At 39.4% G+C, this 144,179-nt stretch overlaps 1 protein-coding gene across 1 annotated transcript; it reads right to left on the reverse strand.

Annotated features, from left to right (window-relative positions):
- Window positions 1–18,216: 18,216 nt before the first annotated feature.
- On the reverse strand, window positions 18,217–113,910 carry LOC116866505 (serine/arginine repetitive matrix protein 3-like). The gene is made up of 3 exons (XM_032855442.1): window positions 113,797–113,910; window positions 18,676–19,877; window positions 18,217–18,428 (listed from the first exon to the last, which is right to left on the reverse strand). Exons 1-3 carry the CDS (start codon window positions 113,908–113,910, stop codon window positions 18,323–18,325), a joined length of 1,422 nt encoding a protein of 473 aa, XP_032711333.1. The 3' UTR covers window positions 18,217–18,322.
- Window positions 113,911–144,179: the final 30,269 nt, after the last annotated feature.

Here is a 144,179-nt window from a genome sequence, read left to right on the forward strand (position 1 = left end):
ACCCAGATCCTAATTACCCCCACCCTGATAAATTTCATCTGCATCCACCTCAGCTCAAAGGCTGGACACTCACTTGGCCTGCAAGTGCTCACCCCTTAAACACAGGAGATTAAAGACCAGAGGCATTTTAAACTTTAATTTTGTTGAGTACAAGAAGAAAAACTCTACCACAGTCGTCTCTTGGAAAAAAGAAAAATACTCTGAGTCACTGTTAACATAGAACAGCAATTTCACGGCTTGCAAAGAATGCTAAATGTGGTAAATTCCCACAAGTGGTCGGTTATGCATGATTCATCACTAACAAATGAGCAAAATTATTCTAATTGCATTATCACCTTATGGAAGCATTATACTGAGTTTTGTTTTGTTTTTTACAAAAATCTTGATTTCTACAGCAATCCTTTAAGCTATATAGCATTACTTAAATTTTATTAATAAGCCTGAGAATCAAAAGTAACTTTCTCAACACCATATTCTAGTAAGTGGTAGATCTATATTTTAAACTGATAACTATGCAGAACAGGTGCTAGAGTCCATTAATTCAGGTTTTAAAAAAAGTAATTCAAGTGCCAAATTCACAGATAAAAATGGAGAAGGCTAGAGAGGGAAAAAAACTGCCCTGTTTAAAAAAAAAAAAAAATCCTGCTGTATTTCATTTTTTGGAACATATTTCTCCTTCCCCACTGATCTCACAGGTGCTGTTTATGACAACACACACATCTGTACGGTTGAGCTGACATACACAAGTAGGACAGCCTGAACCCTCTCCCTATATTTAGATCCTTCTGCTCAGCTCTTAATTGAATAATTTAATCAGGACCCTCTAGAAGGGAAACACATCCATATTCATCACAGGCATCAAAGGAAACATCTTTACAAGTTATATCCTTTTACAAACCAACATATGGTCTCACGCCATTCTCCCAATTGTTGAACTCCTCCTCTGGGAAGAGCATGGAATTTTATTTCTTTTTATCACTTGAAAAAATCACTTCCCTCCTAATTCAGTAAAACTGGGTGGAGGCCACTTCCTCCACAGGTGAGAGAAATAAAACTTGTTGATCTGTCATTGTCAGGAATTTTAAAGTTAACTATTTATTCTATGTACTTTCAAAATAGAAACAAAAGGCAGACTAAGTCCAAAATAAGAAATCAGGCACATGTCCCACACTTTTAAATAAAACCCCTACAATTTTTCTGTCACCATAAGAGGTTTCTAAATGAGAAAACAAGAGCCCTTCACTTGGAGTGAAAAGAGGTAGGCTGGAACGGCAGCTCATACTTGGAAGCTGTACTCTGAAAAAAACACCTCTCTGAGCTTCAGTGCGCTTTTCCACAGAATTCTGATTCCACCACCTAGTCTGCTGGGGTGTTACAAGGCACAAATATGAACATGCAAAACTGATTTGAAAATTACAACATGCTGAAAAATGTAATATATTTTATTAATACAACAGTTTCACAAATAAGGAACTTAATTTGAATACTCTGTACATACAAAAAACCCCGAAGTTTCTGTCCTAGTTTTGTCTGTTCCATCAAGTTCTAACTTTATAAGAAAGAGAGACAGAGGGAGGGTGGGAGCAGGGAGAGAAAAGCACTAGGGACATGGCACTGAACAAGAGAGACAAAAGGCATATTTTTTAAAAGTCTGGACTTTCATGAGACCTACATTCCAGTGGTCAGGGAAGGCCACACGAAGAGGGTGACATTTGAAGAGAGGCCTAGAAAGGTGATGGGCTGAGCCACGGGGACAAGTGAGGCAGCTCACTGCACAAGGGGACAGAGGCAAGGGGCAGGCGTGAGAACGGAAGTGGACCAGATAACGGGACCAGACACACGGGGAGCCCACACGGGGAGCCACTCAGGGACGTCCCAGCCTGCACTGTGAACAGAGCTGGGGACCACATGGGAGATGTGAGCAGAGCTTGACAGGATGATCATGGGTTGCCCCTGAAAGAATGGAACCTGGAAGTAGCAGGAGTGGTGATGGTTGTAGTAGTGGCACCAGCAAGAACAAGGGGGACCAATTAGGAAGCTACGGCAATTGTGGTTTGAGAGGGTCAAAGGTTTGGATCAGTGTGGCAGAAAAGATCCTGGATATCTTCTGAAAGTATGGCCATGAACAAATACACTTATTGCTAAAGAAAACAAAGAAAACAACCATAAAATTGTAGAAATCGGTTTAATTTTTAGACTTGCAAAATCCCATGTTATGGAACTCTGAGGAGGAGTGTCTGAGGTGGGGTCAAAGGTCACTGGAGAAGCAGTCCAAGAACTACCACAGGAACAGCAGGGAGGGAGTAACGACTGGAAACTAAAATCTCTAGGGAATTAAAGTAGATGATGGGGACGGGGGCAGTAAAGCACTAATAAGGAAGGAAAGTGAGAGGTGCAATCTGACATGATATTCAAAGCTGGGTGTTTTTTTCTTTTCTTTTTTTTTTTAAGATTTTATTTATGCATTTGACACAGAGAGAGAGGTCACAAGTAGGCAGAGCAGCAGGCAGAGACAGAGGGGGAAGCAGGCTCCTGCCAAGCAGAGAGCCCAATGTGGGGCTCAATCCCAGGACCCTGAGATCATGACCCGAGCCGAAGACAGAGGCCCAACCCACTGAGCCACCCAGGCGCCCCAAAGCTGGGTGTTTCTATGGAGGATGGAAGAACAGTGTGGTGGTGGCAATGAACAGGAGCCGCCTTCCATGCACCATGGTACGAAGGCTGGGAGAGAGAACAGCCACGCCTTGAGACAGCTGCAAGGGAAGCAACATCCGCAGATGAACATACACAAACATATTCCTGTTCTAAATAACCCAGATGTCTAACAACAATGGAATAATTAAATAAATTATGATACATCTGACAATGACGTAACTGTTAAAAAAGAAAAAAAGACAGACTTCCATGATTAACGGTTCCAGAAAGAAAAACCATACCGTTAACTGTTCAGTTAGAAAAAAGTTGCAGACCAATATATACAGTATGGTTCCATTTCAAAAACACAAATAGAAACAAAAACTGTACAGGTATAACATGGGTATATTTTTAAAGGCTGGAAAGAAATGCACAAAACTAAGTAAGTGGTTCCCTCTAGAACTGAGCTGGAAGGAGGGGAGTGCAGAACATTTTTACTTATAACTAATTATAATGTTTTCAATTTTAAAACCCCAATAATAAATAAAAACTAAAGAGGGTAACATTATTCTACATTGCTCTGTAAGACAGTATTATGACCAAGAGGTGGCAAGATATATCTTTTAATAAAGGAAAACATAATTGTAAGTGTTTCTGCACAGAGTGGAAATATCATTGCACTGGGATTTTTAAGAGAAATCTATTCCTGTATACAGAGTTGGAATATATGACTTAAGTCCAGGTGAACAGAATATGGATGGGAATGCACTTTTTTATTAAGCAATTCAGCCACATGATCAAAAAATTCAATTTTACAAAATGCATAACAAAAAATAATTTTTCTTCCCATTCTAGTCCCATAGTCCCCTTTCCATTAATAATTCAAATATCCTTCAAACTTTTCAATGCATGAACTTCTCTCCCCCTCCCCAAAAGTTTGTATTACTCAAATATCTTCAAAAGCAATTTGGTCCTGTCACTTTTCCAGTACATAAATCTATTACTTGGAAGAATGAAATAATTTATAAAAATCAAAGTCTACACAATCACTGAAACAAACATTGACATTAGCCAGATTTCACTCTCCTCCACATGACAATCAATGACAGCCTGTTTTCGATCTGCCAAAAACTAGACTGGACTTAGAAAGTCTGCTTGGTCACCTTGGAGAAAAAACTGAACGAAAGAGTAGCAGCCCTCTTCCAGAATAGGGCAAGCTCCCTCCTGCTAAGAGCTAAAAGAAGCAAATGCAACATCTCCCACTGGGTTAGAGGGAAAATGCTTTAGATATAAGCAAGCATAACCTACAGAAATAGATGAGCGCTGTACCCTAAGTGCAGCTTTCTCTGCCTCAGTCACATGTTCAGTCCGGTCCTATCCGTGAACTTTTTCACAGGGACTTAGTTACTAGTCAGAATGGAAATACCTAGTGAAGCTCTCAGAAGGCTTCAGAACCCAAATTCTCCTCCTTTAGATATTCAACTACTAAGAGAACTTTAGTTTTCACTAATTCACAACTTAATTGAATAAATTCTTTAAGCGCTTACCACCAACATAAACCTGCAGTAGAAAGAAAATGAGTATGGTACACTTCCCACCACCACCAAGCTTAGAGTTAGGAAGTATGTCAGTGAGAGAAGGGAGAAACATCCTACAAGGACGACTGTGATAAGAGCCACACAACATTTATCTAAGGGGCAATACACATACAGGGAGAATGGCCAACAAATGTATGCTGTTTTCTTTTCCACGACTACATCTCGCATGCATCCTGGGCTTTGTTACCTACCATGCAATAAAAATACAAATTGAGTTCCACTGACTATCAAGCAGTCACATCAGTAGGAACAATAAAATGGATAATCCAAAGCAGCCTTAATAGAAATTAACCTCTGTAGACATTTTTCAAAAGAAGACATACTAAGACATCACTAAGCATCAAGGAAATGCAAATCAAACCACAATGAGATATCACCTAACACCAGTTAGAATGGCTTTTATCAAAAAATTGTCAAGACGGCAAGAAACAATTTTTGGTGAGGATATGGAGTAAAAGGAACACTGGTGCACTGTTGATGGGAATGTAAATTGGTGTAGCCCTTATGGAAAAGAGCATGGAGTTTCCTCAAAAAATTAAAAATAAAAATACCACGTGTTCCAGGAATTCTATTACGGAGTACCTACCTGAAGAAAATGAAGACACTAATTCAAAAAGATATATGCATCCTTACGTGCACTGAAGCATTATTTACAATAGCCGAGATATGGAAGCAACCTGTGTCCAATTACAGATGAATGGAAAGAGGATGTGGTACACACACACACACACACACACACGCAAACACGCACAGAAATACTACACAGCCATAAGAAAAGAATGAAATCTTGCCATTTGTGACAACACAGATAGCCCTTCAGGATATTATCCCAAGTGAAATAAGCCAGCTGGAGAAAGACAAATACCACAAGATGTCACTTATGTGCAGAATTCTAAAAACAAAACAAAACAAAACCCAGACTCACAGACATACAGAATAGACTGGTAGTTGCCAAAAGGGAGAGAGGTTGGGGGAAAGGGGCAAAATGGGTGAAAGGCTCTAAGAAGTCCAGACTTCCACTTATAAAACAAACAAATCATGAGGATGTAATATACAGCATGACAGATACAGTCAATAATATAGTATTAACTTTGTAAGGTGACAGATGGTAACCAGGCTTATTGTGGTGATCATTCACAATGTATACAAATGTCGAATCACTATGTTGTACACCTGAAGCTAACATAATATTGTACATCAATTATATCGCAATGAATTTTTAAAAAATTAACCTGTTTTTGGAATGTATGATGCTCTTTCAAAGAAAGATTTTAGGTCTGTATCAGTTTGTTTACAATATTAAATACGGATATTGTTTACACTAGTATTTTATACCCTGAGAACACAGCAAATTCTCAAGACACGCCTGTTCAAGATTCAAATATTGCTGTGGAAAAATCTCTAAGTGGGTGATGCAGTCAGTTAACTAGAATAGTTTTATTATATTATAAACACTTACAAAAGCAAACAAATTTTATCATATAAATCTCTCCTCCTCTTGAAATTCTTACTGTAGACAAGAAACAGCCTTCATTGAACATCTGAAACACACCAAGCTGAAGACTCAACAAACTCTCATCACCATCACGACCAACTTCAAAGACAGGGAGTTGTCACACACGTGGCTCAATGGGTGCCATCAAAGGAGCACATCTATGGTCTCCACCGATTTCCAGCAGAGCTTAGGTATTCAAAAAGAATCAAAAATCATCCTCATGATATACCACCACCACCATCACCACCACCACTCGCAGTGAAACACCAACTGCTGTTCTGACACCTTATACCTATTAACTCCTGTAATCCTTACAAGAATCCTGAAAGGACTATTTCAGAGATGATGAAGCAGAGGTATAGAAAGGCTAAGGAGTTTGCCAAGGCAACCAGTCCACCACCCTGCCCCTCCTAAATAACCTCCTCCTGGGTCTCATGCATAAAGCAGAAGGACAGGTAAGCAGGGATTTGTTCATAATTTTATTTTAATCCCTCCAATCCTTCCCTTCCCAACTTATTTTTATTTTTGTTGTTCTTTCCTTCTTGATAACTTCCCACTTTCCTAGAATATGGGAAAAAACAAGAATTTTATCAGGGCAGCAACGACAAAATTAAGTTCATTTTAACCTAAAGAGGGCAAAATAAGGACAAGAAGTCATAAGCTATAACAAGACATAAGGAAATTGCACCATGACTTCACACCAACAGACCATGTATGTGTTCAACTCTTAATATTCTTTTCTCATAAATCATTAAAATTAAGCTCCTTTTAAGAAATGCTTTTTCTTTATATTCCCACTGATTATTCTTAGGGTTCTTCACCAAAAACATAAACAGATCAAAACAAAATTACTGGTTTATTTTTTTAAGGTAATACTTTTCCACTCAAGCAAATGTAGAGATAGAGAAAATTTTAAGTATCCATAAAATATTAAAATATTCCTTCTAATGGCTAATACACAGCTGACAGTCACAATGTTATCTACACATAACGACAAAAACTAATAGTCTGAACTCTGGGTTCAGTGGGTGAGGGAATGAGCAGCAGGGGGAAGATAAAGCAAACCATGTACTGGTATGGCAGAAACATCGGCTGGGGGTACCACGGCTTCAAACTTTACCTGCCTTCTAAACCCCCTCTTCATGCTCTTCGGCAGGGTCTCTCAGCCTTAGCATCATGGACTGTCAACAGGATCGATGCCCTCTACCTACTGGATGCTGGTAGAATCACTCTTGTCCTGCCTCCCCTTCTTGTGACAACCCAAAATTTCTCCAGACCTTGGCAGATGAACTGCTGCTCTACTCTTCTACACTTTCCTCCCCTTTTCTCCTTGTAGTCTAAGTGCTTCAGGCCTCAACACCTCTTTTTAGCTCCACTTCTAGACACTAGGACACAAGGAATTACTGATCTCTTCAAGGACGGACAAGAAAAGAGGTCAAGCACACATATCCTTTTTTCCTCTCTCTTCTTCTCCTCAAACAAAAAAAAAGCAGAAACAGGAGAGCCTGGGTGTTTCAGCTGGTGGAGTGACCCTTGATTTCAGCCTGGGATATAATCTCAGGGTCCTGGGATTGAGCCATGGCCGTGTTCAGCAGGGAGTCTCTTTGAGATTCTCTCTCTCCCTCTGCCCCTGTCCCCACTTGTGCACACACACTCTAATATAAATAAGCAAATCTTAAAAAAAAAAAAAAAAAAGGGCAGGAACAGAACAATCAATTATCAGAATTAACCAGTATGGCTTGAGCACCTACCACAGGTATCATACAGGGCCAAGTGCTGCTAGGTATAAAAAACATAGTTCATATCCACAACGACCTTTAATCAAAATGAAAAAATTCACTCATCAAGTACCTACTGTGTGTCAGGCCAGAAGTTCTTAATGCTGGTGGACATTAAACTTGCCTGTAATAATTGTATAAAAGCTCTCCACCATAACCCTTGAATAGAATCCCCTAGCGGCAGGCCCATGGATTTCTGCAGCAGTTGCTCAAAGGATTTTGATGGACAGGCTGGGGAGGACAATCGTGCAATCATAAAGACACTGCCCCTTAACCCCAAATAACTCAGTCTAAAGTGGTAATAAGATAATCATAATAAAGGCTATTAAAACAAAAGCTAGACTAGACAAGCTGATTTGTACTGATAATCAAAGTTACACGATTTTTAGTGCAAGTCTAACATTTACAGCCACTGGTTCAACCTTGTCAACTGTACAGGACATGCCTTGTGAAGTAAAGACACTTCAAAACCACAGAAGGGCAGGAAGCAAGAGCTCTACCAATTGCATCAGCTTTCTTTCTCAATATCTTGATTTTAAAGGCTATCCCAGTTATAAGAGAAACATCTTCAAACTAGGAGGAATATGTAACATTAGTAATGCTGCTTGTTATTTAACTTTTTTTATTGTGGTCTCCTCTTATTGATAAGATTGCTTCTTGGAGGCAGAAACTGAAGTATACATTTCTCTGTCCCTCCCCCAGATACAGCAGACACCCAGTGGGGTGTACAAGTCACTAGCTGAAATGATTCATTTGGGCTTAACACAAGGCAGAACCCCACAGTGAGGATGTACCTTCTTAAAGGAGTCCTTCCCAAAATATAATCAACATCTCAGCCTGCACAATTTGACAAAACTCTTCAGTGTTTAAATGCAAACAAATGCTACAAATACAGTTTGTGTGCCAATCATTTGAATGTTAATCAAGTTAATTTTGTTCACAGTTAACAGGAAAACATTTAAAACCAATCAAACATTCCCTCAAGCTCGAACAGACTAAATGGAAATCCTGAGCACACAAACAAGAACACAAGGAAAATAAAGACAGTGTTATTAATCATGCCAGACTGCAAAGCCAGCAACGGACAAGAAGCAAAACAGGAAGCTGTAACAGATGAGACGGCAGGCCATATACAATCTGCCACCCTGGGTTCCAGCAGGGTCTAAATGCTAACGCAACATGTGCTGCCTTATTATTCCCCTTCATGGAAATCTACAGTCTCTGATAAAATTAAGACCCGTTTTCCTGTGGGGAGTGGTCACCTTCCCTCTCCCGCTCAGCTTTTAGAGAGTCTGAGGCTGACCAAGGCATATCAGCTCAGGGTTCCTACCCACAGTCACTCAGAAAAACGAGGGAATGGGTACCAGGCCAAGTGGTATCTGTAAGTGACATTTCAAAGTCTTCCCCCACCAACTCTGAAATGTTCACAGATCATCTAAGGGGTGCCTGGCCAGCTCAGTTGTAGAGCATGAGATTCTTAATACTGGGATTGTGAGTTCGAGCCCCACACTGGGTGTAGAGATGACTTAAAAAAATAAAAAATCTAAAAGAAAGGACATGGTGAAGCAGAAAATGGTGACAAATAATTTTACTCTGTCTAGCAGCTCAGTAAGAACTCCCTTAATGCCGAGGTTAGACTGAGTATGCTTCAGTCAGGTATGGACCTCAGCCACAAGCAGCGGATGCCTCCCTTATGGACAGCGCATGAGAAGCCTTTTTTAAAACCCATGATCACTGTTATCCTTAAGAGAAAATCTGGGAAAGTAAATGCTAATGCCTTTTTAAATTATTTTCATTTCTAAGAATTTCTACTATACGAGAGCACTTTTCTCACTTTGATACCTTACGAACTATTCCATTTCAATAATCAAAACCATATTCCAAGACCACCACCGTGTCTCCTATGAATAAGAAAATGCCACTGTAAACAGAATCTAATGCTGCAACCCAGGCAGGAGAGAAAGAGGCCCATTTCGTCATACTCTATGAAGTACTGGTGCCTCTCAGGTTCATCAATCACGTCAGTTGACTAAGAAACTGCATATAAATGATAATCCCTAACGGGCTGGGAACACCTCACCTTCTTCCCAGACTCTGACCCCAAAATCATGTCATGGAGAGAAGCAGAGTATGATCAAGGAAATAAGATGGAGAAGCCCTGTCTCTTGTGACTCTGGCTTATATATTCCACGTACCTCCCAGTAACTCCGGCTTTGCTTAGGCACAGCTGGGAAATTCTAGCTTCAGTGACAAAAACCTAGCTTAACACAATAAAGTAAAAGACATCATCCTTATTCCAGTGAGGAATCTGACCAGGACACAGGAGAACATTTTTTATTAGTAGCTAGCATTTCATGTATTTTTTAATTGTCTGTTCATGTCCTTTACCAATCTTGCTTTTCAGGGGTGCTATTTTCCTATTGATTTTAGAAGTTTCTTACATAGAAAAATAACTTGCTGCAAAGATGTTACCTAAAAGGTAGTTACTTGTAAGTCCATGTTTAGCTATTTGTGTGCATTTGGCCACATAAATGCTGTCAAATCTATAAAATTTGCCTTTATGGTTTCTGCCTTCCACATTTAAAAGAGCTCTACAGCTGGCTATTAATTACCCCCTCCTGTCTCTTGATGAAATGGCCTAAATCAATCTCCCCCTTTCCTTCTGACACTATGACAAGTATCCATGCCAGAATCCTTCTACACTGAGTGTGTATTACTCCACTGGAGAAAAAAAAAAAAAAAGTAACACTAATGAATGCTATAAAAAAAGCCACAGATAAATTTGAATACTTATCTTTAAAAGCTCTGGACAATTTAAGTAACTTCTTTAAATCATTAAAGGGCATCCTTCTTAGCTCAATTACTGTATTTTTCTCAAAAACCTTTATCTACAATTGTCAGGGAAATGCTCCATCTACAAATTCCCAAACTTGATATTTCACAATTTCATTACCAGGATTCCCATTGCTTAACTGTTCTCAATTCATTTAAGTCCATTAGACTTCTTATAACCTATGACCCCTTATCTAGATTAGATTCCATACTGCTCTCATTAACATTCTAGACTCTACAATCACATTGATTTTTATAAACAGCTAGCGTTTTCTGCATGTTTACTATGCACCAAATCCTATACTGAGCATAAAATGCAATAAAATGCACCTCCCCTCTCCCGGACTTTAACACCTCTGAAACCAGGAACTTTACAATTGGTGGTAAGTCCTATCTAATTGATGTTTTTCTTCCCCTCAAGTAGCACATGAAATAGTGCACTGAAATAATCAGCAGCACCTTAATTAGATGAAATATGAAAGTAAAACTCATTTCATCTTACTATCAGTCCTGAGGCTAATACTATTATCTCTATTTTTCAGACGAGGAAAAGCAAGATACCAAAGTGAACGGTAGCTTCCCCCAAAGTTATAAAAAGCAAGTAAGTGGTGGGGCTTAGACTTCAACCAAGGCAATCTGACACTAGAGCCTCATCTCTTAACTGATTTCTATGCCAGAATCATCTTCACCAACATTTCTCTCCAATCTTACTATCAGGCCATGAAGCTATCCCAGAAAGTAACAATTACCTAATCCACAGCCACATCAAACTTCCCACCAGGATTTGCCCTTGCTGGTTAGTCTCTGAATTCTCCGAAGACTCCCTGGCACACTACCAACAATGGTTCTTTCAAAACTTCTTCACTGTTCTTAAACTTCCTACCATTTGCCGAGTCACCCACGTCACTATCCCAGTAAGGGACTCGTCTCCCACACTAATGGGAAAGGCAGCGCAAGCTGGCAAAAGTTCTGCCATCTCCTTTCTTCTAACTTGGACCCCATTCTGCTTCTCTCTCGGACAACTCTCCTTCCTTTTCAAGGTTAATATTTTGTCACCTGTGCTATAGGTCACTAACTCCATCATCTTTCATTGCTCTCTGTCCATTAACTTCTTTCCTTCAACCTTTGGAATCAAAGAGATCACACCTACCTTTGAAATATAGGTCACTCAAGGACGTGAGAATCTAGTTCTCATTACTTAATATGCTCTGTGTCTCTTCACATCTGTATTCACCTGATTACCCCGACCTTTTCTCCTTCATCATCCAACATTTTCCCACTCTGAACCTACTTCTGGAATCTCTCTTCCCCATGATTTCTGGTTTCACTTCTCTGACCCCGCATCTTTCTTCCAATTTCTTCTTCCATCCACTTTAAATATGCCTCTTCCTTCTACTAATTCCCAGTTGTGGACTTCAATGGAAGACTCAGCCCACCAGCTCTTTCCTCTCCGTGCTCCTCTCAGAACACCTGTCCACTCTTGGAACTTCAACTGTCATTTCCTGGAGATGACTCCTAAAAATCTATTTGTGAAGCTCGGAGCCATTCCCTAGGCTTTGGTTATGTATCTCCAACTTGCCAGTAGGATACTTCTACTTAGATACTCCACCTTAATTCGACATGTCAATTCAATATTTATTCCGTCTACAACCAGTTCTTCCCTATTCTTAAGACTTTATTAATTTTCCAGCCACTCAGGTTGGAAACAAGAATACTCCCTGACTCCTCTCTTCCATTACTCTACAGCCAAACAACCACCAACTGTTTATGTGCTCACAAAACCCATCCCATAGTCACATAGGTAACTCAAATAGCTTTCCTGTTTATGTCTTTGCATCCAGACCCTACCTTCTCCAATCTATACTGCATAGTCACCTTCAGTGACTTCCCAATGCTTCCTTATTCTGGCACGGTAAGGTACTCAAACTCTCACCCCAACTTAACCTTTCTGAGCATGTCCTCCCCCTTACCACACTGAGCCCCACTGGGAATACCTACTGTGGTGAGGCAGGGCTTCTCACTTAGCCTCTAAATCTGTGCTATCCAATATGAGAGCCACAGGATAAACACAGTTATGTTTAAATATAACGTAATTAAAATTAAAAAATGCAACTCCCTTCCGTTGCGCTGGCCACATTTTAAGTGTCACTAGGACTAGTGGCTATTATATGGGACAGTGTAGATAGCAGACATCTCCATCACTGCAGAAAGTTCTGTTGGGACAGTGCTGCTGTAGAGATCCTTAATACCATGCTTAAGCTCCCTGGTCTTCCATACCACTACTCTGCCTAGCATGTTTCTCTCTTCTCCCTATGCAAATCCACACATCATTTCATGCCACAGCGGTCCTCATGTGAGCTCTCTGCGCAACTTCCTCCTATATGATCTTGTAACAATTCTTGCAATGTTGTTCTATTTAACTTTTCATTTTTGTGTGTCTTCTAATTATTGGACCACTCGGAACTAATAAGTATTCAAGGGAATAAATGAAGCATATACTCACTATAATAGTGCATCAAAATTATCAAATTAATGGTACATGTAATATCCCTCTTCCATTAAAAAGACAAGTTTTCTTTCAATCTAAACAAACAGAAGATCACGTATTTACCTAATTAAATGACCTAATTATAATACTTGAAAGATAATTAGTTCCCCCTTTTTTTTTCTTGTGGTGTTTGTAACTGAAAGAAAAAAAACCTTAAAGGTCTGAAATACTTCCTACTTTGCATAAGCACACCGCAAAGAAACCACAAAAGATAGACAAGGAAAGGAAAATGAATGAACAGTTTGAGTAACCATACCCTAACCATCTGAGATTATAGCAAAAAATATCTATAGTACGGCTACCCTAAAATTAAGGAGAAACTACAAATAAAGCACTTAAAAATTATGTATATAAATATATTTTTGAATCAATAGCTAGACCCCTCTATCCTCCTCTTTGCAAATATGACATAGTAAATATTTATTTATATTCGCATCTAGATGCATAATTAACTGCCATGTGTGTATGTATTCTTTCTTTACATTCAAGGGTATGTCTCATGAAAATTAGTTAAGAAACCAATCCACCACACCTTAGATCTGGGTTCTTAATGAAGGAACAAGGCTCCTGATCTGAGTATTATAACTGAGCAGAGATTTGGGGGAAATGGCCAGGTACGGATTCCCTCAAACCTTCAAAAGCTGGGTGTTTTATTTTCAAGAGGGAGTCTTGATTTGAGTTCTGAATGGAGCTTATAACAAAAACTACAAAGACGTAAAACCACTCAAACACTGCAGTTCCTAGTATCTTCCTAAAACTGATGTGATCACTGGAGTTGAACTATTTATGAAAGTCTTGGATTTGTTCTGAAAAACAGCCTCTCTTACATAAATGAGTGTTCTACAGAGCCTGTTCCTTTCTGCAAATCAGGCAGCAGTAGTTGTAAAATGTTACTTTTTTACGTGATAGGACTTGTTGTACATCTCTAAAATTGACTCCATCTTAATAATGCATACCAAAATAAAGATTTTAACTTAGATTTTAAGTAATTACATTCATGCTACTAGCTCTGCCTTTTTTTTTTTTTTTTTTGGAAGTTACTCCAGAGTAAGTGTTAAAAATTCTTCAGGTATTTTTGCTGCCAATCAGAGGACAAATCACCACTATTTGCACTATCAGGTAATAGCAGAAAAGGAATAAAAAGAGCCAAGAGATTTCAGTTTGGAAGAAAAAGGCAATACCCTTATTTGTTATCAAAGTATCCCCTGCTAATCTTGGCACAAAAAGTAAAACCAGAGCTTCTAAGTTGTTAGAACACATCGACGTGCTAGGAGAGTGGCAAACCTGGAAAGGAAGTGGAAGCTCCGCACTCCTTCCCCTATGCACTTCTGCTTTCTGTTATTCCTGAGCTGAATCCTTTATAAGAAACTGGCAGTCTGGTATAGAAAGAGAGGAGGAGAGAAAGAAAGAATGAACAGTAAAACCACATATAGAAGCAGCATTACAGAGAGCACCTCATCAGCCTCATTTTGTGACTTAATATCAAATTCCTCTACCTCTTTGTAGGTAAATTATCCTTCTTGTCCTCAGACCTTTCCAATTCTCTCCCTAATACCCCCTAGCTCCTTCCTTAAATACTCCAAACTTTAGCTTTCGGTTAAGAATATGATTTGCTTTTGAGAGTCAGGAGAGAAAATCTGTATAGGAAAATTGCCTGATTTAGTTTGATCTTGATACAATCTTGGATCTCCCATTTTCTATCAAGGTCCCATTGCTTAAATGAGACACAGAGCTTTTCTTTTCCATCTCTAAGATTTAAAAAAAAAAAAAATCAATTTCAATCTGGAAAAAACATCTCTCTGAGGTTTTGAGACTTGATTCCTATTCAGCTCAATGTTAGGTACAAAAAAGTTGATGCCATGCCAAAAATTATCCTCTCCTCCCCTCACCAAATTACACTGGATATGCTCAGAGCAAAACCTTAGGAACACAATGAACGTAGCAGGAGAGGATAAACAAATGAGAACTCAACATCTCTAAGAGTGCTCCAAGTTCTGGCTTTCCCTCTTCTAGTCACTTTGGTGGGTGACTCTAGGCAAGTTGGCTATCTTCTCTGGCCTCAGACCACACAGTTTGTTATGAACCAATGGGATCAGAAAATCTTCAAAATAGCTTTTAACACTAAATATCTCTATTCCCTACGAAAGAAATTACACATCTTAATGTTTATGAACGCACTTGGCAAGGCTGTTCCATGGATGTCCTTCACCTGAAATATCATGCAATTTGGGTACTTGTGTATACAAGCTCACCAGGGCATATAAACATTTTTGGATGGGAGGATCTTTGGATTGGAGGATGGGAATGAGCTGATATTGGATCCATGGTTCCTTCAGATTCTTAAAGGCCTGACCCAATAAATAAATAAATTAATTAATTTTTAAAAAGGGGTTTAGGATAACTGCAAGACTACACAAAAGTAGACATCAAATGTGGAAAAAAATTTCCAAGATTTGCCCTGAACTATTTTCATCTCAAAGCACAGTATCTAACAACTAAGAGAAGACTAATATTGACGAGATAAACTGAACTGCTAGAACTTTTCTCTTCGCTACTATCAGCCTGTGATAGTACAAGAAAAACACAAGGCGAAAGTAGCAGGGATTATCCAGAAAAGCAGAGATGAAAATAATTCAGCATTGAAATGCATTATTTTTTTGTCAGATTTACTCTTCCAATCATATTCTGCTTAAATATGTATAATGTAAACATTATGTTTCTTCTAAAGCACTCAAAAGACAGCACCAGAAGACAGACCAGAAAAGCACAACAGAGGGCAAATCTGTCTAAAAGCCTAAAAAGTCAGTCGTCGTGTCCATACTGGAATAGTAAAACCCAGCAGAACAATGCTTATTTGAATATTCTCAAAAGAAAAAGTTTACGTATAAATTAACCTATATATACATAGTTATCTATGTGTATGTATGTGTATGTATATATATATATATATATATATATATATATATAGTTAAAAGGTGCTAGAGTCAGATTGCCTGTTCATATCCCAGCTAAGATTATAAATCATAATCACTTACTAGTTATGTAGCCTGAGGCAAGACACTGAATCACTCTGAACTCAAGTTTCTTTGCCTGTAAAATGTGGTAACAACAATACTTAGGTAAGTTTTGGGGCTTAAATAAGGTATGAGTATTAAAAATAAGCATATAAGAAAAACCCAGAAAAATATTAACGACATTCTAAATCAAATTAGGGTCTATGATAAATATGATCCAGAGAAGAATCAATCTCATTTGATCTACTACTTCCAATTATCACTTCCAAACTGTTTTTTATTTTACCAAGAGCAACTAGTAAGTGGAAAAAAAAAATAATGAAACATCCTTTTCTTTTCCTGACCCCACAAAGTCATTAGAAGTGGTAAGCAGAGAAGTAGCTGAAAGAGGAGTAGAAAGGAAAAGCAGAAGTAAAGGTCCCAGAGTAGCACTGCCCAGAACATCCTTCTGTGATAATGGAAATACACACTGTCCAACATGGTAGCCCCTAGCCACATGTGGCTAGTGCTACTGAGAACATGAATATCCGTTTCATTAACATTAAAATCCCCCTATGTAGCTATAGCTACCTTATTAGACAGTACCTCCCGAGATGACCCATAAACTGAATAAAGATTGCAGAAATTTCAGCAAAAAACGAGAGTCTTCTTTTCCAAAGCTGATCATACATTCAATTCAAATTTCTTTGCTTTCAGTGGAGACCTGGTAACCGTGACTTGTTAAAGAAATAAAATGCCAGCTGATCCATCAATACAGTGCAACTCAGTGCTAATGAAAGGATCAGAGATAAGAAGCATGTGGTCCTAATATTCTAGAAGGTCCCTAAGGCCACGTTAAATTCAAGCTCACATGCAGCCTGATTCAGTACATGGGATCAGAGCTGTAAAGGTCCTTATCAGACCCCCAATGCATCTGTCTCTGCACTACCAAATAGAAAGTTCCTTAGACAATGCAGACTGAAAATCCTTTCGTTTATCTTCAGTTTCTTCAAAAATTCAGAGTTCTGTAAGCCTTTCCCTCTTTCAGAAACACCAGCGTTCCTGGGCAGCTCAGCCTTTCCACTATAAACAAAATCCATGTACCACCCATATCTGAAGTATAACGCCAGACTCCTGCTTAGCTGCCCCTGTAATATGGTTTAATTATGATGACTGAACTAATAGGCTGACATCATAGACTTTTACAGGCTGACCCCATGTCATCCTGATGTATCATTTTGCACCAGTTCAGTGCTGTAAATCAATTTAAGATCTCAAGCAGGTTGAAAAGGCTGGTAATGATGCTTTCTCTGCTGTCTCTGGAGACTCTACATTATACACAACTTACATTATTTATAAAGCCTCAATGATGCCTCCATTAGCCTTGTAAGACTACACAAATGAGATCTCTTATACACACACAACTTGGCCTTGATTATGTAGGCGACTACAGCTTAAATATAGTCATCTAATTACACCTCAGTTCCTTCTTTTTCCTATCTAACCGAGACATTAAATTTTATCTCTAACCCAGAATTACTATAAATCAAAATCACAATCTGAAATTTAGTTTTTAACATTTATTGTTAAATGATTAACTTAATGCTTTAATGAACTTAGTAGGAAAAAATTACTTAAATTGGTTAAGAGGTTAACATTTTTAATTGCCTAAAAATGGTCATTCCTCTAAAATGCAAAGGTCATCAGTTCTTCAAGGGTATAAAACCAATGGACGCTGCAAAAAAGAAAAATGTATTTAGTTACACACCTATGGTTGGAGGGGTCAAAACTAAATCAAGGACAAATCCCTACCCTCAGAAGAAACCCGATCCTGCCTGTATTCTCCAGAGGCTCGCGCATCACCCACCTCTAGAAAATCATCTCTCATGACCCTGGTTACAGTTTCTTAAGAATTGCAGTATCACACAAATGTACACCACCTGCAGGGAAATATCAAATAACTGTAAATGGGAAAGAGGGAGGGAGAGAGGAGCACAAACACCTTAAGCAGTCCAGCGTACTCAGGCCTGGCACCTACATCAGAATAACAATGATGCAAAATATTTCTACTACTTGAAAATGCTGGAGCCCTGGACATGGGTCCTGCCTTGATTTTTTTTTTTTTTAATAGTGGTTCCAATACAGCTCAGCTACTTCCCATAAAACGTAAAGTGGTAATTATAAACAAGATGAAAAGTCAACATGGGCAGAGAACAGTTTTCTCATTGTGTTACTGAAAGGAGGCATGTTGAACACCACAGGCTATTAGAGTAAGAAATGTTCGGAAATGAAGGCATTCTGTGATTTAGGTGCCAAGAGTTCCAGCAACAGGATGACATACCGAAATCATGCAACTTCTGTACCACTGCACATACTTTGGAACTTGAGATGCACTGGAAAGAAGAGAACAGGAGGAGAAAGGAAAAGGCCGGTTGCCCCAGCACTCACGAAAACGATGCTTTCTCAAGGAGATGGTGCTGAGACGCGCTTCGATGTCCAGAAGGGAAGCGTCTCACTATCTTGCACCGCAGACTGAAAAATCGTAAGCGCCTCGGAATAAACAAAAGCCGCAGCTACTGTAGCTGTGAGATCCGGCAGGCATTCGTTCCTCCTCCCTTCCCAAGTACATCAAGGAAACGTCCTCCCTTCCAGCCTACATGTATATTAAGCAACTAGAAAAACAAGCCCACGTCTGTCTCTCTCACACCCACTCCCCCCACCTTCCTGCGGCAGCCACCCCGAGAAGCACTAACAAAGACAGCGGAGTAAATGAACAGTTGTTCAACAGCGAACTCACAAATACACATGCAGTGAGGCAATCGAATCCGGTAAAGGGAAAGGAATGAGACGACACTTGGGAGACGCACGGGGTGTAGGCGGAAGAGAGAAAAAAAAATTACGCGCCGCCGCCGCCGCCGCGCCTTTGAATAAATTAGAGGGAATTTCGGTGCCGAACTTTCCTTGACCTCGACCCCCAAGGGGCTCGTGGGGGCCAAGAAAGGACGCCGTCTGGGATGCGGAGGGGCGCAGGGCACCGGTGTCCCCCTCGTGCCAGACCCGCTCCGCGAGGCGCCGACCGCGGAGAGGGCAGCGCCCGCCGCTGTCCTCAACTCCCGCAAGGGTCGCCCGGGCCGGCGCGGGACACAATGGGCCGGCGGGCAGCGCGGACGGGCCTCGGCCCGGCTGCGGAAAGGGAAAGAGAAACGGGGAACGGGAGGAGGGGGAGGGACAGAGGGAGGGGAGGTCCCGCCGCAGCCAGGGCTGGGGGCGAGGCTCAGGGCCGAGGAGCGCGGCTTCCCCGCCGCAGACCCAACAAAGACGCAAGGGGAACCCCGGCCGAAACCTGCCGGGCCGGCTGGGCGCCAGAGCAGGAGGAGGTGGCAGGTTCGCTCCTCGGAGCGGCAGGGAGGCGCCATCATGGGGGGGGGGGGGTCCCCCGGTCCGCCCCACGCGGGGAAGAGCTCCCTCCCCACCGAGGCCCGCGTCACCGGCCCCGCACAACCGCGGCAGCCCCGCGGGCCCGCGCTTGCCCCACAAGAGGCGGCGGCGGCGCTGGGAAGCCCTAGGCGCCGAGGGAGGGCGGGGACGCGGCAAAGGAGAAAGTTGGGTTCGGGTCTGTTTCGTTTTACCGGGTTGGCGGCGCGCCCGTCCGCGCGGGCGCACGAGTGGCCGGACGAGCGGGGTCCTGCGGCCCCGGTCCGGCCGGCGGGGCGCTGCGCTCCCAGAGTGCCTCCCCGCGCCTCGGCCCGGGCTGAGCCGCTCGGCCTCTCCTTCCTCCTCCCGCCCGCCCGCTCGCTCCCGGAGCCTGGATTGATCTGGTCGCGCTGGCGTCAGGGAGTCGGAGCCGCCCAGCCTCCACTCCTCGGCTGCCAATACCCGGCGCACTCGCCCGCCCGCACGCTCACTCGCTCGCTCACACGCGCACCCGCGCGCCGCCGCCGCCGCCGCTGCCGCCGCCGCCGCCGCGCGACCAGGGATCCTCTCCAAATTCCCGGCCGGCTAGCGCGAGCGAGCGCGGGGCCCGGACCAGCCACCTCCCCCCCGCCTCGGCCCCACACCCCATTTATTCCGGGGAGAAAAAAACAGCTTTCCTCCCCTGCTTCCTTTAGTCCCGCTAGAGCGGGCTTGGTGCATTATCCTCAAATGAAGTTCGGGGTGCAGTATCTATTTTCCGAACTGCTCATTACCCGTCTACCGCGCCCTCCGAACCGGATCGTTAAACGCGGAGTGCGTTTTTGACAATTATCTTTCGAGGTTCTCCTTTCTATGCCTAGTTTCCGTTGCTCTTCACTAACTTTCTGATGTTTTGCGAGCCCCAGAAGTTGCACGGACCCAGAATTGGAGAGTTTAGTACTATTGTATGCGCTTATACCAAAACCCGAATCAATATTATGTGTTTTATGTCAGTTCAGTATCTAATGATTCAAGTAGGTAACCTTGTTCTAAATAATGACAGATGCCACAACGGAACTCAATTTTTGATCCCATTTCTACAATCTTTTATATGACACCAACCCCTGAAAATAAAAACAAACTGGCTCTCATCTAACCTAATCTGCATAGACATTGAACATATCTTTTGGTAAGAATTAATTTTTCCCTTGGCTAGCTATCTGGAAGCTGGCATGAAATCTTGGATAATTACCATAATGTTGAGTTATGTTTAGAGAGGAATAATTACTCTGAGGAATAAATTTCTCATGAACCCAAAGAATCATTACCATCCGTATAAAGAAAATATCGAACACTGAGGTAAGTTAATAGTACTCTCCAATTGTTCATGGACCTTTACATGTCCACATTCTATTTTAAATTCTTATTTCCTTTTTTTTTTTTTAAGATTTTGTTTATTTATTTGACAGACCGAGATCACAAGTAGGCAGAGAGGCAGGCAGAGAAAGAGAGGAGGAAGCAGAATCTCCATTGAGCAGAGAGCCAGATATGGGGCTGGATCCCAGGAGTCTGGGATCATGACCCTGGGTTCATGGCCTGAGCCGAAGGTAGAGGCTTTAACCCACTGAGCCACCCAGGTGCCCCAATTCTTATTTCTTAATATTTCTGCATTCCATGTTTAATGATTCAAAGGCAATACAAATACAAATCCCATAAAACACAGAAAATACCATTTGTAAATTATAGACTGGAGTATTTCAGTTAGTTTCTCTGTTAAACTATTTGAGCACTTCCCGGTCAAATCCTGGACCTCATCTTATTTTCCCTAAAAACAGCATTTGACACAGTTCATCATTCTCTGCTCCTTGGAATAACAGCTGGAGTGAGCCTTGTGAAATGCCACTTAGATCAGGTCACTCCTGCTCAAAACCCTTCCCTGGTAACTAGAATGTGCTATATGCACAATGGAACATTATTCAGTCATTAAAAAGAATGAAATACTGGCACAGGCTGCATGAATGAACCTTGAACAAAGACCACGTATTGGATGCTTCCATTTCTATGAATTTCCAGAATAGGCCTGTCTCTAGAGCCAGAAAGTAGAATGGTGGTTATCTATGTTTGGGGGAGTAGGGAAGTTGGGGAGGAGTGGTAGCTAAGGGTTACAGAGTTTCTTTTGGGGGGGTTAAAAAAAATAGTGTTCTAAAATTAGTCTGTGATGGTACTTACATAACTCTGTGGATATCCTAAAAGCCATTGAATCGTACACTTTAAATGGTAAATTATATAGTCTGTGAATTTTGTTTCAATAAAGCTGTTTAAAAAAGACATGACAACTAAACCCAGTGTGTGATCCTTGACTAGATCCAGGATTGCAGGGGAAGCTATAAAATGGCATGATAGCCTTTACTTTTTATGTTATAAAAATTACAAAATTATAACATTTTAACCTACACATGACCTTTCTGAGTGCAATCCTAGTAGCCACAAATGATAATTATGAACACTACACATGCTTTGCAATTTTATTTTGCCCTTTGTGCAAGTTATTTCTTTAAATGGTAATAAAAACTTGGATACTTTTTGGGGCGCCTGGGTGGCTCAGTCATTAAGTGTCTGCCTTTGGCTCAGGTCAGGATCTCAGGGTCCTGGGATCAAGCCCCGCATCAGGCTTCCTGCTCAGCTGAAAGCCAGCTTTTCCCTCTCCCACTTCGCCTGCTTGTATTTCCTCTCTCGGTGTCTCTCTCTCTCTCTCTGTCAAATAAATAAAATCTTAAAAAAAAAAAAAAATCACGGATACTTTTTTTAAAAAGACAGTATTCAGATAATTGTCAAAGCTTGAATGTGGCATGTGTATTAATATCATTGTATGAAAAAAATCTTCCCTGGGATCCCCATTTCATTCAAAATAAGAGTTCTTACAATGCACAAAACTCTCACTTACATGCCCTCCTGACTCTTCCTTTCCCATTCTCACCTGGTCTCCTACTCTCTTCCTAGCCTACTTCCTCAAGTCGTCCTGGCCTTTCAACAAGTCCTGAGGCAACCTGGGCACAGTCCCACCTCAGGGCCTTCACACTAGCTGTGTCCGACCCCCTCTCCCCATCAGGTCTTCATCCAAGTGTTCCCTTCTCAGTGAGGCCCACCCTGGCAACTCTACCTAAAATTCTATCCACCCCTCCCAAACACACGTATCTTGTAATCCTCTTTGCCTATCACTACCTAACTACTTACTTGGCCAGAAGAGCAGGCCTTTGATTCTGTTCTGTTCATTGCTATTCCCTCAGAGCCTAGGGTAGTATCTAGCACTCTGTGGGAGCTTATTAAACACCTGTTGAATGAATGAATGAATGAATGAATGAATGGAGTACGGTTCTAATTACTGGGCGGCATATAACGGCAAACTTCACCAATAAGAATCCCTGCTCTCATCAAAGAAGAATAAATACACAAATATGCTAGGTGGTGGGTGGTACATGGGATGGAAGAGGCCAGGTAGAAGGGACTGGGAATGGGGGAGATTGCTATTTCTATAGGGTTAGGGTAAAGCTTCCTAATAAGAAGTCTTGGAGGAAGAAAGGGGCATGCCATTGATCTAGGGGGAGGGTCTCCAAACTCCCAAGCAGAGTAAAGAGCAAGTGCAAAGCCCCTGAACCTGCGTCTACTTCACCCATTCGGGGAAGAGCTAGGAGGCCAGAGCACTGATGCAACAGAGAAGCTAGACACAGGAGGGAAGACAGTGTGTGGGCCCAGATGCACTTGGCTGGTGGCTGCAGGGCAGGAACATAGGGAAGTTTTCTTCTACTGCTTCTCTTCTCTTAGTGAAATAGCCACAGACCCTACTTCTTGAGAGGGGTGAGGGTGGGAGAGACTATGGAGGTTGGGAAGGAGAGAAGCAGATATGAAAGAGTTATCTTCTGGGAGAGTTTGAGAGCAAATGAACTACGCAAATGTGGTAGGATTGCCGGGCAGTGCTACTAAGTGCCCATTTGAGGTTAGTGGTCATGAATTTAAAGCAAGACCAGTCAGCAGGGCTGTGGAGTTTTCTCCAGCCCTGTGGGACTAAGGGGATGGCGCTAGGGTTTTGCAGGTGGATGTGATGGAGGGAAAGAGGGTCAGAGAGCAGAGGGTGTGGGCAGCAGAGTAACTGTGGCGGGCTGTGGGAAGGAGGGAAGGGAGGACATAAAGGAGTAGAGGACAAAGGAAAGGTGTAGGATAAATGGATTGAAGGTCCTAGTAGAGTCTAATAATTGCTGGAGTTGGGACCCACTCCCAAATGCTGGGAACAGTCTGAGAATGGGATGCTTGGAATTGTGGAGCTGGGGCAGGTGGGGGAAATGCCAAAATCTAGCGGTGTGACTAGAGAAAGTGGGTGGCTAAGGCAGGGAGAAGGGCAAGCTCCTCAAAGAGGTGGAGGTATCAAGGAACTGAAGGCAAACTAATTATGTTATTGAGCTAGCTTGCTTAAAAAACAAAAACAAAACATAACCACTAATGTATAATAAGGTGAGCCCTTAAAAGTGGCTGCCAATAATAAATATGCAAAATATGAACCCAGACATTTCTTTAAGAGATGGCTCTACTCAACAGAAAAATATATGTAATGTAGGATTTGTGTAGCAGCTCCTTAAGTGAATTTAAATGAATCAATTACCCTGGAATGAGCCCACCAAGGATCACTGGTGTGGTATTCTACCCATTAAACAGGAATGTTCCAGTGATCGCTAAAGTTGGGGGAAAAGAGCAAATTATGAATTTTTGATGTTGAAATGCCTCTGTTCTCTCATTGCACCTTTTCCTCCAGAGAGTTTTTGGCTGCTTGTGATCAGGAATGTGTTTAGGCATGCTGTTTTGTATCTCCATGGGAAGACCCTACTGGCCTTCTAAGGAATATGAGGGTGGGAGCTGTGTCTCGTTTCCCTGCTGCATGCCCAGCGTTTACACAGACCCATCACAGGAAACACTCAAATATTTGCTGAAGGAATGAATATCTAATTGAACTGCGGTGAAAATTCCAATCGGTGTCTTTCTTAAAGTGGGGCATACTTCACAGAAAGCATTCTTTCTCACGATTGCTTTCACTCTGAAGTCTGAATTTCTAATTTATCATTTATTGAAATGTATTTAAACTTTTAATTTAAAATTTCTAATTACAAATGCTAGGAATTTGCCCAAAACGTTGTTAGCCCCTTTTCTAAGGATTTCTTAACAGTCTGTAACACTACAAGTTCTGTGTGAACATTTTACGGTAATTATCATCATGACAGAATTTTATAGGAATTCCCCGTTTCTGAAGTTTGTGGGGCACTCTATAATCTTTGCTTAGCAAAATTGTTCTCTGGGACCTCATTTCCAGGCAGGGGTCAGGCAGGAGAGTGTTTACAGCGTCTAGACACAGGCCTTGGAAGACCATTTCTTCCTCCATTTGCCTGCCACACACAACTTGAATGTTGTTATTCCCCAAAGCCTCCGAGTGAATGTTAATGCTACTGAACTCCTAAAATATAATACAGCGACAGCATTTCTGCTTATCTGTTCCTTTATTAATTTGACCATTATTAACAAAGACTTACCCCAGTTTTATGAATTTACTACCTGATGTTCAAACTGTTGTTTCTAACAAATGTTCAGACCTACGTACGTGCCCCCACACTAAACTGCTGACTTGTCACATCTACTCCCTGCCAGTTAAATCATATGGGGAGAAGTTTCCATGGGTTCATTCCTTTCCTAAGATGTTCACGTCTTTCTGCAAACACTCTCATGTCCTTCCTTTCCCATTGCTCCCAGATGCATGGATCCTGTGCCTAGACCTCTGTGGTGGCCCTCAGGCTGTCCTCCTTGCTTCCAGTGACCCTTGTATCATTCTAATTGCTGAATAATCTCCCACAAGGAGTTGTTTGTCCAAGTCATTCCCCTGACTCAAAAGTTCAATGGCTCAGCAGTGCCTCCCAATAGACTTCCCACTCTGAGGTCTAGTACCCAAGGTCCCTTGAAGTATGACCGGGACCCACATTTCCCTGCCTAGTCTCCTTCATCCTCCCACACAAATATGGGCAAATTGACAATGCACTCCAAAGCACTTAAATATGATATTTTTTGTTCATACTTCCATATGATCCCAGCATCTCCAGTTTTCAAAATTCTACCTGTTCTTTAAGGTCCAACATCATCTCCTAGCCATTAAACAAACAAACAAAAATACTTCCTAAACCTGGGATGGATGGGTTTATTGAGCTCAAAATCAAAATCCTCATTTTTACGAATGAAGGAGATGAAGTCTAATGAAGTTCTATAATTTGCCCAAGGTCAAATAACTAGTAAATGGCAGAATCAGGTCCAATTCTGAGCCTCCTAATCCAGAGTAATCTCTTCTCCTTACCAAAGCCTCATCCCTAAGACCTCCTCTGCTCCCTTCCTCATGCTGTGCCCCATGTTCTCTGTCGCTGTGTGTTGCATGTCATATATAACTCATCCTTTGACTCATTAACTACGTATCATGAGGCCCCACAGGTACATTGTAGAGACGGATGAATAATGACTAGCCTTTTCTCCCACAAAGAGCTAGGTTTTTTTCCCTCACTGAGATAATATTTTGATACAAATCTCATGAAAAGGGTCACATTCCATTGCTGTTATGTATCAATTTCATAATAGCTCGAGTTTACGGGGCATTTACCTGGAACAATGTAAACACCTGAGAGGCATCATCTTACAGTCTGAGAACCTCCCTATGAGATAGATAACCCCCTCCTCATCCGCTGGTAGTCTCAGCACCTACCGAAGATAGTGTGTGGGGAACACTAGTGATAACAGTAATAACTAATACTGACTTTGTGTTTACAATTTTCTAGGCATTGTTTCGAGCATCTTATATATATGTTATTAAGTCCTTTATCCTTCAAAACAACCTCATGATATAGTTATTGCATCGTCTCCATTTTACAGATGAAGAAAATGAAGCACCAGATGTGAAGCGACTTGCCTAAGGTCACACAGCATTTAATGGGTATGGTATCTCATATATTGTACTTGTTCAATTAGTCAGTTCTCTTTTCACTGAATGTTCTTAGCCCCTACCGTGTGCTGGACACAATTTCTGCCTCTGAAGTCAAGTGTTTTAGGTAGACCGTACCAGCAAAATATTTAGTAGACTGATCAGTTTTTTAGGTTTTAACGACTACGTGATGTTAAAAAAAAAAAAAAAAGATCTAGATAACTTTGCCTCTGGTAGCAATTTCTCTTCTCTAAACCTGCAACCGCTGGCAAGTTTGCCCAAGTTCAAAGACGAGTTTTGGCTGCCTTTAACACAAAAACTAAATGACAGTAGCTTAAGCAATAAAGACATTGACGTTATCTCTTCCAAAAAGGAGAACAGAAATAGGAATTCCGGGGGTGGTGAGGCAACTCAAAGATGTCAGGGCTGAGATCGCTGTGATTTCCTTGTCCACGCCCTCATTGTTGATTATTAAACGGCTGCTGTAGCTCTAGTCATCATGTCTGCATTCCAGGCTGGGGAAAAAAAAAAAAAGGACAAGGACAAAAGGGGTAAACTGAGTCTGGAGCCTATTTAAGGAACACGTGCTACCACCACCACCTGGGGTAAGCCATCACTACTACCGTGACATCTGCCTACTTCTCATTAGTAAATATTGTCATACTGCCTCCTCTACTTGCAAAGATGACTGGGAAATGTCATTTCTTGTTTAATCCTAGAAAACTGCCACAACAGATGGTATTTCTGCTAGTGATGAAGAAGGAGAAGGATGAATGCAAGTGATGTGCTCCACATGGTTCATATTGGCTTATGAGAGCCAATGGTTAAATTTTCAGGATTTTTTACAACTAGTTGTTAAACATCTCAGTAGCCTGAAATTGGTCACAGTGGGAGTCTTTACACCACAAAAATTGGTGAACACCACAAATTAAGGCCTTCAAAAAAAAAAAAAGCCAGTTGTCAAACATTTACCAGCACGCCACTAAATATTGGATAGGTGACTAGGAGTCCCAGAAAGTTTTTTATTTTGCCTTATTATATTTGTCATTTATTTCCGACTAGAATGGCTAAGACTCGTGTACACTTAGGCAGGCAATCTTTTGAAGTTCTTGGTATATTAATAATTGTCCTCTCTTTATTCCATAGAAATGTTAGGCATAGGCACTGACATTGTGTCTTGGTATCTCCTCAGAGAACATACAAGTTATTCTTTGGTAGTCAGTCAGGGATGTCATGAAAATATTGTAAATGTCTATTCAGGAACTTGAAAAGGTTTTGCATTAAAAATAGTCTGTTCTTGTGGCGCCTGGGTGGCTCAGTTGTTAAGCGTCTGCCTTCGGCTCAGGTCATGATCCCAGGATCTTGGGATCGAGCCCCACATCAGGCTCCCTGCTCTGCTGGAAAGCCTGTTTCTCCCACTTCCCTTGCTTGTGTTCCCTCTCTTGCTGTCTCTCTCTATATCAAATAAATAAATAAAAATCTTAAAAAAAAAAATAGCGTGTTCTGGTAACTGAAACAACCTCTCTGTATTTGAAGCAATTTTTCTATTAGGGCCTGCCTAAGACAGAGCAGCTTTGCTAAGCTAAGGTATAACTTCACTGAGGTATAAAAAAATCCTTTAAAATAATTTCTTCTTCTACAATGTGTTCCTGAGAAAAGAGTAAAGTGGAATATTTTCTCCTGCTGGTTATGAGGAGGAATCGGTAGTTTCTCACTCTGAAGGAGGAAATGGAATTGGTAGTTTCTCACTCTTAAGGAGGAAACTCCCCAGGTAGGTCTTTATTGCTTTTCTTTTGAACACAAACAGGCACTTAAAAACACAGCACTGATAGGGACAAAGACTGCCTTCCCTTCGGTTTGAAGGAGGCAATAAGAAGAATGGTTTCCGGAGTGGAGCCAAAAAGGACCAGAGAATCTCAAGGGCTTGTGAACGTGAACTTGCCCTAGGGGTCTTGCCTCTAAAATAGAATTTAGGTTATTTAGAAATAAGCACTAGTAACAAAGTCACATATGAATTAGAGTTGCAAAATGTACCTTAGAGTTTTCTTTTTCTATTGCTGTGATAAATGGACGAGAAGAAGCCTTTGAGATTTTGCATTGAAGTTTCCCTTAAGTTTTTATTTCTTTGGATACTATATTTTAGGCCAAAAATTTTTAATGTTGTTTCGTCACCTTTAAAGTCTATTATATAATTGAAGGTAGTAAGCAGGGTTTTTGTTGTTGTTGTTGTTTAAAAGGTTTTTCCTTAAAAATCTTGCTTTGTAGGATTTGTTATAGCTAATGTTATCCAACTGCCGCAGTTGCGAGGAAGATCCTTATTGGAAAATAAAAACACTGATCAATAATGATCAATCTGGAAGGCTCGGGTAGCCAACTGAACCAACCACATTTGAGCTCTGTCCAGGACTTTTTGGAGGTCGCTCAATAAATAACACCTGCTTCCTGTCCTGAGTATGGAGACAAACCAGAACCAAACCCAGAAGTCAGACAGATGGAACTCGAAATGTGATCTTTATTAATTATAAAGTGTATTGCAACATTTAGCCAGGGATCTGTGGCCAAATTGGCTTGCTAATATTTTACCTCCAAATTGGAAAGCCTCAGGCATCTGCAGAGTGGAACAGCCCACGGGCTGCAATTTACTTGCACAGCTGTGGATCAGAAAGGTCATTCCCTCACAGAATGCTCTTCTTTTAGACTCTTAGAGGATTCTTTAAACCCAGATAGCTCATCCTTCAAAGAAAGCCAAATGTTGCCCTTTTCCACCTGAGACAAGGTGATCAGGTTTTTTTGGTTTTTTTTGTTTGTTTGTTTCTTTGTTTTCTTTTTTTTTTTTTTTTTTTTTCAGTTAACAGAAACGCTCCACTCTGCAGAAACAAAGTCCCCTAAAGTGTGCATTTTATTTTTAAGGAGTTTGAACTCCGATTTATTCATTTTAAAGTTTTCGCAGTTGGATGGACCTCCAAAGCTGTAACTGCTGAGTTAAAATGCCTTGTGCACAACCTAGGGAGAGAAAATAATAGGTAAAACATGGGAAGATGACTCTAGAGGGTCCTGGCCAAAGCCAAAGAATAATATTAATTCAGTCGGGCAATGTTTATTCAGTACAGTTTCAGACATTAGAGTTACTCTGGAGAACAGCAGCTTTTATTCTTGTTTGGCACATATTTTAATTGGGGAGACACATGATGAACAGGGGAAGACTAGATAAATTAAGATGTGGTCATTTAAGCTGTGAGAACCTAAAACAGGGCAACGTGACAGTGGCTTCGCGGAGTGGGCAGGGTTCTACCTTTTTTTTTTTTTTAAGATTTTATTTATTTATTGTCAGAGAGAGACAGAGAAAGAGAGAGAGAACACAAGCATGGGGAGCAGCAGGCAGAGGGAGAAGCAGGCTCCCCGCTGAGCAAGGACCCTGTTCCGGGACTAGATTCCAGGACTTTGGGATCATGACCTGAGACGAAGGCAGACGCTTAACTGACTGAGCCACCTAGGCATCCCAGGGTTCTACTTTAGATGGGGTGGCCAGAGAGGGCCTACCTGAGGGGAGAACTTTGAGCTGAGGCGTGGACAACAAGAAAGAAGCTGAAGAAGTTATAGGTCCTTTGGAGCCCCTCATAAGGACACTGGTTTTTATTCCAAGTGCAACGGGAAGTTGTTGAATAGTTTTAAGCAGGAAAGACACAGGATTTGGGTTACATTTTCCTGACTTCTCTGTAGAAAAGTGCAAACAACAGAAAAATCAAAAGTGAAATCAGGTAGACCAGGAAGGAAGATGCTGCCGTGGTCACAAGAGAAAGTGGTAGGTTGTACTGGGGATTAATGATGGCGATGGACCAAAGAGGGGAGAATGCTGTAAGTGAAGATAAACACTTCTTTTACTATAAACCTCAAGAGACCAAAGATTGGGGCAGGGAGAGTTATCCTTTCATGATGACTTGAGTTCCTGTAAATTTCAGGATATATAGCTAGCTAGCTGCTAGCTAGAGATACATAGATATAAATATATAGATATAGATAGATATGGATATTGCTTGTCACACATTTTTATTTTCCAACCATACTCTAAACAACCTCACGTCTTCTCATCAAAAATAAAGAATTATAGAATTTCTCCACCAGCAACTCCTATTTATTCCCCTCTTGTGTTAACTTTTCCTCTTTATGGCCCTTTCCCCCAAACAATAAATGTGCTCTAATATCTTCCCTTCTAGAAACACCATATATCTATACAAACATTTACAAACATACAAAAAAGAGCCACAAAAATAAAATCCCTCTTGTCCCCAAATATTTTTCTATTTATTTCTCTATCTATTCTGTGTCCCTTCTCATCCAACCTTTTTGAGAGAGTGGTTTATACTTCCCACCATCTCTGTTTTCTTAGATCCCATTCACCCTTTGACCCGCTGTAACCTGATTTCAGGTTGCACCAGGGCATCGAAACTGTTCTTGCTAAGTTAGAGCCAGTGCATACTGCTGGTAAGTTGTGTACATACAACCTAGCCCTGGTTAAGAGTTCCTTGACGTTCATACTGCCAAATCCAATGAATGTTTGTCTGTCTTCTGCAGGATGCTTCAGATTTACTGGACACTATTCATCATTTGTTCCCTCCCAAAAGCTCTGGCTTTGTGAAAGCTGGCCATCATGCTGATATCCATTCCTAGAGAACTAGTTGAATTAACATATTGGAGTACTTTGGAACTACAATAAGGAATTAGGATTATTTTCTATATGTTCCATGAATGTACCTGCAGTGTATATTTTAAGCGACCAAAGTAAGGGGGAATAAAGCATGTATAGATTTCATCTACATGGTATGTTATCATCTATTTTAAGAAAATGGAGGGGGAGGTAAGGGAGAGGGTGATTGGGTTATGGACTTTGGGAAAGGTATGTGCTATGGTGAGTGCTGTGAAGTGTGTAAACCTGGTGATTCACAGACCTGTACCCCTGGGGCTAATAATACATTATATGTTAATTTTGTTTAAAAATTTAAAAAAAGAAAATGGAGGGATATGAATGTATATCTCTATATATTTGCTAATAACAAAACAAAAAAGAAAACACAAACCAAAACTTTAAAAAGTTTATACATTGGGGAGAGAGAATAAAGTGAAGAAAATGAGGATAGAAACTAGATTTCACTGAATATACCATGTTTTTAGATTTGACTTTGGAACCACGGAAATATTTTGCCTAATTATAAAGCAAAGATAGTTTTTAAAAAGAACAGAAAAAAAAAACCACTAAAATCAAAATGAACAAATGAGCCTAACTGTGAATCAAACCTGTGGCATAAAGAGAAGGAATATTTTAAATGACAACAAATACAGTAATCTGGTGTAAATACTTAGTGGTATATAATCTAAAGACAAAAAGAACTTAAAAAAAAAAGGACTATTTTCAGAAGTCATATTGTTGGTGATGATATTTGGCATTTTTATTTTGAAATTATAATAAAAATATATAATAAAAATAATTATTTTAACACTGTTGCAAACCAAGACTTTCAGCATAAGGCAAAATCAATACAAAAACATATTCAAATGACTTAACTACAAGTTCTTTGATCTTTTTTTTTTTTTTAAGGATTTTTATTTATTTTTTTGATAGAGAGATCACAAGTAGGCAGAGAGGCAGGCAGAGAGAGAGGGGGAAGCAGACTCCCTGCTGAACAGAGAGCCCGATGCAGGGCTCGATCTGAGGACCCTGAGATCATGACCTGAGCCAAAGGCAGAGGCTTTAACCCACTGAGCCACCCAGGCACCCCTGATCTTATTTTTGAATTGGGAACATTGGTATGAACTTATGAAATATTTTGTCTAAAAATACATATTGCTTGGCTCTTTGGAGGAAAAAATTCTAGAAATAATTAGCACTGTAATAGCAATGAGCACCTTTGGCTCCCAAACTGTAGTCTCTGGTTACCATGTCCCATTAAAGAAACTCAAACTTTTTTGAGAAATAACTGATTCCAGATCTGGAGTAAGAAATGTATAAGATAGACTGTGAGTCATCTTGTCATATCAGAAAGCAAGGAAGCTAGCAATTGCTCCTAGAGTTATTTCAGAAAGCTCAAGGATAAAGTGTATAAACCTGGCGATTCACAGACCTGTACCCCTGGGGATAAAAATATATTATATGTTTATAAAAAATAAAAAAAAATTAAAAAATAAAAATAAAATTGATGACATATTAAAAAAAAAAGAAGCTCCTATAAACCAAAGATGGGATAATTTGTACATTAATAAAATACTTGCAATAGATTGAAATACACAAAAATACTTAAATTAATGACTTTATGACAATACTTTGAAAACATCTCTTATTTGATCACATTAGATGCTAGGGAACCAACTTATATTCAAACCCGCTAAATAAAAAGAAAGAGTGATGCATTTATCCTGCCTTTCTTATATGACTATTCCTCCAGATAACCAAATAGATGATATGGGAAAGTTTCTCTTTATAAAAGTAATCCCATTAACAAATGAAAAAGGGGTGCATGAAAAGAATGATGGAATCCTAATACTACTATATTGTAATTTCCAATCAAATAATGGATCTAGATGATAATCATCAATGGCCGCTCTATCACCAAAACAAAGATACCGGAAGTGCACAGTACCTCCTGTGAAGGTATTCTTGCCAAAAAATGGAATCTAAATTGGTCAAGCCCTGCCTCTACATCTAAATTACCAATATACAGGAAGTGCGGTAGATGCAAGAATATATTCAATGACACATGGAGACGTTTAGCAAAGTCCAGAATGTGAGAAATTCTAAAGGCCCAGTTTCTTCAATAAATAACTAGCCAAGAAAAGTAGAGGCTGGGGTGGGATGGGGGACTGTCAGTTAAAAGAGATCTAAGAGAAACATTAACTAACTACATTGTGCAGATCTTCTCTGGCTCCTTCTTCAACCAAAAAAAAAAAAAAAAATATATTGTAAAACCCAAAAAATTATGAGACAATTAGGAAAATTTGGATACTAAAATTTTAATGATATTATGGAATTGTTACCTTTTTTTGCTGAGATAATGATATTGTTAATGATATTTTTTCAAAAGAGCTCTTATCTTCTAGAGATGTCTACTGAAATATTTGCTAATGAATCCGTATGACACCTACTTTGTTTCAAAAATAATACAGTTTAGTTGGCAGGAGGGAGTGGGCAGAGATATAAGTATAATAATATTGGGAAAAAAAAAGTAAAATAAGACTGGTCATGAGTTGACCATTGCTGATGGCTCTATGGGAAATCATTATACTATTCTTTCTACTCCTTGTGTTTTAAGTTTTATATAATAAAAAGCAAAACAAGTGAATAAAAACCATTGACTCCTGAAGCACTGAACTCACCAGTTCTCTTCTACCTCTCTGACCATTTCCTTTTCCCTCTTTTTGCGTGCTCCTTCTTTGCCCGTCCCATAAAATTTGGTGTTTCATTTTCAGCTCGTTGCTCTTCTGACCCTATCTACTCCCCTTGAGTGATTTCATTCAGGAATCTCATGGCTTTGACTATTACCTATCGAGTTACCAGAGGGGTTCCAGACCGGTGTCTCTGGCCCAGAGCTCTCTCTGATCTTCCAATTCTCACATCCATCCATCTAATGCTTATGCTCTCCCAGAAATCTCGCATGTCTTTTACATGCGACATATCTCAAACTGATCACCATCCTCACCCCAAATGTGCCCTTGACTCTAGAGTATCTGCCACCGTCAACGGCACCACTCAGAGTCACCCAAACTAGAAACCTGGGCGTCCATCTGGTGCTTTCTATCTCATCTCCTGTATCATCAGGCACTGTTGATTTTCTCTCCTGCGTATTTCCCGAGTCTATTACTCATTTGTTTATTCAGTGAGGGTTTATTAAGCCCTATCACATGCCAGGCACTAGTCTAGGTGTTGGAAATATAAAATTAAACAAAACAGACAAAATCTCTGCTCTCACAGAGTTTATATTTTAGTTCTATATTTGACTTTAGATGTTCCTTCTTTCTTTCCTAAATTAGTGATACAGCCTCCTAAGTAGTGTCCAGCCTAGGCTTCTTCAGGAACATCCTACACAATAGTGGTTCTCAAAATGTGGTTCCTGCAGCCACAGAAGATCTCCTGGAACTTGCTAGGAATGCAAATCATCAGGTCTCATACCAGGCCTCCTGAGTGAGAAACTCAGGGAGTGGGGCCCTGAAATCTGTTTTAAAGGTCTTTAGGGTGATCCTGACGCACATGCTAACATTTGAAATCCACTCTCCTACAAAACCATCAGAGAGATTTGTCTAGAATGCAAGTCTGGCCATGCTGTCTCCCATTTAAAAACTTGCAGAAGAATTGTGCTGAATGCAGGAAAGAGCCCAAACTCTGTGGAAAGGTACACAGGGCCTCCATGATTGGCTCTAGCCTGCCCCATCTCAACCATCAACTGAACACACCCTCTTCTCTTTGGGCTTAATTCTGGCCTGACTTCCTCTAAAATTTCCCTCGTTGTTATCTCCCACCTAGTCAAAAGCCCTTCTTGTGTGTGTTTATAATCCTGCATCTTTGGCCATCATTGTATATAGCACATATAAGCAGAAGAATGTGTCCAGGGTTCTGGAACCAGATAAGTGGTGTGAGTTTGGGCAAGAAACTCATGGTCTTCACTTCTTCATCTACAAAACAGATTAATAGGCCCTAAATCTTAAGATTGTGAGAATTGTGTATAGTGCTGGCTGGCACTTGGTAAGAGCTCTGTGCTACCTATTTTTATAAATTAACTTTAAGTTCCTTTTTTTTTTTAAGATTTAAAGATTTTATTTCTTTATTTTGACAGAGAGGCAGCATAGGCGAGTGGGGGGAGGGGAAGAGGGAGAAGGAGAGAGAGACTCCCAAGCAGACTCGTGCTGAGTGTGGAGCCCTATGTGGGGCTCGATCCCATGACCCTGAGATCATGACCTGAGCAAAATCAAGAGTCAGTCCCTTAACCGACTGAGCCACCCCAGGCACCCCATGAATTATCTTTGTGTGTGCATCTCTTCACTAGATTATGAACTGCTTGAGGGCAAGTGCCTGGGTGTTATTCAGCAATGTGTTCAAAACACCTAGCATAGGCTCTGCCACAAAACAGGTGCTCAACACATATTTGTAAATGGGTTAATTTCCCAGATGTTCATTTCAATTCAGATAGAAGTCTCAATGAGTGGGTTATGTTTCATTCTCTGTTGTTAAGTGATCATTATATTGTTTATGGTGAAACATTTATTAATAGAGCAGTACACTGAATCAAATCTGAAAAGCATGACAAATACATGTTATAATTTACTTGACTTTACTCCACATAGGTTTTTAAAAATGTCAATAATGCTAATTGTATGGAACAATCTCGCTACCATTTTATTCTTTTGACAAAATTGCTTTCACACATTTAAATGGTCCTTTTCCTGACAAGGACATGTGTATAAATGATAAAAGGCTATTTGCTGCTGAGTTTTACTCCTACTTTCTTTTTTTTTTTTTTTTAAGATTTTATTTATTTATTTGACAGACAGAGATCACATGTAGGCAGAGAGGCAGGCAGAGAGAGAGGGCAAAGCATGCTCCCTGCTGAGCAGAGAGCCCGATGTGGGGCTCGATCCCAGGACCCTGGGATCATGACCTGAGCCAAAGGCAGAGGCTTTAACCCACTGAGCCATCCAGGTGCCCCACCCCCCCTACTTTCACAGTAGTGAGAATCCAACCTGATTAAGCCCTAAATGTGTTTTTCCCCGCTCAAGTTTTCTGAAGCCTGTTGTTCTTCCAGTCTTTCTAAGTCCTATGCTTTGCCATTCCGAATTCTGCAGATCTGAATGAGATATACACTTTTCAGGCCTTTGCAATATTCTACCTTGCGAAACTCTTCCCAGACCAAAAGCAGCAAGATACGGTTGATTTTCTAGGTCATTCTCAATATTAGCATAAAGGAAAAAAATATTGTACGAAGTCCCAGAAAAAATGCAGCAATGGAGTTTTCTGACAGTGTAACCAGATTTTCATCAAAGGTAAAACATTCTTCTTTCCCGGGAAGTAGAGGTTACCCTGACCCTTTCCATGACTCCTCGGGGAAATCAACTATTATGAGTGCATGCTCAGCCACAAGAATTCTTGGGTAAGGTATGTCTTATCGTCTTCTCAGTTCTTCTCACTGAGTCTGGGCACTGCAATCAGCCTTAGACCTCAAGCCTCCCTGACCCTGTGGCTCCTCAAATCATAGAGAAAGAAACTTCTTTCCCCATATCCTCTATTACTTCCCGGACACACATGATTCAATGCTGGCTAACCCTCAGAGGGAGGGAAACACACAGTTTGGGATAGGTCTTAAGGTGTTGTCCCTTTTGTTTGTCATCTTTTATGCGTTAGAATATCTGGCATTAGGCCCAGAAAGGCAGGATTTACTTCCACTTCCCTGAAGCTCTTTCCCCTAGGTAGGGACCCTGTTCGGTAAGCAAATGTGCTTTGGCTCCGTTTGCCTTAAAGGGACCTAGACTGAAGCCCTCCATCACATAAGCTTTCTCCCTTGTGTACTTGTATTAATGTGTTCCTTCCTCTCTCCAGTCCTCTCCCAGAAAGCGTCTCCGTTCCAAGTAGTGTTTTCAATGGACAAAAATGAGCCCTCATCAATCTTTAACCCTGTGTTGTAGTGTTTGGATATTTTCACATTCAGCTTACTCGTTCATGTTTATTCAATGAGTACTCCCTGAGAATCTACCAGGCCCTCTCGCAGGTCAATGAGCAATACAGAACTCTTGGTGTCATGGAGGGGTCATCCTCACAGATCCTGCAAATGTCCTGTGAGTTCGCTTCACGTTGGCAGCATGCTGGTGCGTAAGAAAAGGCATAAAATATCAGACCAGCAGCCCAGTGCATGCGGATTTCCTGTTCTCAAAGCTCTCACCAGTACCTTGTGGGGCCATTTTTCTCATAGATAAGCTGCATGCTTTACTTCTTATATTCCCAGAAACACTGGGCTTAACTGCAGGTGTTGTGGGAATACATTTAAGAAATTTTAAGAAAGACCCGGAGGGAAATGACTCATTTTGCAGAAACCCATGTCAGGTAGTGTATCTGGAATGATCCTTTTTATTAGCTGGGAGTTCAAACACAACTGCCTCACTTTTATTTATTCAATTTATTGCCAGAGGACCCACCTGCCCTCTGTGACAGGAAGTTCATTTCTTTCCCAAGGCCTCCCCTCACCACCTTACTTAGGCAGGAACACGAAGGACACGCTCAGTTCAAAGGAGACGGCTCCCGCTGTGAAAAGCCAGGAAGGAGAAAACCGGGAAGTGCGACCCGTCTACTCATGCCAGGGCTTGGGTCTCTGCCACGGGAGGTCACAGGTGAGTCCTGCACATTCCCACGTCAGGAAACTTGTTCACGGTTGCTACGATATGCCTATTGATTCAGCTCCTCTCTTTCCATCACCCAGCAGTGGCCCCGCCTGAGCTCTGAGGCCACGTCTCTTATTTTAGATCACACTCACAAGCTCAGCCATTTCCCCCAATGCTGACTTAGCACAGTACCACGTGGGCCATGACTGGGTAGCCTCAGCCTGCTGTCACACTGGAAAGTCTTCCCTAAGAAGCCTTGTTCAGTCTTCTGTGGCATCTTCCCAGCACATCCCAGCAAGGACTCTCCCTGTTGCACACAAAAGAGAGAGACAGGTGTGTTAAACAACAAAAACGCGTGCATTTTATACACCAACTCTCACAGGCAAGGATTGCCTGTTTGCCTTAAATTTTCATAATTTGGAGGGTCTTGTGAATCATTCATTACCATGAAGCAATATCCTCTGAGGGACTGTTCTTGGCCATACAGCAGAAGGGGCACCCCATTACAACACTAACTTTTCATAAAGAAGTCTGCTTCTAGGATGATGGCTCCTGAGAGGGTCCCAGGGCCCCAGATCACACACTGAGCCCCACTGCTAAGCCCTTCTCTCTCACTGCTCCTCAACCAAACCTCATATTCCCATTAAACTGGACTCTTCTTTATCCCCAGAACAGGTTGGGACTTAGGACTCAGAAGTTACTTTGCGTTATGGCCTATCTCTTTACTCTCCAAGGACAGGGACTTTGTCTCCTCGGGCTCAGTACTAAATTTTGAACACCATAGGACACAACACCAAATATTTGTTTTTCCTCCTTGTGACAGTATTTTGAAAGTCTTAAATTCTTTAAGTTATTTTTTAAAAAAGTTTAGGCACACTAAGAAATTCTAAAGTAGAAATATATAAAGTGACCAGCGAGAGATACTTGCTTTTTTTTCTTTTTTCCCCTATTCTCCAGGGACAGATAGTTTAAAATTGTGACTGTGGCACAGATTCTTAAAAATTATGAGCATTTTTAATTATAAAAGAGATCAGGCTCATGATCTTAAAAACGGAAAACTCTCCAATTATACAGCAGAATAAATAAGAAAATAAAACCTCCATAAGTCCCCCTTTTCGGACTAAACTGCTCTTGAAAGTTTAATATTTTAACACCTCCAGAAAGGTTTCTAAGCCTAGAAGCTTTTTGTGTTTTGGTTTTGTTTTTGAATTGTTTCCTGGTACACTGCACTGTGATCCTGACTTCCCCCCGTTCATGTGTTGCTAGACTTCTGTCTTTGACCCTGTTACCCATTCTTCTTTTCCCCCTCCAGCCAATCTCATTTTTTAAACACCAGCTACTCCTGTCCCTCTTTTTGACTCTAACAGGGCATTTATCTGGGATTTCTCTTCTTTCTCCAAATACCTTCACGCCCAGAGAATTCGTCCATTCCTTCTCGCTTCTATCCCCAGTGACTCCGCTAAACTTCAGACTCCAGAACCCCGTATTTAGAACATGGAGACTGCTGACCTGTATTGATGTGTAGTTTTTTTACATTTTGTTTGCCAAAATCAGCATTTAAGGAAAGGATACTATCGCATTCATCTCCTTATTCCTGGCACATGTGTAGGCACTGTGTTTTCAATGAACATTTATTAGTGATGAATTTGTATATTCATGCTATATTACTATTAGCATACATATTTGGGAATAGACTGTGAATAGTAATTGAATTCTCAGTACCCAAGGTTACTACATTCATATTTTATAGTATAATAATAGAAATGTATCTTGATGGATAATAATAACAATACTATTTATAGAGTGCCAACCATATACCTGGTTTCCTGTTAAATACTTGATGCGCAGCATGGTTGTTAATCCCCATGAAACTTTACCTGGCGAATACTATAGTTAGCCCCATTTAAGGTTGAGTAATTTGCCTAAGACTACACAACGCGAAAGAGAGCAGGACTCACACCCAAGCATTCCGCCACCAGAGCACACGTCCCTAACCACTTCGCTATAAAGTGCTTTTTGTCACAGCAATGGTTTCAGGTGTGTGGTCCACCCTTGGTGCCTCCTTTCCGTCATCATTTGGTCTTTCCTTCTAAAATTGGGGGTCCCCAATAACCCTCCTTTTCTTACCAGTTCTGGTGGCCTTGTGCAATTTGACTTCAAGGTTAACATGTGAGAGCGTAAAATCATACCACCTTAAAAAAAAGTCCTCTTCCTCACTTATTTCTGTTTAATGGTACCTATGACCACTCAACTAGGGAACATATTGGTCATTTTCCTCTTCCCTGCCTTTTGAGTCCCCTCATTTGCTTCTCCCACAAATTCTACTGCTGAATCTTTAAAAAAAAAAAATTCATTTATTTATTTGAGAAAGAGAGGGAGAGAGAGTGGGCACGTGCACATGCACAAGGGCAAACATGCGGTAGGGGCGGGGAGGGGGAGGGGCTAGGGAAGGGGGAGGGGCAGAGGGAAAATCTCAAGCAGAGTCTCCCCATCCCCCAGTGTGGAGTGCAGAGCCCACTCTGGGCTTGATGTCATGACCCTGAGATCCTGACCAGGCCAAAACCAAGAGTCAGGCACAACCAACAAAGTCACCCAGGCACCCCTACTGCTGAATCTTTAAACTTGCTTCTTCCTTTCTGGTCCTACCATCTCACTGCTTCTCAACAGCACTTGTACAGCCTTCTGATTGTTTTAGAACAATCCCTCCCTACCCACCACCCCCCCACCCTTCCCCCCACCTCCACCTCTTTGCTGCCTTTCTTCCCACCAGTTGCCAGGCTAAGTCTTTCCCAAAGTCTGACTTGAATCTTGTGCTTCCTTGCTCAAAACTCCTCAGTGACAAGCCACTACATGTGACTGAAAGACAAATTCTTCAATAAAGTTTCAGAAACCCTCCATAACAATGATTTTCAAACATTTTTAAGATTCCTTCCCATTCTTAAAAATTATTGAAGACCCCAAAGAGCTGTCATTATATGGACTATATTTATCACTATTTACTTAAATTAAGACTGATGAAATTTAAAAAATATTCCTATATTTTTAAATGGCAACAAGAAGCTCATTACAGGTTAACATAAATACTACGTTTTGCGAAAAATAACTATTTTTTAGAAGACGAAAATTAGACAGTGGCATTGTTTCACATTTTGGTAAATCTCTCAAATGTCTGACTTAATAGAAGACAGCTGTATTCTCTCTACTTTTGCAGTCCATCTGTTGTGATATCACAGGTCATGTAGCCTCTGGAAAATTCCATTGTATACTTAGGAGAGTGAAAAGGCAAATAACATCTCAGTACGAATGGGGAAATAGCTTTGACCTCACAGACCCTTTGAAAGGGTCCCAGGTCCCCATATTGTGCTCTGAGAACCATTGTGTCGTACTTCTCTCTCACTGCTCTTCAACTAAACTCATATTCCCATTAAACCAGACTATCCTTTATCCCCTAAACACAGTCCCATTTCCATGGTTATTCTATGAAATACGATTAAACGATTTGTTTATTGGGAGTATTGAATGGTTCCCAGGGCACAGAGATTTAGTGAGAAAAATCTCAAGGGATCTTTCATCTGATTTACTGGAAAGCACTCCAGATTAAGAATCAAGGAACTTAGGTGCTAGTGACAATTCTGTAACTAATATTTTATGTCACCTTGGACAAGTCATTTAACTCTGCTAACTTCGTGGTTAGTTCTCAGTTCTTGCATTTATAAACAGAGGAAATAGATAAGATGAACTGTGGGAATTGTTCCAGTTCTTGAATCATCTGTCATTTGGAATTAAGTTACCTTAAGTCTATTCTGAGAAAGTAGGAAACACTGGCCACTTCCATTATCTTGTGTACTTCTCTCTCTTTTGCTCTCAAATACAAGCTCTGTCTTACTGTGAGTACATTAAAAAATCTGGTTCTCTGTGTTTGCGGTTTCTAATGACTGGAAAGTTTTCAAGAAAGAACCCCTTAGAAACTTTGTTTAATTTTTTTTTAATTGAGATATAGTTGACACGTGACATCATATTAGTTTCAGGGGTATAACATAATGATTTAATATTTATATATATTGCAAATAATCACACAAGAAGTCTGGTTAACATCCACCACCACAAGGAGTTATAATTTTCTTTCTTGTGAGGAGAACTTTTTAAGATGTACTCTCTTAGCAATTTTCAAATACACAGTACAGTATTATTAACTATAGTCATCATGCTGTAAATTCCATCCCTGGCACTTGTTTATTTTGTAACTGGAAGTTTATACTTTCTTTTTAAAAAAAAAATTGTATTTATTTGAGAGAGAGCATGAGCAGGAGGAGGAGCAGAGGGAGAGGGAGAAGTAGACTCCCCACTGAGCAGGGAGCCCGACGAGGGGCTCGATTCCAGGACCCTGGGATCATGACCTGAGCTGAAGTCAATCGTTTAACCCACGGAGCCCCCCAGGTATCCCTGGAAGTTTATACTTCTTGAAACCCTTTTTGTGCCCTCTGCTGCCTGCCAGGCCCTGGCAACCCCCGATCTGCTCTATCTATCTATGAGCTTGGGTTTTGTCTTGTTTTTTAGCTTCCACATATAAGTGATATCATACAGTGCTTGTCTTTCTTTGTTTGACTTATTTCATTCACTTAGCATGATGCCCTTAAGTTTCATTCATGTTGTCACAAATGGCATGATTTCCTTCTTTTTTATGGCTGAATAAAATAGTGTGTGTGTGTGTGCGCGCTATATTTTCTTTATCCATTCATCCACTGATGGATATTTAGTGAGTGTCTTGAATGGCTGGTAGTTTTAATTAAATTTGGAAAAAATTTCCAATATAGTTCATAAAATCTGGAACAACTGCAGTCATTATTTCTTCCTTTTTATGTTCCCTTTTCTGCCTCTCTTCTCTTGTAGGGACTTCAATTATACATAGTCACACACCCATAATGTTTTGTCCTCTCTCTGTTTTTTTTTTTCCCCTTCCTTTTCTTTGTTTCATTTTGAATAGTTTCTATTGCTCTGTCTTCAAAGATCTTCAACTTTGCCTGTCTTTTCCTAAAACAGTGTCTACTCTGTTAATCCCAGCTAGTGAATTTTTCATCTCAGACACTGTATTTTTATCTCTAGTAGTTTTATTTGGTCTTTTTAAAAAATCTCTTTCATGTCTCTTCTTAACACGCTGTTTTCCTCTACCTTCTGGAACGTGTGGAGTATATTTATGATAGTTATTTTAACATTCTTATCCAAGAATTCTATAATTCATTTCATTGGGTTTGGTTTTTTCGGTTAATTGATTTTTCTCCTCATCATAGATCACATTTTCCTTCTTCTTTGACATATTATTTTTCTTCTCTGAATGCCTGGAAATTTCAACTGGATGCCAGATATTGTGAATTTCATATCGTGCAGGCTAGATGTCTTTATTCCTTTAAGAAGACTTGAACTTTGTTCTGGGATGCAGTTAAGCTACTTGGAAACAGTTTGTTTTTTTTTTCAAAGCATGCTTTTGGGCTTCTTTATGTGCTTTTAGAGCAGCTTTTAGTCTCGGGCTAATTCGGCCCCATTCCTGAAGCAATACCTTTCTGAGTACTCCGTTGGTCTGTGTAGTACGAGGTTTTTCTGCTCTGGCTGCATTACCTTTGTGTGATCTCTGGGGTTATTCCAACTGCTCCTTTTTGGTGATTCTTTCCCTGACTCTCAGCATAAGCATGAGTGAATCAATAATCAGCTGAAGATTCAAGGGAAACCTCTGCAGATTTTTAGATCTCTCTTTATGTGGGTCTTTGCTCTCTTTGTAGCAATCTTTCTAGCATTTAGTTCCATTCTCTCAGGGATTGCTGTCCTGTGCTTCTTGGTGTCCAGTGTCTGAAAATTGTTGCTCTGTGTCTTATGTTCACTTTCAGTAAGTTTCAAAATTTTGTCCTTCACATTTAAGTCCTTGATCAATCTGGAATAGATTTTTTTTTTTTAATAATGGCATATTTTTAGTGTTCCGGACTAACTTCAGTCCCCTTCAAATTCATAGGTTAAAGTCCTAACCCCCCAATGTGACTGTACTTGGAGATAGAGCCTTGAGGGAAGTAATTAAGGTTAAATGAAGTCATAAGGTGGGACCCTAGTCCATTAGAATTAAGGTCCTTATAAGAAGAAGGTGCATAGGAAAGCATGCACACACAGAAGAAGGGCCATATGAGAACCCAGGGAGAAGGCACCATCTGCAAGCCAAGGAGGGTGGTCTTATCAGAAACCCACTGTGCCGGAGCCCCTAGATGGCTCAGTTGGTTAAGCGTCTGCCTTCGACTCAGGTCAGGATCTCAGGGTCCTGGGATCGAGCCCCACATCAGGCTCCCTGCTCAGTGGGGAGTCTGCTTCTCACTCTCCCTCTGCTCCTCCCCGCTTGTTCTTGCTCTCTCAAATAAATAAATAAACAAATAAATAATCTTTTAAAACAAAATAGAAACCCACTCTGCCAACACCTTGATCTTGAACTTCCAGAACTATAAGGAAGGGAACTCTCTGTTGCTTAAGCCACCTAGTTTGTGGTATTTTTTTTTATAGCTGGCCTGGCAGACCAATCCAGTGGAAGATGGCCCGCTCTGCTGACACGTCTACTGGGGACCTCATCCTTTCCCCGCAGAACTGCGGCCAGCCTCTGCCATACAACACATAAGTCTTCTTCCTTCTGAACCCTCTACCCTATCTACTTGCCAACTTGTCTGTCCTTGCACCAAGACAATACTGTCTTAACTCTTAGAGTTTCAAATTATTTTAATTTCTGACAAGCAAGGACACCCACCTTATTTCTCTTCATCAGGAGTACCAGTGATTCCCAGAACATACACATTTAGAATCATTTTGTCAAGTTCCACCAAAAGCAATGTAGGGATTCAAACTGTGCTGCTTTAGAACTATCAGCTTGGGGACTACTGATATATTTATGAATAGAAGATCTTTCTTATTTATTCAGTACTTTAATGCCTTTCAACATAGTTTTTGTTGTTTATCCATAAGGGTCTTGCACATTTTTTGGTAAGATTTGTTCCTAAGTATTTTGTTGCTGTTGCTGCTATTACAAGTGAAAATTGTGGAGTCTCTTTGCTCTCTGTGGCTTATCCATATAAAAGCAACTGATTTTTGTGTATTGATCTTTTGGCCAACCACCCTAACAAACTGCGATAACTTGTGTGTAGTATCATTTGGGTTTTTAATGTATGTTTCATCTGTGGGAAATGGCTGTTTTTCCCACCTCCTCTGCATCCCTTGTATCTCTTATCTTGTTCCCTAGACTTACTGCGCAGGCGTAGGGCCTCTCACGCAATGTTCAATAGCAGCAGACCTTTTGGTATGGTTCCTGATTTAAAAGGGAGAATTTTCGATGTTCCCCATCAAAAATGATAGTTTATATAACTGGTTGGTAGTTATTCTTCATCAGGACGAGAAAATTCTCTTCTGTTTCTAATTTGGTAGGGATTTTTTTCAATTTGACAGGTTTCTTTTTTTTTTTAATTAAAACTGGTTGCTATATTTATATCGTTTTAATTCTGCATCTGTTGCAATGATCCCATGATTTTTCTCCTTTAATATATTTATGTGATAACTGACATATACAGATTTTCTAATATTAAACCACTCTTAAATTCTTGGGATAAACACGATTTAGCTATGGTGTAATTTGTTTTTCTGTACATGCTAGATCCATTTGCTAATATTTTATTGAACATTTTTGCATTAAGCTCTTAAATCAAATTGGCCTAAATTTCCTTTTCTGTACCATTCTTTTCTAGTTTTAGAATCAGAGTTAAAATGCCTCAGAAAATGCATTCCTGAGTTTTTCCTCTTTTTACATTTTTATGAAAGTTTATATGAGGCTGGAATTATTCATTTCATAATGGTTGGTAAAATTTGCCCATTACATATATACAATCGATACATATTTCTTTTGAGTTCGTTTTGGGATAGATCTTCCTAAAATTTGTGCATTCTGTCTTTATTTTCAAGTTTACGTTGTCCATAATACTTTCAATATTAAAACCACAGACACGATAGAGGTTTTACCTCCCTTTTCAGTTCTAGGATTGATCCCTTGCACTCCCTCTCTCTTCCTTGATCAATCTTACAAGAAAGAGGTTGACTTTTCGATAAGTATTTTCAAGAACCTACTTTGGTTTTATTGCTTTTCTCTTTTGTAATTGGCTTTCTAATTCATTAAGTTTTGCTTCGAACTTTATTCTCTTTCCTACAGGATTACACTTTTGTTTCTAACTTCTTAGTTGGATATTTAACACATTAATTTTCAATCCCTATTCTTTTTTTTTAATTATTTTTATTAACATATAATGTATTATTTGCCCCAGGGGTACAGGTCTGTGATTCATCAGTCTTACACATTTCACAGCACTCACCATAGCACATACCCCTCCCCAATGTCCATCACCCAAACAGTCCCTATTCTTTTCTACAATACTCTTTCAATGTGCCATTTACACCTCATTCCACAAGTCTAGGTATATTCAGGTTTCATTTCTCACTGTTTTTGTTTATTTCATGGGAGGGCATGTACATGGAGGGTAGAGAGGGGTAGAGGGGGAGGGAGAGAGAGGATCTTAAGCAGGCTCCATGCCCAGCACAGAGCCAGATTTGGGGCTCAAATCACAACCCTGAGATCATGACCTGAGCCGAAATCAAGAGTCAGTTGCCTGACTGAGCCATCCAGGTACCCCAATTTCTCAGTGTTTTAAAATGTGACTTTTTTTTTTTTGAATCATGAGTTAGTAGTCTATTTTTAATTTCTAAATTTGTGTGGATTTTTTTTCATTATTGATGCTGTCTCACAGTTTTACAATTATTGCCTAACTTGGAAAAAACCTCAGTCCAGTTTCTTTTATGTATGGGTTCTAAGATTTCAGAACATTTTAGATTTTCTAGTGCAGGACTAATTTTAAATGGTCTTTGAACTGACAACACTCAATAGTTTGCAGCGGAAGACTGATATACTTGTTTAACAGAAATTATAAATTTATGTAATCTTGGATGAAATCAAAATTTTGTTTAATCAGCAAGGATTTATATTTTTCTTATGTATTTGAATGCATCACTCTCTCCATTAAAAGTGCCACTAAACAAAGAAAATATTCATTATTTCTGTTTGAAATGGATTTATTTTTCTTAATGACTTAAGGTTTTTGGTAGGACCTGAAAGGGGTTTTTGGGTTTTTTTTGTTGTTGTTCTTATAATTTGCTTTACATCAAAATAATTCCTATTGATTTCATCAATCATTGTTATCACATTCACATTCTAGTAATTTTAATTGAGTTTTCCTTCTGCTGTTGAATATATAAAGTTAAAGATGACAAAAGAAAATACCCTTTTATATATGTTCAGAATGGGCTTCATTAATGTTCCAAACATCTGTACAAATTGCAATTAAAATGGCATAATTTGGCGAGCCTGGGTGGCTCAGTCATTAAGCTGCTGCCTTCGGCTCAGGTCATGATCCCAAGGTCCTGGGATTGAGCCCTGTGTCAGGCTCCCTGTTCCGCAGGAAGCCTGCTTCTCCCTCTGCCCACTCTCCCTGCTTGTATTCCCTCTCTTGCTGTTTCTCTCTCTCTCTCAAATAAATAAATAAAAGCTTTAAAAAAAAAAGGCTATTTAAAAAAATAAATAAATAAAACAAAATGGCATAATTTGCTGTATCTGTTTTTTGAAGAAACATTTTTCAGGAATGAAAATGGATTTGGATTTGGGTCCTTCTTTCAAATTTTTGAAAACACGGATTATCCTTAAAATGCAAGACCTGAACAGATTTATACAAGGCAGAACCTCTGGCTACATTTAGTTTCTTCAAAGAAAAATCCACTTTAGACCATGTGTTAGTTTGCTAGGGCTGCCATTACAAAATACCACAGACCAGGTAGCTTAAGCAACAGACATTTGTTTCCTCACCATTCTGGAGTCCAACAGCAGGGCGTTGGCATGTTGGTTTCTTCCAAGGCCTGCCTCTTGGGCTTGCAGATGGCTGCCTTCTCTCTGTGTCCTCTCATGATCTCCCACCTGTGCATGCCCTCCGATCTCTCTTCACATGCTAATCTCTTCTTGTAGGACACCAGCCAGGTTGGATTAAGGCCCATCCTAACTAACAGCCTCATTTTGACTTCATCACCTCCTTACAGGCCCAATCTCTAAATGGGACTCCAAAGTCCCATTTTGAGGTCCTGGGGGTTAGGGTTTCAGCACGTGAATTTTGGGGGCCCACAGAGCAGCCTGCAACAGTTTACGTACTTAAAACAATCCATCCATGGGCAAGCTGGAAAGACACATAACTTTGCAAAACTCAGATAAGCTGGAAGGAGTGGCCCTTACATAGCACATGGGCAAACTCATTCCTGTTTTCAGTCATGCTTGCACTCCTTTGTCCTCACGATCACACAGGAGCGTTGTCCCAAGATTGACCACAGCTGTTATTCACTGACAGCTTATAACCAACCAGAGCTTCACTTTGCTGAATCAAGTAACAGAAAGATGAAAGATGATTTTTGGTTGGAAAAAATTTTTTAAAATAGCTCTTGGGATTTCCTATGTCACAGAATAATTACCATCTGATTAGTACTTGTTATATCTGGTGCAGCTCGGACAGGAACAGAATAGTATCCGCAGTCTGGTTAAACATACTGTTTCATGGTATGATTATTTTCCTATTATTTTTATTAATTTTTCATGAACTGTTTTGGATAAATAAGTCACATTGAGTTTCTTATTTTGACATATTTCTATGTACCTGTAGGGAAAAAAAGAGGTCAGATTCAGCAATTGGTTTGATATTGTCCATGAAATTTCCATTGTTTGAAGTGTACCATATTATATTGTGATCTTTGAAAGACAAATTTCTTTCCTTTAAAATTAAATAACCATGACTATTCTTTTTACTTTAAAACAAAACAAAACAAAACAAACAAACTGGATATCCTCCTGATTCTACTCATCTGTCCAGTGCATCTTTATTAGATTTGTGTATAATTCAGCAATTATTGGTTGCTTTTGCTCTGTGGGACCCAAATGGCTTTTGAGGGGGTTCTGAATATGACATTCAGTCAGAAAATACGTCTGCTGTAAGTTCATCCACTTCATTGAAAAAAGTTTGCAAACAAAACAAAATAAGTAACATCCAACCTTAGAGTAAGCCAGGCTCTCAAGACAGTTTTACCCCTTCCAAAATTTTTCAAATACCTGCTTGAGAAAGCACCCCTTTTTTTCATTGTGTGTTCTATTTGTCTGTAAATTTGGGGGGGATCTTGATTAAAAAAAAAAAAACCACCAGAACAACCTTCTCATTGATCAATAGTGAATACAATTATTGTTTACTATATCACCATAATGAAATAATTGCTTACTATATCACCATTATAATATTGTTTACTATCTCCAGACCTTTCTTTCTGGGGCAAACGCAGAAGTGAGAGGTTAGTAGGAGGAACGACAGCCTCCAATGACTCAGGGTGACATGAGGCTACCACTGGGCTCGTCCCTGCCCTCCTCTGCTCTTCCCTTCCCAGTTCCCTCACTCCCCACTTTCAACCCAGCAGACCTTTGTGGCTTACCTGATGGTGTCATCCCCATCTGTCTTCCTGAGGAGTCTGAGCTCCTGGCAATCATACCTTCCCAGACTAGGATTACTGCTTGTATCTGATCACTGTTACCTTTACTGAAGGGTACGGTAATGTCAGGAGGCACAACACCCGGATTCCCACATGGGAACCTTTCGTAACCCTATGGTCCAAGAGCAGCCTTCTTCCTCCTCCTGACTAGGGTCAATTACCCCTGCCGTGGTGTTGACTTAACCCCTGCCAATCCTAGGTCACAAGGAATCCAACGTGCACTGGAGGAAGTTTCTTGTTCAATAGAACACTTGCTGTGTCTCCTGCCAAAGTGGGGCCCCAGCAGTAGGCCCATTTGGGACCTCTAACCTTGCAGAACCCAGAGTTGTAGGGATGAGAAAGACAAAATCCCTAGTGGGTCATTGGGAATAGTGATAAGTGGAGCAATTATTCTTCTACCCCATGGTTTCTAGGTCCATATCTTCTTCCCAGTGGGGACACAGCATTGCTTTCTGATTAAATGCACATGTTGTATCCCAGAGCATGGTGCCTGATCTTATTGTCTCAGAACTGGCATTGAAGTTGTACCTTTACAACATTATTCCTGTATTCCATGAGGCTGGCTGCTTCTAGATGATGGTATGCAGAGAATAGTGGATCCCATGGCTTTGAGCCACTCTCCCACCTCTCTCACTGTGAAGAGGGCTTCTTGGTCATATGCTGTGTTCTACTGGATTCCACACCTGTCAGAAGAGTTGCAAGTTTGTTTCCCTCCCCTGGAACATTTTCTCAGGTCATCACCACTAAAATCTTTAACAACTGAGCTGCCACCTTGGGCCAAGGTGCCCCACCTATCATTCAGGATGATGTCCTCTTTGCCCGCTGGGCAGTAAGTAAACCAGTCTGAAACCTCCATCTTACTGCCTGTTCTTTGGGACTCTGTTGCGGTCAGTTTCCTTAGTTCAAGTTCACTGATAAGCAAATGCTAAGATAATGCCAGATATACACGAGTTTTATTGGGAAAGGAAGCAAGAGAAGGCAAGGAGAGACTTCGGGCCATGTTGTAGGATGGATATCTATGGAAGGAAAGAGGGTAGGATGGAGATGAGGGGAAAGGAAGGGAAAGGAGGATAGGGGACAGAAGAAGAAAAGAAAGTAGTTGAAGGGACAGAAGAGAAGGGAAGGAGTCTTAGGTCGCCATGCACTTCCAATGAAGGTTTTTCCAGGCTGATAGGGAGTCCTCAAGCCACTGTGACCCATTGGAGGAGTCCTGCTTTCCCAGAATGGGCCTGCCTCATAGCCTGAGTACCCCCGCCATGCTCACTCATTGACCAGTGAATGCAACAGGAGGTCCGGTGGAACAGCAGTTGGGATAGTCAGACCATTATGATTTCTGCTGCAGATGACCTGAATAGTGTATTTTCATAGTCAAGATATTGGATCCTAAATGAAAGAGAAAAAAAAACTGTAAGGTATGTTTTAAGTTGTGTAAGTTATATTGGTAAGTGCATCACTAACAGAAGGGAACTTCGGTTTTGATTAGGCGTTGATTAGACTCAAATCTCCTGCTTAAAATATTTAAACTTTTAAATTACATAAAATATATATACAGAAGAATGCACATATTTTAAGGGTATTACATTTTCCATACCAAACCTAGCTAGATTATATTTATAACTTTAAATGTTTGACGACTGGAAGAATTTTTCAGACGAGCTCCTGGTTTTACTCCTTTCATACTTGTTTCTTCTCCAGTATCTAATACAAATGATGCTGAGTGTGAAGTCATGTCAAGTCTTCCTGCCATGGTTCTCAGTGAAATGGCCCATCCAACAGTAATAAAATTCCTGGAAGCCATTCTTACACTGGGATGGATAGTAATAACCTGCCCATCCGTGCAAGTAACAACAAGCCATATAAATATGTCTCACTCCACCCAAAATGAAAGTATCATCAACTCAACTTCCCCTTACCAGATCCTAAAAGGCAACCATTCCATCATCACCTAAAGACAGGGGACATGGGATAGAGAAGAAGTTAGCACAGAAAGAGAGAATGGTCTGATTACAGATAAAATATCTTCATTTTGAAACATTTACAAAAACATTTGCCTATGTGAATACATTGTTCCCGAGTCCCTGTAAGGGGAACCTACCAGTGAGGGATCCTGAAACTTAAGTTTCAATAACTTCATAGCCTCAACCCACCTCTGAGAAACAGGCAATAGAAAATCCCTCTTCTGGCTCTTTACCACCCCTGTACCTAGAGTGTTTCGCTCAGGGGAGGTACACTGCCTTCCAAGTTACTGCAGGCAAAATTCTACAAAATGTTTTGTCACGATATGAAAGAGGTCACCAGCTTTCCAAACTGAAATATCTATGTTCTGACCCCTCACAACCTCCCTGTGAAGCCAATGCAACATAATTTAAGTTTTTTGTCTTTGGTGGCACAACACTCCCCATACTCTGGGTACCAATTTTCTATAAGAACAGGCTAAGCTGCTGTGACAAGAGATTTGACAACGTGCCTTAAAGAACAAAGAAGTTTATTTCTCTTCTCTGTACCAATTTCAAGGTGAAGCATTAGAGCTCGTGGGCATCATTGTTCTGCCCAACTATTCAGAGACCCAGGCTGACACTGGCTCTGTCGTCTTTAACATCTGGCTTCCAAAGTCAATCTAGTCATTCCCAGTTCAGGCAGTACAAAAGGCATTAAAGTGGGTACCCTGGACCAGGGGTTTTCTCCTAAGTAAATGGGGTGAAAGTTGCCCAGGGGGTGCCCATTCACACAGACAAGAGCTTTGCCGCATAGTCACAGCTCGTTGAAAGATGCTGAGAGATGTAGTTTAGTTGTATGTCCAGGAAGAAAGGATGGGATGGATTTTAACAGCATACCTGGTAGTTTTTGTCTCAGGGTTTAAACTGAAGACATTTCCTCCCTAGTGGCCGTGCCCACCCTCCTACCTCATTGGTGGCCATTAGGCTCAGGATCACCACAGCCATGCCGCTGTCATCACGTGTTCTCTGTGCAAGCCAGCCTCTCTCCAGCCCCAGTCCCTGAAGCTCTACCTCAATTCACTTCTCTTTTTTTGAGGGTGAACTCTGAAACCAGTGATGCTTCGGAGAAAGTGTGCCATGGAGGACAGTGGTTCTGCACTGGAAATTTCCCCAGAATTCAGCTAAGCACAAAGCCTCATTAATTTCCGCCCACTCCAGGCTGGGTTGTCTTGACTAGCTCACCGCAAATGCTCTTACCAAGGTCCCCAGTGACCTTCATGCTCTCCACCCTGATAGAGACCTTTGAGTCCACCTCCTCCTTATTTCAGCTATTCCAATGAGTTGACCTGCCCTCTTAGAATCTCTTCCTTTGGGCTTTCTTCCTATCTCAGGCCATGCTTTCTCAAATTCCTTCCTTGAATTTCTTTCTTCTGCATGACCTCTATGTATTGTTCATCTGAGCTCAGTCTAAACCTCCCCTGGGTTTCAAAATCCTTCCAAATCTTCCTCTGCCTTTCTGTTCCACTGCATTTCTCATGTCAACCCCAAATGCACCCTTCACATTGAATGTCTCAGTCCAGACTGCCCACACTGTGCCAATTCCCACTTCGGAAACTTGGCTCAACATTCTGTTTCCTGGAATGTCAACATTTCCCTCTTCTAACTTTTCATACAATCTATCCTGTAAAGAACATGAGACCTCCCAGCCCTTGATTGAGGCTTTCCCCCGATGTTCTAGGGCACACCAGAATCTACTTCCTTTCTCCAAACTGCCCTCACAATTAGTATGAGCTTCTTTCTACTTACTCATTCTGTATTTTTTTCCTGGGTGTGTTGGTCTTAGCTCATTAAGGGCAACAACCAGATCTTACTTTTTCCGTGTCCCCAATCTCCACAGCATTTTCACCTTTCATAAGAGCCTGTTATCAAGTATTCCATTAATAGCTCTAGACTTTGAAGAAACGTTTCTCACACTTTTCTGATCGGAAGACTTAATGAGGAAGCTTGTTAAATACAGATCCCTGGAACCCCAACATATTTTCTGAAACTCTCCAGAGGAGAAAAGTAGGAATCTTGTTATGATGTTGTGGTTGACCTTTGGGAATAGAAGTTTCAGCTAATCTCTGGTCTAGGCAAGGTCCCACTCTTGCTATTTATCCTCATGCACATACCGCATTTCCCTTCTTCTCCTGCCTCCGTTTTAACATTTGTGGTGTTTTACCTCTTTGTATGTATTTTTACATTATGATATGGTTTTTTCCCATGAAATATTATGTGGGTCCATCAATGTTGCTATGTGTACATTTAAGTCACTGTCTCTCACCCCTGCCCAATACTTCTTGGAGAAAATTCTCCACCCAGCAGTAGATCTCAGGTTACCTCCATCTCCCCACTGCTACAAATACCACCACAACTGACAACCCAATTCTCTTCCTGGAATCCTAAATTATCTTACTCACTCGGTGAGCTTATTATTTATTTAGTGAAGGTTGAATAAACAAGTACAGAAGGAAGAGGGGGAAATCTCGTGCTTTCCAAATAGCTGTTGGACACTAGCCCTGAAGGAAGGCTAGAAATCCAATTACTTTTTTAACCAAGGATGGTAACACTACAACACAATATTTATTTTCAGGATACAGACTTTAGTAAAATCGGTAGTCCCAACAAATCCCGGGTGATTTATAACAATGCTTGTAAAAAGGCTGAAGGTTCTTAGCATTAAGCTTCCATTTATTTGGAGTGAATTATGGGAACATGCTGGTTATATTCTTGAAATAACCTCAACTCAAAAGAAAGTTTTGTAAACAAGAGTGGTCTCTCCAAAACACTCCTGAGGATAGTCTACCTTGACTGTCAAGCAGGCCCAGTTTGGAGTCATCAAGGGCACTCTAGCAGAAGCCAGTTGTCATCCACTGCAGTGCAAGTATTTTTAAAAGTTGAGCACAGCACAGGCTTCCCCCATCAATTCTGGCTGGTCTCAATTTGTTGCCCTGAGCTATATTGCAGAACCTCTGATGTATTGCCAGAGGGGTCACTGGAGGATTGTGTATTTGCTCAAAGGTACTCTAACCCTCTTGTCTTTGCCTCTAAGTCATAGCACTAAAATGTGTGTATTGGCAAAAACTACTCCAGCTGCCCAGGGCTGCTTATGACAAGTCTTTCAGATCTTCTGCCATCATATCTAACAATACGTGGAAAAAAACCAGAGATACTTCTATCTACTGAAATACTACACATAGCACCAGGCCTGGAGAATCTGAAGGAAATCCAAGAGGTTAATAAGAAGTCAGAGCAACAACTTGAGGCAGGAGGGTTTCACATCTACAAGAGTATCTCCTTCCTACCATCTCAAAGAAGTAGGACAACTTATTATTAGAAAATGTAAGGGGCAAAGAAGGAGAATAAACCGCAACTTCCTTGTGTAGATTGTGCCACTGGGGTACCAATGGAATCCAAATTTCAGCCTCCCTTCTGCTCAGCCCATGGCTGTAAGAGAAAGGGCACATTTTTCTAATTAGTCTAACCCAAGCAGCACCTTTTTCTAATTGGTCGGACAAAAGGGGACTCATTTTTGTAGAGCCCCACTCAGAGGGATTTGGATGAGATTTCCATCTCGTCTGTTTTTAAAAGGCACTTTATGTTCTAGCCACAGCTCCTTGGGGAGGGACACTGTGCCATTCATATTTTAACCCTCAGTGACAGGTGCAGTAAATGACATTGTGATAGGCAATAAAATACAAGTCTGTTGAACGGAATGTTTGTCAAACTGGGATTTACGGCTTTAAAATGCTGGCATCTGCCTCCAAGAGCATACTCACAATAAAGCTGATAAATCCATTTTACCTGCCTACCCAACTAGACGGGTAGTTGGCTTTTTAAGGATGGGAATCAGATGTCTACTTCCTTTATGATCTCCCAAATGGTATGTATAGTGTTATGCCCAAAGTACATATTCAGTAAACTTTGGTGAATGGTTCATACAAATAGGGAGTTTGTTTTAAAAATCTGTATTGTAAGGTCTATGCCATTTGAGAACCACCAGAGCTGATTTGCTAAGATGTTCCCCTTTAATGTAACTTTTGACACAGAACTTTGGAACCCTAAAGGCATATTTTAATTTATACAAGTGTTCAAAAGAGACTACCCTGAAGGTATACAGGTGTTTCTTAACACCGGTGAGTCAAGCCTGGCAATGGGAACAAAATAGTTTCTGAATTTCTTAAAGGGGCAGTACTCATTAGAGGCAAAGAAGTAGAGTCCTTTTTTTCTTTCCTAGTGCTTAACTAAAACATAGTGCTTAACTAAAATTTATCACATTTACAGGCAAATTATAGGGTCTAATTGGTTTCCAATTCCATCTCACCTTTCATAGAAAGAGTGAAACCAAGCATTCACAAACAGAAACTACAATAACATGCTAAACGACATGCTATTTCTGTGACCCCTCCCCCCCATTTGCTAAGAGAAATTATTCGCAAAATGTTAATACTGGCTCTCTTGGATAGCAAAACACTTATATTCTTGTATTCACTGTCTAAAATTTCCATGATTTTTATAAATGACATATATTTTAATGGAATAAATGTTTTGTTAAAAAAAATAACACGGTAACCAGCTCTCCCTGGGCACATGGGTGGGCATATGATCCAGTCTGGGCTGATTAGCGCCTTTAGAATTTTCCATTTGGAACTAGAGGAGAAGGGGATCTTATCTCTAGGGCCACATAGCTGAAAAGATGTGAAAAGGTAGCTGCTTGGAAACGTCCCTGATATATGGAGAAAGCCTGGCTATATAAAGAAGACTAAAAATCAAGGATACATACACAGAGAGAATCCAGAAGTCAGTCAGGCAACAGCTAAATATCATGTCCTTCCAATTTCTTGTGCATTTTACTTTGCTCAGGATCCACTGCTTGTTAAGCAGTTACGTACTGTGTGATGGATACTTAAGTACGCAAAGGTGAGTAGGCATAACTGCAACCGTTTACATATCCATTTTCAGTACACTTTTGCTACTTTGGAATAATAAAGCAAATATATACACTTTTGGGGAGGCATTGTGCAGTCCTGCCCTAACACTATTCCAGTCTCATTGTGTTTTAAAGGTACAGCGTTAGGAGCACTGGGTGGCTCAGTCAGTTGAGCATCCAACTCTTGGTTCAGCTCAGGTCCTGAGCTCATGGCTCGTGAGATGCAGCTCTCACTGGGCTCCATGCTCAACCAGAGTCTCCTTGGATATTCTCCTTCTGCTCCTCCCCCCACCTCGCATGCTCACTCTCTAAAATAAATAATAAGTCTTAAAAAAAAAATAAAGGTACCTTGTTATAGCAGGTTGCCTCCCTGAAGTGTATATATTTGCTTTATTATTCCAAAGTAACAAAACACAATGAAACTGGGTTTCTCTTCTCAACCACAATGAAGAAACAGGGACCAAACTTAACTTCCTTTTGGAAATGACAACAAACAATAAACAAGATACATGAAATAATGATTTTCAAAACACTGGAGATGATCCTTAAGACATGGGAAACAAAAAGGTAAACTCTACAATTGCCACAGTTTACTGATCTGAGAGAAATTCTGGGCTGAAGTTCAGGGATGGCAAACCCATGTGGAGCCCCAGACTCAGAGTTGAGGAGATGGAAGTTGAGAATTCAGATAGATCGAGATGGTTAGCATTATAGAGAACCATAGAAGAGAGAACACTACAGAAAGAAAACTCCAAAAACCTGCCTGAATACATATGAGGAAATCATCCAAGGCTGGAAAAAGAACCACCTGACAAGCTGAGAGGCAACATGGCCTGGGGGTCACATGAGACTGGGAAAGTGCCTGTTCTCACCAGCCAGGCTGGAAAATTTCAAAATTCATGGGCTGAAAAGGGCTCACCTGAAAGGTGAGGAGTAATTACCCCTGGACAGAACACTGCTCTGGACATGTCTGATAAATCTTAAAAGCAAAACCTCTCCCCTGCAAAACAAACTAATGTCACTGCATGCCAGAAAAAAGATCAAGTATACCTAAAGAAAAATTTAAAATATCCATCACCCAACAAGGTTAATGTTCCATTGCCTGGCATTCAACCAAAAATTACCAGACTAGCAAAGAAGTGCAAAATATGACCCACAATGAGGAGAAAAGTTAACCAATTAAAACCAGTCCAGGACTGACATAAATGTTAGGATCAACAAACACATTAAAATAGCTATTCTAACTGTATCCCATAATTTTAAAAATTGGACTAGAGACAAGATTTTTTTTAAGTTGAACTTCCAGAGATGAAAACTACAATGTTTGAAATGAAAATAGGATTAATTACCAACTGGATATTACAGAAGAAAAGAATAGTGAACTTGAAGATATAACAATAGGAACTATCTAAAATGAAAAAGAACAAAGAATAACAAGAAAATAAACAGCACCAGTGCCTATGGGACAACTTCGAATGACCTAATGCAGGTATAACCAGAGTTCCTGAGAAGGGAGGGGCAGAAAAAGTATTTGAAGAAATAATGACTAAAAACTTTCCAAATTTACTGAAAACTATAAAGCCACAGATCTAACTAAAAAAAAAAAAAATCCCAAGCACAAGAAACATGAAGAAGAGAACACCAAGGCATATCTGGTGGAGAGATATTACCCATATCAGGAACAAGAGTAACATCACTTCAGATTCTAGAGATATTAAAAGGATAATAAGAGAATATTATGAGCAAAGTTAAACCAATAAATTGACAAGTCCAAGGAGTAGACAAATTCCTTAAAATTCCTTAAAAGATACAATCTACCAAAGCACATTTAAGAAGGCACAGATTTTTTTAAAAAGGCATAGACAATCCAAACAGCCCTATAACTAGTGAAGAAATTGAATTTGTATTTAACTCCCTCCCCTGCAAAAGAAAACTCCAAGCTTCACTGATAATACTTATTCTACACACACTTTTCCAGGAAATTGAACAAAAGAGAACACTTTCCAACTCACTCTAGGAAGCCAGTTTTATCCTGTCACCAAAACCAAAGACCTTGCAAGAAAAGAAAATTATAGATCTATACCCCTCCTGAACCTAAATGCAAGAATTCTAAACAAAATGTTATTAAATTGAATCCAACAGTATATAAAAAGGATAATGCATCATGACAAAATGAAGTTTGTCTCAATAATGTAAGTTGGTTTGGGCACCTGAGTGGCTCAGTGGGTTAAGCATCTGCCCTCGGTTCAGGTCATAATCCCAGGGTTCTGGGATTGAGTCTTGCATCAGGTTCCCTGCTTGGTGAAGAGTCTGCTTTACCCTCTACCCCTTCCCCATGCTTATGATCTCTTGCCTCTCTCTCAAATAAATAAGTAAAATCTTTATAAGAAAATGCAAGTTGGTTTAATATTAATCAATCAAATTAATTTACCACATTAAAAAAACTAAAGATAAAAAAACATGTGATCATCTCAATAAGCACATAAAAAACATTTGACAAATCCAAACTCTATTTCTGATAAAAAGCTCTTAGCAAACTAGAAATGGAAATGAATTTTCTTAATCTGATAGGAACACTTATGAAAAGCTTACAACTAATATTTTTTTTTAGAGAGAGAGAGTGCAAGTGTGGGGGGAGGGACAGTGGGAGAGAGAGAATCTTAAGCATGCTCCACATAGAGTGTGGAAGTTGACACAGGGCTCAATCCCACACCCCTGAGATTGAGACCTGAGCAAAATCAAGTGTTAGATGCTTAACTGACTGAACCACTAAGCACTCCCTAATATAATGCCTTTTTTTTTTAAATTAACATATAATATATTGTTTCAGGGATACAGGTCCGTGATTCATCAGTCTTACACAATTCACAGTGCTCACTATAGCAATAACCTCCCCAATGTCCATCAGTCAGCCATCCCTTCCCTTCCACCCACCCTCCACTCCAGCAACCCTCAGTTTGTTTCCTGAGATTAAGTCTCTAATGGTTTGTCCCTCTCTGGTTTTGTTTTGTTTCTTTTTTCCCTCCCTTCCCCTATGATCCTCTGTCTTGCTTCTGAAATTCCTCATATCAGTGAGATCATATGATAACTGTCTTTCTCTGATTGACTTATTTCACTTAGCATAATACCGTCTAGTTCCACCCACGTCATTGCAAATGGCAAGATTTCTTTTTTTGATGGCTACATAATATTCCATTGTGTATATGTATTTATGTGTGTGTGTATACCTATATCTATATAAAACATCTTCTCTATCCATGCATCTGCTGATGGACATCTAGGCTCTTTCTATAGTTTGGCTATTGTGGACATTGCTGCTATAAACATTGGCATACATGCGCCCCTTCAGATCACTACATTTGTATCTTTGGGGTAAATACCCAGTAGTGCAATTGCTGGGTCATAAGATAGCTCTATTGTCACCTTTTTGAGGAACTTCCATACTGTTTTTCAGAGTGGCTGCACCAGCTTGCATTCCCACCAACAGTGTAGGAGGGTTACCCTTTCTCCATATACTAGTCAACATCCGTCATTTCCTGACTTGTTAATTTTAGCCATTCTGACTGGTGCGAGGTGGTATCTCATTGAGGTTTTCATTTATATTTCCCTGATGCTGAGTGATGTTGAACACTTTTTCGTGTCTGTTGGCCATTTGGATGTCTTCTTTGCAGAAATGTCTATTCATGTCTTCTGCTCATTTCTTGAATGGATTATTCGTTCTTTGGTTGTTGAGTTTGATAAGCTCTTTATAGATTTTGGATAGTAGCCCTTTATCTGATATGTCATTTGCAAATATCTTCTCCCATTCTGTTGGTTGTCTTTTGATTTTGTTGACTATTTCCTTTGCTGTGCAAAAGCAGTCTCTTCAACAAATGCTGTTGGGAAAATTGGACAACCACATACAGAAGAATGAAACTGAACTATTTCCTTACACTACACACAAAAATAGACTTAAAATGGATGAAAGACCTAAATATGAAATAGGAATCCATCAAAATCCTTGAGGAGAACACAGACAGCAACCTCTTCGACCTCAGCTGCAACAACGTCTTCCTAGAAACATCGCCAAAGGCAAGGGAACCAAGGGCAAAAGTGAGCTATTGGGACTTCAACAAGATAAAAAGCTTTTCCCTAACATCATTCTTAATTGTAAAAGACTAAATGCTTTTGTCTTAGCCAGAAACAAGTCAAGGATACTCGCTCTTACCATTTCTATTCAACACAGTATTGGAGGTGCTAGCCAGTGCAATATGGCCATAAGAAGACATCCAGATTGTAATAGAAGAAGTCAATCTGCCCTCATTTGGAAAAGACATCATTGTTTATATAGAACTAGTGAGTTTACCAAGTTGCAAGATAGAAGATCAATATCATAAATCACTTCTATTTCTATCTATAGCAATGAACAATTAACAATTGAAATATTTTTTAAACACTATTTATAATAGCATAAAAATTATGAAATACTTAGGTTTAAATTTGACAAGAGATATAAAAATCTTGTACACTATAAATTACAAAACATTGCTGGAAAAAAGTAAATATAACCTAAAAAATGTGAAGACATACCATATTTAGGAATCAAAAGAATTAATATTACTAAAATGTCAGCTCTCTTGAAATTTATCTATAAATTCATTGCAATTCCAATCAAAATCACAGAAGGCTTTTTTGTACAAATTGATAGATTGATTCTAAAATTCTTATGAAAATGTAAAGGTTTTAGAAAAGCCAAAACCAATTTGAAAAAAAGAACAAAGTTGGAAGACTAACATCTGACTTCAAAACTTATCAAAAAGCTAGAGTAATTAAGACAAAGTGTTATTGCCATAAAGATAGATGTATAGATTAGTGCAAGAGAATATATATTTCAGATATAGACCCACGTATATACGTGGACAACTAATTTTTGTCAAGATGCAGAGGGAATTCAGTGGAGAAAGATGGTCTTTCAACAAACCCTCTCTGGTTTTGTTTTGTTTCTTTTTTCCCTCCCTTACCCTATGATCCTCTATCTTTAAATTAGATATCCACGCACCAAAAAAAGGAATTTTTCCATACCTTAAACCATATACAAATAAAAGTTCAAAAGTATAATAGACTGACAAGAAATAACACCTGTTGGCAAGGATGTGAAGAAAAAGGAACCCTTGTACATTGTTGGTGGGAATATAAAGTGGTTCAACCACTGTGGAAAATAATATGGAGGTTCCTCAAAAAATTAAAAATAGAAATATCATATTATCCAATAATTCAAGTACTGAGAATTTACATGTAACCCTATGTTCATTATTTACAATAGCCAAGATATGAAAGCCACCTAAATGTCCATCAATAGATGAATGGATAAGGAAGATGTGGTATATATACTATGCAGCCCTAAAAAATGGCATCATGCCATTTGCAACATTAATGCATGGACCTGGAGGGGATTATACTAAGTTAAGTAAGACTGAGAAAGACAAATGCCATATGATTTCACTCATATGTAGAATCTAAAAAACACAAATGAATAAACAAACAAAAAGCAGACTCGAGCCTATAAATATTAGAACAAATTGATGGCTGTTGGGGAGGGGGAGTGTTGGAAGTAGGGGCAAGCTGGGCAAAGGGGAGTGGGAGATAAAGGCTGCCAGTTATGGAAGGAAAACATGATAGGGATAATATACAGCGCAAGGAATACAATCAGTGATATCGTAATAGCATTGTATGGTGGCAGACGGTAACTATGCTGGCAGTAAGCATAGTGTAATGCAGAAACTTGTTGAATCACTATGTTGTGCACCTGAAACTAGTGTAACATTGTGTGTCAACTACACTCAAATTAAGAAAAAAATTAAGTGTAATAGACAAATGTAAAACATAAAACTATAAAACTTCAGAGAAACATATAGAAAAAAATTCTGTGACCTTGGTTAGATAAATATTTCTTAGATATCAAAACACTACTTTAAAACTTGATAAATTGGGCTTCATTTAAAAAACCAAGAGATTCAATGCAACCTCTATCAAGATTCCAGTGACGTTTTTTACAGGAGTGGAAAAAAATACTCCTAAAATTTATATGGAACCTTAAGAGATCCTGAATGGCCAAAGAAATCCTGAGAAGGAACAAATTAATTAAAATTAAAATTAACATTAAAATTAAAATTAAAATCACTTCCTGATTTTAAGACACACTAGAAAGCTATAGTAACTTTAAAAGTATGGTGCTGGCATAAAAACTGATGAATAGACCAATGGAACAGTTTTGGGAGCCCAGACATAAACTCAGCCACATACAGTCAACTAATATTTGACAAGGGAGCCAAGAATACTCACCGGAGAAAAGAGAGTCTGCAAAATGGTGCTGGAAAGATTAGATATTCACATATAAAAGAATGAAACGAGATCCCTACCTTACACCATTCACAAAGACTAACTCAAAATGGATTAAAGAATTAAACATAAGACCTGAAACCATCAAACTTCTAAAAGAAAACCAGGGAAACATCTCCTTGACAAGGATCTTGGTAATGAATTTTTGGAAATCATACCCAAAGCACAGCAACAAAATTAAACATAAAGAAGGGGGACTACATCAAACTGAAAAGGTTCTGCACAGTAAAAGAAAGCATCAACAAATGAAAAGACACCCATGAGATGGGAAAAAATATTTATAAACTATATATCTGATAATGGTTTAATACCCAAAACATATAAAGAACTCATACAACTTGATAGCAAAAACCAAAATAATCCAATTAGAAATGGGCAAAGGACCTCAGTAGATATTTTCCCAAAGAAGACATATGAATGTCCAATAGGTACATGACCAGATGTTCAATATCACTAGTTGTTAGGGAAATGCAAATCCAAACTACATTAAGGTATTCCCTCATGCCTGTTAGAATGGCCATCATGACAAAGACAGGACACAACAAATGTTGGTGTGGATGTGGAGGAAATGGATCTTTTGCTCACTGCTGGTGAGACTGAATTGGTTTGGTCACTGTAGAAAACAGTATGGAGCTTCCTCAAAAAAGTAAAAAATAGAACTTCCATAGGAATTCATCCAAAGGAAATGAAAATTGGAAAGATGTCTGCACCCTCATGTTCATAGCAGCATTATTTACAACAGCCAAGACACGGAAACATCCTGGGTCTATCAACAGATGAATGAATAAAGAAGATGTGGTACATATATGCAATGAAATATTATTCAGCCATAAAAAAAACAAGGAAATCCTACCACTTGTGACAACATGGATAAACATCAAAGGCATTATGCTAAGTGAAATTAGTCAGACAGAGAGAGACAAGCACTGTAAGATCTCACTTATATGTGGAATCTACAGCAATAACAGTAACAACAATAAAACACCAAACTCAGAGAAAAAGAGATCATATTTGTGGTTATCAGAGGTGGGGGTTCTGAAGGGTGGGGGAACTGGAGGACTGTGGTCAAAAGGCATAAACTTCCAGTTACAAGATAAATACTGGGGATGTAATGTACAACAGGATGACTATAGCTAACATTGCTGTATATGGTGTGTGAGAAAGTTGTTAAGAGAGTAGATCCCAAGAATTCTCAACACACGGAGAAATTTTTTTCCTCTTCTTTTTATTGTATCTATGAGATGGTACATATTAACTACACCTATCATGCTAATCATTTCATAATATATGCAAATCAAACCATCATGTTGTACACCTTTAACTTATATGGTGATATTTGTTGATTATTTCTCAATAAAACTGGGAAAAAATTAAACATTCCTGTTTTAAAAGATACTGTTAAGAATGAAAAGACAAGTTAAAAACTGGAGAAAATATTTGAAAAGCAGATACTTGATTTATTAGCTCCTGTTTCTGCTATAACAAATTACCAAAAACTTAGTAGTTTAAAACAACACAAATTATTCTTCTTTTCTAAAGATTTTATTTATTTATCTGAGAGAGAGGGACAGAGAGAAAGAGAGAGCACAAGCAGAGGGTGTGGCAGGCAGAGAGAAAGGGGGAGAAGCTGACTCCGCACTGAGCAGGGAGCCTGATGCAGGGCTCAATCCCCAGACCCCGGAATTATGACCTGAGCCAAAGGCAGATGCTTAACCAACTGAGCCACTCAGGCATCCCAACACAAATTATTCTTTTACATTTCTGAAGGTCAGAAATCAAAATGAATTTTCTTTGGGGCTTAGATTAAGGTCTCAACAGAGCCAGTTCCTTCTGGAGGGTGCAAGGGAGAAATTATTCCCATGCCTCCTCTAGCTTTCAAAGGCTGTCAGCATCTTTCTCCTGACCACATCATACCAACCTCTGCTGCTGTGGTCATAGCCCTACCTTCTCTCCTACTTACCCTCTTGCCTCCCTCTGATAAGGACTCCTGTGATTACTGTAAGATCCCCCTAGAGAATCCAGGTAAGCTCCCCCTCTCAAGGTCCTCACATTTAATCAGATCTGCAAAGTGTCTTTTGCCATCCAAGGTAGGACAAGGACATCTACATGGGGCCGTTCTTTAGCCTAGCATATCTAATAAATGACTTGTATCCAGAATATGTAAAGAACTATCAAGACTCAATAATAAAACAATCAGATTAAAAATTAGGCAAAAGATTTGAACAGATGTAAACCAGATACTCTTAACCAAGAAAGATATCCAAACGACAACAATTACATGAAACAATGCTGTTCATTATTCATCTTACAACTATTAGAATGGCTAAAATTAAGAAGTCTGATCATGTCAACTATTGGTGGGAATATGGAATAACTGGAACTTTCACACCCTTCTGGTGGGGATGTAAAATTGTACAACTATTTTAGGAAGCAGTTTAAAAATGAAACATGTACCCGTGATATGAGTCCCTTCTTCTACTCCTGAGTGTTTATCTAATCCCATTCTAAAATGAGTCAACATTCTGAAATGAAAGCATTCTGACCACTTGTACGGAAATGTTCAGCGAAGCTTTACGTGTAATAACCCAAAATTGAAGAGATCACGATATCCATCAAAAGGGAAATGGATGAACAAATCAAGGTAGAGTCCAGCATTGGAACACGACTCTGCAACAAAGAAGAATACACGATTAATAGAGGCAACAACGTGAATACATCTGTATCCTCCTCCAAAAGGAATATATACAATATACATATTCCATATGCAGACAATTCCAAAAGATGCAAACTAATGTATAGTGACAGAAAGGAAATCAGTGTTTGCTTGTGGCAAAGGGGAGGGCAGGGAGGAAAAGGCGTAAGAAGAAACTGTTGATGGTGTTGGGGATTAAGAGTACACTTAACTGTGATGAGCATGGAGTAATGTGTAGAATTGTTATTCACTACCTTATACATCTGAAACTAATAGAACACTGTATGTGAACTCTACTGGAATTAAAATTAAAAACTTAATTAAAAATATTGATGTGGATGGATATATGTTCATTAATCTTGACTGTGAAAATGGCTCTATGGGTATATATACATTTGTCAAAACTTATAAACATTACACTTTAAATGGATGCAGTTTCGTATATATCAATTATATCTTGATAAAGCTGTTTTCAAAAAGAAAAAATGAAAAACCAAAAAAAAAAAAATCATGTCTATCTTGTATACTATTCAAGGGGCTACATTACGCAGTGATGGAGCAAGAAGAACTCACTCCAAGTCAGTATCATCAGCCTGCCCAGTGGCAAGGTCTTCCAGAGGGACTGCTTGAATGTGAAGTCCTATCCAGGTACCTAGTCCAGCATGATAACAATGACTTAATCTTTTTGCTTAAAAAGCTAAGTCCATTTCATCCCGGCCAAACTTCCTCCTCTCACACCCAGCTTTTTGCACAAGAAACAAAACTAAACTTCGTCTCTGCTATAGCACGTAGAGGCACTCAACGGCATCAAAAACAAAAGGAAAAAAATAGTCCAGATGGACAGGGAAAAATCGGGGACAATTGGATAATATGGCTTTGAATAATTAGGGGATTGTCAATCTGGTTTTGTGCTATAAATGCTGTTTCTATATTTTCAGGAATGGTGTTTGAAAGATTCTGAGCATTATAAGGAAGACCAGTGTCTTTTACTTCTGTGATGCCCTCAAACTTAGCCTGTAGCAGGTGGGGGAAGGGTTAGTGATTAAACATAATCCATTTGTTTGATTGATGGCTGTGAAACTGGAAGAAGTTACTTAATCTCTCTGGCACCCAGTTTCATTATCTGTAAAATGGAGATAATAGTACTTGCCTAAGAATGGTTGTTTTGAGACTAAATGAGATGCCTTTTAAAATCTACTATCCTATAATATATTTGAGCTCTAGATGCTTTCGAGTAATTAAGCTTCATTTATCTTCATGACACCTTGCAAAATGGATGTCACCACCCTCATCTTATAATTTAAGAAACTGAAACACAAAAGTTAAATAATGTTTTTTAAAGATTTATTTAGGGCACCTGGGTGGCTCAGTGGGTTAAGCCTCTGCCTTCGGCTCAGGTCATGATCTCAAGGTCCTGGGATCAAGTCCCACATCAGGCTCTCTGCTCAGTAGGGAGCCTGCTTCCTCCTCTCTCTCTGCCTGCCTCTCTGCCTACTTGTGATCTCTGTCAAATAAATACATAAAATCTTAAAAAAAAAAAGATTTATTTATTTGAGAGGGGGTGGGGTGGGTAGGGGCAGAGGGAAAGGGAGAGGGGGAGAATCTTCCAGCAAATTCCCCACTGAGTGTGGAGCCTGACATGGGCCTCAGTCTCACATTCCTGAGATCATGACCTGAGCTGAAATCAGGACTGGGATGCTTAATTGACTGAACCACCAAGGTGCCCCAGAAGTTAAATAATTTATCAAGAGAACAGAATAGGTGGTAGAGTAGTTTAATCTGACTCAAAAGGCCAAATTCTTTTCACCATGCCATATAACTTTTGTAGCATAGTTAATAAATATTTGCTGATTGATTGGTATTAAAGATAGGACTTTAAAAGGTATTAGAACACAAATATCCAAAGTGGTGTGTGGAGGGGTATTCCCTATAGAAGATGGTTATTCATACTCTCTGAGCCCAAACTTTTTAAATAGAAATTTCTTGAGAATCTGTAGCTCATTCTTTCTAATGATGCTCAATGATGGCAAAATTTTAGGATGGATATGATTAAGGAAAATAACTGAACACATTAAATACACCCATGTGAATGGTTAATCTGGGTAATTATGTTTTACTCATTCTGCTTTTTGTTTGTTGGTTTGTTTGTTTGTTTTTGTAGCTTTGAAAGAGTTTCAAAGCAGGAGTGCCAAATGTTTATCAGATAATGGCAGGATCAACTGAGCTAAGTATGTAGCTTTTTATAGTGCCCACTTTAAAGCGACAAGCACTAACTCACTAAAATCAAACCGATCACCATGGTACCTCATTTGGTCTTGATCCTGCCTCTGAGGGAGAGACTCAAAAAAGAGTGAATCATTTAAGCTTCTTGTCAGCTAGATTTGCCTATGTAAATATCATAATGAAGTATATCATTGAGTTATTAGCTGGTAGTTACCTTTGAATACTAATTTGAAAATCTGTTATATAGGTACTACTTATGTTTGGAATTGCAGATTTTTCACTAATGCAACTCCCTAACACCGGAAAAGGAGAAATAACTCTTTGTTACATTATTATTCCAACTGATTAAAGCAGAGAATCTGGATTTATAAAATAAGTTAATTATAAGTTAATTATAATCCTATTATAATTATATAATTATAATAAGTTAATTATAAGTTAATTATAATTCACAGATTTATTGCAATTGACAAGAAAGAGGCTGGGTGTCAAGATGCTGGTTTTATTTCCAGTTGGAGCTGCTGCGTGACATTGGACAAAGAGTCATTCCCTTTGATCTATCTTTCCTCTCATTTTAAAAAATTAAGTGATATATTCCATAACTTGTTAATGGCAACACCTCAGTGTTGGATGATAGACTGCTAGTTTAAACTGCTCTTTTTTTTTGGTTTTAAGCTCAATTTTCACTGAAACTGTAAGAAAGTAATTCAATATCTTGATGGCAAGGGCCAGTACTTGAAATAAGGAAATAAAGGAAATAAGGAACATATATATATACACATGTGTGTGTATATATATATATATATATATATATATATATATATATATTACATATTACCTTGGCATTAATCAAGTGAATGCCATCAAAAAGGGTGTGATTAAATAATTTGCACAGATAGCCTTGACATTTATAAAGATATTTATCCTGTGGGATAAAGATGCTATATACCTTAAGTAAATACACAACTTTATTAACTATAAGGTTTCCTATATAAAACTGAGTCATATACATTATAGACAATTTGTGATAAATCATTCTGCAGAAATCATTCTGTTCATGTACACCTATGAACTAGAGTACCTAGTAGAACCAAGCTTTCAAAAGTGAAAGACCAATCGGCCAACTTCCCAAGTCTTCCAGCACAATAGTGCTAATTATTTACTTCACATAGCTACATAGCTTCACTGCTTATTCCCAAAGAGCACAATGCAAGGTATGGGCCAACTCCTGATAAACATTGTATTGAAATTCTTTGCTGTAAATTATTTTCTAAATGTATCCTATTTTCTAATCCAGCTGATTAGACTGGAACCAAATAAGACCACCATCAGTAAGCAAAACTTATGTTTGATGTCTTTGAAAGACAGCCACACACACACACACATTCACATGGAAAAATAATTAACTGAACATCTGTTATTTTCTTTCAAATATGGGCTTGGTTAAAAGGACACAAAGTACACAGTAACAACCAGCTGCTGACAAGCCAAGTTCACCAAACATTTTAAGATCTTGCCAAAATGTTTACTGCCTCTTCCTCTTTAAAATTTAACTGTGAAATACACATTCAGAAAGTACATAAGAAAGACTCTTAATTATGGAATATAACACTAATTAAGGTGGGGTATCTATTAGTGATGCAGTGAAAATCCACACTGCCATAATCAAGTTTGTCTCTAAGGTATGAATTCACCTTTGAGAATTCAATCTGATGCTTTTTAGATTTTGTCTCTAGACTTTAAAAGGCCACTGCAGATGAGCTCCTGACCAACACATTTTGGCTATAATCTTCAACACCTCAGTTTGTACTTTGTCATTTTTTATCGCCTTTCAGTTTCTTGATATTCACCTACAAATGCAGGAGTTAACAGGTGTGTGTACTCTCGGAGATATTGGCAAATAAACCAGGGTACTTCTTGTCATCTCTAAGTATAAATAGCAGTCAATTCTCTTATTTCTACAATCATTCATGTGCCTTTTACTATGTGCCCAGAATGGTCTCTGTATTTATAGTTACGTAGAAGACACCCTCCTTTTCCCAAAGAAGTTATCATATAGCAAATAATAAGGAAGTACTCTCATATCAATCAAATAATGGGGCTTTGTGCAAAAGGGGAAGATTTTTACAGCTCTTTTCATTTACTAATTTGAGGGTATGCCCAGAGGTGTTAAGCATTTACTAGATACTAACCAGTCAGGAAACTCTTATCTGTGGGATTTCACTAGGGAAACTATGCTAGGCATTTGCAAATGAAGATCTGAACACCTACCAGCTAACATTAAAACTTCTCCCAATAGTATAAGCATATTTCTGAGACATGCAGAAGTACAAATACAGGAAATACTATCAATACAAATACAAATACTATCAGCACCCTTGTCTCTTGTGGAAATTTAGTGGGTACCGTGGTGTGGAAAATGAGAGGGAAATGGTGATATAAAAATGTTTTACTGGGGGTGCCGGGGTGGCTCAGTCAGTTAAGCGCCTGCCTTCAGCTCAGGTCATGATTTTGGATCCCCCGAATGGACATAGGGCTCCCTGCTCAGAGGGGAGTCTGCTCCCTTTCCCTCTTCTCCTCCCCTTCTCATGTTTGCTCTCTCTCATGCCCTTTCTCTCTCAAGTAAATAAATGTTCAAAAAAAGTTTTTACAGTATTCAAGACAAAAATTTGGAACTCTCAAGACATAGCCAATTTCTGCTTTCTAATTATATAATCAAAACTTTCACCCAATTATATCAAACATCAGCTTTCACCAAGTTGGAATTAACTCATTGATAAGTTTTAACATCTTCTTAGTTGGCTGATTTTTGTCTGTACCCTGAGGACATAAAGCAAATAACTCTCTTCAACATTAGTCCCATCAATATTAAGGACTTCTGCTTCTAAACAAAATAGAAAAAATAATCAGCTTTACTTCCCCAATTTAAATGAATATAAAGCTGGACTAAATGTAATTACACAAAACAATTATACCAATGATAGAATTAGTAGGAAAAGAAAAGACATTAAGCCATCTATTAAAATACTACATATATTCAAGAAGATAGAGGAAAACAGAAGCATAATGAGGACAGAAATGGAAGACATTTTAAAAACCCAAATACAACTTTTAGAGATAAAATATACAATGCCTGATTTAAAAAAAAAAAAAAAACCCACAGTCGATGAAGTTAATAGCAGATTATATACTACAGAAAAAAACATAGTGAACTTGAAGACCTAAAAAAAAGTTAGCAGGGCATCAGTAAGCTGCAGAACAAGGTGAAACAGCCTACAGTTGTAATTTCAATACCAAAAAAAAAAAAAAAAAAAAGTAGATCAGTAGAACAGAACAACTTTTTGAAAAAAATAATGGTTACAATTCTCAAAAAGCACAGAATTTTCTCCAACTAGAGTCATAGAGATACAGAAGAAAGGGGAGTCCCTAAGATTCCCAGTGTAAGAAGGATTTGATGTGCTGGTCCTAAGAGATAGGGCATACATGGAATGACTGGAGAAAGACCTCCAGGAGCTAAGGATTGCCCCCCACTGATAATCAGCAAGGAGACAGGACCTCAGTGCTTCAGCTGCAAGGGAGGCAATTCTGCCAACAACCTGAATAAGCTTGGAACTGGATTGTTCTCCAGAGCCTCTGCTTAGGAACACAGTGAGGCCTTATGATTTGACCTTCAAAAATCTAAACAGAATACCCAGTTGAGCTGTGCCATACCTACACTTCAGACCCCCAGAGCTATGAGCTATTAAGTGTTATGTTGCTTTAAGCCACTGTTTATGATATATTGTTACAGCAGCAAGAGAAAACAAATATAAGGAACAGGACACAATTGACCCTATACTGTAGGATTCCATTCATAGGAAATTCCAGAAGAGGTAAAACTATAATAGAAATCAGATCAGTGGTTGATCATAGACAGTCCGGGTAAGAGACTGACTACAAAGTGTCACAAGAGAACTTTTTGGGGTGATGGAAATATGATTGCTATAGTGGTTAAATGACTGTGTACATTTACCAAAATTTATCATATTGTATACTTTGAAGTATTGCATTTTGTTTTATGTAAATCATGCTTGAACAAAACTGATGCACAAAAAAATAACATTAAAGTTTTCCTTGCTTTTTGACTCATCATTGCTATTTTGATGCAAAATTCTTAAAACTGAAAGCTAATATTAGCATACTGATCACTTCATATTCTTATATTCCTGAGGTTGGGTACATTTTTGACCATCTTAAAGACACTGATAATAATATATGAAATTATTACAAAGTACTGATACTAATGGTATAATCAATAATTCTGTATTTATTATCATGTGTGCACAAACACACTATCAAACATATATACACAAACACACTCAAAAATATGGAAAGATAGGGAGACAGAGAGATTACTCTTAAACCTATGCTATTGTTAAATGCTCAAAGAGGCACATTGATTTGATCTTTTGGGGGCAACATGAACACATTCATAGTGATGCTCTATCTGGAAATAGATGGCACCCAGAGACCCAAAAATCTGTGGTGTAGGTGAGGTTTAGGGGAAAGAACTTTTTAGTATTGTGCAGGTCTATATGGCAAGTCTATACAGTAAGTCTACATGATTTGTCTCATTACTGAGTCAAAACTTCTAGAGTATCATGCTTTAGAGAGCTTTAGGGTTGGGTGCAAGGTAAATACAGTCATGGACATCACTTATGGACCATGTGTTCTGACACATATTGTATTAAAGAATCTCCATTTTTTTGATGTTTTACTGCTGATGACTTTTAAGTCTCAACCCTCCCTATGCCCCACATCTGGGCAAGATGATAAGAAAGCTAGTGCTCCCTTCTCTGGCATCAGTAAGAGATTCAAACCACAAAAGGTCTGGCCCTCAGCCCACCCCATCTCCTACCCACAATAAAAACCCCAAGCCAGTCTCCTTTCCCTGCTTTCTCAAGACCTTTTTTGGACCAGCTTGGGAGGTCTGCCATGCCTTCCTCCAAAAGCCTTCCTCACAATAAACCCTTTCACATCCCTTTGGTATGTGTGTGGTATCATCAGTCTTGACATTTCCAGCAGATTTTTGCATGGGAGTTCATACCACTCCTGGGGGGTGGCCACACACAGACATTCTTCTAAGCATCGTACATGTGCTTCCCATTTTACAGCTGGGGAAACTGAGAAACAGAGAAAATGGCTAAAGTTCACACAGTGAGGAATAGAGCAGGGATTCATAGCAAAGTCCATACTTGCAACAAAGACAGTATTCTGCTGCTCAAACCCGTTGACAATGGTGATGAGCAACACGATGATGATATAGGTCTTTGTTATTGAAAGTATATTATAAAAACATTGAAGGGAGTTTAAAGGGCTGTGTCAAAACAACACAGAATAGCTTTGCTTCAGTTACCTCGTCGTTTAGGCTACTATTAGGTTAGCCTAGTACATTAGACAAACGAGAGTTAGGATTCAGCTCTAGAAAGCTAAGGCTGGTCAATTTGGCACTAGAAAGAACTGTTTCAGGAATGTCTCCTTTTGATCCTCTCTTGGTATTAGGTGGCCTCAGCAATCGGCACACTATATCTAGATTAAAAAAACAGAAGACTCCATTTCAAATGTCTTTCCAAAAGAGGTGGATGACCCACAAATGAAAGAATGTGTCACATAGTTACAAGGTTGATTCGCTGTTATGAAAGTATCAAATGGATAAAGGATCATCAGGAAGCCTTCCTGGAATTTTGGCAGTAGGGGATGGATTATGTGGGATCTCCACGAATAGAACCAGAACAGCTAAAAAATGCACAAAAAACAGAACAGTCGTGGTTGGATTATCCAGGGTGGCAATCAGGAGTTCCTTTGGAAGTAACCTTTACTTTTCTTTGAGCTTTTCCACTAATATAACATAGGAAACCAAAGTATGCAGTAGTAAGTATCATGTCTATAGAGATGTGATAAAGGTCAGTTAGAGGTATTTTTTAAAGTTGAAAAAAAAGCCCAAGTGAGAAAGGGATAAGAAGGATATTAAAACAACCATTTTTGAGATTTTTGAGATCTTACTCTTTTCCAGGTATGCAAAGCACTTTATAGTCACCATCTATTTTAACCCTGATAATAATCGTTACAGAGAGAGATTCTTTCCATTTCACAGGTGACCGTAAACTAACGCTCAGGGAAATGCAGTGTCTTATCCAAGGTCACACACCTAGTAATTGGTAAAGTCCAAATTCAAACCCTGACTTCAAAGACCTCACCGTGTTTAACCACCCTGCCATACTGACTTTGAAGTGCTGCCTACTGATGACTTTAAAAAAATGTTATGAAAATCAGAATGCTGTTGTTTGAAGATCCAGCCTCAGACCCCCAACCCCCACCACACACAATCATTTGCATTTAGGATAGACGGCACCATTAATAGCTCCGAAATATACCCTAACTCTTAGGTAATTTCTGATGCCGTGTTTTCCACACTTCATTCATTCATATGCTTTGATGATTTTTTTTAATCTATGTATTGTTTCCCATTAAATTAACTCCCTTTCTTTTGTCTTTAGCTTCTTCTTAAATTGTAAGATTCATGAAGTCACAGGTTTGATAAGGTACTTATGTCTTTCTAATAGATATAAACATATATAATTACATAATTATTAAAATAAAAATATCCAGGTTTCGTGGGTGGCTCAGTTGTTAAGTGTCTGCCTTCCGCTCCGGTCATGATCCCAGGGTCCTGGAATCGAGTCCCACATTCGGCTCCCTGCTCCGCAGGGAGTCTGCTTCTCACTCTGCCTCTCTTCCCACTCGTTCTCTCAATCTCTGTCTCTCAAATAAATAAAAATCTTTTTTAAAAAAGTCCAGAGAGTAGCCAGGACCCTGAGACTTTGCCCTTCTCTAACTTCTACCTTCCCTGCTTGAGGGTCCTCACCCTTGTGTCTTGGCTCACCAAGTCTCCACCCCTCTCACAACTCAAGCAGGTCCCATACTCAGAACCACTATTAGCTTCTTTCCCCTCTTCCAAATCTCCTTCCCCATTGAATCATTTCTCCAGTGTACAATACAAACTTGCCCATCTTATCTTTGTTAAGGTAGAATTAATATTATAAGGTAACACCTCTCAGGTGAAATACTTACATTTTAACACGGTCTTCCTGGAGGCTATAGCATGGCTCCGAAGGTGGAACTCCAGGTATTTTGACAGCTTATGATGAGACAGGTTTACAACATTCTTCAGATCATCACATCAGGTAGGGGTCACCAATTCCCTCACTGTATGGTTTGATCCTATATCCTGCAGGCATCCTGAGGCTCTCAATAACATGGCCAAGCATGAAATTTCACTCCTGTGATATCCCTGAAAAATTGGTTTGGATCTATTACAAAAGCTCCCATTTTTATAAAATAACTCTCTCCTGTCAATGTGTCCAGAAGACCCTGCACTATTTGTGAAAATTCATCCTTCTGTTCCCTGTTTCAAAATATATTTTATTATTGTTGGGAGCTTATTAAGACATTTTTTCCAGTACTCCATTGTCGATATGTAGAAAATATCTGTGCGTATAATTATAGACCACCGAAGGTAAACTTTGTATAACTTTGTTTTAGTGTTTGAAGCACAGCACTTTCAATCATGGAAATCCTGGAAAAGGACTCAAGCTTCATGCTTGAAGATGGGGGAGAAGAATGAAATGGTTTCCTCCATGAATCTGAAAGACAGAAAGTGGGACCTGCTCTATAATAGTCATGTGAAGCTCAAGACAATTTTGCACTCATTCTGAGAAAAAAGAAATAATGTTAAAGAAGGTAGAAGATATCAAATGCAGCTGGGGGAAATATGATACAGTGCTATCTGTGTTCTTGATCTTTGAATTTGCCTTTATTTATGTATTTGAGGCTCAACAGCTGCCTCCACACCTAACCAAGGAACTGCTGGTATGTTCACTCCCTTTTCTCTCTTCTTTCTGGGTGGGGGTGGGGGGGAGGGTATCTCCTAGTCCACATGGTTTTTGGTTTTTGTTGTTGCTGCTTTTTTTCCACTAAAGGACATCCACAAAGTGAAAGATAGAGCTTACCAAAAGTACTTGGAATTTGCCCAAAACATTTGACTATTTCTTGGCATCTGAGAAAGAACAAAACTTTTTATTATTAAGAATAGTAATTTTTTCATTGTTCCCTGAACACATGCTATCTTGAGCAGCTGTGTGTCCTGGGAGCCCTTTTGTTACGGAGGGTATGCTCTAAATGTGTCCTATCAACTTTTCATCAAAGAACTCAGAAATACTCTATCAGATTTTTCCTTCCTAGCCAAAAACGGAAATTGTCTAACTTGCTCAGGCAATTCTTTCACTAAATATAAAAGCACCCCATTCCTTACAACTGTAGGGTTGATACTCTTCCCTCAAATGTTGCCAAAATACATGTCTTTATTCCTAGAGTCCCCTGTCTGAAAATTCCATATTTGTGATTTAAATATGAAACACTGGTATCATTTAAAGTAAATGGTGATATATTCTTCATGAATATAATTGAAAATAATGCATTTATACCTTTTTTCCAAGGCAAATCTCTTCGCATTTTAAAGTTTGAATAAATACAGGTGTTCAACATAGTAGAATTAACCAGGAATAATTAATCCCAAATTCCTGTAGCTCTCGAAAAAAACAAAAAGGTGACCAGCTAATTTCCTTCTGATTTACATAATGATGTGTGATATAATGATTATTTGCCATTAATATGTGCTGTTTTATCAGATGTCCTCCCAGATGTTACACTGGCAGAAAGTAGATGCTCCTTCATTGTCTTGCTTGTCTGAATATAAAGACATTGATGTTTTTTGAGCTTATATTCTTTGCCTGGCACTGTGTTGGGGCACTGGGATCAGAAGAGTAAATAAGACACAGTTCATACTCTCAAAAAGCTTTCTGTGAGCCCTCCCCCCACTCCAGAAATAGAGGTCAAGCATCTACTAAGTCAGTTCTTTGCATAAACAAGTGCCACAATGTAACCTGTGGGGATGGCTGGAATCAACCATGGTGTAGGGACAGGATATAGAAAGGAAACACAGGCATCTTACAAAGGGCTAATAATCTCTGGCTACATTTAGCCACTTGTGGGTAAAAAATACAGAAACCATAGTAGTTCTTCAGTTTCTTTTGCCATACACATTGCCTAAAAGTGAATGAAACAAGTGACCTCCATTATCTAGGCTATGACCTACTGCTAAACAAAGCAAACATTGCTGTTGGAAGGAATTAACTAGACAATCTATCTGGCTTTGACCTATTATAGCTCAACTTCAAGCCTACCCTTTTTGCCCTTCCCAGAGTCCCAGACACAGCTTCAGGGAAGAGTGAGTTGTTACTTTTATCTCATCATGGTTCCTTAGGGAGATTCTCAGTGGAGCTGGGACCTGAGATCGCTTTCTTTAGCTAGATCTCAAGGGAATATCTTCGTCTTTCTCTAGAACTGTGTTTCTCAAACAATGAGTCACCCAAGGTGGATTTTTGTTAAAAATAAAGATTCCCAAATGTGTTGATCCAAAGTATCTAGGAATGGACCCTGTAGTAATATCTTCCAAGGTCATTCTTCTGGCATACTGCAATCTGTAGGAGTAGGCTGAAGAAACTGATTTGAGTTCAAGGAGCTCAGTGAATATATTCAATATGTACAAGAGAATGAAGATGCTTTGAAGAACCCCAGACTCCAGGACACCTGAGTGGCTCAGTTGGTTTAGCATCTGCCTTCGGCTCAGATCATGATCCTGGAGTCCTGGGATGGAGCTCCACATCAGGCTCCCTGCTCAGTGGGGAGCCTGCTTCTACCTCTGCTTGCCTCTCTCCTTCTCTGTCTGAAAAATAAATAAAATATTTGTAAAAACCCAACTCCTTAGAATAAGGAATATATATCTATTATACATTTTATATTATATAAAATAACTCTACAAAAAAGATAATACTATGCCTTTATATTAAGTGTGATATGTACCATTACATACATTTCCTAATGTTGTTTTTTCTCTGGAGAACCCTGACCGATACAGCATCTTACAAATTCCTCTCTTCCTGTCTTAAACAAGAGTTAGAAAGAGTTAGCGGGTGGAGGTGTTGCTCATGAGGGAGCAGAATGGCACACGCATGGCCCCACATTCCTGTCTTTGAGAAGCAGGGCAGGAATGAAGACAGAGTGAGTTCCCTGCTCTCATGCAACGACAAGGGTTCTTGGGTTGAAGGGCAAATAGACCACTTTTATTTCTGACGGGCCTCCCAGAAATGCCGTCCGGCCCTGATTTCAGTGCCATTCCCATGTTAGGCCCAAGTTTCTAAACCCACCTTCCTCTGCAGAACAGTGTGAGGAAGCATGAGGGAAGCAGCCCCCAAAGGATCGTTAGGCTAGACTTCACTGTTTGGACCTGAGGTGGTCGATCTCTCCGCTCTCTCCTCCACTCTGACTCCACTCTCCTATTTGTTACTAAATCAACTTTTTAAAACAAAACAAAAACAAAACTGAGGTTTTCCTGGTTGAAGGTCAAAAAACATCTATAAAGTTTCTTCCCTTTAAAAACCTTTATAACAGGTGAATGAATTTTCAGAGCTCTATTTCACCAGCCTATTAACGATAACCTCAGAATTCAGAAATAACTTGTCCTTTGTGCTTTCCTATACCTACCTGTTCCCCACCTAAAAGCCCACCTGACTGAAATGGAGTTGGATCAAATATGTTGCCCTTGTTTGCTACACCTGCCCTTGTTTGTAGCACCTGAAAACTGCTGACACTATAGAAATATTAGAAAGGAAGAAGTGCCACAGGTCAGCAGTTACTTGTCCAGCCAAAGTAATTCATCTTATCAAAACCCAAATATGGTGTCCATTCCACAATTCCTTCTGCTTCCCTCAGTAGATGAGGTCATTAAGTGATTTGGCATTTAAGGGTTCAGCAGTTATAAGAGTTGGCAACAATTAAAGGAAATAAAAGCTGATTCTCAAAAATCATCTGAGCAAGCAGTGGTTTCCTACCATAAAAAATCTCTTATTATATCACACCGTAGCCTTTAGATTTCATGTTGAGATATGTTTTGGGCATTGCTTTTTCTACTGAAGAATTTAATATATAAAGTTTCACATAAGAAATCTACAAAAGGACTTGGCACTGACTTCTGGAATTCATCCAGAACACAACTTTTATTGTGTTTCATATCAATTTATCTGTTTAAGAAGTATTACAGCTAGTGAGTGGCAGAAATGGGATTTGAATCCCTGTCTGCTCAGGTTCAATGCCTACTCACATTGTGTCACTCACCCATTTTACAGAGCCTTACTAATCGCTCCCTAAATACCAAGCAATGTGTGTGTGTGTGTGTCTGTGTGTGTTTTGTGTGTGTTATATAATCTGTGATACAGAACCTGAAAAAAAGATTAAGAAGGCATGGTGGTGGTGCCTGCCCAAGTCTACTTCCCACCAAGAGGCAGTGATGGAAAGATTTTTTTTTTTTTTTAAGATTCTATTTATTTATTTGACAGAGAAAGATCACAAGTAGGCAGAGAGGCAGGCAGAGGGGGAGGGGGAAGCAGGCTCCCTGTTGAGCAGAGAGCCCGACTGGACTCGGGCCAGATGCCAGGACTCTGGGATCATGACCTGAGCCGAAGGCAGAGGCTTTAGCCCACTGAGCCACCCAGGTGCCCTGTGTTGGAAAGATTCTATGTGAGCTCCCAAAGCTATAACAATTAAAAAAAAAAAAATCTGTGCCTAGACCAACTTACAAATAAGAAATATCACTCAGAAAGTTAATCCAAAATAACAAAAAATTTATCTATTCCTCTATTTTTATAATTTCATAGTCTCAGTTCATTTCTACCCATTAATATCCTAAAATGAATTCATTTGCAAAAATTGCCCCTTTGGGGTGAAACAGATATCCTCACTGTATACTATTCACATGCACCAAATAAGACAGTTCATTTCTAAAAACCTACCTTTTTAAGATAACCCAAAATAGAGAGAATGCTCCATGTATGAAATTTTTTACTACCACATTACTTAAAATGAAAAATTGGGAAAGTTGGATAAATTATGTTATGGTTGGGTAAATTATGATATTCTGCAGTCGTTAAAAAAGATTAGTGTATTAACCTAAACTACTATGTAAGTATACTATGATTAAAACCAAATGTTTTGAATTGTACCCCCACAAGACAATAATGCACCAAGATGCTCAAAGTGGTTGTTTTAAAGTGGTAATATATGTGTAAAGATGGAGTTCATTGTGGCTTTCCCTTGTTTTTTTTAAACATTCTTTGCACAGAAAATAAACTTTTTAAGAACTGCTTTTAACACCTTGGTAATAGGACACTCTGTGCTAAGTGAATCGATGGCAATTCATATCCCAGTTTATGGGGAAAAAATGTGGCACTGGAGGCACATTATAAACAGGTACTGAATAGGGAAAGTCCTGTACGTCTGTGGTTACTAATCTAGGGGCCAGTCCTTCACAGGCATAACACTTCCATTTCAGTTGTAATTTGTTTTCTTGCATAGTGGCTTCTGTTTTATCTTGACACAATGACTAGAGGGACACCATTCCTTGCCAAAAGCAGTCTAGATCTTCTAAAAGTTTTCTGCTAATGGAATCGCTTATCTGCCAGAAGCCAGAATTGGGCCAAATGGTTTCTTGGATTCTCTCTCAGCTCTAGGGTCTAAGCATTGGCGGTTTCACTTCTTAATGTCACCGTGCTGGCAGCCCAACCGCCCTCCTTTGACTTCATACCATTTCAAGGAAATCACTGACTAATCAAAACAGAGCCGGGAATATTGAAAGAGTATCCTGGAGATATTCATGAGATTCTGGGCACATTGTAAGTAGGACTGCTCTCTGATCAGAAAGCTGGAAGAATGGTAGGAGGAGAACTTTCCCCCAAGTAACCTCTCAGCTTTCCACCTGACCAGGCAAGATGTCAATCTTGAGAAACCACACTTTGGAGAAAACTAAACAGTTGGATAAGACGCTCAATTTCAGAATCATTGGCCAGAAGTTTAGATGTCACTGCTCTATATCTCCACTTCCTAGGGGTTTCTTTTTTTTCTTTTCTTTTTTTTTTTTTTAAACTATCTTGGTGTTCAATTAGGAAATACGTGGAAGACTAGAAAACATTCATACCCCTTAACCAAGAAATTCTAGGACCTAGGAATTCGTCATCAAAGAAGACAAGCAGATTAGTTAGGAAGAAATATATGTACTAGACCATTTATCTTTTTAAAACAGTAATATCAACAACATCAGTATCAACTCTATTAGTTAGGTTTTCTCCAGAGAAACAGAACAAATAGAACAATAGGACACAGGAGAGATATTAGATAGGTGGATAGATAGATAAACAAATATTATATCTAATATGATATATGCAAAATAATGTATATATATATTGTAAGGAATTGGCTCATGTGATTTTAGAGGCTGAGAAGTCCCACAATCAGCCCTCTGTGACTTGACAGTCTACAAAAGCTGGTCATGTAATTCAGTTAGAATACAATGGCCTAAGGACAAGAGCTGATGGTGTAAATCCTAGTGCAAAGGCAGAAAAACAGAAGGTGAGATATCCCAGCCCAAGTAGGAAGGCAGACAGAAAAAAAGGACAAATTCCTCCTTCTGCCTTTTGTTCTATTCTAGCCCCCAACAAATTGAACAACATTCTTCCATGCCAGGGAGAGCAATCTGCTTTACTGAGTCCATTGATTCAAATGCTAATCTCATCTGAACACACTCTCATAGACACACCCAGAAATAAGGTTTAATCCAGCCACCCCATGGCTCAATCAAGTTGATGCATCAAATTAACCATAACAACATATGAAAGCAATCCAAATGTCCAATAGTAGAGAATTAGTTAATTATGGTATACCCATACAATGAAATATCATATGGCCATTCAAAATATTATACCTCTATTCTTATTGATACTCGTGAGTTTTCATAGCATATTGAACAATACAGATATTATAAGAAAATATGTGATTTTTAACTTAATTTTTACAAATATACATGTTTGCCTGGGTAGAAGTCTGAAAGGATATGTATCAAAAAGTTAATAGTGATTTTTCTCATGGTGTTTTAGATTTTTGCTTGGTTACAATTTAATATGATTTTTATTTTTGCTCACTTGTATTTCTAATATTTTTACATTTCTTGTGCAATAATGAAAGGAAATACACTTTAAAAATCAGTCTTTTTCAAGTGTTTAAAATTTTTAAGAAACAATTGTAATGTCCTGGAACATCTAATGTGTACCACTTCTATAGGTGAAATGCATGCATTTTCAGTGCCATAAAGGGCAAGTAAGGAAGTGTGAACTTTATTGTAAGAGCCAAGGGAAATAGAAACACAAAGAGTGAGCTATACAAAAAATATTGAGGACAAGAGAGAGAGGTTCCTGGAAGTCAAAAGAGAGATAATCATGGCTGGTAGTGGAGGCGAAGAGAAGAGGAAAAAAGTAAAAAAAAAAAAAAAAAAAAGTAGGCGATCTGAAGGTATAAGAAGAAATATATCAAAACCAAACATTCAGATTTTGGCTTAAACTAATGGAAAAGTAAATGCCACAGATTTAGGTTAGTAGGCAGAATCCAGAATATCTGTGAAGACTTACAAGATGAGACTTAGGGAAATTTAATTACTACAACCATCCATGGGCCTTGATAGGCAAGTTAAGTCCAAGACCTGGGCAGTCAGTATGGGTGGGAGAGCAAGAAACAAATGGGTCTTAGTTGGAGTATGACAGGCAAAGACTTGGGAAAATTTTAAAAAATCTCTTTAATCAATGGATAGAAAAGTAGCTCTTCCAAAATGATACAGCTATTAAATAAAGCCATGGTTTGAACCCAGAGCTGTTGCACTTCTCCATGGGTTCTTTCTTGAATACAAATCAAGGAGCAAAACATTTGAGTGAAGAGCAAGCAAACAGTGAACTAAGATCTGCAGACACAACTCTGCTCACAGTTGGACTTATTGTTGGGCTCTTGAAATATTAATTTAATAAATTACTTATTATTTCTGCATTTGTCCCACAGCTAGGTCTTCAACTATGTTTCGCCTCTTGATCTCCTCTACTCCTGTACTCCACACTATTCGTTCACTTACTCTGGTGTGGGGACTGAAAACCATATGTGGTATAGGAGTCAGGCAGGTAAATGAGCGAAGCAGGCTCAATGTGAGCTGTGAGGAGCTGGAGAAGCTTGTATCAAGTCTGGAGGAGTATCAGCTACCCCTTCTTCCCACTGCCTTCTATATTAAACCCTCAACTCTATGAGGGCAGAATTCAAGTGTGTTTTTATTCATCGTTGTATCCTCAGTAAAGGGCCTGACCCATAACAAACACTCAATAAGTACTTGGAGATAGATGAATGGATGGATGCCAGGATGTATAATTCAATCATGGCAGAAGCCATGTTCCCAAGTACTGCAGTGAATGGGAATCCTTTAGTTATACAATGCAAGGTAAACATCTGTCTTCATAATTATATGCAGAGTGCCTGAAAATGTTATTACTCCAAATAACAGTGGCCAACTACAACAAAAACTTGGCTTTAGTTAGGAAATAGTTCAACATGAGTATCTCTGGTCTGTTGGCTCTCCAGGTGGTGGTTGTGCCTGAGAAGCCAGGCTCCTTCTATTCAGTGGTCCTATCATTCTCTAGAGCAGGGATTGGCTAACTTTCTTCCGTAGAGGACCAGCTAACTAGAAGGCTTTGGAGAAATGCCTCTAGCAGGAAAGCAGCCATAGACCATAAACCCATAGCTCTTTATGGACCTGTGCCCGGGGCATTAGAGACCTTACTTGGTCTCTGCTTCTGGCCGACAAATGAGAATATGAATGATCATATGGAAAATTATTATGAACCAGACATAGAAGTGACAACTTGTGCTTACAGCTCGCTGGTCATAACTTAGTTACTTGGCCTCACCAAACTTTGGGGTGAGGGAGGCTGGGAAAGATCATCTAACCATGTGTCTAAGAAGAAGAGAGATGAACTAGATTTGGTCAGCCCATAACACTATCTTTGCCTCAGTCTGCCCTTCCACTCACCAAAGACCTGTTAACTTCTTCCCACATAGAGAACACACTCAACCTTCTCCCAAAGGAACAATTTAAAATCCCAACCCATCCTTGCATCCAACTCAAGGTCCAAGATCTCCTGGTGATGCAATCCTTCTCCATCTGGTCTAGACAGAGTTCCTAACGGTTGTAAAAAGGCAGATTAGCTGTCCCTTTCCCTCTCCCCGCCCTAATGAAAAATTATGGGACAGAGATGGCACATCCAAAATAAAAACTCCAACTTAGAATAAGAAGACACAAGTTTGTGAAATCCCACTGTATAGATCTACTGAAACCTCTCTATCCTGTTCAACTAGGAACGAACTCAGCTGTCTGTTGGAAGCTCCACAGTCCAATGTTCTCCCTGGTCTCTCTCCCTATCCTCTTGGAGTTTCCATCGTGTCCATCACCTTCTCTGGCCACATCTGAAGGAGACACTGGGAACATGCTTTCCGTAGGGCCTTCACAGTTTCATAGATTGCTTCATGTTAGATTGATTTTTAGTCTCAAAAGTTGTTTTAGATTTCAAAGACACTTTTTAAATGCTCATGATATCTTTGACAATACTCTTAGTCAGTTCCTTGTAACACTAAAGACACCCAAAATTCTTACCTGCATATAATTCTCAAATTTACTTCATTTCTGTGTTTCTTCACCATAAGCCATTCTCTCTCAATTTAATAGCTGCTACCCCATGTCCATCTCAAAGAATATATGGGAAGGCCACATTCCTAATCTGATCTTTGTCCCAGAGTGGAGTCTTTTGTTTAACTGAAGAGTATCATTTTCTTGAATACTTGAAGCCTTAACTCTTATATTTGGGAATCATAAAGTTATTGGTTACCCTAACATTTCAATGCCCCAGATTTCTCCACTCTTTATTCTTTTCATTTCAGCTTGCAAACCAGCCAATTCTTTCCTGAACTCATATCTCTTCCATAAAACATTACCAAAGACAGATAATAGTAACCAAAGCATGCTGCACTCAGATGATTTTCAACCACTTCCCCTAGAGCTTGGCTCAGTAGGCACATGGTCTTCTTTCAAGTTACTACAAGTGACAATTTTTCAAAGTGTCTTGCCACTGTAGAGCATGGTATCCATCATCCTAGCTGCTACCATCAGCTTTCTTACCATTCCTTACCTCACTCCCATATTTAGATTTATGTCATGGCAGCACCCCACTTCAAGTTACCAGTTTCTGAAATGTCACAAAGGCACCAACCTTTTAATGGGTTAAAATTTGAAAAAGTTATTTTTGACCTGAAACAGCCCAACACAGGTGTCCATGGTTGGATGGATGCCCTGAGTAGCTTTCTTCCAAATGGTAACTCAGGAACCCAGCCTACTTCCAATTTAGGGCTTCACCATCCTCCAGGGGTCGAGAGTGCACCCGGTTTCTGCATCCAGCCACTAGACCCATGACTGACCCATGTTCCATCGGCCAGAACTCAGTTATACGGCTCTACCAAACAACAAAGGAACCTGGAAAACAGAGCCTAGCTGGACGCCCAGGAAGAAGACAAGGATCTTGGCAAATGAGCAGCCTTCTCTCTGAAGAACTGTTCTGTGGTACATTCTTCCTAATTGTAGGCAGTCATGGGGTCACCAGACTGTTAGAAAAGTGTCCTCTCTTTTCTGTGTCCTCTCTTTTCTGGTCTTTGATCTTCTAGGTTCTGATCATAAAAGGAAAGAAAGAAGCTGAGAGTTGGGAGTGAGAAGCAGAAGCAGCAAGAAACAGAGACGGTAAGGGAGAGAGAGCAAATAGAGAAAGCCTGTGAATTAGAGTCCTCTCCACTGACAGCCGAAACTGCAAACAGCTGTAAAAAGGCAACCGGTGGGTTAAATGGCTTCAATCTGCAAACACAGTCCAGGGATCTTAACACCAGAAGTTGAAACATAGTTGAAACTTTTCCCCTCTGGGTAGAGAAAGTTTGAGAACCAGATTTAGCTGTGATTTAATAGAGATCCATAGGAGAAGGATAGTTATTTATAGCTAGACATTTCTAGATCTTCGAATAATATTCTTTATTGTATGCTCTTATTTCTTAATTTTGCATTTTAGGATTAGTTATCTGTTTTTGGACATTGTCATTGATTGGATTAGGAGACTTTCTTAACTCTTTTTACTTGACTGTCTTCATTATGTAATTCATCTATTTGTTCAATAAATACTTGTTAAGAGCCAGAAACTGTAGTAGGTACTATTAAAATACAAGCCAGTCCCTGCCCTCATGAAAGTTATAGTCTGGGGGCACCTGGGTGGCTCAGTGGGTTAAACATCAAACTCTTGGTTTCGGCTCAGGTTGTGATCTCAGGGTCGTGGGGTGGGGACCCTGGTTGGGCTCTGTGCTCAGCGGGGAGTCTGCTGGAGAGTGTCCCTCTCCCTCACCCTTTATTCCCCCACCGCCACTGCTTGTGCTCTCCCTTTAAAATAAATAAAATAAAATCTTTAAAAAAAAAAAAACACGCACACCAAACTTATAGTCCAATGGGTAAGATAAATACTGAATAAATGCTCTGGGACCAACAATTAATTGTTTTAGTACTCTATTATTAAGAAGTATGAGGTTGAGGTTATACTGCAGATCTTCCTCAATGTGCAATGGGGTCACATCTTGATAAAACCATTGTAAGCTGAAAATATCACAAGTCGAAACGCATTTAATACACCTAACTTACCGAGCATCATAGCTTAGCCCAGCCTACCTTAAATGTGCTCATAACACTTAGATTAACCTACAGTCGAGCAAAACCATTTAACACAAAGTCTATTTTATTATAAAATGTTAAATACCTCACATAATTTAGGTGTAGTGGGAGTTTTTTGAACCCTGTACTGAATTTATTGAATCCTGTAATGAAAGTGAAGAACAGAATGGTTGTGTGGGTACAGATGTGACATCAGTGTATCAGCTGTGTACCCACGTGATCCCATGGCTGACTGGGGGCTGTAGCTTGCTGCCCAGGGTCAGGAGAGAGTACTGCATAGCACAGCACTAGCCTAGGAAAAGATCAAAATTCAAAACTGGAAATACAGTTTCTACTAAATGCCTATCACTTCCCCAACCGTCGCAAACTCAAAAGATCTTAAGTTGAAGCATCCCAAGTCGAGATCCATTTCTATCTGGTTGTGAAGAAGTACAGAAAGTTTTCCAGAGTTTCAGAGAATCTTACACAAAAGCCTAACCATTTTTAAGAGGTCAAGCCAGCCCCCTCGGTAAAAAAAAAAAAAAAAAAATCACATCTCTGGGGCACCTGGGTGGCTCAGTGGGTTAAAGCCTCTGCTTTCGGCTCAGGTCATGATCCCAGGGTCCTAGGACTGAGCCCCACATTGGGCTCTCTGCTCAGCAGGGAGCCTGCTTTCCTTCCTCTCTCTCTGCCTGCCTCTTCCTACTTGTGATCTCTGTCTGTCAAATAAATTTTAAAAAAATCACATTTCTTTATTTTTAAATAGAGTATTTATTATTTATTTAAAAGTCACTGAAGGATTATGTCGTGAAAGTGTTTCCCTGCCCATCATCTCTGTCCCAGACTCCTACTTTCTCTGCCTGGAAACAATGGGTCTTCCTAGTTTCTTGTATGTCTTTATTTTAAAACTTCCTTATGACCATACATACGGGTTCGTTTCTTGCTTTTGTTTAAACTACTATAAATTCCAGAGAGTGTCCCATGCTCATTCCATGATAGTTTCCTCATTCTTCCATAAAGGCTGCATGATAGTTCATTGTATGGATCACCATAACTTCTTTAATTAGCCCCAGCATTAGTTACCTAGTGCTGCTGTAGCGAGTTGTCACAAAATTACTGGCTTAGAACAACATGCGTTTATTACAGTACAGTTCTGGAGACCAGAAGTCTGAAATGGGTCTCCCCTGTCAAGGGATCATAAGGACTTTTTTTTTTCTTTTCTGGAGGCTTAAGGGAGGAAAACAGTTTGCTTACCTTTTTCACCTTCTAATTGCTCCCTGCATCCCTGAGCTCACAGCAGTCTTTGAAGTCCACAGTGGTCCATAGCCTTTCTCATGCTACAGCACTCTGACACTAACTCTCCTGCAGCCCTCTTCCACTTTTAAGAACACTTGTAATTACACTGGGCCCACCTGGATAATCCAGGCTACTCTATTCATCTGAGGGGTCAGCTGCTTAACAAGCTTAATTTCATCTGCAATCTTGATTCCCTTCTCTTGTAATACATTTAAAGATTCTGGGGATTAAGACATGGACATCATGGTGGTGGGGGGGATTATTTCTGCCTACATTGGCCCTACTAATTGACATTTATATTACTTCCGATTTTTAATTTTTTTTTAAAGATTTTATTTATTTATTTGACAGACAGAGATCACAAGTAGATGGAGAGGCAGGCAGAGAGAGAGAGAAGGGGAGCAGGCTCCCTGCTGAGCAGAGAGCCCGATGCAGGACTCGATCCCAAGACCCTGAGATCATGACCTGAGCCGAAGGCAGCGGCTTAACCCACTGAGCCACCCAGGCGCCCTTTTTTTTTTTTTTTTTTTTTTTTTTTTTAAAGTAGGCTCCACACCCAGCTCAGAGCGCAACACAAGGCTCAAATTCAGGACCATAAGATCAAGACCTGAGCTGAGATCACGAGTCGAACGCTCAACCATCTGAGCCACCCAGGTGCCCCCCAATTTTTTAATTTTTTGAAACAGCAACAGAATCAATATATTCTTATAAATATATCATATTTTCATAGGAGTTCTGAGTCAAAGGCAGGTAGTGTCAGGCATCATTTCTTATGTTAAAAGCCATTTGCATTTCCTTTCCTGTGACTGACTATTCATGGTCTTAGTACCGTTGTCAGTTTTTAAAACATGTGTCTTGAGAGGGGGGAGTTCTTTTTCTTTTTGACTGGTAAGAGTGCTTTAAATATAGAAATGGTTTCTTTACCTATAATAAGTATTCGAAATATTTCCTCCAGTAAATTGTTTATCTTTTGACATGTTTTATTGACTTCTTGCTATGTAGAAATTTTAAAATATATTTATGAAGTTGAATTTATTGATCTTATTTTAGGGCTTTTAGGTTTTGCCCTCATCCCCTACTTTGAAATTTTATTTTTATTTTCCTAAGTTTTTCTTCTACAACACTATGATCTTTGGTTCATCTGGAACTTATTTTGGTTTTCTTTTTTTCTTTTTTTTTTTCTTGCTCTGAACAGATCAAATGACTTTAGAATCACCTATTTTTAAATGTTGGTAGGATTCGGGCGCTTGGGTGGCTCAGCTAGTTAAGCATCTGCCTCTGCCCAGGTCATGATCCCAGGGTCCTGGGATCTAGCCCAGGTTAGGCGGCTCCCTGCTCAGGGAGGAGTCTGCTTCTCCCTCTGCCCCTCCCCCTGCTCGTGCTCTGCAGCGCTCCGGCGCTCTCGCGCGCTCTCTCTCTCTCTCAAATATATTTTTTTAAAAAATTGATAGGATTCCTCCAGTGAAACTATCTTGGCTTGGTGTTCTTACTTCTGTTGGTTCCTGCCAATTTATCCTTAGATTTCCCACGTTTTTTACTTTATGAATGTTAATGTTGCACTTATCATTATAATTTGCCCTTTGTTTAAATCCTCTCCCCTTAATCCAGTCTTTTCTAGTACTAAGATCAAACTGCTGTTTTCTTTGTGTTGGTATTTGATGGATATGACTTGGACCATCCTCTTATTTTCAACCTTTCTGAATCATTTGATTTTATGTTACTTATGTCATAACAGTGAGACAATATTTGTTGAGCTTCTACACTGTCACAGGGAACATTCTAAGTGTTTTACGTATATTAACTTGCTTAATCTTACCAATAATTCTGTGAGTTAATTTTCGTTAATATCCCTCATATTTTTGAGGAGGAAATTGAGGCACTGAGAAACTAAATTGTTACCCCAGGTAATATAGATTTAAATGTAGGCAGCTTGGCACCACAACTGTCAATAAACTCGCCTGTATAGTGCCTTGTATCATGAGTAGGGTTGAGGTGGTTTTGGTTTTTTTTAATCCAATCAGACTTTTTTAAATGGATGATTTTTAGCTCATTTGTACTTATTGCTATGACAAATGTATTGGGTTTACATCTGTCATTTTTTGAGTGTGTATGTGTGTGTAATAATTCTGACTCTTTGGAAGGTTTATGTCTTTATTTCAGTGGTTTTCTTTGTATATTATAATTTTATATAAACACCTATATAAAGTATTATATAAAATTTAATCCTCCGTTTTTTTTGGCATTATTTACTGGCTTCCTGCTCAAGCAAAAACAAGCCATTTCATTAAAAGAAAGTTTTCCCAAAGCTAATTCACTGATCCAATTTACCAAAAGTCAATTTACTATAAGGCTGGTTTGTTGAATGACTTTTAGAACATTGGTCTGAAGCCATGCTGAGTAATGGTAAAATTAGCGTATTTCTCTCTCTTCTTCCTTAAGTCGAATTGTTAAAGAAAAAATTATTCATGACACTAGTTAAATACAGTCAGGGCAATCTTATTCAGGGGGGCTACTACAATAGATTTTGTAGTAGGGGAGAGAGATCAGGTTCGACTCCAAACACAGTAAGGAAAAATGACAATTTATAGCCAAGGAGCAGGGGGTAGTTACTAAATGGAAAATTCCTAAGAGGAAAGTTCAAGGCTAGGAAGATTCTTGCTAGACCAACTCACTAGGATTCTTGCTGAGGGCAGGCCAGGATGGTAAGATACCAAGCGTGGAGGATGAGGAGTTTAATCAAATATCAAGAGTGGAGGATTTTCTCAAAACTGAACCATCAGGATTCTTGCTGAAACTGAACTAAATAAGCCATGGACAGAGTCCAAGGTCAAGGACCAATCAGAAAAAGAATTCAGAGGAGCCTGATTCAAGTTCTGTCAAAGGAGAGAATCTTTGCCACTACGCCAAAACCACCCACTTTAGTTGTTATTTTTCTTAGTGTTCATCAGTATACCTTGAAGTAAAATTATACTTGCATTTCTTGATTTATCTTTATCTTTTTACCCCAGTCATAAAAGATGGGGAATCCGTACATTTCTCTTTCATCTTCTCTCTCCCTTGCCCCCTTTCTTCAAACTTTTCAGTTATTTCATATGATTTATAATGTTTATGGTATGTTCCAGACCATTATCCTCACAATTTGCTTTAGTTTTACCAATTAAATGCATCGAATGTTCTCTGTCAATTTTGTGACTATAGGGTTTTCATTTACATTTGATTAGCTAAAGTTTGACCTCTTCAAGGGGGTCATGGGATCTTTATTCCTTGAGTTTTTATATATTCAGAAATATTTGTCTGTTGTTGCCCTTATACCTGGAAGTTTCACTGGGAATAAAATTTTGGGGTCACAATATCTTTCCTAAACATTTGGTAAGCACTGCTGCACCTCCTAGTGTTGAATGTTCAGGTTTTCAGTCATCTCTGCAACATATTTTGACTGACTACTCAAACTGTTCACTCTTTTTCAAATGTTAAATTTTGCCTATCTCATCCATCTGGTTTCAATTTCCATCACTCTGAGGCAGCAACTTCTATCTTCCTCAGGTACTTCTTTTAGTATGTATTTCTGTGCCAGTAAGTGATGCTATCTTATCATTTTTCTGATATGGAGATCATATATTAACATCCTACAGCAGAGGGTTTAGTTCTTTTACAACCTGCCCCCAACACACATTTTCTGTTCTACGGAGGTAGAACTCTCCATTTTCCCTCCTTTTCCCTTTCATCTTAATTTGGAGTTAAATCAATATTCAGGGATCCTATTATGACTATGTAACTACCATTCACAGCTAATACAAGGGTTAAATTTCCTTTCTTGAACAATTTTTTTTGTTTTGTTTCCTGGAGTTAAAAATCACCTCCTTTTTGTATAATTTTTCATACAAAACCCTTACCAGGACTGACAACTTCTGTAAACTATGATCCAACACAGTAAGTAGTCTGTACATTACATTTCCCTCTTGAAAATGTCTCTCCTGAATTCCTGTGCCCTGCTCCTGTCTGGAGTGTGTGCATCCTGGATGCTGGCCAGCATGCAGCCTAGACCTTCCCCTCATCGTTATCCTGGGAATTCTTTCCCATCTGGAGCCCTTACATCGCTGTGCATCTTCTTCCTTCTTGGTTATGTTCTCATCGTGTCAGGTCATACCTCCTACTGGCTTTCTAGAAAACTGCTTGGGAGGAAAATCCTTGAGAACTTGGGGTCTCAAATTATCTTTGTTTCACCCTCACAATTTACCCTTTGTCTAGATATGGAATTCTAAGTGAGATATAACGACATCAAAATTTTAAAGAAATTGCTTCATTGTCCTCTAGTGCTGGTGGTGTTAGTTAAGTCTTTTGCTGGCTTGATCCTCAAACATTCATGTGTTCTCCCTGCACACTTTTAGAAGCTTCTCTTTATCCCTGATGTTCTGGAAACTTGCAACAATTTATCTCAGGGTAAGTCATTCTTCCATTAGTCTGCTGCACACTGCAACTTTTTAATCTGGAAAATCGTGTTCCTTGATAAAAATTTTTTACTAGTTATTTCATAATTTCCTCCCTTCCATTTTTTTCTTTTACTATTTTCTAAAAACCCAAATATTTACACATTCATTCCTAATAATCTATTAATTTTCTTTCCCATGTTTTATTCCCCACCTCCCCCTTTATCTGGGAAATTTTTCTTATTCTTTTATTTACCCTCTAGGAAATGTTAGTTTCTTGGTATCTAGTGAGTAATTTGAAGGAGTTCTTTGTTTTCTGATTGTTCTACGTGTAAATTATATATATATGTTCTTGCTTCATGGATGTAATGTATTCTCTTATCTAATTTTCTTTAAGGGAATTATTAATTTTCTTAAAGTTTTATTCTCCTTTTTTTTTTTTACAATTATTTCAGTTTCTTTTTTCTTCTCTGCCTTTTGTGTTGGAAAGTTTCTTCAAATTTTTTGCTGTCAGATCATATTTAATTGTGAGGGGCTGGAAAGTGGATGGGGACTCAATATGCAGTGATGGAGCTTGGAAATTGATGAGCTTCACTGAGGAATAATTCAGGAAGACTTGGTTCTCTCTTGTAACCAATGACTTTCATCTGAAAGAAGTTCTCCAGTTGCTAGTGGGATTGGGCCAAGGGCAAGCATGGTTGCTAGAATTCCCAGACTTGAGAAAGGAAGTTACTTCTCAGTAAGCAGATTTGTGTCCCTCTTACCTTTAAGGTGCTTCCAGTGTCCCCAAGTCCAGAGTGAGTCTGTCTGGCTCAGTTTCTCTGGTAACTAATCTCCAGCCTTCTGCTGAGGCTCATAAGAGGAGGTCTCATGGCTATTAGGGATGGAGAAGGGATGGAGAAGTTTAACTTCATTTTTTAAACATTTAAAATCATTTTTCCTGATTTCACTCAGACTTTTTTAAAGGGGTGATTTTAGCTCATTTGCACTTATTGCTATGACAAATATATTTAGGTTTATTTTTGCCATTTTTGTGCTGTTTTACTGCTTAAAAGTTGTTTTTTTTTTAATCTTACTTCCTTTCCCTCTGTGAGTATGTGTGTATAATACTTCTGATTACCTGGAAGGTTTATGTCTTTTGTTTTGGTGGTTACCTTTGAATACTATAATTTTCTATAAAGTATTATGTATATTTAATATATTATGTGAAGTATTTAATCCTCTATTCCTTTAGGCAGTTACTTACTCGCTTCCTGCTCAAGCAGAAATAAGCCAATTCACTAAAAGCACATTCTCCCAAAGCTAATTCCCTGATCCAATTCTTCAAAAGTTAATTTGATGTAAGGCAGTTTGTTTAATGACTTTCAGAAAATTAGCTCAAAGTCACTTTGAATAATGGCAAAATATTATATTGCCAGTGAATCTCAAGTAAAAGTAAACGTCATATCTTAAATTTTAAAGTAGTTTGATTTTTCTAGAAATTATATTTATTGTTTTTATGTGGAAATATAAAGAGATGTCTGAAATAATGGTCACATATGTTCATGACAGTGATTCTAGGTGGTAGAATTTTTGGTGACTTTTCACTTTCTTTTTTCTACTTGGATATTTGTATGTATCACTTTTTACAAAGATTTTTAAGACATCTTGTGATTTTGTTAAAGGTAAACAGAAGAATAAGGAAAATGTGGGAGTAATTTTCTCAAGGATACTAGAAACTTAGGGGCAGGTAACTTCAGAGGAAGAGGAAGAATAACTTCTCCCTGAGATAAAAGGATAAAAAGATAATTGTAAGATTTAAAAAAAAATAAATCCATGTAAGGGGTAGTTATAATTTCACATCAGATGTTCAGATGAGCTCCATTATTTTAGAAAAGTAGATGAGGTCATTTCCAATGAAACCATTCTTTCACAAGAAACACATCATGAAAAACATGGACTCCAGGTTTTGAGGCAATTGAACCCTCTGATCTGACAATTAATTGGGTGTGTCAGTTTTCTGACTCCATTATTCCCAGTCTAGATTATAATGTAGTTGAATAAAATGCAAAGGATGAGAAAGTAAGTGGAGACATGGTGAAATGAAGGGGAATAGCAGGAGTCGTGACTCAAGCACGGTTTATTGAATGTATACTATGTGCCAAGAAGAACGACAAACGCTTTCCGCGCATTATCTCATTTGGTCCTCTTAACCACCGAGTTTTCCAGAAGTTAAGAAATGTGCCCATGGTCACACAGTTGGCCAATGGCAAAATTAAAATCTAAACCCAGTCTGTCCGACAAAGAAAGAGAAATCTTTGGTTTCTAAATAGAAAATGTGGTTTATCTTGTCTTCACATGCTGACCTCTTCAAATAAAGATGTAGCTTTCAGTAGTTTTAACCACCTTAAGAGATTTTTGTTTCCTTGGATATATTAAAAGAACACATTCAAATGCCCTCCAACTGTTCTCATCTCTGCATGATGAAAATTGAGTTTCCTCTATCTTGTTTCTTGCCTCTAATGTTACTTTCATTTTGCAAATTAAATTTCTGCCCAGATCATTGGAATGACACCTTCTGAGTCAGCCTGGATAGAATATCCATCTTTATCTCCTCCTGTTTGGTAATGTGACACCCGGATGTGGATCCGGGAATTCAATTTCAGTGCCTACCCACATTTCTCTTTCTGACTCCGGCCAGTCTTTTTGCTTCCTTGTCCTTATACATGTATTAAGCCAGCCATGAGAATTGCATCTTAGAATACTTAAGAATACTGGTCTTTGCTAATATGTCTTCTCAACTGCTGCCTAGATTCATTTTATTTGGCCTAATATTTTTTCAGGTTCTGGACTGGAACCTAATGCTACAATTCCAACTCATCCACAAGGAAGCAAACTTAAAAGACATTAGAAGCTCTAAACTTTCTTTAGATTTTTGGACTGCGTTTAAGGAAAATGGCAAGCAAATATACCAACTACTGCCTATTCTCTAGTCAAGGCTAATGGATCTGAAACTTGGAGATAGAGCAAGATCAATCTAACTTCATGGAGAGAGAAAACTAAATGTTAGTACTCTGGTGTGATAATGTAGTACTTTCCTTCTGTGAGATCAGAGCACTTCACCTAATTTGGTTTCTGATCCTTCATTTGTTTACTAAAGAATAAGCCTAGTTAGGTAGGTTTTCCTGATATGAAAGGAGGAAAGATTTAACTCTTCTCCAGGCCTCACCGTAATAAATGTAGAGCCTGCATTAAAGGTAAGTGAAAACAATCTAGTAGTTTCTTATCTTTCCGTCCAGGAGAATACATCTACCTGTTTTTTCCTGTTCAGAGAAGATAGACTTTTCCCTGTCCCCTGACATTCTTTGGACTAATAGTTGGCATTGGAAAAATTTCACCTAATGGTGGGTAGGAAAACATTCTTGAGGAATTGGCAAAATGACAGACTCACTGTGCCTGTTCTTGGGGTTAAGTGGGAGGCAGTTGTAGTGCCGCGGGAAGGACATTGGAGCAGAATCAGATTCATGCCACTTAGCTACAACACGTGCTAGTTCTATGACCTCGAGCCAGTCAACCCTCCTCCTCAATTTCCATACTTCTAAAATGGAAAAGTTCTCAAAGATGTTGCTCCACCTCTTCTGGCCTTTACTCAATATGTTGTTATGTTCCTTGTGATTGTCACTTTCTCTGCAAGACCTTACCAGGCTGCTCTACCTAAAGTTTCATTCTACCTCCACCAAAGACTTCCTATACCCCGTATACTTCCTACTATGCATTTTGTTTATCCAGTTTACCACATCAGGGAGCACCTGGCTGACTCAGTCAGAAGAGTAACAGGGTCATGAGTTCAAGCCCCATGTTGGGTGTAGAGATTACTTAAATAAATAAATAAAAATAAACTTTAAAAAACTAAATTAAAAAAAAAAAACCAGTTTACCATGTCTCTTCCATTGGAATGTAAGCACCGAGGGCAGAGATCTTTGCCCGTTTTGTTCATTGCTATATCCCCAGTTCTGAGAAGAGTTTGGCAAAGAGCAAATACTCCAAAAACATGTTTTGGGTTGGAAGATCGAATGATCTTACAAAGCCAAAATTTGCTGAGTGAGTGTCTGTCATATGCCAAGCATAGAGCTAAGTGCTAGGAATAAAGAGCAGCCGTAGAAGTGTAAAAACACACGAAATAAAACACATGTAATAGGGAGTTGTCAGTACTGTGAAGATATATCCACCTGGGGTATGATGGAAGCCCTAGCATATAAAGATCAGTTTGACCTACAATAGCACAAGCTGGAGATGCTCTGAGAAGGCTTTGTGGATAGGCTTGGACTGAGCTGACCAGGTTGGAATGGAAGCTGGGAAAAGGCGTTCCAAATAGAGAATGCAATGTGAACAAAGACACGAAACCTTAAAAAAAGCCTGGCATGTCCTGGCAATTATAAGTGGTTTGGCATGCTTGAAGATTAAGATGCTGGGGATTTAGGAAAGATGGGCCAGAGGCAGGTCTTCTGTTGGGTTCTGTTGCTATGTATAATTATTCAGGGCTCCTGCCAGAAATTGTGCACCCGAAAGGAATAATTGAAGAGTTTAATGAGGGATATATTCACAAAGGGGTGGACATGCTAAGGAAACCAAAAAGGGATGGTAAAGCATCCTGGGTCTAGCTATAATGGCAGCTGTACCACATCAAAGACCAAAAGGACCAAGGGAAGAACCAAGTACTGCAGGATTTCTCAACAACGGCACTATTGACATTTTAAACTGAATAGTTTTTTGCTGTGAGAGGCTGTGCTGTGTATTATAGGATGTTTACCAGCAACCCTGGAGTCTACTCACTAGAAATCGGTAGCAACCTCCATCCCTCATTGTGACAATAATTACAAATACTTCCAGAGTTTGCCAAGTATCTGCTGGGGGGCTAAATTGCCCACTGATTTATGGCAACACCACATGGAGAGGACCTGCCTAACAAGAACCATGAATTCAAAGAGAGAAACACAATCGTTGAGGGATAAATACTCAACATTTCTCTTCTCTTACCCTCCCACCTCTTAATTATGCCTCCCATTGGCCAAACCCAACTGGAAGCTGAAAAATAAGGAAGCCTAAATGAGGTGGATTGTGGAAATCAAACTCCCAGTGTTCAGAGCAAAGTGAAGAAGAATGAAAAGTGGATCTGGAGGATAAACAAGGATCATCCAACATACCACATTAGGACTTTGGACTTCATGCTATTGGTCATGCAGAATCTTGAATGCATAGCCTTTTTGAGGTTTGCTGAAAAAAACATTCTTCCACAGATTCTACAGCAGTCAGCTTTTCTCTTTGAAGGGAGTAGAGATTTACTTCTCTATTTTATTTCCTCTCATGCTTTCATTACTGCCTTTCTAACACTGGTGACATGTTGAGAAATTGAATCATGGGTAATTTTCTATCTTCTGCTTAATAATAACACTTCTCTAAGAGGTAGGGTGTCATTACTCCTGATAATGACTACCTTGTTTAATCATTCCCCTTGGAAATGGGATTATCTCAAACACGGCTCGGACAGCATGAGTTGAAACCAGGAGGACACTTTCCCACTATTGATGGTATCGTGTGGATTCTGGGTATGATACCTGCTTGTGAGTGTCAACACAGGGAAAGCAACATACGTTAATTAAATACTTATCCTAAACACAAGCAGCAGGAGACAGTAGGGTAATGGAAAAGAGCCCCTAGGTTGGGTGTCAGAAATAGTGACCCAGCATTATGTCCCAAGGATTGTGATTACACTCCTGGTTAGCTCTGAGATAAGGCCAAATGGTGTACTTCCTGAGCCTTGGTTTCTACATCTGTAAAATGTAGGTATTAACTGACTGCAAAAGTCTCTTCACTAACAGAAGTTCTGCAAAGAGTGGAAGGATTCCAGGTATTTTGTTTTGTTTTCTTTTTTCTCTCTCTTTAGAGTCCGCCATCTTACCGAGCCCACGGGCAACAGCCTGAAACGAATTTACAAATCTACTGGACTTTGTTTCCACCTTTGCACAAAGGAATAATATATTTCTAGAAACCCCATAGGATTCCAAGTTCTATAAAATCACATCAAACTAAAGAGCCTGGAAAATAGATACTTGGCAAGCAAGGCAAAATGGAGTATATTTGACAGAACTTAGTCAAGCATAGAGTTTTTTGTGTAACTGGAAGCTGAACTTAAAGTCCTTTTCATTGCCCTCATTTCTGCACAAGAATGAAGACTGAGCATCTTGGAAAATGTCACAACTGAGCTTTGTTTAGTGGGTTTTTAACTTTCTTAGTTGTAACTGTTAGAAATCTTAGAGTCCTGGAATACTAGAATTACCATATTCCCTTTTTTCTCCTATGCCCCAAATGCAGGATTTTGCATTTGTGGCCATAAGTTCTGACTTCCCCTTAGTATTTATGAGAGATTGATCCAGGTGATCTGTCATTTAATGTCGTTTAATGAAGGGCACCACGTGGGACACTAAGGGAATAACTCTCCTGTTTTTAATGATATGAAGTCAATTCCACTATTAAAGAAAGGGAAAGGAACTGACACCAAAAGCCAACCATTCAATTTTTAACTGTTTTTTAAATTAATAGATTTTATTTTTAGAACAGTTTTTGTTTGTTTGTTTGTTTGTTTGTTTTAATTTTATTTTTTATAAACATATAATATATTTTTATCCCCAGGGGTACAGGTCTGTGAATCGCCAGGTTTACACACTTCACAGCACTCACCATAGCACATACCCTCCCCAATGTCCATAACCCCACCCCCCCAACCCCCTACCCCCATCAACCCTCAGTTTGTTTTGTGAGATTAAGAGTCACTTATGGTTTGTCTCCCTCCCAATCCCATCTTGTTTCATTTACTCTAGAACAGTTTTTTTAATGAATTATTTTTTTAAAAGATTTTATTTATTTATTTGACAGAGAGAGAAAGACATCACAAGCAGGCAGAGAGGCAGGCAGAGACAGAGAGGGATCCCATATTAGCCCACTGTCTGTACCCAGTTTGCTCTATTATCATCTGACATTAATTTGGAATACTTATTGCCATTAATGAAGCAGTGTCGATACATTGTTATTAACTGCAGTCCACAGTTTACTCAGATCTTCTTAGTCTTTGACCTCCTGTCCTTTTCCTGTTCATGGAGCCTATCCAGGATACCACATTACATTTAGTTGTCATGTCTCCTTGAGTTCCTCTTGCTGTGAGTTTCTCAACCTTTCTTTATTTCTGATGGGCTTGACAGCTTTGAAGGGTACTGTTAGGCATATTGCAGGATGCTCTTCTATTGGCATTTGCCTAATGTTTTTCTCAGAATGGGTTTTGGAAAGGACCATCACAAAGGCAAGAGGCTTTTTTATCCCATCATACTGTCTACGTGGTTTATAACTGTTAATGTTGACATCGATCACCTAACTTACTTAGTGTTTGTCAGTTTTCTCCACTATAAATTACTCTTTTTTATTCTCTATTCTCCTTTCTGTAATCTCTGGAAGGGAGTCAGTATGTGCATCCCACACTTCAGGGGTGAGGAGTCATGTTGTCCCACTCTTCAGTGGCATATCTACCAAATTTATTTGGAAGTCTTCTGTGCTGCAGATTTGTCTCTTCTCCCTCAACTATTAATTTATTCAATCATTTTTCTATCATAATGGACTCATGGATATTAATTTTATACTTTGAGTTATAATCCAATGCTACTTTATTTATTTAGTTGCTTAACTTGTTCCATCTTTGGCTGTTGGAAGCTCTTTCAGTTGGTGTCCACTCACCTTGGTATACACCCATTACTGGTGTTTGTGTGTTTTTGAGCACCTCCTTACTTTCTGGAACTACAGGGTCCTCCAGGATCATCTTATATATCTCCTGCCCACATCCTGGGATTAGTCATGTTTCCAGTGACCCCTGGTCCTTTTTATTGGAGAATGGTATTAGAAACCAAGATCTGGATGCTGTGTGTGTTCATGGCTACTGGGTGTTGTTTGTGTGAGGTCCTCTCAGCTGACAGAGCAAAGGAATATATGTGTGTATGTTAATCCATGTATATACACACATCTATTCTCCTGGTCTCTAGCCTGTGTCTTCATTCTCTTTACAGTGTCCTTCAGAGAGCAGAAGATTTTAATTTTAACAAAGTCTAACATGTCAGCTTTCTCTTTCATGTTTCAGGCTTTCAGTACTGTATCTAAAAGCACATTGTTAAAATCAAGTTCACCAAGATTTCCTCCTGTGTTATCCTCTAGAAGTTTTACTGTTTTGTCCCTCACATATATCTATTACCCATTTTGAATTAAATTTTGTGGAAGGTATAACTTCTGTATCTAGATTCATTTTTTTAAAGATATTTTATTTATTTATTTGAGAGAGGGAGGGAGAAGGAGAGAGAGCGAGAGCACAAGCAGGGTGAGAAGCGGAGGGATAAGCAAACTCCCTGCTGAGTGGGGAACCTGACTCAGGGCTTGATCCCAAGACCCTGAGATCATGACCTGAGCCAAAGGCAGATGCTTAGACAACTGAGCCACCCAGATGCCCCTAGATTTATTTTTTTTCAATAGGAAAGTCCGGTTTTCATTACCATTCACTGAAAAGGCTATCCTTCTCCATTGAATTGCCTATACTCCTTTGCTCTGGCAGTTGACTACATCTGTGTGTATCTATCTCTGGGTTCTCTGTTATGTTCCATTGATTGATGTGTCCCTTCTTTTGCCTTTACCATGCTTCCCTGACTACCTTAGCTTTGGTCTTAAAATTGGATAATAGGTCAGTTCTTCTTTTAATATTGTGTTTGTTATTCTGGGGCTGTTGCCTCTCCATATAAACTTTGCAATCAATTTGTCAATATCCACAAAATAACCTGTTGATATTTTGATTGGACTGCATTAAGTCTATAGATTAAGTTGGCAAGAACTGACATCTTGACAATATTGAGTCTTTCTATCCATAAATATGGATTATCTCTTCATTTGTTTAGATCTTTAACTTTTCTTGCAGAAGTTTTACAGCTTTCTTCATATGGAAGACACATTTTGTTGTTATATTTACATCTGAGTGTTTCCTTCTTGGTGTGCTAATGTAAATGGTAATGTGTTTTTAATTTTACATCCAAATTTGTTTTGAATTTTGTTGCTGGCATGTAGGAAAGCAATTGGCTTTTGTGTAATAACTTGGTAGCCTGCAGGGGCACCTGGGTGACTCAGTGAGTTGAGCGTCCCACTCTTGGTTTCAGATCAGGTCATTATCTCAGGGTTGTGAGATGGAGTCCCACATGGGACTCTGCACTCAGTGGGGAGTCTGCTTGAGATTCTTTCCCCCCTCCCTCTTTTTTGGTCCTTCCCCCTGCTGTCTTTCGCTCGCTCTCTCTCTCTCAAATAAATACATAAATCTTTAAAAAAGAAACTTGATATTTTGCAAACTTGCTGGATAAAACTGCTCTGTTTATTACCTCAGATTTTTTTTTTTTTTGGTCCATTCTTATATTTGGGTATAATTTGTTGATATTCTATTGAGGCTTTTTGAAACTATGTTCATAAGAGATATTGGTCTCTAATTTTCCTCTTGTGATATGTTTACTGGTTTGGTATTAGGATAATGCTGGCTTCATAGAATAACTTGGGAAATGTTCCCTTTATTTCTATTTTTTGGGATGATTGTAGAGAATTAATATTATTTCTTCCTTAAATGTTTAGTAGAATTCACTAGTGAAACTATCTGGGGCTGGTATTTTCTTTTTTTTCAAGATTATTAGCTAACATTTTAATTTCTTTAGCAATTATAGACTCTGGTGGCTAATTTTGTGTCAATTTAAGTGGGCCATGGGGTGTTCATATACTGCGTCAAATATTATTCTGGTGCTTCTGAATGAAATTAACACTGAAATCTGTGGGCTTTGAATAAAGCAGATTGTCTTCCATAATGTGGGTGGGCTTTATCCAATCAGTTGAAGGTCTAAATATAGCAAAAAGAATGGCCTGCTCCAGAGGAGAAAAATTCCCCGGCAGACTGCCCTTAGGCCTCATCTGCAACACTGGCTCTTCCTGGTTCTACAGCAGACAAGCTTAGGACAGGAATGGTAGCTTCAACTCTCCTGGGTCTCCAGCCTGCTGGCTCATTCTATAGATTTTATATTTACCAGTCTTCATAATCATGTAAACCAATGCATTATAATAAATCTCTTTACATGTAGATATAAACAGAGATAGATATAATATATGTACACATATTATATATGTACTTAAACTATATACATACATCCTGTTGGTTCTGTTTCTCTGGAGAACCCTGATGAATAAGTGGGCTCATTCAGATTACCTATTTCTTCTTGTGTTGATTTTGGTAGCTAATGTCTTTCAAGGAATTAGCACATTTCCTCTAAGTGATCAAATTTGTGAGCATAAAGTTGTTAATAATATTCCTTAATTATCATCTTAAGATCCATAGGATGAGTAGTGCTGACCCTTCTTTCATGCTGGTATTATTAATCTGTGTCTTTTCTGTTTTCTTCTTGGTTAGCCTTGCTGGAATTTTATCGGTTTTATTGATCTTTTCAAAGAACTATCTTTTGGGTTCTCTATTGATTTCCTGTTTTTTTTTTTTATTTTGTTGATTCCCACTCTAATTTTCATTATTTTTCTTTTGCTTGCTTTAAGCTTAAATTCTCTTGTCTCTAGTTGCCTAAAATGGAAGCTTAGATTATCAATTTTATTCTTCTTTTCCTAAATATATGCATTCAATGCCATAAATTACCCTCTAATCATAGCCTTCACTGCATCTCACAAAAATTGATAAATCATATTTTTTATTTTCACATAGTACAAAATATGTGGTTCTATGTTGTTGAACATTCTATGTCAGCTGCCAACTCAATTTTCAGATTTAAAGTGGAATTCACAAAATTAATGAGGTAAAAAGGAAGTTGAAACAAGACTAGGTAAGGATTAATAGGATTTAGGATGCTAGTATTTTAGCTGACTACCATGATAAAACCTATTTTCAAACTTGACTTAACACATCCCTGTCTATCCAACCATGTAAACAGACTTTTGATACATTTCTTGTTCAAATTTTTTTAGGTGAGATGTCTGAATCAGAGATTCTAAAGGAAGGAGAAACTGTACTTTTTAAAGTCTTTACTCTTGGGTTATATCCCTGAATAGCATTGTCCAGGTTGCCCTTTCATTTATTAGGCCCACAGGGATGAAAGTTTAATGCCATGTTTCAACTCCCAAGCTCCACGTGCCCACTCCACACATGCTCTGAGCAAAAATAAACGTCAAGGGCTGCTGATATTTCAAAAAGGAGCACTCTATTGTCGTTGTTGACTAGTTTGGGGTTGGTAGTATCAACTGTTAAACATCTAGTATATTTCCACTATTCATAACTCGCTTGTAACTCCAATGACAGCTTTGCCACCAAGATGATGAAAATGATGATTCATTTTTAGTGTTAATGTAGGTTCTGGGTGATGTATCTTCTCCAGGACTTCTTATTCCTACTACATTCCAGGCTTTCAGAAAGAGAAAATTCCAGGAGGAATAATCCAACCTCCGGCTCCATTTGTGGCAGGGCCAGCTTCCCAGCGGTTTTGGCTGGCTCTCCTGGCTGTGCTTTCTATCACCACGGTCTCTGAGCAGACAGGCTGGGGACCTCACCCGTGCAAACTCAACACAAGGAAAACTGAGTTAAATCCTTACTGTGGGTCCAGTCAGAGATCCCACAAAATGGACTTGGGCTCTGTTTGAAAACATTTTTCTTAGAACCTTGAATCTTACATCTTGATCTGTGAAACTGTTTTTAATCTTTAAGATTTTTTAAATTTTAAATCTTGAATTTGATCTGTAAGATTTTCAGCAGTTCCCCATTGCAGCTGTTAGTGAGTAGAAGCGCATGACACACACATACAATGGTATCTTTCAGCTGTGCCAAACATCCCCCTTACCCCCCTTCCCATCCCCACTCCTTAGAAATCAAAAGCTGCTCCTGGAGTTGGAACATTAAACATGACTGGGCTTGGTTGCCTGGGGAAAAGAAGGTCAGTGCAGGTGTGGAGCTACACCTAAGTCTCTCGGCCCCTTGACTGCCTGACAAGAGATTGTTCTAGCCACAGAGTGAGAAGAGATACACTTATCCCTGCCCTCCTGCCAGCCTCAGCACTGAGATGGCTTACCATACTTCCCCAAAGGAATCTTTTTTCCCTCAGTATCCAAGACAGTGAGAACATTCTTCAGGATGAAAAATTAAGTGAACTGAGGTAGGTCCACTAGGAGGGATGAACGATGTAATTTATGGAATAAAAGAAAATCCAGGTAAACAAGAAGACTGTTATTTCCAACTATTCCCGCTAAATAGTTGTTCTTCTCCTCAGCTTTCTATCATTAAATTCCTGGTGCGGCCAAACAGAGAACGTATCTAAGGACCACAAGTGAGTGGACACCATTACCCTGCTGGGGTATGGCTTTACTTCCTTTTGTTTTCCTAAGAACCCAGAGTAACAGCCAAGGTCAGGCAGCAGGCTGTGCTGTAACGCACAGAGGTGCCCTGAGTTCTGATTCCATTGCTGCCCCCACAGACTTCTTTGGGCCTCAGTTTCTCTCCCTCTAAAATTGCTCACTTCCAAAACTTATGGTGAGGTAGTATGCAATATTTTACATTGTACAGAATCTGGAGTTTATAAAATATTTACATTTAAGCCTTACAGTGTGTTGGAAGGTATTATTATCTCTATATACAGGAATGAAAACCGAGGAGAAGCTATTTATCTTACCCAAGAGCATAAAACTCATCAAAATTAAACCAGAACCCAATCTGGATCCCTGGGCTCCAAATTCAATGCAGGCTTTTTTTTTTTTTTCCCTCCTTTTTTTCTTTCTTTTTTTTTGTGGTGGGGGGAGGTGTAGTTGTAGGTTTTATTGTGGTAAAATATACAGAACATAAAATTTACTCTTTCAACCTTTTCAAGTGTGCAGTGCTATGGCATTAAGCATGTTCACATTGTTCCTCAAACATCTTCAGTGCTTTCTTACCGTCCCTGACTGAAATTCAGTAATCTGTTAGACACTAACTCTCCCTCTCCGAACCCTCCGCAGGCACTGTACCACCTTTATGCCCATGAATTTTACTACTCTAGGTACTTCATATTAGTGGAATCATACACTATTTGTCCTGTTGTGACTGGTTTGTTTCACTTAGCATAGTGTCTCCAAGATTCATCCATGTTGTAGCAAGTGTCAGAAATTCCCTGTTTTTAATGCCAACTAATATTCCATCGTGTGTATGTGCATTTTGTACCTCCATTCATCCACTGATGGACACATCTTTTGGCTGTTGTGGGTAGTGATGCCATGAATGTTAGTGTACAAATATTGTCTGAGTCCTTTCTTTCACTCCTTTTGGGTACCTCCTCATATGTGGAATTGCTAGATCATAGGATGATTCTATGTTTAATTTTTTAATTTCTCCTCTTTTTAATAGTTAGAATCAGCTGTTCTTTTAAAGATTTTACTTATTTATTTGTCTATTTCAGAGAGAAAGAGAGAGAGCATAAGCAGGGGAAGGGAGAGGGGCAAGCAGACTCCATGCTGAGCATGGAGCCCCACATGGGACTCAATCCCACAAGCTTCAGACCATGACTTGAATCAAAATCAACAGTCAGGTGCTTAGCCAACTGAGCTACCCAGGCGCCCTTAGCTGTTCTTTTAAAATAAAATTAACTCAAAATAATTTCCCACCTCTTGTTACTTACATTTAAAGCCATATCTTCCTCTATTTTCTCTTAAAGCAGCCATGGTATTCTGTTGACGCGCTGGCCTAGATGTAGCATTACACTGCTAGGTATCATGAAGTGTCCTGCATTTATTTTGTGGTTTGTTTCTGCATGCCGACCATTACACTGATGCTCTATTATTTATCTTTTCAAGGTCTGTGAAGAGAGGATCAAAGACAGATATTATTAACCTCAGGTCTCAAATCACAAAAATAAGGGTTAAGAAGGTTTAAAGATTTTCTTCTGTAAGATTATGGTAGTCATAAAACAAAAACCCAACTTTCTATGTCTTAATTTACTGTTACTAGACAGTTTCTGTATATTTAAATGGAATATGTTATGAACTGCTTCTCACTTGATTCTTATATAAGACTTGTTTTATAAATTTAGAAAAGTCTACAAAACTTTTCATGCCTGTTTTGTTATCTATAAGAGACCAATGATATTACTAGCCTCTGAGGAGAGCTAAAGGAATAGCCAACAAAAAGCAGCAAAGCATTTCACAAAAGATGGAGAGTTATAGCATATTATTAATAATTTAATTACATAATCACTTAATAATTATTACTAAAATAGAACTTTCAATGGAATTACTAAAATTGCTTTTCTGAAATTTCAATGTGCTAATGAAAATCATTTTGAAAACATGAAAGTTTAAAAAAAATAGTTAAACATATGCATATTCTCTTTCCCTGACTGTTCCCTCCTCTGTGTTCCCAATGCATAGACACTTTGTTCAGCCTGTTTATAAGGTCATGTTTTAGGTTGTGGTTTTTCTCTGTCCTCCTCTAGGCTGGGAGCACTCTGAGGACAAGCACTGTCTCATTCATTCTTGTTTCGTCAATGCTTGTCATAGTGTCTAGCATTTGACACAAGCTCAAAAAATATTTGCTAAATGAAAAAAAACACAATAGTATGAACAAATAAAGAAGTCAGGGTTAAATTTCAAGGGCATACAAGTCTTTTTGCACAGGACAGGAGGCTCCTTGCAAAAGCAACCCTTTCTGCTTTTTACACTTTCCCCTTTTCCTCAAGATTGTTAACATCACTCTGCTTCTCCTGACTCTCTAATATTCTAGAAAAGAATAAGGACTAGAAATGGGGCACATTGATTTGGAAAGCCTGACCTCTAATTTAGAGGGATTCAAATGGAATGTACCATAAAAGCAGCAAGGATGACAATAAAAAAGCAGTGGGAAGGCAAGAGATTCTTTGTGACTAAGATAGGGAGAGAATGAAAGCAAAGGGAAGATTTTCAGTGGTCATTATGAATGGAATTGGAGCTGGGAGAGGGAGAGTTCCTTTTGTGGAAGACTACTTCCTGTTCATCTTTCTAAGTAGCTAGCAAATAAATGGGCTTCGCTATAGGGTTATTGAACTCGCCTGAGATTTTTGCCTAACTCGCTATCAGTAAAGAAATACAATTGTCTAAGGGCTAGCCAAACAAGTTAATTTTAATAAAATAAGGTGTCAGAACCCCAACTGACAACCTCAAAGTTGCACTAAACACGCTTTGTACTTTTGAGGGTTCCTGCCATGGTGAATGGATTTCTCTTCCAAAGCATCATTTATAAATCAGATGTCTGAAACAGAGAATCCATAAGCCATAGAGATGTTATGAGTGGTGATGGGTTCCCAGACCAGCACACAAATGCTTATTTTATCTGTAAAGTAGTGCACTGAATGCTGTGGTGGAAATTCTTCAGGTTTCAGAGATGACCAGACTCACTTCGATGTGGCCATTTATATTTCAGAAGAAAACCAGACCCCAACTAGCACCAGGCTAGAATGGCAAGAGGAGTGTCTGAAAGAGTGAGGAGGCCAAGGGCAGCACAGGGCCAAAAACCCTCCTAGTCGTCCCTAAGCCCTGGAGCTGAGGGTACTTGGTGGCTGCTCTAATCTTCTAGGCTTCATCAGAATTACCTCGATGTTAAAAAACAAACAAACAGGGGGTCCTGGCTGGCTCAGTCAGTAGAGCATGCAAGTCTTGATCTCAAGTAGTGAGTTCAAGCCCCACATTGGGTGTGGAGCCTACTTTAAAAAAAATTAAAAACAAACAAACAGCTTTAGGGCCCTAGTGGATCAGAACCGCCAGGGAGGGGGCCCATGCGTTGGTGTGTTTCCCAAATTCCCTAACGACCTCTGATGCATAACCTGGTCCGGGAACCAGTCTCAAATCTTTGTCATCTCTCTTCCAGTTAATGGGCTCTGGGTGAGCAAAAACAGGGGATGGAAGAGAGGGGGTCCTGGAAAGCTAGAACATGGAAGGGCAGTCCCTGGTTTTAGTGGCAAGGAAGTTGGAAGGTTCACCATGTAACTGATAAGGAAACTGAGTCAGTCAAGGTCACAGAGCAGAGGGGAAAGGGGGGATTCTAACCAACGCCCTTCTTGTCCTGAGCTTCTCCCCTCAGCTGCTGCATATATGTTTCTGCCTCCCATATGGTGAGCAGATACACTTCAGAGCCTGCCAGTGCTGGTAAACTGTGAATTCCTAAGAGTGTCAAGCTAACTGTAATGTCCAAGTGACAGAGGAAAAAGCTGGGAGCAAGGCCAGACCAACCACATTCAGCAAAACCCATGGAGGCCATTTTCCCAATCTCCTTTTGGGCCTCAGTGGGCTGGTGAATTTGCCCCATTCTCAGATCCTCCAGCCGTAAGATAAAGATAATAATATTTACATATCTTCTTCACAGACTTGCAGTGAAACTTAATTAGTCCTTGTTTACTGCGTCCTTTGAAGATGGAAAGCTCTGTGTGAGATCTAAGTGTTGTTCCACATTTCTTGATTTTAGTTAACAGCTTGAAAGCTCTGCGTCTTATAAGACTCTTCTTTTTCTTTATTTTCTGTTATTTCTAACCTGGCCCAAACCAGAAACTGGTGGAATTTCTTGAGCTTTCCTAACTGTAAATGGTTTGAAGGATCTCATTGTTGGCCAGGATAGATGGGAGGGACAGAAAGGAGGAAAGAAGCATGTCTGCACAGAAACTCCAAGCATTCCGAGGTCTGCCCCTCAACTTGGAATTCTGCAGCTCTCCCAGAATTGGCTTTGACCTCTGGTTTCTTGCATTGTGTATTTGTAGCCTCAGTCCTCCTGGCCCTTCAACTCTCTCTCACCACTGCCCTGCCCTTCCCTCTTCACTCCCACCCACAAACACACAATCCCCATGAATGCGAAACGTTGAAGGAGGACGGAAATTTGTTTCTTATGCCATATTTGAGAGTTTCAACACTACTTTACAGATGCATTAAGTGTTATGAAATCTCTGCTCTGTTTTGTTTATTTTTATTTTTTAAATTTTTTTTTATTGAAGTGTATTTGACACATAATATTATATTACTTTCAGGTACAGCATAGTGATTTGACAGCTCTGTACATTATGCTATCCTCACCACAAGTGTAGCTACCATCTGTCCCCATACCAGGTTCTTACAATATCATTGACTATATTTCTTATGCTGTGACTTTCATTCCCATGAAGTATTCATTCCATAATTGGAAGTCTGTACTTCCCACTTCCCTTCACCCATTTTACCCACCCCTCTCCCCCAACAACTATCAGTCTGTTTTCTGTATCTATGGGTCTGTTTCTGCTTTTGTTTGTTCATTCATTTGTTTCGTTTTTTAAATTCCAAAATATAAGCAAAATCATATGGTATTCATTTTTCTCTGTCTAATGTATTTCACTTAGCATAACAGCCTCTAGCTCCATCCATGTTGTTGCAAATCGCAAGATCTCATTCATTATTATGGCTAAGTAATATCCCATTGTACATATACTACATCTTCTCATCTTCTTTATCCATTTGTGAAATCTCTACTCTTTAAAATACTGATCTTTGAGGTACCTGGCAGGCTCAGTTGGATTGATCTTGGGATCATGAGTTTGAGCCCCACATTGGGTGTAGAGATTGCTAAAAAAATAAATAAATAAGCTTAAAAAAATACTGATCCTTACCCTTTGCAAAAGACAGTGAGTACTTACATCAGTGGGAATATCATTTAAACAAAAAATCAGCAAGGGAATAATGGCTTTCAGTGACACACCGGACAAGATGGACTTAACAGATACATTCGGAACTTCCCATCCTAAAACAGCAGAATACAGATTCTTTTCAAGTGCACACAGAACATTCTCCAGAATAGATCACATGTTAGACCACAAAACAGTCCTCAACAAATACAAGAAGATTGAAGTCATACCATGCACCTTTTATGACCACAAAACTATGAAACCATAAGTCAACCACAAGAAAAATCTGGAAAGAACACAAATACATGGAGGTTAAATAACATGCTACTAAAAAAATGAATGGGTCAATTAGGAAATAAAAGAAGAAATTTTAAAAATACATGGAAACAAATGAAAATGGTCCAAAACACAATGATCCAAAACCTTTATGATACAGCAAAAGCAGTCTTAAGAAAGAAGTAAATAGCAGCACAGGCCTACTTCAAGAAGCAAGGAAAAATCTCAGATAAACAACCTAACCTTACATCTGAAGGAGCTAGAAAAAGAACAACAAATGAAGCCACTAATGAAAGAAATTGAAGATAACACAAAAAAGTGAAAGATACTCCATGTTCACGGATTGGAAGAACAAATATTGTTAAAATGTCAATACTATCCCAAACAATCTACACATTTAATGTAATCCCTAACAAAACACCAATAAACATTTTTCACAGAACTAGGACAAACAATCCTAAAATTTGTATGGAACCACAAAAGATCCTAACTAGCCAAAGCAATTTTGAAAAAGAAAAGCAAAACTGGAGGCATCACAATTCCAGACTTAAGTTATATTACAAGCTATAGTAATCAAAACAGTATGGTAAAGGCACAAAAATAGACACATAGATCAATAATACAGAATAGAAAACTGAGAAATGAACCCACAACTATATGGTCAATCTTTGACAAAGATTGGAAAGAATATCTAATGGGGAAAAGATGGTCTCTTCAACAAATGGTGTTGGGAAAACTAGTCAGCAACATGCAAAAGAATGAAACTAGACCACTTTCTTACAGCACACACAAAAATAAATTCAAAATGGATAAAAGACCTAAATGTGAGATAGGAAACCATCAAAATCCTAGACAAGAACACAGGTAGCAACTTCTTTGATATCAGCCATAACAACTTCTTACTAGATATGTCTCATGAGGCAAGGGAAACAGAAGCAAAAATAAACTAGTGGGACTTCATCAAAATAAAAAGTTTCTCCATAGCAGAGGGAACAATCAAGAAAACTAAAAGACAACCAATGGAATGGGAGATGTTTGCAAAAGACATATCTAATAAAGGGTTAGTATCCAAAATCTATAAAGAACTTATAAAACTCAACATCCAAAAAACCAAACAATCCAATTAAAAATGGGCAAAAGACATGAATAGACATTTTTCCAAAGAAGACACACAGAGGGTCAACAGACACATGAAGAGATCCTCAACATCACTAATCATCAGGGAAATGAAAATCAAAATTACAATGAGATATCACCTCACACAAGAAGCAACAGGTGTTGAGGAAGATGTGGAGAAAGGGAAACCCTCTTACACTGTTGGTGGGAAAGGCAAACTGGTATGGACACTCTGGAAAACAGTATGACCAAATTATGGAAATAGCTAAAGTGTCCGTCAAGTGATGAATGGAGAAAGAAGATGTGGTGTGTATGTATGAATTCATATATACACACACTAGAATATTACTCCACCATCAAAAAGAATGAAATCTTGCCCCTTAACGATGACATGAATGGAGCTAGAGAGTATTATGGTAAGCAAAATAAGTTAGAGAAAGACAAATACCATATGATTTCACTTTCATGTGGAATTTAAGAAAGAAAACAAACAAGCAAAAGGAAAAAAGAGAGAGAGAGAGGCAAACCAAGAAACAGACTCTTAACTATAGAGAAAAAACTGATGGTTACCAGAGGGGAGGTGTGTGGAGGGATGGGTGAAATATGTGATGGACATTGAGGAGGGTACTTGTGATGAGCACTGGGTGATGTATGGAAGTGTTGAATCACTATATTGTACACCTGAAATGAATATTACACTTTATGTCAACTAACTGGAATTTAAATAAAAACTTAAAAAAAAAACAAAAAACAAAAAGACGGGGAATGATATGCCGTGAAAGAGAGAATGGTTTTGGTCCTATTCTCACACAGAATTAAATGTTGCTTTCAAGATAATGGTAAAACAAACAAACAAACAAAAAACAAACCTGTCCTTAAACAATCAAACAAAAAATTTTAAATATTCAGGGTCACCTGGGTGGCTCAGTCAGTTAAGCGTCTGCCTTCAGCTCAGGTCATGATCCCTAGACACAGGGATCAAGTACCTGCTTAGCAGGGAGCCTGCTTCTCCCTCTCCTCCCAGCCTCTGCTCTCTCCCACTATCTCTGTCACTATTTCTCTCTCTCTCTCAAATAAATAAATAAAATCTTCAAAAAACTTCTTAAGATTTTAATATTCTAATTTGGTAAGGCAATTTTTTTTCAAGAAATAAAGTTCAGGGGTTCCTGGGTGGCTCAGTGGGTTAAAGCCACTGCCTTCGGCTCAGGTCATGATCCCAGGGTCCTGGGATCGAGCCCTGCATCAGGCTCTCTGCTGAGCAGGGAGCCTGCTTCCTCCTCTCTCTCTGCCTGCCTCTCTGCCTACTTGTGATCTCTGTCAAATAAATAAATAAAATCTTTAAGAAAAAAGAGAAAGAAAGAAAAAGAAAGAAAGAAAGAAAGAAAGAAAGAAAGAAAGAAAAGAAAAGAAAATTCATTACAAAACTACGTCCAATTTGAAGACTTGAAAGCCTTGGTTATAGTTCTGGCTGGCTGGCCCTCTGCCTTAATTTCTTCCAGGGGAGTAACTCCTCAGCACCCAGCTGAGTGGAGAAGTTGGGGCAATCCAGGGTGTGTACTCTTCAACTGCACTTCTTCTGCCATCCCATTCCTGTTAGGCACAAATAGGAGTTGTCCCAGATGTTTTCCATTTGTTAATATGGAAATGTTCCCCACCCCCTCCCTGGCCCCCATGTCTCCAGTCTGTTCCAATCTGGAAGGGTGGAGGGAGGAGTGAGGGGAGCAGGAGTGATGTTCTGAGGTCTAAGAGTTGCCCCAGGCGACATGACAGAGGAGTCAATAGGTCAGGGCTGAAAATGAGCCAGGAACTGCATGGTGGTCCTTGGTTGGCCAGGAAAAGAAGAGTTCTGTCTTTTCACTCAGGCAGCATTTTACACGCATGTGTATATTATATGTGTTTACAGATGTGGCTTTAAGTGTGTATTCAAAAGGATACATTGAGTGCCCTGTGTGCACACAGCCTCTACTGGAACCAGAGCTCAGAATATCGATGAGGTTAAAACTGACCCAGATCCCTGAGTCGGTCGATAAGGGGCAGGACAGTGGTCAAGGTGAACAGATAGGCTTGGTTCTCTTCATGTTTCCACAGAAGAAAGGAAGTGGTTCTGTCACACTGTTTTCTTTGTTGTTATTGTTGAAGTACAGACGACATAGGCTGTTACATTGGTTTCAGGTGTATGACATAGTGATTCCACAACTCCACAGGTTATGCTGTGCTCAGCGCAAGCATAGCTATCCTCCAGCACCATACAACACTAGCATGATACCACAGACGGTGGCAATGTGTTTTGTGGAGGAATAAATTTCCTTCGATTGGAGCAAGAGAAAACTATGAGAAAGAAGATGAAAAGGACAGGGTGTGAGCAGCATTGGACTCAGCCAGGATCCGTTCCTGGAACTTCTCTACTTGTTTCCGTGAGATCCCTCGCACAAGAGATTCCCCTCTGGGAACTTTCTGGAATATGTCCCTGAGAAACCCCTCTCCCAAATGGTTTTCAGAGACTCCATGAAACTGTCTACAAAGAGTATTCTTTGCAAGCAGAGTCATGCACCTGAAGCGAGTCTATTCCAGGTGCTGGGAGGAAACCACTCCGTCCTCCCCTCCTGGGAGCAGGGCTTCCGCCCAGCATCTTCGGGAAACTGGATCCTGACTCCGTGGGTCAGGCCCTCCGCTCTGCAGCCTGAGAATTAGTGAGTCTGGCAACTCAGACTGTGGGTTCTGAAACGTCTCTGTGATCGATGAAAATCCTTCTGATAGGACTTTTCACACCTTAACAAATTGGCTGCCCCCTCCTGAGGCTTGTGGGAGGCAGCGAGTGGCGGCCTGGAGAATGTGCCGGGGGACCTTGAACTCCTGGCCGGCTGCTCCTCTCTGGACGCCCATCACTGCTTTTCTCTGGAGTGCGCGTCTCCATGGCCACTCCCCGCCCACGACTGACTAAAGCAGACCAGTCCTGGGGAAGACGGGACCCCTCTGACAGCTGACTCGGGGACTCCCAGTGTCCCATGCCACTCCTCCCGCAGACTGTGAGGCTGCCCCTTCCAACTGACCTTCCCTGACTCGCCTTCGCCGGGGTCAGACTTGCACTGGCTGCTGACAGCTGTCCCAGCCTCTTGGGTTTTCTCCCCGTTTTCTCTCATTCAAGCATTTCCCCACCCCAAACCCCACACCCACTCCCCCAAAAAATCCTTGCCTGTTTGATACTCTCTTAGTATCTGCTTCTCAGAGGACCTGGACTAACACACATTGTGTTTAAGGCGATAAAATATAAGTGTTAAAGAGATATAAATGGTCCTATCTCCTGAAAATATTAGAGAAATCCAAGTTAGATGTAACCGATTTCCACGGAAAAGTTTCCAACTTAATTGAACATTTTGTAAAAGATTTTATGTATTTATTTGAGAGAGAAAGAATGAGAGAGAGAGAGAGAGCACAAGAGAGGGGAGGGTCAGAGTGAGGAGGGTCAGAGGGGGAAGCAGACTCCCTGCCTAGCAGGGAGCCGGATGTGGGGCTCGATCCAGGGACTCCAGGATCATGACCTGAGCTGAAGGCAGTTGCTTAACCAACTGAAGACACCCGGGTGTCCCTACGTTGAACATTTTAAAATTTATTTGACCAAAGCTGTCACCAACATTTGTAAAGTCCTCATTTCAACATCAGTTATGGAATGTAGAGTCAACAGTGATACGATGAAAGAATTTAGAATGGATCATTGAGTTGTTAAAAACCTGTACCAGAAATGATGTAAAGAATATTAAAAGTATGAACAAGTCATTATAAGGCTGCTGCTGCTGATGCGAATAATACATGAGCTCACCAGCCTTTCCTGTTCATCTGGCACTGCTCATGGTGCTTTGTCAGTCACCTCCCTTACCTTGCTAGTGTGTGCAGATGTTGTACAGAGACAACTGGCTTCTAACATTTTCCAAGATGAGAGTTTCTACCTTACTGCAATAAGTTAAGACAGAAATATAAGAATGTATATATGCCCGCAGGAATCCTTTTACTGAAGTTTTAATGCTTGTATAGAAATTAAAGTTTAAGTATTTTGTACTTATGTGAAAATGGCAGCCAACACAGAGCACAGGGCTAGCACACAGCCTATTGGATGAATGAAATTAACAGTTATTGAAATAAGCATGTTTTGGAGCACCCGAGTGGCTCAGTCAGTTGAGCAGCTGCCTTCGGCTCAGGTCATGATTCCAGGGTCCTGGAATTGAGCCCCTCATCAGGCTCCCTGTTCAGGGGGGAAATCTGCTTCTCTCTCTCTCTCTGCCCCTTCCTGCCTCCCCGCTCGTGTTCTCTCTCTCTCTCTTTCAAATAAATAAATAAAATCTTTTAAACAAACAAACAAATAAAGCATGTTTTTCTTATCATTAGAACCAGAGAAAATATAGTTTCTAAAACAATGTTTCACAGACTAGTCTATTAGAGTCCCTTCATGGTGATTACCTGGGGGTGGTTGTTGAGGTTACAGGTTCCTAAGAATCACTTCCCCAAACAGTCTGTTTCAGTTGCCTCACATGGGGCCCAGGAGTCTGCATTGTACCAAGGACCCTCAGATGAGTCCAAAACACACTAAAATCTGTCTCTGCGAAGAGATAGGAAGCAAAAATCATTACTTTTGAAAATGATGGCTGTTTTTTGAATTCAGAGGTAGAGTTCAGATATTTCTGGGTTTACACTCACACTCTTCAAAAGAAAGGTAATTTTTTTTTAGCCAGAGAGGAGGGCCAGTCAGGTTCATGACGAGGCAGCAGGAAACATTAGCAGTGATGTGATCCCATTCCTCGGGATGAGGGAGCTGGCCACAGGGAATGTCCTCTCAACCCTGCAGCTGAGCCTGTTTACCGTTTAGTCTGTGTTTCTGTTTGTACGTGAATTAAACCAAAGTTGCAGGGCAAAAATAGTCTGTTCTTAGCTGTGAGCTAAAGGACATGCCCAGCCAGAACTAATATCATAAATAAACAGGGCCAGCTATGAGAGACAGTGAGGCCCTAAGGCTCACTAACTATGGAAGCCATTTGGGAGAATTTAAGGCTTCATGAAAAAAGATAAGGAAAGCAATTGTCCTAACACAATATTCTGAAGAAACATCAGAAGATGTATATGTTTTTTAAAACACCATTTATTTATTTATTTATTTGAGAGAGAGAGAATCCCAAGCAGACTCCCCGCTGAATGGGCATGGGGGGCCTGCGACATGGGGTGTGATCCCACAAGGCTGAGATCATAACCTGAGCCAAAATAAAGAGTTGAATGTTTAATCCACTGAGCCACCCAGGCACCCCAGAAAATGTATGTGCTGTTAAGGAGATGTGTATGTGTTTCTAAGGGGAGATCATGTGCCTCCCTGAGGTAGAAAACTAAAACAAGGGTTGTGTCACTTGTCCAGACATCTCTTCAATGCTGGGCTCACTGGTAGTAAGTATTGCCACTGATGAAACAAAGGAGCAAAGAAAGTATTTTTTGAAGGACTTGAAATAAAGTACTAAGTAAAAAAGGGGGAGGGAGAGCAGATAAAGACTAGAAAATGACTAAGAAGACTAGGAAAAGACTAGAAAAATGAAAGAACAAAGAAAACATCTGGTTGCATTGAGATTTTGGGTTTTCAGATGCATCACTATCAACAGTTGTCCAAAAAGAACTGTGATCTTATGTTTTAATTGAATAATTTTCCATCCATCTTTTCAGTAAGGAAACAATTCTGAGACATGCGATTGAATAGTAAGCATCTTCCTACATCCTGTGTATCTGATGGTTTAAGTTGAAAATCTAGGTCACAAAGGAAAACTTCGAGGAAGGAGTCCCCTGATTCACAAAGCACACTTCTACTGAGACGTGTCCCTTTTTAGGCCATTTAAAATAAATTGACTGCAAACACGGAATTTCCAGCTCTGGCTACAAGCTTGAAGGTGAATTTACATTATTCTAGGGAACAGTGCAGCATTTGGCAGGGGGCTAGAGGATAAACGGCACCCCTCTAGGGCTGGAGGGAGTGCCAGCAGACGCTACTGCCCTGGAAATTACCTGGTGTTCTATTATGGGAACTCAACAGGTCCATTTGGAACCTGCTTTAAAGTTCCTTCACAAAAATGACAGTGGAGCCAGCTGCTTTTACTGTTATTTTGTACCCTGAGAAGCAGTAATTGGAAACATAGGTACTTAGAGGGGCCAGGCTGAAAACACATTCACGTGAAGCAGGACATGGTTAAGAATACTAAGAGCTGCAGAAAACTGTAGAGCATGGGCTCAGTCTGAAGGCTAAGAAATCTACATCTGCTACCTGGGTCAACTTCCCCATCCTCCTTGTCTGATTTTCAGGTGCAGGAATGATGGAGAAGATAACATGATCATGTTAGGAATCCTAAGCCATTCAAATCACAGGGCTCCCAGACCATTACTTGGTAAATTCTAAGGCCAAATCAAGATGACACACATTCCTAGGTTTTCTTCTTCCTCTCTTCCTTCTATCTCCATATTTTTATAAACATAAGTTATAAACATCCACCATAGGCAGGTAGGCACCATATGAATCTCTAAAGAATGAAATAGAGTCTCTGAACTTGGGGAAGTTTAGAATGTTCTAGAGAAGACAAGAAACAAACAAGAGAAAAAGCAATATGGAATACATACGCCAAGAGTTTTCTCCAGGTGGTTAGCAAATGTGTTACTATGACTCAAGATGAATTACAGATCAAAGTGAATTGAACTGCAGTGCCCTCAGATTTCTTGAACAAGATGTGACTTGAAAGCCTTAAAAAGGAACTAAGATTAACTACTTAGAGGGGAAAGGAGAGGAGAGTTTCGGTTATAGGTACAGTGTGTAGAGGCATACAAGTAGGTCAAGCTTTTACCCTTCCCTTGACCCAAACTTTAAGTTACCAAAGATGATTGGAAAATAATTGGAGAGTGTCAGGGGGAGATATTGTCCTAACTGAATGGAGAGAAGCTTTTCTTGTCCTTGTAGGATGGAAAATCCTCGTGAGTGTGTGTTGCTTATTGTCAATCCTGGATTACTAAATGCTTTGTGGCACTTGCCTGGGATTATGCCAAGGAAAGCATGAGCTCCACATTCTGGAGGAGAAGTTGAGTCTTCTACGGGATATCAGGTAGCATTATATTTGACTGAAAATAATAGAAAACACAATTCAAAATGGCTTAAACAGTAAACCATATCATCTCATGTAACAAGACATACGGAGGTTGAGAATATTCTCCAGGATTGGTTAATGCAGGGACCTGACAACATCATCAAGACCTATGTTCTCCCCAGTTTTCCTCTCTACCCATGCTCTGAGCATGTTACTTTTGTCCTCAGATTAGCTCTCTTGATGGATGCAAGATGGTTACAGCAATCCCAGGTGTCCCATCAAGACATGAAGAGGTCCCATAATGGAAGATAACATCTCCTCTGTGTGTTTTTTTTTAAGATTCAGGAAATCTTTCTCATAAAGCCTCCAGTAGGCCTTCCCTAGTGTATATTTGCCAAATTGGGTCATATGTCCCTTAAAAACCAATCGTTGTTCAGAGAAATGTGGCTGCTACCAGCTGATTCAGACTTACTGGGATTTATCTCTGAGCCACATGGGAGGAGAGAGGGACACCAGACAAACAAAGGTTCTGTTAGGAAAAAAGAAAAAGAATAGAAGGAGGTGGTGGAGATAGAGGAGGAAGAAGACGAGGAGTCCGCTAGATAGATGTGGCTTTCAAATCTGTCCGCACATTCTTTGACACTCCTCCTGTTTCAAGAAGTTGAACCTAATTCTCCCCTCCTTGAGCACTGTGCCACCCAAGCAGCCAGTGGAGAGGCCCTCATAGCAAGGAAGTGAGGCCTCCTGCCAACAGCCAGGGGAATATACCAGATTGGAAGCGGATCCCCCAGGCCCACTCAAGCCTTCAGATGCCTACAGCTGCGCCGACAGCCTGATGGCAAGTAAATGGAAACCCCTGAACCAGGACAACCCAGGCCCGACTCTTGAATTTCTACCCACACAAATTGTGAAGCAGTAAGTGTCTGTTGTTTGAAACCACTAAGTTTGAGGTAGTATGTAACTTACAGGTAACCAGTCGTGTTTGGTATTTCCCCCGGTAAGTGGATTATTCATTTTGTGCCTGGAAATCACACCATGTCTTCAGAATGTTTGACAGAAGAGAGAAAAGACTACCTTGAGCCTCTGGATGAAGTGGGAAGTATTTGGGGCTAGAAATCCATAGAATTCTGGCCTTATCTCTGCCACTAAGAAACCTTCTAAGTTATTTTACTTCTCTTGATCTTAGGCTCGTTACCTCTAACTGAAGGAACCAAGCTAACTGCTATCTGATGCCTCATCTAGCTCTCGAATGCCGTGTGTGAAATGCTTGCATTTTACTGTTTTAGGTTGTATGGCCCAGCATGAAGAACCCCAGCTCCAGAATTAGGCACCTTGTGTTTAATTCCTGGTACAGTCACTTGTGAAATAATTGTTCTCGGATGAATGATGTCACCAGCCTTGAAGCCTTAATTTCTTCACACTAATGGGATTAAATAAGGGAAGACTGGCAAAGATCTTAGCATGCGCAAGTATTTAGTAGGTACTCAATAAGTGCAGGCAACTGTTTTCTCTATTAGAGCAGCACATTTTTAAAAGCAAACTTTTGAAATGACAGAGTTGTATTTTTTATGCACTTTATAGGTAGTTTATAATCTAGATGTAAAGTGCACTGTATAGAAACCTGGAGCGTACTTTTACTATTTTTAAAAGAATAGAAATTTGCGTATGGGGTTTTGCCTTAGAATTTATTGCTGGATCATGAAGTCAACTCCAAATTACAATCTCATCCCTATAGGAAAGTACATTCTGCTATATGATGATTTATTTTTATATGTATTTCTGGGAATACGTCACTGTGGAAAGTGAGGTGGGCCATGCCTCCTTGATTCTCCCACACAGCACAGCCTATGGTTGGTACTTCATTTTATTTGCTTAAGCTGTACTTTTTATTAGTATCAAGATTAATAAAACTCTGAGGCAGTTTCTGCTCGTGCCTTAGGGTCTGCTCATTAATAATTCAGTTCATGTCCACTAAGCGCTCTGGGCTTTCTTCTGCCATTTTGGAAATCTCTTTTCTCAGGTTTCCCTGATTTGAGCTGCTGGCTGGATGGACAACCAGCAGCCCTCTGACAGGTTGCTGCCTTCCTTGTTCCTATCCAGAACACTAAGCTCCCTTTGGCCGAGCTCAGTTTTCTGGGATACATTTCCAAAATCGATATCTGATGTCTCTGTTTGCTCTGGCACCTGCTGTTCACTCGGGCAGTGGCAAACAGGATTAAATATTCTGAGCTTTCCATCTTCCTGTTATAGAGCCAGGGTCACCTGAGGCTCCGGACGAACTCTCCAGCTGGAGGCACAGAGTATTCTGGGCAGAATTCCTTGCCATTCGGCATATGCAGGGCTTGGCAATCAATGGTCAAGAAGGAGTCCAGTTTCCTATGCTTTCGGTTTTGAATTTTCTTTTTTTTTTTTTAAGATTTTATTTATTTATTTGACAGAGAGAGAGAGCACAAGTAGGCAGAGAGGCAGGCAGGGAGAGAAGGGAGGGAGAAGGCTCCCTGCTGAGCAGAGAGCCCAATGCAGGGCTCCATCCCAGGACCCTGAAATCATGACCTGAGCTGAAGGCAGAGGCTTAACCCACTGAGCCACCCAGGCACCTGGGTGGTTTTGAATTTTCTAATGAAGTTTTAACACCTAAGGTTTAAAAATGCAAAATATTTCTGTTGTTTCTTTTCTCTGTAATATTTTGCTGTCCGTTATAGCCACAAAACCATCATCCAGAAGCCTATTACTCTACTGTCCATCTTAATGCGGCTATACTCTAAACACCCCTGATTTACCTTATTGTGATCTGCAAGCATGAATTACTTGGTCAAATTTCTATCTTTGGCCAGTTTATTGCTGCTATCCTCTTGCCTTTATTCTTCCTACGTTAGGTTTCCAGGCTAGAATCCCGATTTTTATACAACGATGTCTATGCGGTGGTTCTGCATTCCCTTCATTATTTTAAGTGCCCACCTGCCTCAGGATCTGCACCTGCTTGTTTATCTTACATCTTTTACATACCATCTCTCTTTTATCAGGCAAAACCATGCTCTTTATGGGGAAACATGCACTGTGTTTTGCATATATTGACAGGCTCCAAATCCTGATGTCTAGTCCCAATTTCAGTGTTGCACAGTTTTTAGAAAATTCAGAAACAGACTTGTTTGTATAAGGAATGAATCTGTTTTCTGTAATATTCAAGATATTTAAAATGATAGAACTTGAGATTGCCTTATTATAATTGTATTCAAATGTAATATTTGACACAATTGACAGAGTGAAAAAGCAAATGATGGAATGGGAGGAAATATTTCCAAAATATATCAAGAACTTACAACTCAGCACAGCAATAAACAAGTCACCCAATTTAAAAATGGGCAAAGAACTTGAATAGGCCTTTCTCCAAAGACGATATACGAATGGCCAACAACTATATGAAAAGATGCTCAACGTCATTAATCATTAGGGAAATGTAAATCAAAATCACAATGATATCTATCCCCTTTATCCATTAGGATGGTTGCTATCAAAAAGCCCAGAAAATATCAAGCATTGCCAAGGGTGTGGAGAAACTGGAACTCTTGTGCATCACTGGGGATGTAAAATGATGCAGTCACTATAGAAAACAGCATGGTGCTTCCTCCAAAAATTAAAAATAGAAGTACTCTAGCAGGGGCGCCTGGGTGGCTCAGTGGATTAAAGCTTCTGCCTTCGGCTCAGGTCATGAGGCACATATATACACACACATACATATTTATATATATTACATATAATTGCATTATGAAATTAATAATATATAATAATAAATTAAATTTATTTATTAATAATTAATCCAATTAATATTGGAATATATTATATATATCCAAAACAATTGAAAACAGGATCTCAAAGAGATATTTGCACACCTTCATTTTTAGTAGACTAGTCATAATAGTTAAGAGGTGAAACAACCCAAGTGTCCATTAAGAGATGAATGAACACACAAAATGTGGTCTATACATATAATGGAACATTACTCAGCCTTAAAAAGGAAGGAAATTCTGACACATGCTACAACATGGATGAACTTTGAGGACATGATGCTACATGAAAGAAGCCAGTAACAAAAAGACAAATGCTGTAATGGCTCTAGTATATGGGATATCTAAAGTGTCATATTCATAAAAACAGAGAGTAGAATGGTGATGCTAAGGGCTGGGGGAGGAGAAATGGGGAGTTGTTTTTTAGTAGATATAAAGTTTCAGTTTTGCAAGTCAAAAAAGTTCTGGACATTGGTTGCACAACAATGTGAATACACTTGCTATGCACTTAGAAATGGTTAAAATGATAAATTTTATATTATGTGGGTTTTGCTACAATAAAAATTTGACATCTGTATTTCACGTATCTTCAGTGCATAATATGCACAAATTTTTTCTTAGGAATGTCACATCTTTGTGGAGGTCATAGCTACTTACCCAGCTTTATAGCCAAATGGACTTGGCCCTCCACTCCTAACCAGTGTTCCAGCCAAGACAGGTGTGAGATAAGATACCAGCACCCAAAAGTAGGTAGGTTATTTATTGATGATGACCTTGTGGCACTAAATATATATATTTTTATTAAATACCACTCAGTGGGGAATTCTAAGAATACTTCCCCCTTTTCTCCTTTGAGCTAGGGAAATGGGGTTGGCCAAGCAAGAATAAAACTCTGTAGGGGTGGAACATTGCCATGCTTCTGTATCATATAGTTTTCACGGTGGGCTTTTATAAGTGCACAAGACGGCAGCAGCAATGCACATATGTCATACTTGCCAGCCCAGCATAGAGGTTGTATGTCTATATGGCTGGCCACTAGCAGGAAGAGGAGGAAGGCTGTTTCCTGCCTGCAGAGCCCTTCAGAATGGGGTATAGAGAAAGGTTCTGCAGGTGCCTGGGCAGTATGTTTCGCAAAGGGACCCATAGAGCAGCCATGTGGAAATGTGAAACACTAGGTGGTATTCAGCAAACATAGGAGGACCAGGAGTGAATTTAAAAGGATTAGTGATGGGAATACATCTTGGTCTTCTTTATATCCACAGTTCTCGACAATAAATTCTGTTGAACTGAACTAGTTTCAAGAACTTGAAAATATTTAGATGTGTGTATCTTGGGCTAAACAGTAAAGTGTTGGGAAGGTTTACATATACACATACATATCCATACAAAAAGAAAGATTATTAGCTTCAGACTTAACTCACCTGGTGAGAAGTCTGTTGGTAATTATTTTTCCAAATCACATCCATGTTCACTTTGTTTCTTCTAAGGCACTAATATCAATTTTTTGTAGGAATCTCAGGTCATTTGAAAGGCACAGTAAGTTTTTAAATGAAACAAAGACACTACAGCAACGCCAAGAAGCTCCTACTGTATTAGGGTACAGCAAAAACATCAAGAGCAAAGGTTAGGGGTTATAATGGCAAAAGAGTTTTCTTTCCAGAAGAGCTGAGAGAAGTAATTGTCTTCATAACCTGATCACTTAGACCCAGAAGAACACATGCCAGGAAAAGGTCAAGAGGGATGAAGATGAAAGCTAAATAGAAAGATTTAAGGAAATAGCTGCCTGCCCCATAAGATGTATCTGCTATACCCACTGCCTCCCCTCCTGCCCCTCCAGGACTACCTGGTTCAGGGGGCTTGGGAGCTCCTGATGAATTTTACAGGCCTTGAAGAACTGTGTGTGTGTGTGTGTGTGTGTGTGTGTGTGTGTGTGTGTGTGTTGGTACCAAGGCTATCAACATGGATGTTCTCCTGACTCATGGAATCTGTCACTCACCATTTCTCAATCCTCTAACAAGTGCTCAGAAACAGATAGAGCACCGAACTCCACACTTTGGGAGGAAGCGTTTGTCTAAAATAAGGGGATAGACATCTCCATGATGCTTGCAGAAACCATCAGGAGAACCCCAGTGGAGAGTGTCTCTATCTGTTTAGCCATGCCCTTTTCTTAAAGAATAACTTCTGAGAGGTTTTAAAAATAAAATCAACCCCACAGTTTACCTCTTCTCCCACCAGTCCTCCTACGGATAATCTGATAAACATTCTGCAGGAGGTCCAGCCTGTTCCAGCAGAGCTGTCCACTTTTCTCCTTCACATCAGGTATGTAAAGTTTATCTTAAATTGAGAAAACTCAGATTGAGATTAAGTGCTGGAATTCTTTTTTGCCATGCCTCGTTTTGTTTTCCCTGCTGTTTTTTGTGAGCCTCGCAGCTTACCTGCAGTGTGGTTGTTGCAGATTTTAGACTTTTGAGGGTGTCACACAGGGGTGTTTGAATTGGATTGGAGAAACTTAACATAGTTTGCATGGGCACACTCCCACTTTTTCTTTGTTGAAAGATCTAACAGCATATTTGTGCATGTCTAGTCAGAAAGCAAAGATAGAATCATTTATAATTGTTCTTGTTGCTCTTGATCACATAGTAAACGTGGCAAAACAAGGGATGTTGACAAGATCTGATCATTTTGTCTCTCCTATTGGTCCATAAGTTCTCTAGAAGTAATGTGTTCAATTAATTTTTGGCAACTTACAAAATTACTTAAATTATCAAATTTTCAAAAAAATCGTATGAACTAAGTAAATAATATCAATAAGAAATTATAAGCCCTGGGTATCCTCAGGTTGTTAACTTTTAACCAACATTGTGCAAGGCAGTTTACAGTGGGAACTATCCCCACTGAGATATTATTTTCATAAACTTGCTTATTTGCCTCTTACCATTGGAAGAAAAGGGTCTGAAACTCAGAAGTTTTAACCCTCTCTGAAAAATGTTAAAGCTTTTTGTCATTTATTCTGAATTATCTTCTGCATTCAGCAAGTTGTTTTGAAAAGCAAGTAGGTATTTCTCAACCTGAAAGAAAGTTTGGCATTATACACTAGCCTTTGGAAGTGAAGAGCTACTGATCTCTTGGCCCAACAGCAGTGGGTCGGAAATATTGAGCTGCTTTTCCAGGAGTAATAATGTATTTGCATAGATCCATCTACATCCTCACACTCATACTTTTCCCCCATCAGCATTGTGCTAAACAATAAATTAAAAACGTTTTAAGGTGGGGTGCCTGGATGGTTCGTTTGGTTGAGTCCCTGACTTTTGGTTTCCAGTTAGGTCATGATCTCGGGGTCATGAGATTCAGCCCTGCATGGGGTTCTGTGCTCAGTGTGGAGTCTACTTGGGATTCTCTCTCTCCCACACCATCGCTTCCCCTGTGTGCATGCATAGATGTGTTCTCTCTCTCTCTCTCTCTCTCTCAAATAAATAAATAACTAAATAATCTTTTTTAAAAGAAAAAGCATTTTGAGGCAATGGCTGGACTTAGGGGTACCCCTGGGCAGTTAGACAAGATCAACATAATTCACCTTTCTGAGAATTGAACCTGCAGTATTGACTTCATCAGCATCATATTCTAACAAACAAAGTCCTTTATATATATATACATATATAAAGGACTTTGTATATATATATATATAAAATACATTGCTTACCTTTCCATGAAATGACATATATGAAAGGACACCAATACACAAATATATGTCATGCAAAGATTTAAGCATGTGTTTGAGCATGTACATATAACAGCAGTTTCCGTGACTATTCCTAAATTCTGGTAAGCTGATTTGTCCTAAAAACTTCTCAATTCTCAACCATATGTCTATCAATGACTCTCTTAAATGGAGACTTAATCTTCTGAGGAGGCCAAAACAACAATCCTTCCATTAGTCCTTCTCTAAGGCTATCAACTCCCTGCCCTGAGGTCTCATTTCCAGACTCCTCCTTTCTTCCCTCCCTCCTTTCTCTCTCCCTCTCTACCTACTTTCTTCCCTTCCTTTATTTCTTCTTTCCTCCCAGCACAAATAGTGTTGAACCACTGTTGTAGTCACTGTGACTATAGGATGAACAAGATCCCTGGGAGAGGAGGTGGTAAGATTAACTAGTGCATTCCAGAAGATCCTCATTGAGTAGACAACAAATACCTGAAGAAGGTGAAGGAGTAAGCCTCAAAGGAAAGTCCTTGTATTGAAAGCCAAAAGTGAATGATCCTTCAGAATAAATGGCAGACCCTCTTACTTGTCTTTGTGGTGCTCAGTGAGTCAATTATGCATTGAGAAGTATCCTTGAGAAGTGACCTATCTTTGTCAAGAAGACAAAAAATAGAAATCTGAGTCTCCTCCTTCTTCTCCTGATTGAATCCTCAGAGACAATGGTGAAGACTGTACACTCTGACTCTCCACAGAAAGAAAATTTATCAGACAAGGAGGTGAGATGAGTCCTACAGACATGGGTCCAAAGCCTAAGTGGCCCTCCCTTTCACACAGCATTCAACAAAACTCAAGGGTGAAATTAAATTTTTTCATACAGGAAATAGTCTTACTTGGCACCAGGCACAAGCGTCTTAAACAAGTTCTCAATATTTCAACCAAAAAAAGAAAAGGGTAGAGAGGGAGAAAGAGAAAACTTTAGCAGAATCTACAGAGGAGAATGTAGGTTTTCCTGAGCAAGTCCAGATATGTCCACACCAACCAGAGAAACTCTCAGGATAATCCCACCATTGAGGTCTGTTGGCCTGCATGGGCCAGATGTGCAGATGTTAGCAAGCAGGCCTCTCTAGGAGAAGGAAGGCATCCATACCACTGCTGCCGTCAAGATTTTAATATTCAACAACATTGGTGAATGACTACCATATTCTAAATCCTGTGACAAATGCTAGAAATGCAAATATAAATAAAACACAGTTCTTGTCAGGTTAGGATGAGCTCAGCCACCACAAGTTTATATATAGCTCCCCATCAAACTGCACTGAATATCTTTACCCATCTTTGGTTTAGTCTACTTAGAGCTTTACCATTGCAAATTAGAATAGTGGAAGGTATAGTGCCTGTGTCAGATATATTGTATCTATATTATATATAATATTATGTTATATAATATTTTATATATAATATTTTTATATATCTATATCTATCTATATATATAGATGTATGGATATATATAGATTTATCCATACATCTATATATATAGATAGATATAGATATAGATATATCTCCCAAATATAACCTGAATAGATGATGGAATCCAGAAAAAGTGGGTCTTACATCCCAAAGGTCTGATTATTTTATAAATAACAAAGGGCAGGGAAGCTTCTATTACATTTTTGCTTGGCCCAAACATGAATATCATGGTGAATATTTTAAGTTAAAATGTGAGTGTCCTGCACAGTTATCACCTTGAATCTGGAAGAGGGCTGATAACTATGTGTTCTGGGAAGAATGTCCTTCTGGACCCAACAGTAGCTTTCTTGAGCCACTTCTACTTCAGAGCACCCGTTTCCCAGGAAAGGCCAGAATCAAATCTTGTAACCAGAACACAGCTAAAGAAGGCAGTCAAAAGCCTTTTGTTACTTTTGCACACATGCCAGATGACATTTGTGACCTTTGGGGGAGGAAAAAAACCTTTCCTATTCCTCAGAGTTTCACTGCCTGGAACTCTGTAAATTTAGATGGACAAAAGACAGAGTAACAAGAGAAAAACAGACAGAAGTTTATTAACATGTACATCATGTATACACATGGGAATATTTGTCAATGAGTAACTCAAAGGGGTGGTTAGAACTTAAGCTTATATAGTATCTTAACAAAAGAACGATACATTTTTAGAGAACCGAGAAGACAAAGGAAAACAACTATTTTCTCAGATGACAAATTGTAGAAAGGTAAATATATGAGTGAACAAATGGAAGGACTGGTTGGGAAGATCTGTAGATTCCTCTGGTACTATCTCTGGACTCATAAAGGTCTAGAGTTGTTCCTGGGGATTAACTTCTGTCCTTAATAGAGAGGGTAAAGGGGGCACATTTATAAATTTACATCATACTTTTAGGTAAGTAGAAGGAAGGTAGAGGGTTTCTTTTAGTATCTGCTTTTTAGCTGCTTTTGGTCAAAATAATCCGTATACCAAAGTGGCATATTGTGGATGGCACATTCTGCTACCTTTGTATTGACACACTCCTATAACTATGACCCCATGACAAACTGAGTAGTTTTCCTACCTCAACAAAGAATTCAACCCATTTGTAAATACATTTGCTGAGTTCTGGGTTTCCAACTCTTGAAAACAACACAAACTAAAAACACCATCTTGCCTAAATTTCCAACACACCAGCGTGACAAGGAGCTATGCACATTCACCTAATTACAGTCAAGTCTTGATTATTGCATTAAATGGAGTAGCTCTGTAAGTAACCCTTAAATGGCCTGTCTAAAACTACTCCTACTTGATTTCAAAATATGTTCTGAAGTGAATGGCATTTGGCAACAGAACTAGCTGATATTCTAGTAACAACATCTATTTGAATTTATTTCAAAGATCGCAGTGAATATTTACTAGGAAGATCTGATTCCAAAACTTTTTAGTTTCCCAAACTCCCTTGACTAACCCTTCCTAGTTCTCTATTCTATGTTCTCTAACTGCATGTTGAATTGCTTTCCCTGAAACTTTCCTAGAGTAAGGGGGATGGCGAAGTCCTTGGGTATCAGAATTCTTCTGCCTATGAAATAAATAGAAGATCATTAGATATTGACCAACAGAACAACTGCTGCCAGCAGTGAGAACCAAGATGGAGTAACAGTGAACATTGCCGATAGACTAACAGAAACAAAAGAAAAGAAAGTTTTGAAGATTTGTTCTGGTTTAGCAGAAAGTGCTATGGAATCAGATAACCAGAAAGTTCCTTGCTTTATATTAGTTGTCAGACTTTGAGCAAGTTATCTAAGCTCTCTGATCTTCAGTTTTTCCCTTGTATAAAATCAGAAGAATAATCCCCATTTTTGTACACTGTTTTGAGGATTAGACATATCTAATAAAGCGCCTCGTTTGGTGATAATGAGAAATAGTTCCTAGAATAACAAGTGGTATTTAGTAAATACTTATTCAATGAATGGCAGCTATAACAACAACAACAACAATAATAATATATAATAATAATAATATATAAAGGAAGAAAAATACATAAAATAAAATTATTACAACTCTTACATTTTTATTCAATTCAGAAATAACCTGGGTGACTGCCATTTGGGGCAGAGGACACTAAAAGACAAATAAGTTCATTTTAATTCTCAGAGGATTAATTCCAACCTCTGCAGGAGAAGTAGATTATCCAAAATTGTGGTGTTTAATTATTATTGCTGAAGGAATTGGAATTTTTAAAGAATTCCAGGAAACCAGAGGCTTCTAAGTAATATATGAATCATGGGTAAAGGAATCACCATTCTCTGACAAGAGATTGATTCCCTAATGTTAAAATAAGGTCGCAGACTTTCCATTACCTTAACTTAAACTGACCTCTTCTAATGAGAAATCCAAGTATGACTCAGGGAAACCCCAAAGGCTTGACTAATGAGAAAGTGTCTCTTTCTGCCATTGACGTAGATCTCTTGTATGAGTTTGAACTTCTGGCTGCTTTACTCTGTTCTGGGCCTGCTTCCTAAAAAATATTATTCTTTGGCTTTTTTTCTATTCCAATCTTAATTTCATTTGGTTATTTACTGCTTACTTTCCTGGGATTTAGGTATCCAGCAGTAGTATGTGTGTGTACATGTGTGTACCCAAGCATGTTTTAGTCTCTTGCTTTTTCTATTTAATAGAATGTGTGCTACTTCTACTCCTTATATAGAATTGGGGTGACCCTCAGCCCAGAGCAGAGTACCATGAACGTGTCCTAATCTATTCTCTGAATGTAATCCCTGAGCTTCCTCATAACAGTAATTGCTAGTCCAGAGATCCATCTTTCTTCTTCTAATAGACCTCTTCATCAGGCATTCAAAAGTCCCGCTGTACACAGGAGTGACTTGAGAAGGCAGGTCAAGTTGAAGCGACACTAAAGTCTGTGGCACAGGAGCTTTTGACTGCTGCGTGGAAGCTCACCTTAGAGAGTCACAGCCAAAAGGTAGATCTGGGGAAGTCCTTGATTGTAGTAACCAATGGCTATGGAGTGCCCTATGGATCAGGGGTACAGTGGAGAGGTTTTCAATCAAACTAGCCTGGACCCACCTTCTTAAAACTCTTTTACTTCTCAGGTGCTTCATAGACCTGAGTCTTCACAAGTTTGGGGGCCAGAGAAGCAAGGTACTAGACGCTGAGAGATCTGGGGTGCAAGGCACCTTAGACCACTTGTGTTGAATCCTCTGCGACAACACCAAGAAATTAAAGAGATGCCTAGAGCATAGAAGCTATCTCCAGACCAGTGCTCAGATCACTGAAGGAGGCACTGCTCCTGGTTCAAAACCAGGGCCTTTTATAGCAGTTCCTATAGGAAAAGGCCATTCCCTGCATCTCATCCATTACAGGACCCTCATGTCCCGAGATTTCTGATCCCAAAGTTCTCTGAGCAATTAAACTTTTTTGGTTCATGCAGAGTCATTTCTCAGAATGCAGCATGACCCCAGGAATGTTGGCCAAAAAGGAAGTTCCCACCTTTTTCTGCAGGGATGGCCTTACAGCTTTTCAAAGACGCTTCAAACATCATAGTTCTGGTTACACTCTTCTCCCAGAATAACATCCAGCTTACCCTGCACTTAAGTGACTCAGTAAGGCCACTTAAGTGACCCTTCTCAAAACAAGGAAAATCTTTTCAAAATGACACTGCCCATCAAGACAATGGAGTCCATTCACACCACACTTACGTAAGTGAGGAGACCACTTAAGTGATTCTTCTCTAGACAATAGTGATCTGCTTCACTGCATATTCTGCCCCACATTCATTATACACTAAAACAGGTGCCAACTTCTGTCTTTAAAAATGCTCAGATTAATTGCAACGTGGGGCATCAGTTTGGTGGGGTGCCTACCAGAGATGTCTTGATGCTCTGTTGCTTAACTTCTCACTTGCATTCCGTATGTTAACTTCTAAATGTACCTATGCCTTTGCCTTCATTCAGTAAAAATGACAGCGTGTTTAAATATATGAATAGGTATTTAAACACACATACACACACAATGTTGATATATATATCTCACTGCAAAAATCTAAAATGTAGTTTCCTCTTGCTTCCAAAAGTTGCCTGAAAACCATGATCTTAACTGTATTTGATAGAGTATATTTTAAGAGTAAAGATACATGTCAGCTTAAGAGTCAATGTTATGATACACTTACCTAAGTTCCATATTCTAAGGAAACCTCAATCATATTTTACTTTTTTTCAAATGTTTATTTATTTATTTTGGAGAGAGAGAGAATATAAGCAGGGGGAGGGGCAGCAGGAGAGAACCACCAGCAGGAGAGAATTCACCAGGAGAGAATCACCAAGAGGATTGAGCTCAACACGAGGCTTGATCCCACGATCCACAAGATCATGACTTGAGCAGAAAAGAAGAGTTGGACACTCAACCACCTGAACCACCCAGATGCTCCTCAATCACATTTTAATAGGAAGTAAGAGGTTATGGTAGAATCCCACCATAATATGACACTTATGATTCAAAAAGGCTTAAATAGACTGTGTAACATAGGGAGTTGCATTACCTTGAGGTGGTAAATTTACCTAACCTGCCAGTCAGGACTAATCCTAGGGAGTTTTTAGTGTGATCCAAATCCAACCAGATTCCTGCCACATTTTGGAGCCCTTTATGTGAGTCCTTCCCACCCCCCAACCTTTCCAACAAGCCTAAATACCAGTGAGGATGGTTCTGGGTCTCATGTTAGCTGGGATTTCCACAACTGTGAAAGTGACTCCAGGAATTTCCTTCTATGTTAAAAGCTGTTCCATCAACCCAACTTGAAAGACTGAACCAATGGAATACTACAGACCTATTCTCTGGATGTCTGCTTCCCAATTGGGATTGCCACCTGTTTGCCCAAACAACGTCATGTTCCCCTAAATAGTCTCAGCCCACTTCACACAACTCAGGAACATTAACCCACTTGCACTTGGAAATGAGGATTGGATCATTTTCAAAGGTGTATTGTCCTGGGGTGTGTTATGATGGGGTATTACCCTACTATAGCCCTGTGTGCCTGTCTTCACCCATTTTCTAAGCTCCCACATAAGAGCAGAGGCAAATATTTTTAAAGTCATTGTAGTGATCTTTTTTTTATTCCATAGTCTACAGTAATGTATGTGATCCCACAATAGACCAATAATAGCAGGGTCAAGAATATATGTCAAGTGTGTGGGTCCCATGAATAATAACTCACACCTTTTGATGGCCAGTAAACCCTTAGCTTTAAAGAGGAATGAAGGGTGGCTTTCTGCTCTTTAAAAGCTCCTGAACTCATTAAAGAGATGGCTCCTTAGAATCCAAAGACAATTATCAAAACAAAACAAAACAAAACAAAAAAACTTTCATTGAATAAAGTTTTGAGCTGTGGCTGGCAGTATGGGGTTTTGTCTAGAGAGAGATTGCATTACACTATCACTGTCATAATTAGGCACAAAAATGTCATATCTGTGCCAGCGGTGAAACTAGAATGTCTGGATGTCAATATAAATAGACATCAGGATACAATACAAGAGTTTGAAAATATCACTGAGATTGTGGGTGTTTTTTTGGCAAAATAAAGTCATTGAGCAAGCACATATGTTATTCCAGTAAGCCACAGACTGCAAGAAATCAAAGCTGAAGTGCAGGATTGCATGTTCTCTCTTAGTGAGGGGTCAAAAAACAAGGGTACTTTCCAAGCTGGTGAACCAAACATTCGTTAGTTGGGAACACTTGATATGTATCAGTACAGGTGCAGTCACAAATTTGTCTCCAGGGATGGAGATGTGGGAAGAAAAATATGTGTTCCGCAGTGAGGAGGCGACAAATGGAATTGATTATTATCAAAAACAGCCTGTTTAATTAAAGAGACATTGCTGTCCCTCCTAAGAGCATGGTTTTCAAACGAAAGCGAGCTCAGAAATGACAGCAAATACCTTATGGTTTTGTGAGGTTTTTGAAAGCAATTTTAAATGGTGGTAGCCTTCAAAGAATTTTGAAATGACTTCATCCACTTCTGTGGCTCTCAAATACATGCTGGGCCTTGAGAGCCAGAAATGAGAACTGGGAGCTTCACTGCTTTATCCCTGCTGAGAGAGTTCTGTGTGTCATTTCTTTGGATCTGCTTCAAATAGCAGCAAGAGATTCATGATGCATCTTCTTTGGCTCTGACATAGGGCACTGTTCAGAACAGGCCATGTGCAGGGGACCCCAGGGCTGGTGCATTAGCAGCAGCATCATGGCTCCCACCTCTGCCTTCCCAAAGCAACTCAGAGGAAAAGAGTAAAGTAAGGATGGTTTGACATGTTTTTCAGGGGTATATAGACACTGCCCAACCAAAAAAAAAAAAAAAAAAAAAAAGTCTCACCCTTTTATAAACAATTAAACATATTACCTATAAATATATGAACCATTCTCACTAATACACAGTTTAAATTATCACTTTAAAGTACTTGTTCACAAAGTCTACTAATGAATGGCCTCCTATAGCTTCCCTGATAGAATCATGACAAACCATTGTTAAGTGCCCACAAGGGCCTGAAGCCAACACAAAGTTTTTCCCAGAGTTCTCCAAGAGAACTGGAAAATCAAAATAAACCAATGAGTTGCCATAATGGAATCCTGACACCCAAACTGCCAACGAATAAGTAACCCAAGTGATATAATCATATCCTAGTTTATAACTCTTCAAACTATCATATTCAATTCAACAAACTTTTTGCATTCCTCTAGGCCACCTGCCATGCTTGGTGAACAACAGTTTCAAACGGGTCTGTAATATACTTTAAAATATTCTTGGGTTAAGTTATAGACTATTAATATATCAGCTCAGGGATGCTCACGCCACATTCCAGATGGGGCAATTATAGTTCATTCTGTTTCCTCTATCTTGAGATCAATACCCTACACCCTACTAATCAGCATACTGAATGTCAAAAACAAATCTCTGGTGTTTAACAGTGTTGATTTGTATGATGAATATTAGATATTAGATATGGAACAAGATTGGTGATACTAAAAGAATTTATGGGCACTTGGCTGGCTCAGCTGGTGGAGGATGCAACTCTTGGTCTTGGGGTTGTGAGTTCAAGCCCTATACTTGGTGTAGAGATTACTTTAAAAAATAAAGTAAAATGTTTTTAAAAAACATTTATGATACATGGATTAGTTGTAAATATTTGAGAGATTTTCTTCATTCTTGCCTTAAATAGGATATAAGAAGCAAAGACTTAGCCTTTACCCTTAGAGGCAGAGCTCAAAGTTTGACCCATAAGTAATCTTGTGTCTAACTGTTGGTTATAAGTACTTCTGGTGGCCTGAAGAATAATCCTAGAGTAAAAGATTCCTGACTCTGGAGTGCTATGTCAGTCTCTAATATGTGGCAGAATTTGTTGAGGCTTGTTCTCATTATGACCTAGTAGCAAGGCAGAGGAGTAACGAACCCTCATCTACTTTAACTTCTACAATGGCTACTATTATCTTCTAGAAAGAACCTAGGAATTATGTATGACCAAAATGACTCAGATCAATTGCAATACATAGGGCCAATTCTCAAAGAAAACAGAGGCCTAACTGTAGACCTAATTGTCACTTAGCAGAGGCTACTAGAGTTCAAGAGACTGACCAATCAGTAGCCATGGTCCAAATAAAAAGGCATACAATTTTTATATATATATATATATAAATTATATATATGTATATAGATCTATCTATAGATATAGATAGATATAGATAGATCTATATATATTAGTCCACTAAACCATGGTCCTCAGTGAAAGATACCAATTAGTCTGCCAAACTTCCTTTAATCGATAACTGAATGCAGATCACTTTTGTTTTATAGGAACATTCACCTTGGGAAAATCCATGTATTTCCACATTCCCTAAGCGATAACTAACTTTTAAAAGTTAATGCAGAAGGCAATCTTAGGAGTGTGTGTGTACCCAATGGTCAAAATATCAGAGAGGATTTCTTGACGTCTCCCTAAACTTTATTACTGACAAAGAAATTGTTCTGAATGGCAAAGATAAAGGTAGAATCTCTATCAATATTTAACCTTGGGTTTCTCCTCAGAAGCTTTTGGTCTTAAGCTGTATTTTTTGTTTGGCTTTTTTCCCAACCTTAGAGTTGGGTCACTGTAGTCCCATGATAGAGGCTCTCCTGGCAGTTGTCCTTTGGAATAAATTGCTTAGTATGATTGTTAATAAGGAAATACAAGCTAAAATGGAACACTTTATATTTCACCAAAAATGCGACCTTAGTTATACAAGTATAAGTCACTGTCCTTTGGCTGACTTGCCCTCTGGCTGCCATCGATGAAGCATCATGTCCTGCCACAAGCTGTAATTTGCAGAACTGTAAACTTCACTTCCCTCCATTTCCTCCTTCTTACCCATCCCATCAACCACCACCGATTTTTAAATATAGAGCCGTCCTTCTTGGTCATAGTTCATGGCTAGTTATAGCAAGACTCTCTGATATACAGCCAGACTTTGATGATTTTTTTTAAAGGTACCAGTTAAGAATACCAAAAGTTAAAAATAAATTTCTCCACAAGTTCAGAGTAAAATTCTCTCCTGTTTCCCTTCACATAAGTACTAAAATAAAATTATGAAGTCCCTTCACTTCTCTTCCCCACAAAACTGTGTTTTGCTTCAAATAGCTCTTCTTCTTCTTTATGTTTGACATCAGTGAGCAATATTTATTTTTTTATTTACTTTCTGAACACTTATTCTATGGTGGGTATCTCACTGCATTAATTTTTTTTAAAAAAGGAGCTCACAAGTCTAGTGAAAGAGAAAGACTAGTATACAAATAATTACTAACTATCCAATGACACATGTGAGACTCTGAGACATCTAGGTTCCTCCCTAGAATGTCACATAGTTATGATGATTAAGATCACTGGCTTTGGAAACAAACCACTTGCCTTCAAATCCACCCCCATCATTTATTAGCTATGTAATCTTGGACAAATTAGATAGTCTCTCTGAGCTTCAATGTCCATATCTGTAGAACGGGCTAGTATTAATTTTTCTTTATACTGGGTATAAAGCACATAGCACAGTGTCTGGCACAAAGTAAACTTATAATAAATGTTAGCTGTTGTTTAGTTCTCATTTTTCAATGTCTGAGTCAAATGTGAAGGTCTTCATATACCAGCCAAATGCTAACTCTCCAACTTTAGTTTTTGCAAATTAAAAAATTAAATTTAAAAAAATTAAATTTCAATTAAAATTAATATGCATGTAGAATACATACAATATTGCATTATTTCTTAAACACTATCTAATTATAAATACCTTAACCTTTTAAATGATGTAGATTTCAAGAACAATACAATAGAATAATGTACAAGAAAACAAATTTAAATTGATGAAGCTGAGAGAGGTAATTTTTCTACAGAAGAAAAAGCCTGCATGCTTAGTTAAATATGGTAAATTGGGAGTTTATTTCTCTCACAAGAGTCTAAATGATAAATGGGTTTTAAAGTTACAAAAGTTCAAAAACAAATACAATTAAAACAGATGTCAAGAGGAGACTTTGCAGATGAAAGCACTAAACATATTTTTGGAAGAAATGAATTATTCAAAGACCGGTGACTGACTTATCTACAGTCTAACGTACCTATAAAATTGAAAACCAACCAAAGCTCTGAGACTCTTAAAAGAACTTAAAGCTGTTTGGTATCAGAGAGTACAAGGAAGACAAGTAATGAAAAACAGGGGTATGGGTTGAATATTTGGAAATGCAGCAGTGGGATTACCATGCAAACAGACCACTAGCTCTTGGTAGTCCCTTAAAGGAGAATGAGGCCAAGACCCAATGTGGGGGTTACTCCAACTGCCAAGCATGTCAGTCCCAACTATATAATTAGGGACCAGAGAAGTGACCATCTGGTAGGCCAGTGGACCCTCACTGTAGGCCAGACTTGGGCCAGAACCTAATTTATTACCTGACCTTCCATGTGCACTCCTAGGGGGGCCATTTTGATGCTTTGTGTCTCTGGATACCAATGTCAACTTGGACCCTGTGTCCAACAAGACCTTATAATATCTGGCTATTTCCTTTACCCCAATATACTGTTACATGAGTAAATGGTTGTAGCTGTCTGGGAAAACACTATGGTAAACACTGCAGTGTATACTTGTCATGATGGTGTATGTGTGAGAGAGTGTACATGTCTGTGTGTGTGAAAAAGAGCTAGGTAGTAACTCCAGAAAAAACAATAGATTATAAAAGATAATATATAATCATACTACATTAGTTGGCTTTGTAGAAAACAATATTGACAGTCATAACATGTAAAACAAAAAGTCATTATTTCATGCAGAGAAAATGATGTAATTATAATGATAGGGTGAGGATGAGAGAAGAGAAGTAAGACCAGACTATTGACTATGAGCTGGCACTTCCGTTACCCCTTTGACAGGCCCCTCCAACACTCGCTCGACACTCTTGTGTACTAACTCGTAATGTGGAGGGGAAGCCCTTCTGCACATCCATAAGGTTCAGAATAACTTGGGGAGTCAAAATCCTAGAGAGGCATCTGCCCAGATGTCCTCATCTTATGTCAGGGACTCGTGTTTTCCCAGCCGGAGTCATGACAATCTCGGCTGAGATTTCAACTGTCTTTGAAGTTTGGCCAGTCTGAATATCAAATCCTGGGCTTGATCTTCGCCTTTGTCTGTGAGCCCTTTGCATGAGATGAGAGTTTTGAAAGCCACCAATGAGATGCTTGGCTCTAACCTCAAGTTTTCCATGTGTTAATTGCCCTCAGCTTTTCCTTATTAATCTGTAGAGTTTCAGTGCAATTTAGAAAAACCACCCAATTCTGCTATCACTGTGTGCCTCATCCCTCCGCCCCCCGGAAACCAACACAAATGTCTAAAGCCTGAATCATCATGTTTACCATTACATTTCCTTCCACCATCACATCCCAGCTCACTACCTGTGAAAGTTTTACCAGTTGGCCTGTCACCCTGTTCCAGGGTTGTCTGGGCACCACCTGCCACCAGGAATTAGTTCCTCATGAATAGCCAGGGAGTGAGGAAACCTCTACCCCACCTTGCTGCCTACTTTCTTGGACTACTTCTGGCACCAATGGTCATAGGTTGGAACCTCCAGGAAACAGATGTGAGCTTAACTGGAGAGTGCAAAAGTTTATAGGAAGGAACACTCGTGAAAGAAAAGGGATGGAAACAGGATTAGACAGGATAAGCGTCAGACCACAATGCAGATGTGACAAATCCCTGCCAGCCCAACAGGAGCTTTGGAACAAAGATTACCTGCAAGAGGGGTCTTGCAAAGGTCCAGACCCTTTCTTTTACCACCTCCTTATGTGCTTATAAGCTGGGGGCTGCCAGAGGAAAATATGAGCCCACCCACACTATTTTGCTAGAAGCAGCCCTGAGAAAGGATGACCTTAACTTAAATGGTGATCTCTATGCTAAAGGAGCCAACTTCAGAGTCCTTTCTTAAAGGGACATATGAGCCATACATCTCTGTATCTGTTACTAATGGTTCTTATCCTGAGCTTAAATTCTGGTGAAAGAAACAGACACGTGAGCATATGATTTCTATTCAATATGATATTCACAATGCACGGGGTCAACTCAACATAGCTATGTGGAGGAGTGAATGTGTGGGATAGAGTGGGAGTGAAGACTCTTCTACTCTTACCTGCACTCGATACCAACCTCAAGGATCTTGGTCATTTTCTTGTGCCTTGTTAGCATGTCAACTTGAAAGACTGAAATAAGACCACACTGTGTATAATAATTATATTTAGAGATGGCAAATTGATCTTTTACTCCCAAGAGAAAATAACTAAAACAATGCTTGACATCTTCAAACCACAAAAGGTGAAATATTTACCCAAAGTAGAAACTAATTTGATTTTTCATGGAGTTATTTTAAAAAGCCAAGAAAATGTCTTAGTGTGGTTTTATGCTTACTCAATTTTTAAGAGTTTAATAGATTTTTCTAACAATTATCAAAAGGTCTTATCAAGAGACTAGTCTTATCATTGTCCTTGTAACAGGGAAAAAAAAAAACCTTTATTGTGGAAGGTATTTTGAGTTTGGGATAGTCAATAAATCATTGTAACTTCTAGACAAACCATCATGTAGGAAAATTCAATCTACTCCTACAAAATGCAACAGCCAAGAGTCATTATAAACTTACTTGATCTCTTTTCTCTCATTGGAATTTTTAAATTAAAGAAGGAAAATCTAGTTTAGCTTTAAAAAGAGAGAGAGAGTAATATACAAATAGCAGTATATCTCCTCTCTTTTAGAGAAAGAATATCACTTTCATATTTCCCAGATACTCTTCTGAATATCTTTATTTCAGCCTGGGCGACTTGCTTTACCTCACACATGTAGAAGAATCACCAGGCTTAAGGATTCAGATCTTTTGCAGAATAGATCTACAATAACTTGTTTTATCAGTGAATAATTACAATAAAGCACCACCAAGATGGGGATAAATGAACTTCACTACATGCCCAATCTAGCTTAGTCACTATCAAGGTCCTTTTGAACTACTACATCACCTGGAAGAACTTTCCCTAGAATATGTTACAAAGAAATCATTCTCATCTTTGTTCCTCAGATTTGTTTTTCCTCCTTATTTATTGAACAAAATATACATATATGTTCTATAAAAATCTGTGACTATAAATACATATTACTTAAAGATTACAAACAATTCTATCAAGTCAAAATAGGTACATAATGGATTTCAGGATCCGAAAAGGTCTAAAATGTTGGATACTTGCATGAGATCACTAAGAAAAACTGTTCACAAATGAATAATTTAGGCCTTTCTAAAGTAACGATATTCCAAATCAGGCAGAAGTCAGGGTGCCATGGCTAGTTTCTTCTGAGAAAACTCTGAACCATGAAATGCCTCTACAAGTTACTTAGTCAATGCAATGGAAACCATCTATTATTTTTTTAATCAGATATTCAGCGATGGGGAATCCTAGGCCTTGAAGATTCTACTTGACGTTAATAGTACTGCCTTTGTCAAACACTGTGCAAGAAAACTACTGAGATTCTCCAGGGCCACATGTCCACGTGTGTTTGATTTAGTTAATCTATCAAGTACTTGTGTGCGATTTTTCAGGCACATGGTTTTGCTTCTCTGCTTTTCAAGCGAATTCTGTTTACTTAGGCAGATGTTGCAAATTAGCTCTTAAAATACTGCAAATGAAGTAAAGAAATCCTTTATAGCAGTAGATCTGAGTCTAATGTGAATTTCATTACTGACTCACAGAGACAAACTAATCCCAGAATTCTATTTGGGTTCTCAAGGGGAAAAAAATTCTAATTTAAAAGACACATTTTTTTCCCCTCTACTTTCTTGTTCTTGGTATGTGGTGTCACCATGCACCTTACGAGCATCCAGGTATCGGGAAAATTTTAAACTCAGATTCATTCTTGGCCATGGAAAATGTGAGGACCCTTAACCTTTTCTGAGTTTCTTTAGTTGCTCCATTAAACCAAAACTCTATTGTGAAAGAAGGATTTTTAAAGTATCCAGTTAGTTGTAAGAATTTCATTAATTAAGGATGTAGGTCAGCCCATTGCATTCAACATTAGGCAACATTTATAGCACTTAAACCTATCCACTTAAGACCTTTTAAAATGCTGTTTTGCAAATATACATTATGAACAGAAAATATTTTGAATCATTGTGCAGAAGAAACCAAGGTTTTCCTTTTAATCAGTTCCATCAGGAAAAAAATAAACTATGAAAAAAATTTAAATAGAATAAATTATTGCTCAGTAAGCTCATCCGTTAACACGTTTTCCATCCATGGCTGATGATTCCTAAAGGTGGGTCTTCAACACGTTTTTCTCCAAATTAGTCCATCCCTATATTTTCAACCATCTGCACTAAGACTCCACCTGGATATGACGAGCACTCAGGATCATTACTCCAAAAGGAATCACATTATCAGTCATACTGTGTCGAGAAGGGCAGGAAGCTTACAGTCAATACTCAAAGTGTGATTTGAATGTCACCAACAATGGCATAATCAAGGAGCTTCTCAGAAATGCAGAATCTCAGGCCCTATCGTAGACCTGCTGAACAAAGATCTACGTTTTAACAAGATCTTCACCTAATTTTGCTACCCATTGAAGTGTGAGAAGCACTGAAGAAGACTACATGAATTTTGGGGTCTGACAACTTTCAGTTTGTTTTCCAGTTCTGTGACTTATTGGCTGGGAGATCAGGAGAAAGTTACTTAGCCTCCCCCGAATCTCAATTTCCCTACCTGTCAAATAAGGATTATGATACTTACTCGAAAAGGTTGTTATAAACATTTCTAAGGAAAGCACTTGGCGGGGAAGGGGTTTGGGGAGGCACCTGGTTGGCTCAGTGGAGCATGTGACTCTTGATCTTGGGGGTCATGAGGTCAAGCCCAATTTTTGGGTGTAGGGATTATTTAATTTAAAAATTAAAAAAAAAAAAAAAAGAGAGGGGCGCCTGGGTGGCTCAGTGGGTTAAAGTCTCTGCCTTCGGCTCAGGTCATGGTCCCAGGGTCCTGGGATCAAGCCCCACACTGGGAATCTCTGCTCAGCAGGGAGCCTGCTTCCTCCTCTCTCTGCCTGCCTCTGCCTGCTTGTGACCTCTGTCTGTCAAATAAATAAATAAAATCTTTAAAAAAAATTTTTTTTAAAGAAAGCATCGTGTGTATGTGTGTGAGAGAGAAAATTAAATAAGTTATTTATATAAACTATCAGGTTGAATCATCAAATACTGACAATTTCATATGGTTCAACCTTACCTGGCAGAGTGAGCGCTTAATAAAGTACAGGCAATCGACACCTGTATTAGTTTCTGAGGGCTGCTAAAACAAACTACTTGCAAACTCAGTGGCTTAAAACAATAGCAATTCATCCTCACAGTTCTGGAGTCCAGAAGTCTGAAATCGGGTGTTGGCAGCATTAGTTCTGAGGGAGAATCTGTTCCATATTCCTGCGCTATCTTCTGATGCTTGCTGACAATCCCTGATGTTCCAACCTCTGCTTCCATCTACACGTCACTTTTCTTCTGTGTCTCTCTGTGCTGTCCCTTCTTACCAGGATGCCTGTCATTGGATTCAGGGCCTATTAAATATCAAGTATGACCAGAGATCAGAGTTATTTTTTGACTGTCACGTTTCTTGTATTCAAAGTTTTGCCCAGGTCTAGCAATTTCCTTCTTCAAAAACGTTTCTCAGCTTTTAATTAACATGTTTTAAAGTTAGGTAAAGATTGGGCACCTGGGTGGTTCAGTCAGTTAAGGGTCTGCCTTTGTCTCAGATCATGGTCCCAGGGTCCTGAGATCGAGTCCCTTGTCAAGGTCCCTTCTTTGCTCTTCACCCTCCTTGTGCTCCCTCTCGCTTGCTCTCTATCTAAAACAAACAAACCAACAAACAAAGTTAGGCAAAAATAGAGTGGGACCTCACAGAGCTGTGGCTGCAAAAGACTCCACCTTGGGGTGAAAACGACTCCCAGGGCACAGGGCTTGGTAAGCTTACAACAACTTTGTAGCAAAAGGGATACTTTCTCTGGGCTGGTGCAGCACTGCTTCTGTACTCAACTCACTTTCTCAGCAGAGTACTTCTATGCAGTGAGTCACCCCTACAGTGCATGCAGTATCTCTGAGTTCTAAATGAGGTGAACTGGAGAATAACGTTTATGTAAAAACATAGAAAGTTGGTGAGAAATGCATCAAAATGATAATAGTGGATGTCTTTGCAGAGATGGAATTAGCTCGGCCCTCCTACCACATTTCCTAGAATGCACATATATTAACATATAACAGAAAAAAAACAAAACAAAACAAAAATAGGGCACCTGGGTGGCTCAGTCATTTGAGTGTCCAACTCTTGGTTTCGACTCAGGTCATGAGATTGGGTGAGGCAGGCTCCATGCTCAGCACGGAATCTGCTTGAGATTCTCTTTCCCTCTCCCTGTGCCCCTCTCCCCACCATGCGTTCTCATTTGCCCGCGAGCTCTCTCTCTCTCAAAATAAAAATGAATAAAATCTTAAAAAAAAGAAAAACAGGGGCACCTGGGTGGCTCAGTGGGTTAAAGCCTCTGCCTTGGCTCGGGTCATGGTCCCAGGGTCCTGGGATTGAGCCCCGAGTCGGGCTCTCTGCTCAGCGGGAGTCTGCTTCCTCCTCTCTCTGCCTGCCTCTCTGGCTGCTTGTGATCTCTGTCTGTCAAATAAATAAATAAAATCTTTTAAAAAAAGAAAACAAAAAGAAAAAACCCAGAATGGATAAATTATCTATCAAATGGAGTTATCAATTGGCTGACTGAGAAAATATTTCAGCTAAAACCATACACGTCATTTAAAAAAAATTAGAAGAAGGGGCACCTGGGTGGTGCATTCATTTGAGCCCATGACTCTTGGTTTCAACTCAGTTCATGATCTCAGGGTCGTGAGATTGAGCCCCAAGGTGGACCCCGCACTCAGCACAAAGTCTGCTTGAGAGTCTCTCTCTCCCTCTCCCTCTGCCCCTCCCACTCGTACTCTCTCTCTCTCTAAAACATATAAATAAATCTTCGAAAAAGTTCGAGGAAAATATAGGTAAAGAGTTTCATTAGTATCTGGATTTTCTCAGTATTAAAATTGTTAGAGTGTTTCAGTTATCTATTATTTTACAAACTACCCCAAAATTTAGGGTCTTCACATAATCAGAACCATTTATTATCTTTGATGAGTCTCTGATTCAGTGCAGATCAGCTGGGTAGCTCCATTGTTCCAAGTAGTGTTGACTAGGGGTGCAGGGATCTGGAGGCTCCACAGTGCCAGGACACTCATGACGTCTCTTTTATGTGGCTTGCAGTTGGTGACGGCTGTTGGCTAGGGGGTCAGCTGGAGCTGTCAGCTGCTGTGCCTCTGTTCCCCTCTATGGGGTTTCTCTTGGGGTCTAGGTTTCCCACAACATAGCAGCTGGGTTCCAAAGAACCAATGAAAGTGAGAATTGCAGATCTCTGAAGACCCAACTTTGAAAGTTATACAATATCAGTCCCTAGGTTCTATATGTCACGTGTCAAAATAAGTCACAAGACCA

This window comes from Lontra canadensis, unplaced genomic scaffold, assembly GCF_010015895.1.
Source record: "Lontra canadensis isolate GAN:19392208 unplaced genomic scaffold, GSC_riverotter_1.0 scaffold10, whole genome shotgun sequence".
Lineage (NCBI taxonomy): Eukaryota > Metazoa > Chordata > Mammalia > Carnivora > Mustelidae > Lontra > Lontra canadensis.

Coding starts and splice junctions, on each gene's coding strand:
- LOC116866505 (XM_032855442.1), bottom strand. CDS start 113,910: ATGGGCGTCCAGAGAGGAGCAGCCGGCCAGGAGTTCAAGGTCCCCCGG. Junction 19,878..113,796: donor GGGGCAGCCAATTTGTTAAG/GTGTGAAAAGTC, acceptor CGCTCGCGCTAG/CCGGCCGGGAATTTGGAGAG. Junction 18,429..18,675: donor GCCTCACTGCATGTGTATTT/GTGAGTTCGCTG, acceptor GTTTATTCCGAG/GCGCTTACGATTTTTCAGTC.